This window comes from Melopsittacus undulatus, chromosome 2, assembly GCF_012275295.1.
Source record: "Melopsittacus undulatus isolate bMelUnd1 chromosome 2, bMelUnd1.mat.Z, whole genome shotgun sequence".
NCBI classification, from domain to species: Eukaryota; Metazoa; Chordata; class Aves; order Psittaciformes; family Psittaculidae; genus Melopsittacus; species Melopsittacus undulatus.
This window is the reverse complement of record NC_047528.1, coordinates 15469395-15613573: the sequence shown is the minus strand read 5'-3', so window position 1 is coordinate 15613573 and position 144179 is coordinate 15469395. Positions and strand designations below refer to the sequence as shown.

General features: G+C 41.7%; 3 protein-coding genes across 7 annotated transcripts; 2 read left to right on the top strand and 1 right to left on the bottom strand.

Moving 5' to 3' along the window:
• Window positions 1–11117: 11117 nt before the first annotated feature.
• Window positions 11118–11213, top strand: SLN (sarcolipin). The gene has a single exon (XM_005149735.1). It carries the CDS (start codon window positions 11118–11120, stop codon window positions 11211–11213), a length of 96 nt encoding a protein of 31 aa, XP_005149792.1.
• Window positions 11214–24025: 12812 nt separating this feature from the next.
• Window positions 24026–64669, bottom strand: ELMOD1 (ELMO domain containing 1). Of its 3 annotated transcripts, XM_034060171.1 has the most exons (13): window positions 64541–64669; window positions 60786–60913; window positions 48615–48709; window positions 39698–39843; window positions 39519–39547; window positions 38229–38326; window positions 35985–36114; window positions 33012–33145; window positions 31782–31850; window positions 31390–31413; window positions 29237–29287; window positions 27614–27747; window positions 24026–25904 (listed from the first exon to the last, which is right to left on the bottom strand). In XM_034060171.1, the coding sequence occupies exons 3-13, from the start codon at window positions 48629–48631 to the stop codon at window positions 25732–25734; spliced, it is 1005 nt and encodes a 334-aa protein (XP_033916062.1). In that variant the 5' UTR covers window positions 48632–48709; window positions 60786–60913; window positions 64541–64669; the 3' UTR covers window positions 24026–25731. The 3 variants fall into 3 exon arrangements, with proteins under 3 accessions (XP_033916062.1, XP_033916064.1, XP_033916063.1); XM_034060173.1 differs by lacking the exon at window positions 31390–31413; XM_034060172.1 differs by lacking the exon at window positions 60786–60913 and having other exon boundaries at window positions 64541–64664.
• A 12272-nt stretch (window positions 64670–76941) lies between these two features.
• Window positions 76942–130802, top strand: ALKBH8 (alkB homolog 8, tRNA methyltransferase). Of its 3 annotated transcripts, none has more exons than XM_031049613.2 (12): window positions 76942–76974; window positions 80924–81064; window positions 83917–84157; window positions 85156–85287; window positions 86104–86199; window positions 87592–87696; window positions 93480–93550; window positions 116228–116334; window positions 119814–119968; window positions 120783–121048; window positions 129284–129433; window positions 130110–130802. In XM_031049613.2, the coding sequence occupies exons 1-12, from the start codon at window positions 76957–76959 to the stop codon at window positions 130677–130679; spliced, it is 2052 nt and encodes a 683-aa protein (XP_030905473.2). In that variant the 5' UTR covers window positions 76942–76956; the 3' UTR covers window positions 130680–130802. The 3 variants fall into 3 exon arrangements, with proteins under 3 accessions (XP_030905473.2, XP_030905472.2, XP_005149789.2); XM_031049612.2 differs by lacking the exon at window positions 76942–76974 and adding an exon at window positions 77335–77466; XM_005149732.4 differs by lacking the exon at window positions 76942–76974 and adding an exon at window positions 78400–78439.
• Window positions 130803–144179: the final 13377 nt, after the last annotated feature.

Here is a 144179-nt window from a genome sequence, read left to right as displayed (position 1 = left end):
GAGTATCCCTCGCATCCTGCCCCCCCTTGCATGCACACACTTCTCCATTGCTCCTTGGCTGACATTTCCCCAGCAACACCCCTTCCCTCAGGTTGGTCATACCAGAGACACATGCCTGCAAACCTCAGAAAATAATTGGCTCAGAACCAGTAATTTCTTATTGCAAGGAGGACTGCACACAGAAAACAACACGAGCCCTTATTGCCTAGGTAATCACCAACAACGTCAACCCCTGCCAGTGTACTGGGGTGGAAAGACTGAACTTTAACTCAAGATAATGAATCAACATCCCTCTAATGTTTCCTGGGATAATGAGTTTCTGGTCTGACCTGGCACAGATTGCATTTCTCTCCAAGAGCATAGTGAGACCCACAGGAGCTCTGCAAGGGATCTGAGCATGGATCCCTGGCTGTTTCTGCTTGAATAAGAGATAATTTTGCTAGCCAGGGTTGACACAGGTCAATGTCATGTCATTCAGCCTGAGCAGTCTGTTAGGTGTCAGACAGTTGCTAGGTCCTATGGGCAAAGTACTGATTTTGTTATATTTATCAAGTTAAGCCAACAGTGTACTGACCTGCCCCCCTTACCCTCTCTTGCAGGGAAGAGTTACAATGAGTAGGAATTCACATTTGCAGCTAGTTTAGCCAGACCTCCAGTCTGGAAAGTGTCTCCTGTGTTCCACAAAAGGTCTGGAAGACAGCAGATAACACCTGTTCCAGTAAAGAAGAACTGGAATAGACTTCAGAGGGGCAGAAACCAAATGAGCTTTCAGCCAGTGTTTTCAACACAGCACTTTCAAGTCACCTGTGGCAGCATTTGCACCATGGAAATAGCCTGCAGCAAGCAGCACAGCCAGGGATGGAGGGGAAATGGGGTGCCTGGTTCCAGTTGTCATGAACACTGACTGTGTGCTGGTCAGCTGCTCACTGCTGCAGGATTATGTCCATGGCCTGATCCAAAGTCATGCTGACAGCTGGTTTGGTAGCACCCAGGTTTGATATTAGTGGATGCTTAATCAAGCCCTGGAAGGGCAAAACAAGTAGTTTTCTGCTTCAGAGAAAGGAATGAATGATAATCATAAAATCATAGAATAGTTAGGATTGGAAAGGACCTCAAGATCATCTAGTTCCAGCCCCCCTGCCATGGGCAGGGACACCCCACACTAAACCATATCACCCAAGGCTTCATCCAACCTGCCCTTGAATACTGCCAGGGATGGAGCATTCACTGCCTCCCTGGGCAACCCATTCCAGTACCTCACCACCCTAACAGTAAAGAATTTCTTCCTTATATCCAATCTAAACTTCCCCTGTTTAAGTTTCAAACCTTTACCCCTTGTCCTGTCACTACAGTCCCTAATGAATAGTCCCTCCCCAGCATCCCTGTAGGCCCCCTTCAGATAATGTGTTAGCAAAGGATATGATCCTCCCAAATAAAGGTATGATAGCTGAGCAGGCAGTCAATGTCCTTGTTTTTCCCCTTAGCCATATCACACTGAAGTCTGTAAGCATAAACGTAGGTGTCTGTGTACTGCTCACTTATTGCTATCTGTCTGCAGGTAATGAAGCTTCCATCTGCTCACATCGAGATGTGTTAATTGATTCTGTAGAAAGCAAAACGTGGACTTAACTGTTTGTCAATGACTCACAAATTGTGATTGCAAGAGAGGAAGAGAGCAAGGAATATTCATCACAAACAAAACTGGAAGCTTAACCTTAGTGTTGTAGCTGTCTATTATTAAAAGACTTTGCTCCCAATACATTACCTGCCAGTAGTCCTGTTAAATGTTGTTGTTCACTCTTAACACTTGTCTTGCAAAGAGCCCAGACAAACATGTCTAGCAAGCTTCCAAATGGCTAATCATAATGAGCAGCCAAGCAAAACGAAAGAAACACTGAAGAAACCCAGGCTGAGGATGCTGGTTTGGGCTGTTCCACAATTCGGCTGTTCAGACTTTTTTTTCTGGGTTAGATCCAGACGTCCCTAAAGCTCAGCTGCATTTCATTGCCTGGAGCAAGAACCTGGGGTGTTGAGAGTAGCTGTGTCTGACTTCTCATTTATTCTATAATCATAGAATGGTTTAGGCTGGAAAAGTCTTTAAGATCATCTAGTTCCAACTCCCTGCGATGGACAGGGACACCTCTTCTTCCCCAGAGAAGGAGGAATCACACGCTGCACCTGGGTTAAGTGCACCCACACAGGTGAGCAGCTGCATGGCTTCGTGTTGCCGCAGAGCTGGGCTGTGAGCTTTCAGGAGCAGACTCTTCTGCCCATTAGCCCTGTAAAAGCACACAAACAGTCTGCTGAAAGCACCAGGCTGTGTTGGCACAACAGCTGGTGGCTACCTAGTAACTGAAGGCAAACCTTCCTTTCAGGGCGTATTTACAGGCTGCCTTATAAATGACTCTGGAGATTTAAGAACTCACACAACAGCTGTATGAGATAGAGCTGAAAGGTTCTCACATAGCAGTAGTGCTGATATGGTTGTTCACAGAGATAAAAATTGTATTTCTACATGGTGCCAGGACATAGTTTATTAAAGACTCAGTTCTTTTCATGTAAGAGAACTAAGGCAGGCTGTGAGCACACAGACATCTCACTCTGGGATAGAGTAAGGGGAGAACCTGTCTGGCATCAGTGCCAGCTCTTGGACAAACACCTACTCAGAAATAACTTCACAGTAACTCACCCCTTTATTGCAGAGATGAGAGCCCTGTCTTTGCTTATACAACCAGTTACTAGGCTGCAACCAACAGGCTGTAAGTTCTCGGACACCCTTGTTGCTTTGTGTCCATTCTTGTTCCAGGGTGGCTGGACCCTTTACTGGAGATTTTCAGCATGTTGACGGCTACAAGGGCACCAAATCAGTCTTGATGCAAGAGCACTGAGCATCAAGGCCTGAGTACAGAAAGTGGCATTTCTCTGCCTATGCCACTGACCCTGCTGCACGAAAGTCTTTCTTTCACCACTAGTAGAAATTTCCTCCACCACTCAGAAATGAGTTAAAAGAATACTGATTGTGTTTCCTACTTGAATGTGTTCTACTGCAGTTTGTACCCTCAGTCCCTGTCAGGTATTTCTCTACTAGTTTGCAGATTACTTTGAAAAACTGCTTACTAGATGTTCTTCTCTGTTCCCTTAAGGCTTTGTATCTGTGGGCAGAAGTCTTCTGGCTCAAGCATAAAGCCCAGAAATGGCACTCATCACAATAAGGAACTCTTACTCATGTGGCAAAGGCCATGCCTGCTCTGCCCCTGAAGATGTTGCTGGCAAAGGGGCCCACAGCCACAGGCATTTATCTTGCGCATGCCTGCTCTGTCTGCTCAAACCGCAGCTCTATTCAGCAGCACATTCTAAGCTCTAACAGTGTGGAAGAGTGTGGCCACAGTAATCTGCATCTCTGTGACCTTGATCCTGATTGCTGAAATTAATTAGCTTGACAGTGGGTTAAGCTCAAAAGCCTCTCCATAGTTTCTGCCAATAATGGCTAGACAAGAGAGTGGGGTGAGAGCATATCTCACCACATAGCCATGAATCCCCTACTTTGAGTTATCTTCCAGGAGAAACTCATTAACTGCAAGGTCTGATGTTTAGCAACACTTCAAGAAGATGCCTTTTAATGCTTTTCCTTACAGCCTGGTGAAAGATGAATGCTATGTTCCAGAACTCAGGTCGCTTCAGAACAAGTGAGAGCATGTACTTACTGGCTGAGATGTAAAATACATCAATTTTGACTAAAGCATTTCTGCATGATTTTACCTCTGCTAGTTTATCTCCTAAATACTATTTACCATCTTATTTGTCTGTGGGGATGATTGTGTCACTGCTGTTACAGGTGACTTGATATTTTCTTTACACTTGACCCAGCATTTAAAGTAGTTTGGAACCAGCTATTAAAGACTAAAATTGAGGTGTCTTTTTATTCTTCTCTCATTTGTGGTGCTTTAGAAGTAATTTCAAGTTGTCTTTTTCCCCCACTGTGTCCAGCGTTGCATGTAATTTTTCACTGCTACATGGGTTTGTAGTTTGACTCATATTACTGCAGCTTTTGTCCAGTTGAAACTGTTGTGTAGAAATCAGAGGAGTATCTTCTCACTCTAGGCTTGTTGTGAAAAAAGGGAGTCTAAAATTAATAAAACTAAAAATGAAAACAATAAAATAAGCCTGATAAAAATATGACAAGAACAAGTCTAAAACTAAATGAACTCGGACAGAGAAGAAGGGAGTGTGACCTGTCAGCAATTGTAAATGTTCATGTGACCTGTGGCCCATACTTGGGTTATTATAATCTTCTCTGAAACATTTTTCTGTGTTATCCTGGACTTTTCTGGTCATATTCATCTTGCATGACTGTGGAGGTAAAGAAGATCAATACCTTCCAGAGAGCTGTAAATGTCTATCTTTTGTCAAATAAATTGTCATTTGGAGGACTCTTTCTCCCCATTGACTGTAGTATGATGCTGATTTTGGAAGAGATAATCCCACCAATAAGACACTGAAAAATAGTGATGATTCCTTGCCTGCCACCCATTCCTATTGTATTCCTTTTGAGGGCTGGCCTCACTAACAAGTCAGTGTGAAGCAAAGGTGAACGTGAATGAAAGATTGCAAGAGAGAGTGCTGTAATGATTAAAATTTGGAAGTCTTATTCATCAATGTCCTCAGTGATTTTTAGGATGGAGATTGGTGAGCAGCAAACATTAACTATTGTTACAGGGGCAAGATGTTCTCTTTCTGCTTTCTGCACAGAAAATATAAGTCCTTAAGATCCATACTGTGCTGATGTCTCATCCTGGAGACAGTAGCCATAGGTGCTTACATTTGTTATTACTGAAGCTCCCTAAGACCTGAAAGACCAGCAGCAGTGGCAGTTAGGTCTCTACCTTGTGCCTCCATTGCTGTGCAGTATTTTTCCAGTTTTCCCTGAGGGAGAAAAGATCTGAATCCAAATCTTCACATCCCATGTGTGGGTATCACAGCTGTCCTGCTGCGGAAATGGAGGTATAGTTTGCTGTGGTTTGAAAAAAATGATGCCTGTGGCATCTGAGGATTTGTTCAAAGCATCTAGCTTGCTGTAGATGGTGAGATGCATGCAAATGCAGTTAGTAGCTACTTTTGTGACTGGGTGCTCTGAATATCTAGTTATTTTTCCTTTGCTTCTGCTGATCTGACGTCCCTGCTAATTTTGGGGCCTTCAGTTTTGTTTTATGCTTCAGTAAGCCTCAGAGGATGTGCTGATGCCAATGTAAATAACATATGAACTGTCTGTCAGACTCTCCTGATTTGCTGCATAGCCAGTTTGTACACAGCAATAATGCATGGCATCTCTGGGCAAGGACACCATGCACTGTAGGCTCTGGAAGATGAAAAGCTCTATTCCTTGCTTTGAGGAAGGAGGAACCAACCCATTTAGCTTTCAAAATACAAGGCTAGACATCTTAACTCAAAGAGGAGGCTAAAATCACCAATGTCTAAGTGGACTGTAGTGTCTCTACAGCTGCAGAAAAGGTAGCTGGCTCTCAGGTACCTCCAGGAGGGTTGCGGAGTCTCCTTCTTTGGAGACATTCAAAACCCACCTGGATGTGTTCCTGTGTAACCTGTTGCAGGTGGCCCTCCTTTGGTAGGAGTGTTGGACTAGATGATCTCCAGAGGTTCCTTCCAATGCAAACCATTCTGTGATTCTGTGAAAGGATGACAGCATTTAAAACTTGTTTTGACCTGTCGTATCCTCTATCAGCTAATTCAAGCAACTGCCTACTCACCCTGTGGCTGATGTGAATCCTGTTCATGAGAACTCAGGTAGGTTCATATGCTAAAAATATAGACCTCTGCCATCTGACCAAGTCCAGCCTTCCTAGCCCCCAAAGCTCCCTCTGGGGGAAGTCAGTATGATCTGTGGTGTTTAGGGATGCTGTCCCAACAGCAGACATCTACAATAGATGATTTGCATGGATCAAGTGCCTGCATTTCCCTCACTATCTCTTTTAAGGGAGCCTATGCTGGCTGGTTCTGTGGGAGGTTCTGTGCTGTAGTCATGCAGCCATTGTGCTAAGAGCCATGGGCCTCACACCTCCCTGGCATGTACAATCCTGCTATGGACAATGCGGCAATATTCAGGCTCCTTTGTACATCTTCAGCTTTTTGTTGAGTGATTGTGCCTATTTAGGTGATGGTGTCTTTTCAGAAGTCCTGTAAATCATTACATTTAAGATCTGAGCAGACTTAAGTGATGTCTGTCTTTAGTTCCCACAGGGACACACAGTAGTTATGTGTGAAATACATGTTGTGATTACAAGTACAGTATGTTGCTGCAAATTTGTGTTCATACAGATAAGACATCAGTGCTTCAAGTGGGTCTTCTAAGAAGTCACTTGTGATTACACTAGAGAGCAGGTGCCAACTTAAAAATTAGCTAGTTCTTAGCAAATTTAAAAACTACATGTACTGCACTTGCTTAGTGTGAAAGATAATGATGAGAGCAAAAATGAACATAGGCCGCTCCAATTATGTAAGTATGGCTTTGAAGGATTATGTGCTACTCGATTAGTAGGCTGGGAAGAACTTGAGATAGTCACAGCAACTTTAAATATAGACCAGAGCCTTAGGTTTGAGTATGTGAGGCATGAAGAGGGAGATTTGGCACGGGCCACGTGAAAGCTGAGAACATCCAGATCTATCAGAAAAAGAAGAAAAAATAAAAGTGCAATGAGAAAAATATTCTGTGTGGTATCTGAACCTCTCAGTTAGCATTTCAAGTGGAACCATTAGGTTCATTCTCTTTCTCTTCTTTCTGCTCTTTTTCTTCTTTCTGCTTTCCTAATCAGAACTAAATCACTTGGTTAAATAAACCATCCTTCTAAAGATATGGTCCTTAGTGTGTTTGGGCTCTTTGTTCATAAACAGCAGGAGTATTTTTTTTGGAGCCAGGGAGAAGTTTCAGCTCCTGGCAACTGCATACTCTAATCTATGGTGTCTTGAGTTCAGAAGTTCAGGCACATTCCACAACTCAGGCATGCTTATTGGACCTCTGCTCGGTGCTAAGTCCTTTTTTTCCACACAAGTCTTTGTGTGTCCATGCAGACATATATATATCTGTAAAAATATATAGGAGCGTTCTGTTAGATGACATCAAAAGTAAATGTAACACAATTTGGCTCTTCTAAAGTTGCTAGGAACTAGCTCTGTAAATCCAAAAGTGATTTTTAACTGGTTGGTCTCAGTTCAAGCAAATGAGCTGCCTTCAAATTACTGATACGTTGCGGAAAGTTTCTTTCTATGCTATACGGAATATTTGAATTTGCTATTTCATTTTTGCAGTGCTGAAGGTATGTAGGATGTTGTGTAGAGAAGCTCAGCTATGAGCAGGTTGCTTGGTGTAGAGCTATTCACAGTATGAGCCATCACAGCTGCCGGAGCAGATCCTTGTGTTGAGGGGACACTGACAACGGGAACAAGAAGGAATCATAAACCCAGCCCTGTTTGTAGTCCCAGTCTAGCAACTCCAATAGGCTGAATCCCAGAAGTATGAGGACGTCCAGGCAAAGATCATGCTACATTCACTGTGTTTCTATATGCTTTCCCCAGATTTCCCCACCAGTCACTATGCTGGGTTAGATGAATCTTTGTTCTGGTCCCCTAATGAATTCTTCTGAACCCTATGTGCTCTTCCATGGCCTCCTGTATGATCCTCAGCACAAAATAATGAAGGAGGCATCTGTGCATGTAGAAAAGAGTTAGGGTGTTTGCCATGTGTGCTGGTTAATGTCATGTACAGCACTGTTTTCTAGCTGTCATGGACAAAGTCCAAGAAGGATGTAAGCTGGGACAGAGCAGGAAGGGGCTCCCCATCAGTGTGGAAGTGTAGATACAGGCCTGGGGACCAGAGCTGTGGGGTTTCAGTTAAAGAAAAACATTTATTGGGTGTTCTATTGGCAGAGAGTAAAATAAATGTCAAGATATCCAAGATGCATAGACCCAGGAGAATATTTGGGCACTGATGTGCAACATTTAGTAATTAAGATCAATGGCACTCAGATGTTTCATGTTTTTCCTGGTGTATATTAATGTGATTCAAGGTGAAGTAGATTTGCCATTGCATGAGAAATCCTTAGATTTCTGCTTCAGAATATGCCAGCGAAAGGAATAGCCTAGGGCAGGTTCATGGCAGACGTACACCCGTCTTCCCTCTGGCTGAGGGGGAGAATTTTGAATCTGGATTTCCCAAACCCCCTGTAAGTGTGGGACAGGTTTGCCCAGGTTTTCCTTGGGAGGACAGGCTTTGGTGGCACAGCCAGCAGAGCATGAATTACAGTAAGAGCCTGCAAACGTACTTAGGCATCTGAATGAGGCATGGGTTAAGCCTTTGCTCTTTCATCAGTATATTTTTGCACAGGACTCCCACGCAGAATGTTGGCTTTTGTGAATGTGCTGCGTGGTGCCCAAGAGGGCAGTGGCAAGGCAGACAAGCCAATGAAAGGGAAGATTTCTCTGGTTCTGGTCTCCCTCCTACCTCCAGCAATTGCACAGGGAGACTATTTAGGGAGATCATCCAGGCAGAACATCCCTTCCCTCCACCCCCCTGGTTACCCACAGCTATTTGTTTTGTTGTGTTTTTCATCGGGTTGGTTTCCAGCCCGCCTTCCTCACTGGGGACATCACACTGAGATGTGAGTGCTGGTGCAAAGGGAGAAACGTGGGAGCTGATGGAGGAGCACTGTCACAGCAAGCTAGGATACTTTGAGCTGTGGTACCTCCCAGCATGCCCAAATGTAAATGTACAAAAGGCATCAGAATCAGTAAACAATCTTCACACTATGCATCATGTGGTATTTGGCAGGAGAATAAGGCCAGTGTTGTGGGTAACCTTACACACTTAAACCTGATCAGGATCCTCATGTTAATCTGGCAGCACGGTGTTGCAGGAGTGATCCCTCTGACTTCAGTGGAAATACTTGCATCAGTCACCTGAAGCAAAGGCTCTGAGTTGGGAAAAGCCACAGCAGCACAAGGCTGGCAGAGTCTGCTCCTGGCTCAGTCCAGCCTACCCTGCCAGGACTCTCTTTCAGCTGTAGTGATTAAAAGGAAACAAAAAGCCGTTTCTTTTTGTTCACATACATAGCAAGTTCTAGCAGTGCCTTGGGCTAAGATAAGGTAATGTGGGGATTACAGCTATCTAGGCCACAGAGCAGTGAGCTTTCTGTGAAGAAATGCTGCAGGGTGGCAGAAACACTTCTCTGTATGCTCAGACAGATGGAACATTAACATCAGATTTGAAAACTGATGGGAGAAGAGCATGCAGGCAACTCAGTGGGTCTTTAAAGCAATGGACTGTGCTTTTCAGACCTCCTAGTTCCAAACTTTTCTATCTGGCAAATGATCCTGGATTTCAGTAGTCTATATTCAAATGCCAAGAATATTTTGCTCCTATTCGCTTTAAGTGCATATGAACTCCAGAAGCTGTGGTATACAGGTATGTAGGATCAACAGCTGTGTTGTACTTAATGAAGATAAATATATAGACAGATCTCCATGCCCTGGCAATGATCTTAAGGATCCTGAATTGTGCACACAGACTTCTGCAAGTGGCTCTTCCCTTTTCCTGCACTGGGGAAGACACCATCCAGCAAAAAAATTCTCTGTCAAATCCCATTGACTCCCAAGCACTGCCCACTGCTCTGCTCTAAGCACAGCACCACCTCAGAAGAACTAAGAGAGGTGAATCAGCCCACAGAGCCCCTGCATGAACAGCCCATACCAAATCCCACAGCCCAGCTTAGCCCTTTTAAAATGTTTTGGGGCTGATGTCAGCACCTGGGCTGCCAATGCACTTGTTGGTCTCCTCCCTCAGCCTACTTCAATTCCCACTCAGGGACTGGGCATCCAGACAGAGTGGGAGATAGGCAGAAGCCTGGAGGGGAATAATACCTGCAGTCACCTCAAGTCCAGAGGCAGAACCACTGGACACCATTTACTTCCTCAAGGTAAAGAAAGTTTGACTTATGAGGTCAGATTTTCTCTTGTCCAGGGACATAGGAGGCTGGCAAAACAACTTGGGAATGTAGGAATTTGTTGACTGCATGCACTGAGCTTTTAATGTTTAATCTGCAAACTAAGGCAGTTTGTATTCAAAGTGTCTGTCTTCATGCTGGTACAGTCTCACAGATTCTCTTGTTTGCACTATAGGTGTTGCAGCCTAATCTGGCTTCTCTCCTGAAGTTTTGGTTGTGTGGCTGAAATTCCTTGTCCAGAGTTCATTTTTTGGGGGTTTCTATTATATTTGTATGTCATACAGATGGGCTTAGTGCATGACATTCATGATAAAGTCTTCTCATTTCTCTGCAAGAACTCCAAAACCATACAAAATTCAAAACTTGCTGTGATAAATAAAACCAATAACCACAAGAAAGGTTTTTGGACACAACTTGAATGGGGTTTCTGAAGTAAGAGACATAGCAGCTTGAAAGTGCAGGAAAGTCAGAAGGTTCTTGAGAGAGTTCTGTTTCATTTGTAGGATTAACTTACTTACGAAATTGATGAAGTTCTTCAGAAATGGAAATACCTAACATGAGGTTCTCCTGGTACTTTTAGTGGTAACATAAATAATTCAGATTCATCAGTCTTTCTCTATAATAGTTTGCACCCAGTTGTTTTTCTCAATGTAAACATGCAAAGAAATACAGGACTTTAAAGATCTCTAAACAGTGCTGCAGGTACAACATGGATCTATTGAAAGCAATAAATGGGGCTAGGGCACAATTTATTTGAAAATGCTTGCACAAAGCAGCACTAATTTCCACACCTGTGTGGTGTATTTTGGGGTGACACTGAGAAATGCTGGTAATCAAAGAAGGTGATAAGCTGCCAGACATAGGTTTTACTTTTTACTGTCCCCTGTGCTTACTAACTCCTTGCTGCTGAAACAACATTTATTTACAGCAATATAAATAGCTCTGCTGAACCTGCCACTTTCATGCATCTGTTCTTCACATATTTATCTTTTTCCCTTAAAGGAGCCTGTGACCAGAAGGTTGAGCTCCAGGACACTCCTGGGCAATCCACTGAAGTTTTCCCTTTGCTCTACCTGCTGACCTCTTCTCTCCCCTAATTATTCCCCCAAAATGGAGCGATCCACACAAGAAATTTTCCTCAACTTCATGATTGTCCTGATCACTGTATTGCTCATGTGGCTCCTCGTGAAGTCTTACCAGGACTAAAAGACAATCAGAAACTGTGGGAGGTGATTTCAGTGTGTGTCTGTGGAGATAAGCAGCCCCCACAATGCACCACTGGGATTAGCTTTCAGTCAGTTGAGGATGTTGTGAATCTCTTTTTTACTCTCTTGTATCTGTTGCCTGTGCTAATGTTTGTGATGGGTCTATGATGGTGCAAGTATTTTATTGTGTAGTGATCCACCTGTAACATGTAAAATGCAAGATCCTTAGGAGCTGTTTGGCTTGGCTGTCTCCTCCAGTAGTTACTGTGAATGCTGTAGCCCCCTGCCCACCATGCCAGCTTGTTTGGTGTTGGTTTTAGGTACTCAAGGGCGTAAAACTGCAGTACGAAATGTAACCGTCTGTATTAACCAGTATGAGAGGCACAAAATCACGTAGCAGAAGGGAATGTGAAACTTCTACTTTCACTTGCTCATTTCACTTCAATAAAGAACACGTAAACCCATTTTTTGTAGCATTCCTTATCTTTCTCCCAGCCTGACTGCTGTTTGCTGCAAGACCTGCTGATAAGCATGGTACAGGGTGATGTGTGAGTTTGGTGGTTCGCTTGTTCATCCCACCTGCATTTTTATTTGTACCATTTAAAAAATTGCTGTGGAGCAGAAATCCTGCAGCTGAACACCTGTGTACTCACAAGAATGAGCTGCTCAGGTCACTTTTCTGTCCGGAGTGACTTATGCCGTTGATGCCTGTGGACATGGGCTTCAAATAGAACCTCTATCCCAGCGAGGAATTGTCAACAATTGCATTTTTCTGAAGCCAGATTTCAGGCAGGGATTCCCAGGACCCTATTTTTGGCCAGGCCATGCTTGGAGCAGTGCCTGGAGGGACAAGCCCGGGTCAGCTGGCACCCCAGCCCTGCTCCAAGCCCTACGCAGGGCAGCAGTCCCTCGGGGTCTATTGCAGCATGCCAAGTGCCATGGCACAGCCGCTCTCAGCTTTGGTAGAACAAGGCGTGAGTGTGTTGGGGTTGCTGTGAGGGTGTTGTCGCCTGCTAAAAAATCTTGAGGCAGCCTGAAGAGCCCACAGCCCCTGTGTTTGTGAAACCAGCAGTGTAACTCCTCCCGGGCATTCCCCATCTGTTATTTTAATGGCTTCAGAGAATCAGTATCTTGTGCAAAATGCAGCTTTCTGCAAGAAGGCAGTTAAAGGTGTGCCGTGTTGCTGATACAGGTCTCCTTCACCTCCAGGGACCTGCAAAGAGCAGGCAGCAATGCAGGGCTGTGCCAAGGTACCTGAGTCTAGTCTCGATACGGTTAGGTGGAGAGATGCTGGCTGTGACAGCTGGCACTCATGCCTGAGCTTAGAGGAAAGGCAGCAAACGCTGTGGTAGCACCACTTGCTAAGTGTGTGTGTTGCTTAAAGGTTGCTAGTAAGTGATCCATTGCCCTGTATCATCAGTACTGGGTTTTGCAGTCACCCCTGCTGCAGCATGTGTGGGGCACAAGACATGAATGCAGTACAGTACCTGATCTTGGAGAAGATTGCCAAGGTGACATAGTGCTTACCCTGCTCCTTCTCCCATCCCACATACTTTGCTAAAGACACTCTGTGTAGAGTTCGCAGGAACTGCCAACAACTAAAACAGTAGTTACTCATGACTTTCACCTGACCCCAACAAGGCAATTTTCACTCTAAGTATAGATAGATGAATTAGCCTCACCCAGAACAGAAGTTCAGTGGTATCCTTTCTGTTTGCTTTCCTGGGCCATGGATCAGACTGTAGCCACCTAATTTTAGATGTTCAGATTTCAGAAGATTGGCTCCAGGCCAGGTAATTTGGAATTGCCAAAGCACTTAGCACTTCACTCAACACAAACAGGATGTTCAACACGCTTTTGGAAAAATCAGACCACTAGTTTGTTTGTGTGGATACCAACCTCAAAACCAAATTTTAGGCACCAAGATTTGCAGCTTTGGCTAAACATTAGAAAGTTATTCAGTGGGGGTTATCAAAATGCTTGTATCAAATATCAGTGGTTGCAGTTTTTCCAAGAAAAGTGTTTTTATCAAGGAAAACTAAGATTTATCAAAGACAAACACTATGCTTGAAGACCAACTGTGTCTATTTTGCTTCTGAATGATGCCTGGCTGCTGTAGACTGTATGGCTTGTGCCCCTTTTCTCCTTTCTTGCCCAAGCACCAGGTCTGGCAGGTTCTCTATCCTGCGTGACGTAACCAAGCATTCCTATGATGTGTTACCTCCAAGTCACAAGGTAGGAAACTGCTGTGCAGTGAAAGATGAGAATGGGGAAGTGTGATTGAGACTGAGGAGCTGCCCGTGCTGCATTTCTAAGTGGGTTGATTACAAAGCATTTCCTGCTGACATTTTTCATTTTGCAAAGATTCACTCAAGATTCAGTTTCATGGGGAAAAAATTGCACACTGTGTAAACTCTGTGTGTGTGTGTTGTTTGTGTGCGCTCAGTAGATGACAGAAACAGAAGGAAAAGCAAAAAGTGTGGTTCTCACCCTTATCAAGACAGCATTCCTGTGTTTGCATTGAAGTTTTCCCTGGATCAAACCAAGAAAATGTGCAGCACAAATAATTTCCTCACTACACAGCAAGTCCAGTGTGGTTCTATTTTTACATCTGCACTTGGAAGTGTCCCAAAGGCAATAGATGCCTTTGCAATTCAAGAAGAACTTTTCACAATACTCATCTATCTTTTGCTGGTGCAGTGAGCTAGAAGGAATCAAGAAGAATGACATCCTGCTGATGGGGTTGCCATTGCTGGGGCTCCTAAATCATTCTTCACCTACACAGCTGAGCTGGTTTGACCCCTGTGCGTGGGGTTTACGCACAGATTAGTGTTTCAGATCTGAGCTGGAAAAGCCTCTGGCACATTTCCCAGGGCTGTATACAGCTGGTGTTCAAGCTAATCAACTCTGACCTCTTAGCTTAACAGTTCAGCTGTCAGCTTCTAAAGAGAGATGACAGCATTTTCAAGCAGGCTTCATTATGCTTATCATCTAATACTAATCTCTGCTCACACTGGGCTTATCTGCGAGGAAGTGTAAAGAAGCATAAATTCATGCAAAATGAACAGAGATGGTCAGTTTCTGCTGGTGTATGTGCTGTGCTGCACTTGTACCTGCTAGTTCTTTGCTGCAGTAGGTGGATGATGGAGATGAGTAATAATTTGATTTTGGCAGCAGTTGTTAGCTAAATGTAAGTCTATGCTTCCTTATACTACAGCTTGCATGGCAGGATCCAGAAAGGCATTTATATGGTGCACGGATGTGCCTTTATCCATTGGCTTTGTACATATGCCTCTTTGTGTACCCAGAAGAGCAGCCAGAGCTGTGTCTCTCTTCTGAATGGCTGTTTTCATCTTGCTTCACCTCTCCCCTTTTTGGGAGGCAGGCAGTGGCTTTTCCTCTTGACTACATGGCCAGGGCAGTATGCAGTCTACAGCAACAGAGCTGTGCCCTGTTCATGTCTGCTGTGCACTGCTGTTCCTCCCCATGTATATGAAAGCCCGCTAGCCCTTGGTCATCGTGCTTGTAGTAAGTGTGGTTAAAGCCCTTCCCAAAAGCTTCGCTCACAACACCAAGTCATCAATCATATGAAAGCCTGGAATGACTGTGGCTCAGGTGACCTGAAGATCAAATTGATGGGATCAGGCTATTCACAGTGACTTGGGTATCTAACAGTTTCTTAGGAAGGACTTAATCACTTGTAGAGATACACCTTTCTACATCCACTTGGCATAAATTTGGTCTTGCACATTACTGTGACAGCCTGGCCTAGATGCATCCTCCAAAAGCTCTAGTGTGAGCGACCCAGTTCCTAACCAAAATTATGGAGCACTGAGCAGTAAATAATCCAGAATGGATGTTTCATGTACCTCTTTTCCCTGCAGTATTCAACCATTTTCCTGTTCAGTTTCTTGTCCACAGGCATCTGCTGGCATATCTGAAAGCAGGAACGTGATTTTTTCACAACCAGTTTAGGAAGGACCTGTGAAAGTGGTGAGACCCTCCTGGCAGTGTTCAAGGCCAGATTGGATGGGGCTTTTGATCAACCTGGTCTTCTGGAAGGTGTCCCTGCCCATGGCAGGGAGTTGGAACTAGAAGATCTTTAAGGTCCGTACAACTACTCTGTAATTCTGTGATGTGCTGCTGCATGATGCAAGCCATTTCCCCAGTGGACTCCAGTGGACCTGGGCCTGGTTACATCAGGCAGTAATTGGCCCTTTTGTGTTTCCCTGGTTCTGATCTAATCCCTACAAAAGTCTGTTTCGGCATCACATGGAAAAGATATGCCACAAGTAGCTTTAGATCTTTCACTTAGACCTACGTTTGAACAGAAGAAGTTTACTGTAAGAAATCTTACATCCTGTATTAAGCTCTATTAACTAATAGTTATGAACATATGATTTAGAAACACTCAGTTCTGCACATTAAATCCATAGCTGTGAATATATGTTAAATCCAAATGTTACTGACCACAAACAAATTTGGGTGGACTAGAACATCTGATTGTTAATCAGAACTGGCCTGTAAGAGAGATGGTGGCTGGAAAACAACCAGTAGGACACAGGGATAATGCAAACATCAGAAAGACGAGAAGACGATGTCAATAAGGAAGGTGCAGCACACATTAAAGAAAGCTTTAGTAAAAATAAACTAACAAGTCAATAAAATAATGTAGCACTCCTCTAGTCTGACATTTCAAAACCTGGAGAAGTGAAACTGGGACTAAAGTGTCCACCAGAATATGACATGCTACAGGAGACCAGAGAGGCTGTAAGGCAGAAAGCATAGTGATCATGGAAAGCTTCAGTTGCAGACTGCCTTCACAAAGTGGGCAATGTCAGACCAGGCTCTAATTCATGCTACATTTTTTAACAGCATAAATTACTGGTTTACATGCAGTCAGACATTGCGGAAGGAGAAACCATGCAGCCATTAACAGTACACAGGGTCAGGATCAAATGTCACCTTTAAAATGATGGTGTGATAGTGACCACAATGTGCATGAGCAAAACATTCTTTTGGAAATGGGAATGTCAGAGGAAGAATATGCCAAGCACAGAAAGTAATCATAAATGAAATACTACCATTCAAAACACAGAAAATACATCCAAATTGGAAAAAACAGAATCAACTCAGACAAGTTAAGTAAAAAATCATAAGGATGGCAAGGATAAAAAGTTGAGTAACACCAGACCAGATGCATTAATAATAAACCACCTCAGAAACAGGAAACCTGTCATGAAGACTGCACAGCATGCAGGTGATAATGCAGGAATGCACAGAGAATATAAGCTTGGTATAGTGCTCCCTGTGGGGGATTTCCACACTAGAACTTCTATCTGCAGGTGATGAGTTGGAGAAATGGTCTCAACCAAAGGGCCAGAAGTCAATAGAATGAACAGTGATATATCAGCAGGACCAGACAGTGTTCACATGGTGATTTTAAAGCAGCTCAGATATAAAATTGCCTGAGCAGTTACTGTGGAGTGTAACTTATTGCTCATGTCAGACTGGTACCAGAGGAACAGAGGGTGGCAGATGCAGTACCACTTCTTAAGAGGGCTGCAGAGATCAGCTGGGCAGTTACAGATGTGGAAGTTTCATTTCCACATCAGAAAAAAAAGCCACAAGACAAACAACAAAAAAGCAAACAGAATTCAAAGGCACATAAGTGGTGGAAAAATCAGCAAGGTTTCTGCAAAGGGAAACCCTGCTTTTGGTATCTATTACAACTCTGAAAGAGCCAGTGAACACATCAGGGAAAGTGAGCTGATGGATACATTTAGACAACCCTAAACTGTCATGGAATAGAAAGGGATGTTCTCCCTTTAAGGGCTGAAAGAGAAAGAAGGTGGCATTGAACAGTGAAATTGCATAATAAAAGGAGGTGCAGAAGAGACTGCATAGCTTAACATGCTTTCAGGAAAAGCAGGAGGATTGAAAAATTTTCTGGTGGTACAAATGTCATAGATGAAGAGTTGTAGACTGTCATCTCAATGCCAAATGATAAGTGATAAAATGGTAGATGACATTAAAGGTTGACAACTGTGAAGCAGAAAACACTGGGAGAAAAATCAATCCAACACACAAACGATGAGCACACAGAAAAGATCTAGCAGTAACTGCATAGATTTCTGTGCACACATCAGCAACATGGTCAGTGTTGGAAAAATTGTGGAGAGGAGCAATAAAATGATGAAAACCATTGTGACAACTTCAGCTTGAGAAGAAATTAAGCAGACTAGATCTCTTTGACTTGGAAAAAAAAACCCCACTGACTGAAGAAAGGATACGAGTAGTGACAAATAAGGGCACATGGACTGGCTATTTACACTTTCTCAGTCCATCAAATAAATAGCAAACATAACAGTGACATGTGAAATGAAGAAAGGCATTTCACAGGGAAAAATTGAACTGTAAAACTCAGAAGTACGAGATGTCCTGAAAGAAAACAGGACAGACAGGTTTAAAAATGTTCAGATAAATCTGTGGAAGGAAAAAACCCCAGAAGATTAAGATCTGTTAAATATGAAGATAGCTTCCTGGCTCCATAGGAAGCTTAACCAAGGACTACTAACTCAGAAGATATTCTGAGGAGTTATTACTCTTTGTTTTACCTATCATCAGGCATTGCAGGGGCTGGGGGCTCCCCACAGTGGCAGGCAGGGCCTGTTCCACCACCCCAGGTCAGACCAGGGGTGACCAGTGGCAGCCCCAGCAGCAGACATCAGATACCTCCCTGGGAATGGGCCAAGTAAGAGAAAATATGACTGTCAACAGCCTTCAAATATATACAACATGGCAACAAAGAAGAAAGCAATGAACTATTTTCCTTGCACAAAGTAATAGGCTTGAATGTTAGCAAAGGAGATTTCAGAGCATTTCTCTTAGTCTAATGACTAGCAGGTAGAGTTGAGTACTATGCTACACTTTTGAGAGGTGAGGGGCTACCAATACTGAGAGATGATGTCAGCATTTTTTAAGAATGGGTTCAAACATCCATCAGGAATAGTTTATAACAGCTTGGAGAGGGATACTATCTCCTAGGGAGCTTCCATGAAAGCAAATACCAAAGGCTACCCTTTTTTGAGAGTCCTCATCCTCCCTAGCTTGACTCAATGACGATATTTTAGAATGGAGAAAAATGCAAATAGAAAGTTGCTGCAATTTGCTTACAAGAGCTAACAATGAGTATGTGAACAGGTCAACCTGCACTTTTCTTGAAGGAATTTTGAAAATGTTTAGGTGACTTAAAGTGGTGCTTCCAGTGCAGAAAAGGCCTCAGGGAAGATGTGTGCTACAGGAATTTTATATCCTCCAGACTGCTGCAGCCTCTTTGCAATCTCTCAGACCTGGAGTTCAGGATCCTTGACAGTCTTTCTCCAAGGTAAGGGCATTCACAACCACTGATTCCTATCCCGGCACAGAACATCTCAAGTTGGAAGGGGACCCATAAAGATCATTGAGTCTATCTCCCTGTTCATCGCAAGACTGCCTAAAATTAAAACATATGACTAAGAGCATTGTCCAGATGCTTCCTGAACTCTGACAGGCAAACTGAATTAAAATCTCCCAAATAGAGTTCCAAACCCCTGAAGTGACACAGCATCAAAGTGATTGCCAAGCTCTGAATTCCACCAGAAACTCAAGTATAAGTAACCTAATTTGATTAACAGTTTTCTTGGAGATAGTTGGGAAACATCCCCAGTACTATTGCTCCAGCAGTCAGCTCAGGGGCAGCTGCAGGAGTGAGCAGGAGCTGGCACACAGCGGTGCTTTTCCCGGTGGACCAGGAACAGCGGGCTCCGGGAAGGCCCTGCCCGGCTGGCGCTGTCCAGGGTGCTGCACCGCACCTCCGGCCTGGCTGCGGGGGAAGGCGGTCGTCCAAACGCGCCGGGGTTTGTTTTGCGCAAGATGAGAGAGCTCTTGCTTTTACCCCCAAATGTTCCTTGGTTGTAATTCAGAGCGTCAACCAGAAGGCAGTTAATGTGAGGGTGCTCTTAAAGATATCTGTGCTCACAGCTTTGAAATTGTCTTCTGTGTTTTCCTCCCTTATGACCTCAAATTCATTGCATAGTCAGACATCAATGCTGAAGACTAGATGATGGGTGTCTTGCAAGAAGAAAAGTTTTGAAGATTGACTGAGACTTTGGTTGCAGCAGGTAAGAATGCAGGAGAAAGGATTAGGTAAGGAGACCAAGGGCAATTCTCTCTCTGGGAGGAAGAGAGTCCCATCATTCAGATGTCTAGGAGCTGTCATCACTGTGCCTGAAAAATAATGGAATAGAACTGTGGCATATAAGTTAATTACCATTATGTATGAGATTCATAGGCAGTGATTGTAGGCATCCATAATAAATTCAGGAGGATCACAAAAAATACTGTTGCTAGACAGTGATGTTTAATTTGCACTTACAGGTGCAAAGTAAGAATATAGAATAAAATGTTGAAGTGTCAGCATCTCTCTCTATGACTTGCAGTTCAGACAGCTCCAAAATGACTTGAAGTGCTGCAGGTTCCCAAATGCACTTCACAATCTCTCTATAGCTTTTGGATCTCTGTTGGAATTAGAAATGAATTTAGTGCTCCAAAAGCACTGATATTTCTATGTGATAAGAAAGTCACTGTCTGGCTTTTCAAATAGTCTCCTAGGATATGAATGCTTAGTCTAGCTTTTAATGCAAGGGCACTCATACCATCCATCAGGGAAGACTTTCTGACCCACTCAGTAGATAGCTGATATCCACATCTCTCTCAAACCTGTCTTTTTATCCAGCAAATGAAGGAGAGCAACATGCTGTGGTTATAACTCCTTGCTGGGGCTCAGGGTCCCCTGTTTGCTATTGCTGTATTCACCTTTTCTGGACAGATTTGGAGCCAGTGTACATTTGCACAGCTTCACAGCACACTTAGACTAACTGGGGCCTGTCTCAGGCATGGACGAAAAGTAAAATAAATTCCATTCTGCAAGACAGAAGCAGCTGATTCTCTCTGGAGAAAGCCTGGTAGGAGTTTGAGGGTGCTTTAGGGGCAGAAGAACCTTATGCACTAAATTAGCAGCTGGGAAGGGCTAGAGAAGCTTTTTATTCCCCATGCAGCCTCATGCTCATGTCTCTTTCCACCGCCCTCGTGAAATGTGCAAAGCAGCTGGAGGCGGCAGCCTTGAGACGGTCCAGCTTAGAGCAATCCTCCTAAACCTCGTGCCACCATGGCCCCCTGCAGGCTGGGCCAGGGCAGGATGAGAGGAGAGGGCTCATCACGTCAGCTGGTGCCTGCTCAGATCCCTGCTCCCACCGTTGCTTCTCAGCTGTTTTTTGGACCACAGAGCTACAGAGAGGTGACACCCACATCCTCTGCAAAATGGCTCTGCCAAATATGTGTGACAAAGGGTGAAAAGGAGAGAAGCTGAAGGTGCAGTGAGCACAGAAACATGAGAACGAGGCAGAGCATATGTCTGTTGGCTTAAATTAAAATCAACCAATGTGATTGGAAAACTGGGAGAAAGTGAAGAGGCAGATGGAGGAGTGAGGAGGAGATGATGGCTTAGTCACAACAGCTTAAAGCAACACGTGAGAAGATCCAGAGCCAAGTCTTGCTCCCCTCTCTTGTTGCAGACTGTAAGCTCTTTGGGGAATACACTACCTTCAAATACATGTTTTTACAGTCACAGTACAGTGGAGTCCAGGTCATGGAACACAGCAACACAAGTAACAAACCCTCTTCCCTTCACCATAGTTCATTTTGATCTAAGCTGCTGTACCAAATACTTACTTGGAGGTTTTGGAGAGAAATCTCTTTTTCTAATTATAGTTTTATACAGAGAACAGTTCCCTTTACTAGAATAAGTAATGACCTGATTTTTATGTGTGCTGCTCAGAGGGGAAAGTACAAAGCCAGTTCTGTTATATTCCTATGTGATCTTGTAGGAAGGCTCCTGCCTAATCTTTGGCAAGCCTGACAGAAAAGCTTGCACTGCCACAAACTAAGGAAAACAATGAATAATTCATTTTCTGATCTGTTTCAGGATTGTTTTCTCCAAAATATCTATTTTAATAATTCATGTGATTTTTAGCTGCACCATGCTGCAGATGCAAGGGTACAGAAGAGAGCCATACTGCTTTTCTGAGTGCAGCCTGGAGGATTCAGCAGCACAAAATTCCAGCTCATACTGGACCAATTGAAAGTGAGGAATGAGAGGTAAAGATGGGTGGTTAGCAAGACTCAAAGTAGAACAGTTCTCCAAAAATCAGAGGTTATGAGAGCCATTCACAAAGGAGCCTTCCTATGATGCCAAAATGGTCATGTTGAAAGGTGTCAAGCTTGTCAAGAGCTAATTGGAGACAGAGGAAAGTACATACAGAGTTCCCCTACTTCCCAACAGAACCTGTGGAGTGCCTGAATTTAGCATTTATAGAACTGCCCAGGTTTACTATTTCAGGCTGTAACTGATTCCTACTTCAGTCAGATACATCCATGCGGCATAGCTGTGGATTGAGGTTTCCTCTAGAGCTTGTGCAGGAATGACTCCAATCTGCAAGACTCCACTCGTGGGCAACCCTGCAGTGCTGGCTGCCCCTGTGAAAGGGTCAAAAACCTGACAAAAATGGACAAGTCAGCAAATGAAATGTTGAAAGCTATCCACAGCCTATGAAGGGCAGGATAAAGGAAATGATGATTCCAACTGCAAAAGGAAACCAATATGCACATGATGAAACCAGTGATTCTCTAGGTCAGTAGCAGCAGACCTGGGTACATTAACCTGAGCATCAATGCTCTCTTCACATATATCCTGCTCCAACTAACACCACTTACTTCAACTAGGCACATACTGAAAATCCTCTGCTTGCAGCAAAGTGCTCCAGCCAGCACCGCTGAGCCATTGGCACCCAGCTGTGCCCCACAGGGCACATAGTACAGATGCAGCTACTGTTAAAGATTGGTTTTCCATTAGCAAGGACAATGGATTGATCCTCTTTACCTTCTACATGACAGGAAATTTTCCAGTCCAGCTTAAGTGCTGCTGCAAGAAACAGCAGGAGTTACAGTTCTCCAAGACAAACTGCATAAATAAGATAGACTTTGATTGCTTCTAAAAACAGTACCTAGAAATGCCACCAGCATTTCAAAAGATACCTTCCTAAAGAGCCAGTAAGAACCTCAGAAAAAATAATTCTCCCTTCCCCAAAGAAGAAAAAAGCTACAAGCCAAGAAGTGACACAAAGCTGGAGCAGCACTCATTCTCCTCCCAGCTGTAATCAAAACCCTGAGCACAAATCCTGCCAATGCTCACCACCCCAGCTTCATAGATGCTGGTGCAGCAGTAAGGTTACTGAAGATAAGTCAGTGTCCACCTACGCTGTTGAAGGAGCCCTAGCAACAATTTAAATTCACATTAGCTGGCATAAATAGTCTTGTGCTATGGGAAGTGACACAGAGAATCTGCAATGTAGAGGAATACAGGACACCCTTGTATAATTTTGCATATAGAACTGAAGAACCACAACACTATGCGGTTCTTTTTTCTGTCTTTAAGTAGACAAAGGTAAACATTTCCACAGTTTAAATCACATGCAACCTGCCAATATCATGTTTTTATCAACTGTATTTTTATCTGCCTGCTCAAAGCAAGACATACTCTGTATAGCATCAGTACTCTATCTTGCATTTTATAAACCAAAGAGCATCTTAGACTAACAACTTGGCCGGGCCTTTTAAAAACACCTGGGTTGAATGCCACTGCCAACATAAATTACTTGCTTAAGAAAAATACCTGTTAAAAAAGGAAGGGGCTGAAGAGCTCCACAGGCTGGGCAGGCAGCACTGGCTGCCATGCAGGGCCAGGGATGATGCTTTCCCAGCAGCAGGCACCTGGGTGGCTTCATAGGATCCTCCAGGAGAGGAGATATCAGGAGAAGTGCAGCAACCATCAGGCTGTGGAAAGCTTTTCAGAAGATCCAACCTAAGTCTTCTCTACTCTTAGATAGACCAATACCTGCACCCTGCAGTGAGTATAAATCTTTATTCTACTTCCTTGAAACATATTTTTCACTTTTTTTCTTCTTTCTGTTTCTTTCATTTTCTCCTCCCTAAGGGAACCAGCATCCAGCTCCTCACAGGTCAGCTTGGAGGTTATCTTATTTAATGAAAGTTCAGGTTTACACTGTGCTAAGGGGCCATTCCTGAGGAGGAGGGGAGGCAGTGCCAGGCAGACATTCTCCCTCAGTAGAGCACAGCCAGTTTGGCAGGCACCAGGGACACTCTGCACCAGGTTTGACAGGGGTTTTGAGAGCAAGGATGTCACAGGCCACAGAGCTGAAGCATGAATGGGCAGGAGGATAAGATCTGTAGGCACTGGCATGCAGAGGCTCCACAGAAGTAATTTCACACTTAGCTTCATCAAAACCATCTCCCTGCAAGACAGGAAAAACAATCACCCAAAGCAGCGACACTACAGTGACATGATCTGACACTGAGACAGATGACATGTTCTGATTTTATTTCAAGTTGACACCTTGAGACAAGGTGTAACAACTGAGAGGATCACAGCAGAAGGTAGCAGGGACCTTAATGCCTCCCTTCCTACCAACTCCATGAGCTCCAGTGCAGAGAATTAAAAATAAACCAGCATAGCCTAACAAATTGCAGAAGGTGCTGAAGTCAGAGTGGGGCAGGCTAAGAAAGTGAGAGTCTAAGATTTGAAACAATGAAAAACTGTTGCTAGAAACTGACTTTAGAAGTTTCAAGAGTGATGCAAAGTCATCCTTGATTCTCCTGGTTATCGATAACCAGTTTCCAAAATCAATGACAGTTAAGTTCAACACGCAGTTTTTATTTCTTGTATTTCATGCAAAATATGCAATAGTTAAAACTTCCAGTTCCATATTTCCAAATTAGTCAGAAAACATTAATTATCACAACACCTCGAGAATTTTGCTCATTAACTCCATAACAAGTGCAAGTTTTCAGCCCTACAGAGAAGCCCTAATGCCCATCTTACATTTTAACAAACAAATGAGAGGGCTTGAATGAAAGGAGCTTCCCAAGAACTTTAACTACGCCCCATTGATTTACTTTTCACTTATGAAGTAGTGGCTGAAGCCACAACTAGAAATAGTATAAAGAACCTGATCTGAGGAAGTTCAGATCCCTCTTCGGACCAGGGAAATACCACAAAGCTGTTATAACCCCTTTTACCTCATCCGTTAAAGTAAGCCAGCTTTCACCTGTATTAGTGCATATCTCAAAAACAAAACCCACAATGCTTCAGTTTAGAATGACATATAATTTATTAATATAATCCACAAGTAGTTGGACACTACCCAATCTCCATATGCAAGTGATTTACACAAACATATAATACTAAAATTGATTGCTTAGAAGGTAAAAAATACCATGGGTATGAAATGCCATGGTAGATGCTGTTCAATATACTACACAATCTTCATGTCAGACACTTTTACTCATTTTTTAGAAAAAAAGGCAGTTTGCCATTTTTAATTCTTTTCATAAGTAGTCTGGGAAACTCAAGTGGTTTTGCTCTAAACCTTCTGATCAATTATTTCTCCCAGTTCTTAGGAACTGAATTGACAACCAGTGCAACATTCTCAGTAGTCCAAAAAAAAAAAAACCCAAAAAACCAAACCAAAAAAATCCACACCAAAAAACAAAACAGATTTTTGCTCCTCCGAATTCACCAAGCAAAAGGTGATCAAATCATGTTGCCTTCCAACATGCAACACAAAATACTAACCCCTGTATGTTCAAAGGAATGTGCAGGAATTTAGCCCATGCTTCACCATGGTGGTGTTGGTGACAATTGCCTGATGACAGAATTTTTGGACCCTGCCAGTATCCAGTGGTTGTGAGTGTGTTTGCAGTTCACTGTGGATGCATTAGCATTACCAGACCATTTGGTATTCATGCAGCTGTGGAGTCTGATTGCAATTCTGCATAAACTCGTCTCACTGAAACTTGTGTCTCATAAGCCTCATTAATTCTGCATTAAGCATATAATGGCTGCAAGGAGAAAATTGGACTTTAATGTGTTTGCCTGCATCAATTAAGTTACACACACTATCTTCTAGATGAGGTCCAAACAAATATTTTGCTTGAAATGCCAGTAGTTACCTTAAAACATACCAAGAAGTTAAAAAGCTTTCACAATACAAGATCCAGCTACTTATTCCACATATACAAAAACACAGCTAGAGAAATACAATTCAATTGTCAATGCTGAATTATGAGGAAAGTCTAAAAAAATAGAAAACCTCTGATATCCAGACATCAGTTCAGGATGTAACACTGCATAATGCGGCAATATGAGCACCCATTTAAAATGAGAAATCCCCAATGAGAGAAGCAGAAGGGGATCTAGTACGTGTGACCAAAAAAAAAATAGATGAATATTGCACCAAAAACATGCATACGTTTGCCATGGTCATTCAGTATGCTAGTGATGGTCTAAGCAGTGATCTAACACAAGAGTGAGACACTGTTTCCAAATGAAATTGAATGAGTAACTACATATTGATTAAACTTTCTGATGCAGCAAAGTGAGGGCACAGAGCCATTTCTGGGTTCTGGAGCTGTTTCAAGATTTGCTTGTGAAATTTCTCTCTGACACGATTGAACTCCATTATATCCAGCGGATCCTCTTCAATCCAGAATTTGTGGAATTCATGCATTAAGTAGCCTAAAAAATAATAAAAAAGGAGAGTATGGAAAGATCACAAAATTATGAAGAGCAAATCCTGGTCACTGAGGTCTGACACATCACAACAGTACGCAGGAACAAGACTAAACCCGTTTTGGACAAACCCCAAATGTGATGAGTATCACACATTGGCAGAACTTCTCACAACAAACACAAGAAGTCACTAGCTGTCTTGACATACAGATACATGAACTAAAATATTAAACTAATGAGTATAAAAGCAGGGAAAGATGATGCTGATGATGCTCCTGTAAGTTCTGCCTCAAAGACTTTTCCTCACAGGTACACTGCTTACCCTTCACTAAAATAAAGAACATACTCATAGGTAATATAACTGTTACCATCATGTCTTTCTGTATTAACACTTCCTCCTCATGCATAATTACCCGGTGTGTGCATGATCTTGCTGGAAAAGTTGTTTAACATTTATGCCTATGATCCAGGAAAGATGAGTGATAAGGTGATATACAGAACCACTTTGGTAAGACATTCCTGTCACAAGAAGAAACTTGATTCCATAGCAGGTTTAATATAGAGGCTCCGATTAAGGCCTTTCCCTCTCAGTTCTGTACCATCCTTGGACTCAAAGAGTTTCACTGACAGGAAAAACATTATATTCAGCACTAGGACTTCAGTGAACTGAATCCAATCTCAACCCCAGCTTCCACAGCAGATGAACCACTGGAGATGTATAAACTTAATTCCCAACACAGTGAAATGTGCAAGTAAGTTTTCTGTATTCCAGAAAGTGAGGGCTTTTGTTGTAAAAAAAGGTTTAATTGCTTGTATCCATTTATTTCTATTATGTGACAATTACAACACACATACTTATAACTTCAATTTCAAGGTATATTTGCGTAGTCACATTTTTTGTCCATCATTAATTTGCAAAAGGAATGTTACTTTCAGGAGATGTCACTTTCAAAGAAAAGCTCAGTAAAACTCCTCCAAAAAACTCTACAAACAAACAACTAAATAGCATCCTTGTTCTGAAAAGCCTATACTACTTAATGGAACTCATGCCCAGGACACTAATATTTGCCATTTATCCAGTTAAGCAATAAGAAATTATTATAGCCACAAACCAAAACATTTGTTACCTAAATAGCTGAACTCAAAAAAATCCCAAAATGAATAAAGAGAACTGAACCGTTGCAATTGCTATAAATGTGGCAAACAGTGCATCTTGACTTCTTATCAGATTCTTACCTATACATTCAAAAATATTAGAAGCGTTGCTCCCACTGTGCTGAAGGAGGGATGCTCTAATATGGGAAAAGGCTGGAACAACTTTGCTGAAGGGGGAAGGGTGACACTTGAATGTAGATACAAGTATTTTAAGACAACTGTATTTATGGCAAAGTGAACTCCAGAAGCTCTTTAAAGTACCCTTAGTTTCTTGCTATTTAAAAGCACTCTAAGATTACAGGAAGATCACTCATTCAGGTACTTGGCATGGTATTTTTGAGTTATTTGGTGGGGTTGTTTTGGTTTTCTTTTTTACCCCTTAGTTTGGTAGTGGCATCAATCACAACCCAGGACTTAATTCAGTCATCCTAAAGAGCAGAGAACAAGACCAGCATGACAGTCCCTGTGCTGTGTCAGGAGATTTTGATAGCATGGGTAGTACAAAAGTGTTACCAGAAGTACAGTTTATGTATTTCCCACACCCCTCCCCAGACACTTACAGAACGTCTGCTGAAAGTGCGTTAGTGTTGGTGCTTCTGGAGCAACGTTGTAGAAGTGGGTCTTCAGAGCTCCACTCACAAGCAGGTTGTATGCAAGGTCTGTTATGTTAATGCCCACAATAGCAAAAGAATAGCTGTAAGATAAAGAAGCAGCAACATTTGTTGAACGTTTGTCTTATTTCATTACTCTGTAAGAAACACTGATGACTGAAACTGCAGATTTTGTGTGCTACTGAGGTGTATCAATTTTCTCCTTTGTGAGCTTTCAGTGTGAGGGGGTTGGAAAACACCACATATTTATCCTGTCTGCTTTGTACACTCTAATGGCAGCGTTTCCCTTGTGAAACATATGGTCACAGCAAAAAAACAGGAGTTTCTTCACTGTGCCAGCATTTTCAGTGGAGCAGCACCAATTCATTCCTATGGAATAAGAACAAGCCCAGACATTCCTGTGCTCACCTCTGACACAGGGCAAGCACTCCACACAGTGGCTATGTCTGCAGGGTGACCCATCATTTGCTATTTTAACCCATCTGCCCCACTGGAATTCATGACCCACAGTTAGGAACATCAGGTTTCAACAATCAGTCGTACAAAGACATTCATATGGCTAGAGAGCCTGTAAAAAAGATTCAGCTGAGTCATCTCCAATGTCTTCCTAAGAGAGAACTGGAAACACAGGACAGAAAACAGGCAGAAACCTAAATCAGAGCATGCTGGAAACAGAAATAACAAAATCAGACTCATGAAGCTAACTTCTGTCCTGCTAAAAGATATCACCAAGGAAAGTACTTTTAAACAAAACACAACTCAGAAACTGGAAGTTATTTCTTGATTTGTAAGCCTGTTGCATAAAGAACTTGACGTTCCTGGCAGCGACTATTTCCCAAGAAAACATATGATGTCCCACACCAACATTTAGTGACAAAAGCAAACTTATTTTGTTATTAAATGATTCCTCTCCTCCTCTAAACACAGCTGTCTTCTGCAGACTGCCCTGGGTACCTCTTCAGTTATCTCTGTCAAGCAAACCAAATATGTTCCTTTTCTTTAACCTTTGATACATTTCAGAAGGAAAAAATAATAAAAGTCCAGAAGTTAACTGCAGCATAGGGTCCAATGGCAAGTTTCATAGAGAAATTAAATATGGGCATTAAAATGTTGTATTACAGATTTTCAGATACACTCAGAAGCAACAACCAGTTCCATACTTATGAATAACGCAGCTGTACTAAACCTACTGCTTAAGAAGAAAGAAACCTAACTAATATATCTTCCCTAGTATGCTTTCCTGAAAGCAGATCAGAACCTGGCTCTGACAGTAAGAGATGAGACTTGATCACATTACATGTTAAGAAGAATTAAACAGGTATTCATCACTGCACTATTCATAGCATACAGAGAAAGCTTCTCCTTTTTGGTTATTTTTCCTAATCATTACTTTAAACTGCTTTTCCTGTAATCTTTGATCAAGCTCAATGTGTGGTTAAGACAATACATGTCAGTATGTACACTGAAATTTCCTTTAAAATGTAACCAGGAAACACCTTTTCCCCCTCAAATAGACAGCAGCATTGTTAACTGTCGGCCTTGTGGCAACTTTAAAAGGATTTTTATACTTACCCAATTGCTTTATCAAACTTTTTCTTCTCCCATTCGGCTTTGCTCAGTTGGCTAAGGTGGGGAGGAGAAAAACCATTATAATCCATCAATTGCCACACATCACTAACTGATAAATATTCTTTCGATTTCTTTGTTATCATAACATAGACTGAACATGGTATTCTACCTCCATTTAACTCTGCTTCTGACTGAATGGACTGGTATGAAAAGACTTAAACGGAGTAACTGGCTTTATAGCACTGCTGATAAACTTGTTTAATCTTTACCAAGTATGCATCTATGGCAATGCTCTCAGTCAAGGTCATTTTCTACAGTGGCCACAAAGACAATCCATTTAGATTAAGTCTGAGCTATACAGAAGTTGAAAAAATTACATTTCTTTTAATTCAAAGATTGTTTCAGCCTTTTGTGTTTTCAAAGATACACATGGCACTCATCACTGGAGGCATGATTCACCTGAAACAGCAAACATGAAAAATGCTCCTCTGACAGAAAGTATTTGTGTCCAGCCAAATCAGAAGCCACTCAAGAATCAAAAATAAGGATTAGTATTTCTTATTATTTGACACAATAATGCAGAGCTTTTCAAGGACATAGAAGGTCCCTCCTGTAAAACTGGTTAGAAAACAGACTGATTTTAGACTAAATTTCTCCTGTTCAACAACATTTTCATTTATAGAGCTGTGTGATACAACCAGTCGGCCAATATCCCGCTAACCAGGTTTTAATCTACTCTCATGGAGCAAGTTTAGCAGAAATCATTGCCTGCATTTATCACCAGCTAAAAGCAGGCATGGAACCAACCTTAGACATGCCTGGGGGAGTTTTGCCTTGGTAAAGCAGATCAGATTTTGCAAGCTTTAGAGGTGAAATTACAGACACCGATGTGTTCTTGGACTATACTTGAGCTACAATTAGTATATATTACACTAAAAACAATACCCTGACCTTCATGTAAATACAGTATCTTAGAATTCTTGTTATTAAGTACCTAGGTTCATACCCATTCTGACTTGAGTATTACCAGGCGGCACAAGTGAAAACAAAACTTCACCTCCTAAATGGCTTAGCATACAAGAATACATCTGTCTTCACTCATTTCTCTAAAATCTTAACTGTGTTTGTAGGCTGTGCCATAACATCAGTTAAAAAACCCCAAGCAAGCATTGAATAATAAAGGTGGCACATATAGGATGTGGATGAGCAATACATTTCAACACACACAAAAATTACAAGGATCATGATCTCATTAGAAACTAGCATGGCTGCTAAGCAACCACACCAGGAAGAACACCACAGGCACCACGAGCAGTATCTATCTTCTACTGAATTCCCTTTCAAGGGCTAGAAATTGCACATGCTCACACAGCACTCTAAGACAGTCCTTGGTAATCAAACATGTAAATGAAGAACACTTGTGTGTTCCAAATGCTTTTTGTCACAGAATTAGCATTGAGAACTCAACCACAAAATACTGAGGAGATTAAAAGCTTCACAGGATTCAGATGTGGGCCTTCTATAGGGAAATCTAATATTACTAGCAGAAGAAAAATGTCTTTTAAGGCAAATGATTGCTATGCAACTGGCTAAGAGGCATCTCCACCCCCATTAATTAGGGAATAAATCTCCTATTCCCAATTATTCTCAACACAAAATGCACTTGAAGGTACCCGATTTCTCAACAGTCAGGAGAACAAGCTGGTCAGATTAGGCCCACCGTTTGTCAGGGTAGACAGCGTATGTGACTATAAACAAAGGAGCTCTTCAGTTGTCCTAACAAATCCTTGACCTAGACTACTTTTGATTACCAAGTCAGTCACAGCTGTTGTGACACCACAGGGGCACTGCTTAGACTTTTTTTCCTACATGCAAAAGTCTTCACATTTGTTCCTTAAGCCTGGTACTAAATAAGTCTAAACCACAATGCTTTAGCTACATCAAGCAAGGTCAATTTCATTCTTTATATACAAGTATTTTCTATATATAAGCTCAGATGTTGCACCATCAGCTATGTTTGAGTTAACTTTAGAGAAAGGAATATGGAACTCTCCATGTTGCAACAAAGACTTTCAGTTTATAACACGCCAAACTTGCTGTACGGTTTGATCTTTATTTGCACGTAGGGTCTCATAAAAAGAAAAGAAAAAAAATACCTTAGTTCCTTCTTAGTGACTTCCCTTCATTATGAAAAGATAAAAGAATTAAAAGAAAGGTAAATAAAAATACAAAATCACTTGAAATTAGAAATATAAATGAAAACATTTAACACTAAGTTTAACTATTTCTAAAGATTCAGTATACAAGTTTGCCTCTTGGACTTGATCAGTTATCATGGATGGATCATGATCATGAACTAGATGATCTTAAGGTCCTTTCCAACCCTAACTATTCTATGATTCTATGATCAATCCAGTACTTGAAAACAGACAGCATGTGGCAAGACCCAAGCATATGCCCAACAAGAACCACCTCCCCCTTCCTGCCCCAAACTCCAGCCAGGAAAGTGCTCTTTCAAGTTATTTTTTTTACTGGCTTCAGACATTACCTGTATTTAGGATGAAGAGAATCAGAGAGAACTTGCTGAGCTATCTCAGTGTCCCATTCAGCAAAGTACCTGCAGATATATATGTTTAGGGTGAATTGTTAAAGAAATGCAATGAAAAAAGCATCTTAACTTACATTGAGCTGTCCATGGTAGGACACTGCATGTGTTGTGCAGTGTGAGTAGCATTTAATGTGTTAAATACATTAAGCTACTACTTAGACCCCAAAATGAAAGTGCAACCCCATGAGCGCCTAGTGAATGTGCATTACCAGAGTCCCCTTTCTATCCATTCTACAAAAAAAGAAAATCAGTTGCTTATTACTAGAGCATGCTGGCTGTTGAGCTCAAGAGAAAGCAGTTCAAGCTTCTGGATGTGGCAGATTCATTAGGCAAGATAAGAGTCATCACAGGAGACTAAGAACTGAAATACATGGCACTGATTCATCTCAGCTGGAAGTTCAAAGCCAGAGTCAAGAGTCCAGCTCCTCCACTGAGCTTTGCTAAACAATGATGTACAGACAGTGGATGATTTATGTCCTTCAATCTGTAAAAGCAGAAAATATTTCTTTTTCCCCTCATAGGGGGAGGTTATTTTCCTAAATGTTTCAAAGTTATGTAACAACCTGTAGTAGATAAAAGGGCTGGAGGAAATAACAGTCATTGATTGATCCCCAAATTACCAGCCACACATGGTACCAACACCTGGTGTGCATGAGGCAGAAGGGAAAAGTGATGTAAACTCACTGCTGAATTTTGAGTATTGACAGAAACAGAAGCAGCACTCTAACTACAGAAGTCTGCCATCAAGATCACATTTCAAGTGTTTTGGCCAAGAATTCAGCATGAAATTCCCAAACAAGAAACCTGAGCAGTAACATAACCCTCCCACCTATTCACTTGCAGGGCATTTTGTTTAATGAGATCTAGATATTGGTGAAAATATACTTTACAGTTTCTTTCTTGTGGGAATAGAATGATAAATTACTGTGTCACAGAGAAACTAAGATTAAAAAAAGTGATGTTACTGAGTTGAATTAGGAATACCAAAATAAATGAGACCCCTTCAAGAAGAGAAACCCTCCAAAAACTGGGCTAGCAAATAAATTCTTTCAGTTTTTCATACCAAGTCCCCAACACTTTCATATGGTATTCCCCCAGACTTACTAAAAACCTGCAAATAATGCTGCATTTCATGACTTCAGACACACATTGACAGAGGAACATACTTACGCCAAGTTATATAAGCCCAGGAGACCCATCCCTCTAAAGTCTGTTTTAGGATCATCACCTTGGAAACCAATTTCACACCACTGCTTCGAAATCCGAGCTTTCAATGGTGAATTGGGCTTCAAGCATTTCCACAACTAGGAAAATTACAGGTAAAATGTAATGAAACTTCCACACATTTGTAAGGCTTCATTTTAAACCAAGCTATGTTCTGATGTAACATTACTATCCCAGCAATCCAGGCATCAACTCAAATTAAATTCCTGGAGGCAAGGAAAGTGGGGAGAAATCCCAAACCACTATTAAACACTGCAGACATTTCAGCCCTACAGGGCCCTTCTGACCTTGGCAGCTGTTGTAATGTCTCTCAGAAGAGCTTGTTTTGTTCACACCTTATGCATCAAACTAGTGTCTGCCTCCATAAGCACAAAGACAGGAATGGGCTGCAACTTGGTTGTAAATCACTGTCAGAGCCGTAGGCAATCAGCCCTCAGGTCCCTGAGGCCCTGTGGTAATCTTTTCTCCAGCATCTTTTGCAAGTCTCTGGAAGGGTTATAAATCAAGAGTGCTGACTTGGCTACCACAGTGCTGAAACGCAAATCAGAGAACATAAAATAAAAATCCATACAAGAATATCATGTGCCACCTCCATACTTAACTAAGGGGTGAATCATTCATTGATCTTGCATAAAAAGGAAAAAAACAGAGTGATTTAATAAGCCAGATCCTCATCTGGAATAAATCCACTTAGCTGCACTGGTCCAACAACTTTAGTGCCTAAATATTATGCTGCTAGGGACCTACAAGCAGCCTAAATTGACACATCTGATAAATACGTAACTTTCTGCACATCTCATGTGCCATATCACAAACTCTCCCTTTCCAAAATGCATTAAGAAATCAGGTGTTCTCCATAAACTATGAGTAGGTAACAACGGCCTCAAGACCTACAGGACTGCATAAAGCATCATTGTTTAAACCATATTTGCTATCTTTCTCGCTCATCCATTGACAATAAATACAGTATTATTCATTAGTTCAATCACATTAACTAAATCTTTCTCTCATTCAAGTGCACTCCTGGTAACATGAATAAGCGATAGACATTAGGAACTTGAATTACCCATTGCAGAGATCACTTAGCAGAACACCTAGAAGGAATGAAAAGCAACTGGCCTATTCTTCCCCAGCATGGGTTGGAAACAGAATTAAACCCTTGGATATATTTCCATTTGACATGAGAATTTGCAAAAGCAAAACTCCTGCTGTAAAAAAGCACTCACACGCAGGTTACACTGAAGGCAGAGAGCAAAACTGATACTTTCTTCAAAATTATGAATATTACAGCATAAACTGCACTACTTAATCTCCCCTCAGATGAATACTCAGTTTCCATTCTGCTTTCATTCTCATGCCGTTATGCTGTTAAAGCACCTCTGTAACTACACATCACCACTGACATGAATCTCAGGAACATCCAAGAACCAGGACCTTGCCCTCACAGGACAAGGGTGGCTTGTTCCCTTGTGCTTCTCACCTGTGATCCTGCCCTCAGACCCAAATTCTTGCTCTCTGGGCAGTGTAGATGATCAGTTTATTTGGGGATGCTTTCCTGGAGTCAACAGCCCTCGTTAAACCTGCAGACAGGTACCTGGTATTTTCAGGTATCAACACTACAGGCTGGCGCCCGGATCTCTCACCCTCAGGACACAGGCTTCCTCACTAAGTAAATCTGTGTGTCCTTTTAGTTAAAAGCCCACTCTACCCTCAGAATTTTGTATGTTTGGCTGTACAAGGGCAGGACTTGAACAGGAAGATTCCATCTGACCCATCCTACCTGGTAGCTACAGCACTCCTTCAGGGGCAGCTCTGGATTTTCACTCTTAGTCGGTGAGACTCCCACCTCCCAGCAAGGAGCCAACTTTAAAGACAGCTTTCCAGAGACCTACAGGAACTCTCTGACAATTTGATAGAAATAGTTACTTACATCTGTAAGTGTTTATATACAAGATGCCTACTGGGATTTCTGGAAGTGACTGGAAGCTCAAGTAATAAGGTAACATCTCTAGAAGCTCCCACTGTAATTTGTGTGAAGCACTATGCTGCAAACCAGAGTGTGGGCAACAGCTTCATCATAATGCCACCAAATAGGTGATATGTTTTACAAGCCCTCTGAAAATTCTGTAAAAAGGCATTTTCCTGCAGGTCACTGTTTTATGTTTCTTGCCATTTCTCTTGAACTAGCTATGATGAGAAACAGGATCAGAAGAAATAATGGGACTTGCTACTAGACCTCTACCCTCTTTATTCCTTCCTCAATTCTTTTCTAATACAAGAGCTCTCTAACTCTCCCTCTGCTTATGGCTTCAAGACTGTCTTCCTGAAAAAATACTTTTATCATCTGTTCCAGTGCAAGGCTTTCCTGAAGCCATGAAGTAAAACCCAACTGGCATGGTTGTCATCACTCTGCATGCATTATCTGAAGAATGGTTTCATTTTGTTTTCATTTGAAAATAGACTTGATTAATATAAGTGGGTAAGTCATCATCTCTCGCCCTTCTACCCTACACAATGAAAGCTAGAGGGTTGCCATTGTGATACACAATATCTTCAAAAATGCAAGAAATTGAAGAAAAAAATATTGCAGTTAAAAGAGAAAAACACCCTTCTCACATTGAAGAGTACTGAAGTAGGACAGCAGCCTACTTTTACAGGGTTCATAGTGCAGAGGTGTTATCTGCAGTAAGAGCTGGATATCCAGTGCCTAGATATAGTCCAGCCAAAGAACAGGCATTCATCAAGCTGCTTGCTTGGCAGGGGTTACACTTACACCCAGAGCAGATTAATATGCTATATAACCTTAAAACAGGTACAAGATGGAGAAGGCAACAATGCCTCTTGATGTTTCACAGAGAGGCTGTTTGGAGCTGACACACATAAAAAGGGATGCCCTTTAAGTAACTCTCAAGCACCTACCTTCAGAAGCATTTCCTCATGTTGCGGATTCTCTGAGTCATATGGCTCTCTGCGAAGCTTTTCAACCTCTGCAATCAGATTTCTGTACCCCACAATCTGCAGCAGGCATGCTTGAAGAGATACTCCCAACCTCAGCAGAGGGGGAAAGAAGTAACATAATTCAGCTCAATCATATGAGCAGCACTACTAGGTACTTACTTGTTTAATTCATTAATGTACATGAGTAATATTACATCTATTAATTGATAGCTCGAGACTTTAATTATAATGGGAGAATTTCAGAGATCAATATTATATTAAACAAGGTTGTGAAATGCTTAGTGCCTTCCTTAGATGATAAAATTGGGTTTTTTTTCTCAACATGCTTCACTTTTTACACCCTACAGTTGTACAGAAAGGCTGCGTTTTAAAGAAAGCTGAAAAGCCTGACAAGACTGCATGTGAAATGTTTTAGTGCATCACTAAACCACAGCTGCAATGTTTTTAACTACTCTATAAACTTGGAGTAGTTTAGAACAGAATGTGACAGGTGGTGGCAGAGCAATTTTATCTTAAAAGAAAAAAAAATTGTATTTTTTAAGTTCCAGGTTGCACAACATATAGAAAGTAAGCCACATTTGTAGTTCATCTAAAGCCAGTCAAATGCTCTATGCAATGTTATTCATGGCAGGGGGAAGTGGGTGGAATTAGTTTCCCCACTCTCCTTTTCATTAATGAATGCTTTCCTCCTTGCCAAACAGAGGAGGCAGGTGAGCTGCTGATGCCCCACACCTCCTCCCTACCATCCCTGTGCTGGCAGTGGCAGCTCTCAGAGCACAGGAGCAGCCTGCCTGGGCTTGCGCTCAGCTCCAGGTGCTCCACCAGATAGAGTCCAAAAACTGGGAGTATTTCAAGGACTGCCTCCACAGTTAGTGTAGACTGTATATGTCACTTGGTTATTCAACCTACTTCATTCCACCACTAAATATACACACTTATCTGCAAGATATTGATAAAGGGAAATTACTGTGGGTCTCCTCTCCAGGTCACAGCAGCCCACAGCCTTCAAGAACAGCTCAGTGCAAACACCCCTAGAATGCTAGTTCAGTTCTGCAAATATGCTACATTAACAAAAAAAAAACCCAACACTGCATGTAGATTTGCAGAAACACATACAGTATGACACATGTCCCTGTCTTTACCACAGGAGATTTCAAGTCACTGCTATGCAAGAGAAGGCCAGAGCTTCTGAACAAGACAGTTTGGATGCAGGTTTTCGTCTGTTCAAGAGTGGGCAAGTCGATGAATTTTCCTTAATCCTGACTGAAGAAATACTGACCTGCTTTTGCTGAAATTTCTCCAGAGAACTTTTGTGTAAAACAAATGGCTCACAAGCAAAACTGCAGTGCAGATGCTTAAAGTTTAGCAGAACTACGATTAATTTAATATAAAGAACAATTTAGTGGCAAGGTGTGTTCCTGTGTATGTGGCACCACCTTGCACACCCCAGGCCCCCATTCCCCACTGCAGATGCTGCTGACCACTTAAAGAAAAGCAGCAGCCAGTTCATGGGTACTCATTTTGGATTATGTATATCAATTTCAAGTTTAGAAAGAAGAGCGAACCTCAGACTTATCACCTGAATAATGTAATACTCTACCATGAATTCCTGGCCTGCACCATCTTGTGCCATATGCTAAGGCCTGAGAAATAATGCATCACAAAAGTGGTTACTCTTGCAATATACACTTGTAATTTTAATGGTTTGTAGTCAATCTCTTCAATTTCATATCAGCTATGTTGTATCGTTAAAACTGCAGCTTGGATAATTAAAGGAAGTTTTAAAATTTAAAAGAGTATACTATTTATATCAGTTACAACAGAATGACTTCTTCCCTTCTCAAAAGGCCACATACAGCCTTGCCAAGAAGCATCACTGGCACTCCCAGGACTACCTGCCTTGGTGGTATTTTATCCCTGTGGAAGTGGTCCCCATAAATCAATGCATCAACAATATACTAAGACAGCATGATTCAGGAAGCAGATAGAGACTCAGGACTTGCCTGTTACAGTCACCATAAAATATCATTCATTTTTTCCATCAGCTTTTTGGCAACAAAGCTTAAGATGGAGTTTCATGCTGAGAGATGAAATTCATCTTCAAATTGTGTGCCACAACAGCTACAGAGAACTAGTTCTCCATGGACCTAGACACTGAAGAAATCAGTAATTCCCATTTGTTTTGTAAGGAAACCAGAAACTTACTGTGGATTTATATCTGGATTAATCCTTTTCAGCTCCATGATGTCATCTATTGTTTTTTCAATAGCATCAGGGTGAACACTTACTGAAGTTTGCAGCCTCTAAAAAGGTTTTAAACACATGTTAATTCTTATGGAAGCTATTAACCAATAGAAGTTAACAATGGTAAACTTGATACCCAAAAGCTTCTAGATTAAAAGCCCAGAAGACTCAACATAAATACACACACCTTTCCACTCTATTCAACCTTACTAACTAGTTTCAGGCATTAGCCCTATAAGAACTCAAGTTACTTCCCATGCCCTTGTAGTCAATTGCATTTCTGTGGTGGCTGCTAGTGAAGGTTATTTGCACTGAGGCCTTTGATCAAGAAGCAAAGATCATCTCCCTGACTGCACTGGAACTGCTAGCCTTCCTTTGACAGCTCTCCCAACACACTGCAGTAGGACAGCAAAACATTCTTCCTTTTTCTTGCATGTCACTGCACTTTGTAGAGATGTCCCTGGAAGTTCAGTATTCAAAAACCAACATTAAAAAAATAAAAGGTTGAACCTTCTGGTGCTTTGTCTCAAAACTACACAATTGCCTAGATGGAAGCTTTTAAATAATATTCTGCCTTTCTGTCTGTGCTACAAGTATATTTGGAAGCATTATGCTGAACTATGAGCTATGCAACACTGGTTTTGCTAATGCTGAGGTAAGCTTTTCAGCATCACTGCTTCTCATGCCAATGAGAAATGAGCAGCTGAATGATGCTATTTAACATATACACAAATGCTTTGTGAGAATTTAGGATAGCATACCCAGTGCTACACTGAAAGGATGAAGCAAAAGAGGCTCTTCTCCATTAACATATTTAAAATGAAAGCAAAGACAGTTGTCTCAGTTATCTAGGAGCTCCTACCCTCAGCCTCTTTTATCCCTGCTTTTGACACCAAAAACCCTGAGGTGTAAAGTGTGAAAGTGTCTGACTGCAGTTTACAAAAAATCTAAGACAGGATGAGGAATCAAGCTAAGAAACCTCAAAATACATCACATCATCTCCACCACAGCTTGCTGCCCCCTTGATTTATCAGTGCCATGGTGTGCCTGTCCCTGGAGTACAGGACACTCTCCTTGAGTTTGCAAGATCACCTGCTGTTGTGGACACAAGACCCTCTTCAGTAGAAGATGGTTTTAATGAAAATCATATCAAGCCTTAAAGTGTTTTTTGGGGTGAGCAAACAGCAGACTGAACAAACCAAATGCACAGGACACAACAGAGAAAGGTCAATGACGAGATCTTTCACTCACCTTACTCTTTGAACCTTTCAGTGATGCCTCTGTAGGAGAACAATATTTGAAAGCATCATGTCAGACAAGCTAAGTTTATATTTGATTCATTGAACAATTATTTATTTATAAGAACAAGTCATACTATTTTTAGCAGAGGCAGAAAGGTACAAAGGCATGCAGAAGTATTTTGCAGTTACCTATTTTCATAGTTCTGGCAGCTCCAGGTTTGGTATTGTAGCAAATCCTTTGCAATTCACATTGACCAGTTAGTTTCCTGACCACAAATTTCAGGCAGCGCCACAAGCACTTGCAGTAGAAGTACAGACATACCTGGACAAACATCCTGGCAAAAGAAGAAGCCTTGATAAGAGTTTTGAGCAGAGTTTGCTTCAACAAGGTCACCACTCAAGCAGAAGGTACTTTCTCAGCCCAAATTCCCATTGCCTAAGAACATTTTTAAAGCACAAGCAGCATTCACACTGCAAACAGTTATCCTGATAAGTGTTAAAAATGGTTTTTACCCTTGGCATGCACAAAATGCCAGAACTGGAAGCACAGAATAAGTCAGCACCAGAGTGCTCAAAAATGTATTTCTGGAAACTCTCTGTCCCCTTAAAATAAAAGGCCAGTTCCTATTAGTTCCTGGTTCCTACTAATGCTTTGAAGAAACAGGACTACATGAGAAAGAAGCACAGCTCACCCTGTTATGGCTGCTGAGGATCCAAGCAGCCACTGCATCCTGGCTTAGCTTTGGCTCTGCATGCAGCTGCTTCAAGCTGAGTGGTTATCCTGATGAACAGGAATCAACACTCAGGTGCACAAGAGTGATGATTAAGGAAACCAAAGCTCCCCCCACCTCCAGGAGAGGTGTTTAAGAGCCTGTCCTGAGGACTGCCAGCTCTCCCCAAGATCGGCTGTTATACAGTACTGATGCTGCACAATTTCTCGAAGTGCAGAACTGACAGTAAGCCAAGAAAGCCCTTATTTAGATACTGCATCCAGTTTTGAGCCTCAGCAATACAAGACAGGCTTTGACAAACCGGATAGATTTCAGTAGAAGCTCCTGAGGTGGTAGGATTGGAGCACAGACCCTGGGAGGAGAGGCTGGGAGAGCTGAGCTTGTTCAGCCTGCAGCAGAGATAACTTTAGGCAGACCTATCAGCAGCCCCTAGTGCCTGTGGGAAGATCATGGAGGAGAGAAACCAAGGCTCTTCACAGTGGTGCAGGGCAGCAAGATAAGGAACCACAGTCATAAACTGAAACATAAGAGGCTCAGCCTAAATATAAGGAGAAGCTTTTTCCACATAAGGACAGTCAGGCTGTGGCACAGCTGTGCAGAGAGGCTGGGCAGTCTCCTTCCTCAGAGTTTAACCCCCGACTGAAAGAAGTTTTGGAAGGCAGAGGCAGGGACTGTGAGAATGAAGACCTCAGGCACACTGTAGGAGATGATCTGGTTTGAGACCATCTTAAGAACCTGAACGTCCACAAGTCCATGGGAACTGATGAAATCCATCTGCGGGTCCTGAAGGAGCTGGCGAATGAAGTTGCTAAGCCACTGGCCATCATATTTGAAAAATCATGGCAGTCAGGTGAAGTTCCTGATGACTGGAAAAAGGGAAATATAACCCCCATTTTCAAGAAGACGAAAATGGATCACCCGGGGAATTACAGACCAGTCAGTCTCACCTCTGTGCCTGGCAAAATCTGGGAGCAGATTCTCCTGGAAGGCATGCTAAGGCACATGAAAAAGAGCAAGGTGCTGGGTGACAGCCAGCATGGCTTCTCTAGGGGAAAATCCTGCCTGACCAATTTGGTGGCCTTCTATGATGGGGCTACAAAAGTGATGGACAGGGGTGGAGCAGTTGACGTCATCTACCTGGACTTGTGCAAAGTGTTAGACACTGTCCTACATGACATCCTTGTCTCTAAATTGGAGTGTCATCTATTTGATAGGTGTCCACTCGGTGGATAAAGAACTGGCTGGATGACTGCACACAAGGAGTTGTGATCAACGGTTCAATGTCCAGCTGGAGACCAGTAATGAGTGGTGCCCCTCAGGGATCGGTGTTCGGACAGGTCTTGTGCAACATCTTTGTCGCTGACATGGACAGTGGGATTGAGTGTGCCCTCAGCAAGTTTGCCGATGACACCAAGCTGTGTGGTTCAGTTGATACACTGGATGGAAGGAATGCCATCCAGAGGGACATTGACATACTTGTGAGGTGGGCTGATGCCAACCTTACGAGGTTTGACCATGATGAGTACAAGGTCCAACACCTGGTTTGGGCCACAGCTATAGGTTGGGCAGAGAAGAGATTCAGAGCAGCCCTGTGGAGGACTTGGGAGTGTTGATTGATGAGAAACCAAACATGACCTGGCTTCAGTGCGCACTTGCACCCAGAAAGCCAACCGTATTCTGGGCTGCATCAAAAGGAGTGTGACCAGCAGGGTGAAGAAGGTGATCCTGCCTCTCTACTCTGCTCCTGTGAGACCTCACTTGGAGTATTGTGTGCAGTTCTGGTGTTCTCAACATAAAAAGGACATGGAACTGTTGCAACAAGTCCAGAGGAGGGCCCCGAGGATGATCAGGGGACTGGAGCACCTCCCGTATGAAGACAGGCTGAGAAAGTTGGGGCTGTTCAGCCTGGAGAAGAGAAGGCTGCGTGGAGACCTCATAGCAGCCTTCCAGTATCTTAAGGGGGCCTATAGGGATGCTGGGGAGGGACTCTTCATTAGGAACTGTAGTGATAGGACAAGGGGTAACGGGTTGAAACTTAAACAGCAGAGGTTTAGACTGGATATAAGGAAGAAATTCTTCACTCCTAGGGTGGTGAGGCACTGGAATGGGTTGTCCAGGGAAGGTGTGAATGCTCCATCCCTGGCAGTGTTCAAGGGCAGGTTGGACAGAACCTTGGGTGACATGGTTTAGTGTGAGGTGTTCCTCCCCATGGTAGGGGGATTGGAACTAGATAATCTTAAGGTCCTTTTCAACCCTAACTGTTCTGTTTCTATGATTATAAGTTCCAAGCATCCCAGTCTGACCTCAGAACTGACCCGCTGTGAGCAGAAGGTTGGACCACAGACCTGCTGATGTCCCTCCTAGACTGAACTGTCGTGTGATCCTACAAAAGCCTCAAAGAGGCTGTGTACATGAGAAATGCTCTATTTTAAAGTTTGTTAGCATTGCAGCTGCTACCAAAGCCCACATACTGCTACCACAATTACATAACACACCCCAAAAGCAGATTTCATGGGCTATAACTTATTTAGACACAGTTTTGCTTCCTCATTTCAACAGCTATGAAGGCCCACATCGTGCTATGTTATCTAACATGTCAACCCCTATGGGGTGTACTAGGACTTGGGGTGTGTGTGTGGGATCTATCCAGGGTCATTGGATTCAGAAGAACATTTCAGGAAGGCAAGCTGTAAAGACCTGACAACTGGAACATCACCATCTGGACAACTAGGCAACTAGCTCTAGGTGGCTCTGCCATAGCAGGGGGAGTGGAATAGACGGCCCCCAGAGCTCCTTTCCAACATCAAACTCTCTGTGATTATCATTTATGATTATATTATGGGAAAACATCAATACAGCTTTGATATGCTAGCTTGCCATTAAATGGTCAAAAATAATTGGGTCTCTAAGCCTGTGTATATGCATATTCATCATCAGCCCATTATTTTTTCCACATGCTGTTGATGTTTTCAAAGGACAGTTATTTGTTAGGAGACTCTGTATTATTCTTTTCAGTGGAGTGCAGTGGTTATTCTGAAACACTGAATTCCAGATGGCTTTAATAAAGACTCCATCACTTCCTAAAAACATCTTGAAGGGCATGGTGTAGAAGCACATTCAGGGAAGGGAAGTTAACTCTTGTTTATGTCCACATAGGAGTTTAATCTGCTTTATGTTCACTTTAGCTTAATTGCCTTTGAAGGGGGATTAAGCTAAGAGACCTAAAGCCATTTTGTGTTTAAATAGAGCACCCACACAACTATTCAACATACTTTAAAAGCATCCACTTTATCTTCACACTTTAAGTTACCTCACTTAACACTCCCAAATGCCTGCATGAAGGGAACCCCCTTGTCTTTATGTATCAGAAACCCTCTATTTTAGATACAAAGTGAAACATAAAGAATGAAGGATCACTCCTACACTGGAATCAAGTTTTAGACAAGCAAAAAAGTTTCAGCTCCTGACACCGAAATATTTGGTCTGTCCCTGTCCCTGCAAGATGTGCCAGAACACACTCCTAAGAGGAGTTTGCATGTGCTTCACAGCAGGTTATGACCTTCAGTATTAAGAACAAGACCAGTTATCAGGAGGCAAGTCTGTCATACGCCAAGCAGCCATTCTTAGTTAGGTTTCCAACAGTCAAAAGGGTAAGTCAGTCTCATATAAGGTCAACTAATGCCTTCAAACTGAAACCTTTAACAGTGGCTTGAAAAAAAACCCACAGGCTAACATTTGGCATTTTGGTTTTCCAACAGACATTTGCTATCGACCTTCACAGATTTGACCATCCCTGAATAATCCAAACACAACCTACAGCCATTCCCCAGCCTCCTCAGATAGCCCAGTTCTGTAGTCAGGCTGAAGGTCCAGAGAAATGAATACAAGAGATTAATGCCAAACTCCCCCAAAAGGTAGAGTGTGGCAAAACAAAGTTCTGGGTTTTCACCATAGATCTGTAATAGAAATAAGAGTTGCTTCCTTTTGGCCTGCTTTGTTTTCAAAGGTTAGGCTTCTATTAGTGCAACTGTCTAGGTAGAGAGCTCTTTTAGACAAAAGAAGGGAGGAAAGACTCATGTCATGTTAGCAGCCCATATAAGAAGATTTCCTTTTAATGAGGAAGCACACAAAGTTCATGACTACAGGGCTAAAACATCACAACCCATTTGATTACTCAGAGCTTTGTTTCTTACTGTATTATGTAATGTGTATAAGTTTTAGAGTGTGTGGGGACGCATTAGGTGCATTTAAATTATATGTTGCTGCCTTCAGGCTCAATGACAGATTCTCAGATCAAAGGAAAAAAAACTCTAAATGGGACAGAGCTGTAACCACATGGTTGCAATCACCTTCCCACTAAAGTTTTGATTCAGCTGTGGTTTACACAAAGATTAACTAATAAAAATGCATCTACTAAAAGCATGTCACTAAAGCACTCAAACACTACATCTGTGATTCACTAAAATATGCTAATAAAGCAACAAACACTAGTTTTCTACTAGGTAGCTTATAGAAGAAAGTTAGCCTTTGTTGATACCTCAATTTTCTACTACTCATCCATCTCAAGCTTACAACAGTGGAAATCTTCAATTTGTAACATGAACAGCAGGAAAAATAACACAAGCTGGTTTTCAAAGAGTTGTTCTTTATAAAGTGGAATTCTTGCTTGCAGAAGTCCTGTAATAAAAGCACACTAGTGATTATAAAACTTGGCTTACATGCTAGGAGCTATGCACTTCAGTTCATGTAAGCAAAGTGGAGACACTAGCAGCTATAAAACAAAACACAGTGTACCACAAACATGAACCCACGTGGAAGTGAATCATGAGCCACATGTCTGACTACTGTACAGTGGCAGTAACTTCTGGTTTGTTTTAGACTCTAATTCCAAGCCTCCTCTCCACTTAATCTCTTCTATGTCTTTATTTGTTCTGCTTGACTTTGCTGTTTTTCTTAGGATAGGAGAGTGTGCTTCATCAGCAGTTTGCATGGTCATATACAGCAATACTTCAGATCCTGAGGTGAGCTTTAAGAACAGTATTATAGAAACTGAAGTGTTCCCGAAACTTGCACTCTGTTCTTCCCCATCCCAATATGAGCTCTTCCTCCTCTATTTCTTGCAGAGCTGCACAGCCCTACAGATTTGTATTTATACATGCAAAGTGCATTAAACGAGTTCATACAAACATTTATTCAGGTACAACAAAGTTTTGAAAAAACTGCATAATAAGATGCTGATGTGCACATCACTGTTTGCCAATCAACAGGCAGTTCCCTTGCCAAGGATGCTAGATGAGTGGACACACCTGCAGTCATCCTCCCACAAGAAGTCAGGATTACTCATTCCCAGTTGTTGATGTCAAACACTTGGGCATCAGTGCTACCCATTCGCTCCTGAGCAATATCAATACAACTCAGTGTACTTCTCCCAATTTGGCCCACAGAAAGGGTCACTGTGCTCCAAGATCAGAACTACAGAAAACTGTACTTCTTACTTGGGTTCCAAGAAAAAAAAATTAATATCATACCGACATAGATGTTCTGAAAGGAGTAAGTATGGACTTGTGGAACACTACCCAGTGCTTAGAGCTACCACCACAGCTACAGAAATGTGAAGTTCTCTTCTGTGTAACTAGCAAACATCAGTTAGGGGCTGGTATATGCATTTATTTCACCTCTCCTTCCATGATCCTCTATGTTTAAGCCTTTTATATCTTCTCTGCTGTATGTCACTATTTCTGAGCTCTGATTTTCTACTAAGAATGGCTTTAACAGGAAAAAAATAGAAACAACAATATTAGGCAGTCAGTACCTCGCAAGGTCTATCAGGAATGCTGCAAAACCAAACAAGCAACCTATCTCTATCAACAATAATGGGGCTCAGCAGAGGTTCTGAAGAGCTTTCTTCCACAAGGGAGGGGGTCAACTACTGTGCAACATTTTGAAACTAATAAATTAGAAGGTGCTTAATCCCTTCCCCAGTAATTTCAGAACCATAGTATTTTCAGAGCTAGCAACAAAAGTAACAAGTATTTTGGGGAAAATGAAAACTAGATACCCAATGCTAGTGACTGCATTTAAAACTGAGGGGAAGAGAATAAGCAAGTAAAACAAAAAAAACAACTGTAAACCCTCCAAAATCACTAGTTTAAAAATTAAATGAAAGTCACTGAGTCTCCTTATACATCATTTACTTTCCTGTGTGTGTCCTGTTTTAGGTCCTATGGATAGGAAAGATTCTTACACAACTATTTTTCCTGAAGGACATACTGAGCTCAGAGAAGAAAGCATTACACATCAGTATTTCCTTCCTGAAAATTCTAATTATGGCTTAAGAAGTCAAGGACACAGAAGATATGGATGACAAGCTGTCCAAATAGGTGAATAAGCAAGTGACACTACTGTGTTAAGGGCTAATTAGACTACCTCTGTTTATTTGTGCAACTTAGGGCATGAATAGAAGGTCAATCAAGAAGTAACGTACTGATGAGTTTTTCTGCTAGACAAACCTGTTACCAGCTCCTTTAAAACACAAGAGATTCTTTTTCATTCTGTGCCTTTGCAAGCTTGACAACTGAAATCCACCTTATTTCTCCATTTAGACATGAAAGCAAGTCACTGTGGCAACTAAGGAAGACATAAGAGTAGTTTTTAACAGCATCTTTCCACACTTCTCCACTTTTGGTTTTTTGCTAAATGATCTTCATTTTATCTGACGATTTTATCTGACTTCAGTAAGGCAGAAATTACACTTCAAATATCATAGTGCTCATGCACTGATTTGCAGTAGATTAAGAGAAGGTGTCAAGTTTTTAGGATTTATTGAAAAAAACCCCAAAGTATCTGCTACAGTTGGTTCTCCAAGTTGTTCTTATTTCAGATGTTTCAGATAAGTTACAGTAAAAGTGGAAGTATCACTGACAGAGTGTTTTGATTGTCTATGGCTTAATGATGGTAACGATAGGGTTTGGCATTTATGGGTAAGTCAGGAGGAAGGCCAATAAGGCAGAAATGGTGGGAGTCTGTTACAGATAAAGAGACGGATGAAATACTTCATAAGCATGTGGGAGAAGTCTCCCAGTCACTAGTCCTTGTTCTTATGAGCAGTCTATAGAGAGAAAGAAAGGTAAAAGTTATAGAGGCAGGGCTGCCAAGATGGAAATTGTTAGTAGGCTCTAAGAAGGAAGACTCCAACATGGAATGTTATAAAACTGTAAAGGGGAAAAGCACCACAGTGATGTTAGCCAGGCTAGTGGTGAACCATTCAGTCACTGGACCAGTACTAGTGGAGTTTATGGAAGATTTATGACTATCCAGTCCCAAGATCTGAGCCTCAGAGCTGCAGGTGTCAATCCTTTCCCTCCTGACTGGGGCCTATCAGGGTGGTGAGCACACTAACACTTACCCTAGTGGCTCATTAAATCTTAGCTGTCTTTTGTGGGTGTGGGCAAATAAATATTTGTTGTATGCTTTTAACCTGTGTATAACCTATTTACAGAGTCTTTTTGCAGCTTGCTCAAGATACCTGAGAAAAGTGACCCAAACACCCCACAGAAATGCTTAAGCCACAGCTGGCTTGGCAGTAAGGTCGAGATGATCAAACTAGAGGTGATAATGCTGATTTACTATAAACAGCCTAAAAAGAGAGGATAATATAGTGATAGATGCTTTATACAGAAGCCTATGTTTCAGCTCTCTTGAAAAACTTTTTCCCATCCAGACAGAAAATTATTTCTTTGGTTTATACACAAATATGTTCATTATCTCTGTTAGTTTCTAGGAGTGCTCAACTCTCTCTGCTGACTGCACAACAAAGAAACAATGCGCTTTCTGCACCTACAGCTGGTGCCTGCAAGTCTCCCACAGTACCTTGGTTTATAGAGAAAAAACTGCAAGTCATCTAGGAGTAAGCAATGGATGTCCCCCTCCAAATTGAGTATGATTTGCTTCAAAAACATTTGCACATTTTTGCCAGCCATCTCGCCTTCTCTGCTTTCACAAATAACACTCCGAAAATACAGACAGTAGACTGCATTTTTGAATGGGGAGAACTGGAAAGAAAACCCAACCTTTTTCAAGAACTGTTGCAGGTTACGGTTTCTCCTATTTTCCCCTGACATATCAGGCACTACTGATTTGATACATCACTGCTTCAGTCCCACAAGGCAGCTCCCACATTATTTGCTTCTATAAAAACTGGAAATTTTTAATTAAAATAGCTTTAATTAAATAGTGAAATCTAGGTCAACAGAAAGCAATCTAGTATAAACTAGTTTACACCTTCTGTGTTACTGGTAACAGCTAAAACTGTTAACTCACTGCAGCATAGGAGTAATTAGAATAATTTAACACTTGAAAAAATGCAGAACAGTTACCTCAGGAAGTGTTTCATGGTGACGGTTTGGGTTGTGCTGTTGGAGCCGTAACCTATTGATCGCTGATGAACTCTGCTTTGCAGGCGATATCAATGCTGTAAAAATAGGATTGAGATGTATTCACTAAGAGAAAAACAAAGTGATGTGTTAGTTTGCTAAACTGCTCTTGAAACAAACATCTATACATGGGACGGATGTTAAGAAATCTCATGTCAATAAGAACAGAGTGTTCACACTGTTCATCCTGAGCACATACTTCAACCAGACTATACTACCCATGTCTTTTTTTTCAGACAAGCAAAAAGTTTGAGTAGGAGTACAGAAATAAGTGAGAATGCTTGAAGAAAAATCTACAGTTTCAAACACTTCTTGTGTTCTTCAAAAACCTGCCTGGTTCCCAGCACCCTCCAAGTGGCAGTTTCAAGAGATGTTCATTTCACTCTGCTGCTAAAAGCCCTCTGTTATCAGAATTTACAACACCATTTGGTCTAAAAGTAGCATGTAAGCAAAGAGCTACTGAGTCCTGATTTAACTCACTATAGGAGATGTCAGGTAATCAATTTTTCTGATAACCTACTTTATTAAGTGAGGTCTTACAACAGACACTGTTAATCAGGTTGTCCATCTGTTCTGAGATCTGGGATCCTACAGTCAATTTTCATTGTGATTAACATTTAGTTCCAGTAGAGGAGGAGGAACAGGAATAATTCAGGAAAAAACATCATAAATATAGCCCTGCTCATGTACTACAGACACCAGTCACCACCTCTTTACTTCAGATTTCTAAAAGGGGGCATTCACATCCAAGTGGCATTTGAATAAGAGATGCAGACTTCTCAGATTGCTGTACTTCATATCCTGTAAAAGGCAATAAAACATCTTTATTTGCTGCCATAAAACAGGCTACTGCTACACATCTTCTACCGGGACAGCTTAATCCAAGACTTGAAGAGAACAAGACCACGCTTTCAAAGTGAACAAAAGGCCTGAAAGCTTTTCAGCTGTGCAGCCTGAAAGCTACATAGTTAAGAAATAATGTAAGAGACCAGTTTTTACTAGCACTACATGCAGCACACTCAACAGTACCTAAGGGCCTTAAAAAAAAAAAATCTGGCCTCTTTTGTCACAAGTTTATAAAAAACTCAAATCTATTTTCCTTTTGTGGGACTTACCAGCACTGATGGGATAAAAACCATTTTACCCTACCTTCTTCTTAAAGTCTTTCCCTTTTGTAACTTGCGAGTTTTATGTTATGCTGTTGCCTGCTGTCAGGAACAGAACAAGCATTTAAGTTCAGAAAAATGCAGCTATCTTGTTGGATTACATCACATATAGCTTGCTAAAAATACATAATCCCTGAACTGTGAAAGCTTCATTCATTTATATTGTTTTTGACTGGCTGAATCATGTTGCTGTCTCCTGCATACAGCTGTAATTGCTGCTGGCTGCAGTGACACCTGCTTGCAAGGGCATAGAGATGCTAACATCAAACCCTGGTTCATTAATAAACACAGTAGGCAGGCTCCTAGCACTTCCTGCTACAGCTTTTGATAGGTCTTTGACGACAGCAAGCACAGGAAGCACAGGAGATAGGCAAAAACTGGAGGGGATGTAACCCGCTCCCCTTCTCCAGTCTAATAATTTGCTGTTTAAAAGATACAGTTTGTGAAAGATTCTTACAGCTGAGTCTCAGCTTTTTAGCATCAATTTGAACAAAGCTTCACCACAGTATTTGACCCGCAAGGGCAGTGGTGTAAGGAACACACCAGAAGTGCCATGAGCTGTCAAATCAACCCCTCTAAAAATGTGTGCTGGCCTCAGCCTCTGAGGTCAGCTCCTTCTCAGTTCTGATCAAGGCCCTTTCTGAAAGTGATACTGCTTCTTTACTACTGCTTTAAAGGGAAGAGAAGTTCCACTTGCCTGAACTCCAGAATTGGCTCATTCAAGTGTGGCATGGTAAGTGCTTTGAAATACTCCCCCTTCAAGAACAGGTACCGGCTAGAGCCAATTATAAATATGTTTTGAATGCTCATTAAAAATTAGGCTGTTTCAAAAAACTATTTTTAAGATGTCAACATTGCTGTTCATAAAACTCCTGCTTTCTTTCCAGAAAGCTAAACTCAAAGGTAGGTTGCTGGCTTTGGTTGCAAAGAAAAAGCATAACTGACATAAAAAGCATGACAAATGATTAAAAGTGCCAATTTTGGATCTCTTTAAAACCCACCCTTGAAATTACAGGAATAATTCTCCTTGCTCTCCTTATTTTAATTAAAAGAGGGCAGGAGTGGAAGTCACTATAAAAACTTTAGCAGCAGAAGTCCTGAAGAGGCAGAAGTCAACATCAAAGCCACCCAGCTTAGAGAATAGCTCAATCTGCAGGCTTCAACAGCTCATGCCCTACAGCACAGGTACAGCCAATAACGAGGTCCATAGAAAGACTGAGGTCTCAAAAGCAGTTTCCTCCACTCAAGCACAAAGCAATCAAATTCCACCTGACTCTACCAAGAAGGTTTCAAGACCCAGAGGCAAGACTTCCAGCACGAACGAAAGCACAGACTACACTGCTGTCTTGGTTCATAAAGTAAAGAAACTTTGCTTTAATGTCTGACAGGCTTTGTAAATGCTGTCCTCTGCTATGTACAGGGATAGAAATGAAGGCCATGCTCTGCAATTCTTGCAACAATTCACTTCTGTGGATTCACAGACACGTGGCAGTAAGATATTGACATCCAAGTTAGGCTAGGAGGCCAAATCAGAAGGTGAGAATCTACAGTCATCTTCAAGCAAATAGGACTGGAGGTCAGCATTCCCCATTTCCACACATCTCCATAAGTGATCCTCTGGGGGAGCTTGGTAAAGATTCTCTGTGATGAAAAGTGTTTAAGGTCTTTAAAAAGATTGTTACCACAATTCACAGCTAAGTTCAACTATTCATAAACCTGTAGAGCCATGAGACCTGATTTCTGCTAACCTTTTTTCCTCTCAGAAAGTAAGAGATTTCTTGTAAGTGAGGAGAGAAAAAACAAAAAAGAACAAAAAAAAGAAAAAAAAGAAAAAAAGAGAAGGGAAAATTCCATACAAAATAAAGTACTACTCTATCTTACTCTTAGAAAAGCTGTTACAGCATCTCAGTGAACAAGAGCAGCTGTAGCTTTGGACAACACTTCAGTTTGCCAAAAGCTTTCAGTCAGCTGTCATTAAGTGTGCTCAGAAAAACCCAAACTAACAAATAAACCCCAGAACCAAACCAGCAAACAAAAACCAACCAAACCAACCAAAAAAACCCACAACAAAAGCCCCCCAAGCTTTGTGGCCAGAGAGAGGGACTTGGTTTCCAGACTCCTGTTTTCTTAAGGAAAGAGTTCCCTCATTAAGTTGGATGTCTGCAGATCAGGAAGGCCTCCAAAGTCCACTCATAGGAAAGGAAGACACATATGAGAAAATGGTTCCTGCAAGTGACAGATAATAAGGGTACTGCATGTTTGTGGGCTTGCTGACAGAAAGAGTACAACAGTTATACAATCTAGCTGAGAAACTGGCAGCAGTTAGGGATTTGGAGAGACTCAAATACAAGTTTCTGAAGACTCCCTGCACTCAGAAGTGTGTCAGAAAGTGCTGGACTTGCAGCAGGACAGGCAGAGGCAGCGGGTACCTGGTGGGGAGCAGCCCACCTGCCACAGCACGCACCCATCACTCTGAGGGCCTGAGTCTGCACCCCTACATGCTTTCATTCATGTGAACTTGCAGTTGTTTTCCTGCAGCCTAAAAAGAGTGTTCTAGCTTTAAGCTATACACACATTTTCTCACTGAGGAACCTGCAAGGTACTCTCCTTGTTCTCCTTTTGTAGGCAACTTTTCATCCTTTTTTGATTAAGCCATGAAGCTGGGATAAGCCTAAAGACAAAGAGGTTTGATTTTGTTCACTAGCTGTCATTAATCCCCTAGAACACAGATCCACCACTGAAAACCTCTTTGCCCAATGTTTAAGGTTAGCTCTTTGGCATGAAAACACTCTTATTTTAAGGATTCACATTGAGGATGACTGAGCAAGAATGCAGTTTGGATCTCCCATACACTCAAGTTTCTCAGCTTGCAGGATTTTATCCTATATCACACCACTTCGACAAGTCAACCTCCTGCTCTCTCCAACAACTCACCCATGCACCCATTCACTGCCAACTGTTTCATCCAGTTTATCTTAAACCAGACAGGAACTTCCCCTCCTAAAACTAGCTGCAGCTTTTCTTGAAATAGAAGCTGTAGTACTACAATCACGTAGAACAGCAAAACCATTTCAAGATCTGTCTCAAAATACAAATTAAGCTTTCCTTAAATAAACATTAACTATTTTAATCCTTGTGACTATGCTCTTTTAAGTTGTATAGCAAAACATGCATCAATCTGAAAGGTTAACAGTTGCTGAAGACTGAAAGAAGTCAAGAGTAAGCCTTAAAAGTCAACTCTATCTGAAGCAGAGGGTTTGCTTTGTTGTCGTCAAGAAAGCTGCAGATACAGCTGAGCGAAAAAATTGTGTTATTTAATATAAATCACCATATTTGCAGACTAAAATATAAACCCAAGGTATTTCCCCACACACACACAACATTTGTCTTGCAAACTAATGACTCACCTGGCATACTGCAAACATTTTTAGAAGGTTTATATTCTAATTATGATGAAAGAATAGCTCTGCTGAAGAGACGAACCATCAACCATTAAGATGAGCAGGCAGAATATAAGACTTTGTTTATGTGGATCATTAGATTACAGTTCATCCAAAGTTTCCTCCTCGCAAAAAAAGGACATATGTTTGAAATATAAAGCAGTAATTACATCTATCATCTTGAGTGCAGAGGAGGGAAAAAATCATTTATTTTTAGGTTTAGTTGTTAAGAGTTCCAAAGTAGGCTCTTCTAAACTACCCTGATGCTGACTTCAGGTTGTAACCTTTCTTAGCAGCATCCTGGCTTGTAATCTATCCCTCATTCACCTCAAAAGTCTATGTGTATGTATTTGTGAGGGGTAACAATCTTTGGCCTGACTTCACCAAAAGTGTTTTGCTACTACATATTATTTTTTTGTTGTTGATGGGGCTGTTAATGCTTCTCTAGCCTAAATACCAGCCTGCAATAACTAGAATTAGAAAGGGGAAGAATAGCTATACACATTGTGAAATGCCCCCTGAGGTCCTGGTGGATAGCATGCTGGCCACAGGCCAGCAGTATGCACAGACAACAGCAGCCTGCTAGGCTGCATAAATACAAGCAAAGCCAGTAAGCAGATTGAAGGAAGGGATTATCTTCCTCTGCTCAGCACTTTGGACCACATATAGACACTGTCTAGTTTTGGTCCAGGAATACCCAAAGGATACCAATAAACTGGACAGTGGTAAACAGAGGCTACAGAGATGGTGGGGGAGAGGCTGGGGGAGATGAGCTTGTTCAGCCCAGGGCAGAGACAGCTTTGGGGGACCTAACAGCACCTCCAGTGCCTTTGGGGAGGTCATCAAGAAGTCTTAGATGGACTCTTCACAGCAGTGCAGGGTATGAAGGTGAAAACCAGCAGACATAAATATGAAAGGTTCAGCCTGGATACAAGGTGAAAATGTTTCCCCAAGAGGCCAGCCAGGCAGTGGCACAGGCTGCCCAGACAGACTGTGCAGTCTCTATGCTTTGAGATTTCAGGGCCCAGCTAACTAAAGTTCCAAGAATCCTGAACTCAGAGCTGATGCTGCTGGGAGCAGGAGGTTGAGCTTGAGACCCTCTGAGGTCTCTTCCCACCTTTGATTCCCTGCTTGCCCCCAGTCACTCTTACGAGGTCTCAGATACCTTGACTTATACCCAAGTACTCTGTAACACACAGGGTGCTCAAATCCTTGCTATTTTACTAGTTTAAGAGCTACCAACATCTCACTAAAATCCCATATAATTTGCAGTGTTTGCCATGAAAAAAAGCTTAGCTTGAAGATGGAATAAGATTACTCTCTTAATCTCACCTCTTCCCACCTCTCCCGCCTGAAAACCTCCTCAATTTTTTCCATACAATTTTAGAACAGGAGTTTATATGGGTACTGCCAGTATCAGTGTAACACACAAAACCCCCAAATACAAATAACTCCCAAACAACCCCAGGACCCCAGTTTGGTCAGGCATATTCTCAGCAAGTACTGTTTATCATAGAATCATAGAATAATTAGGGTTGGAAAGGACCTTAAGATCATCTAGTTCCAACCCCCCTGCCATGGGTAGCAACACCTCACACTAAACCATATCACCCAAGGCTCTGTCCAACCTGGTCTTGAACACTGCCAGGGATGGAACATTTACAATTTTCTTGGGCTACCCATTCCAGTGCCTCACCACCCACACAGTAAAGAACTTCTTCCTTATATCTAAACTTCCCCTGTTTAAGTTTGAACCTGTTACCCCTTGTCCTACAATGATTACAGCCCTAAGCAGGCTGTCCCATGGAACAGACACATACCTACTTGCATATTCCAACTTTTATTCATGTCATAAGGTGGCATAAAATCACTTAAAGATATATTTAGAACCCAGGAGCATAGTAATTTAAAGGTCTTCAAATCTTATAGCAAGAACAGTACTTAGACTTCTCCAACTCAGAAAACACTGTGGGAGATACCTTGCTCTACTGACAGAAGACTATCAGGAACAGGTTGCCTCAGAAGTGGTTTGTGTGTGCTTAGAAGTGGCTTCCCCAACAACAAAAGCTGCAGCCACTGCCAGGACCTACTTCAAAGAAAGATCAGCAGATGCCTGTTTTGTGTGAGCTCAGTTCCTCATCTCACTACAGAAGGGTAATTTCATTCCCATGTGCTTAAGACGAAGCTATACTCAACTTCAGGCATTCTATAGAAGAAAGTCTTGGAACAAAATGTCATACTTGATTGATGCAGCTAATAAGCAAGATTTGACTTCAGTTATGCTGTCACAGGTAATAAGATTTTTTCCTTTCCTAATCTCCATCACACATTGACATTTTACCTTTCTGTATTTCACTAGGAGAGTGATGGAAAGACTAGGCATGAAGCAAATTCTCTGAATTTTAGTTCTGTGTAAAAGAGCCTGTGACATGAGCATACACAGCACAATTAAGTAACACAAAGACAGAGCTCTGAATAAAAGCTTAAAATCATAGCAGAGTTGGAGGGTGAGAAAGCACAAATCCCCACACTTCTCCCAAGCCACACAACAGTGTTCTAGGAGCCCCTAATTCTACAGTCCTAACGTAGCACTTCAGTCCGTTACTGCCTCTTTAAAGTGGCGAATACTTCACAGATACAAGACGAACACAGAAGCATCAAGAGGGTCATAGACACAGTCACATGGGACTGCATGTGGGTTCAAGAAAACTTACTTGTCAAACCTCACATGGCAGGTTACTTCTAACACCATCCAGTTCAACCTTTGCACTGCAGCTTCTCAGTAGATTTGTTCAGTGACAACCCAAAGGCTAATGAAGATAAATTCAGCCCAAAACTCAGCATTTGTAGAAGCATATCCACAGCTCCTTGTTGATCTCTCCCCTTTGAAGGAAAATGGCTATGGTTCTGCACCTGACTGTTTAAAGCAAACTAACTTCTACATACGCAACAAAGGAGATGTACATGCATACAGATATATTTTGACTTCAGAACTGGGCAATAATTTACTTTTACCAATTTCTGTTAGCTCTGCTCTATTATAATGTTGAAAGATATTGAGGACAAAATTACATGAAGTCATTTCAGGTCACCAGTGAAGACTTCACTGGGTAGATTCTAATTCTAATACTAAATATGAAATGAAAAAGCAGAAGAAGCTTTCCACACCCAAAGTACTCTAAACCTCAAATGCTTAACTTCAAAAGGAATTAAAGCATTCTAGTGTTGTCTCGGTCTATAACGTTTCCATCCTTAACAAGTTTACTCTCCTTATTGAGGAAAGTGTATTTTATCCAGAAGAGGCCGGAATAGATGACATATCAGCTAAAACCTAACACTCGTGCTTGAAAAGAGCCTTCAACCCATAGCAACTTCCCCCCCACCCCTGCATGCATTATAAATAAGCATAACTTTTAGCCACCCTTCATGAGCCACTTCTCACTTGACCACTGACTAGTTCACCCAGGAGAAGAGCAGAATCATCTGGGTGGTTCATGTGTACCTACATAGTTTTCAGTGCAATGTTTCTGGCCTACTTGCTCTGTTTCCAGACACATCATACAACAGCTTGCACTGCAAGAAAATCCGTTCTAAATAAAACATCACACTTTGTAGCAACATTCTTTCAAGTTTAGAATAAATCCCACAAGACTGGATGCGTAAAATCCAAAGAGGCTGCCTGGTTAGCTCCCAGAATAATTACTGCAGAAGATTCCTGGAAAAAAAACAAAGTGACTGTTTCTAAAAGTGAGTGACTCATGCTCTTTTTTCTTCTCAGTTTCCACCTCATTGCCTAGGTGAGATGAATGTAGAAGGTAAAAGGCAAAGATGAAGTAGTCACCACCAAAATTCACTGAAGTCTAGATTTGCTTTACAGCCCTACCAGTTCCTAACACATAGCAGTTTGTGGGGAAGACATATTATCCTATCAATGGGTCACAGGCAGATCTGCAGTGTCAATAAAATGACACCAGAGATGCTTGCTCTATCCTTTGCTCTTTCTAACAGCCGTTATGTTTGCTTGGACCATGCAGTTAATTCAGCCATCAGACCAAAACAATCATACACCAGGCATCAGCCAGAAAGTATGTAGAAATAACAACTTTCATATTTATTTTGTTAACTGTCAAACAAAAAGACAAGGACAGTAGACATGTCAGGAGAAAGGACAGACAAAGCTTGCAGGCTAGAGAAGCATAAAGCAATTTATTTACCCAGAAACTTGGTGAAGATCAGACACAATTCATACTCATCTAACAGAAAACTACTGTGGTACCCAGTTTCCCCATCAATGCATCCAGATTACTTTGGCATGCAAGAAACAACTTTATCTCCGAGACAGACATACAAGAGTAGGATACGTGAGAGTTTCTTCATGTCGTACTGTAATTTTACAGACACGCTATTCCTAAGCCAGGAGTCAAGAATAATGATCTCTGATGATGCTGGATGATGTTAAATGAGGCATCACATCTGTGAAACTGTGAGCATCCTATAACAAGTGTTATGCACCAGCTCTCTGCTGCCTGCAGTCCTGCAACCTACAGAGGGACCACAATAAATGAACAACTTCTTATTTAATCTGCAGATAAGAGGACAAAAATCCCATGGCAAGTTTTTTGCAAACTTTGTGGCCTAGTATTTAATCTTCAATTTGCTGCTCAGTGAGATGTGCTGCAACCTAAGAGGCAGCAAATTAGGACAGCTCCAAGTAGATGACGTTGCTGGAAGTTCTGGTTATGCACTTGCTGCCCAGAACAACATGCTCAGAGTAGGTTGCTCAAATTTTACCAATGTCTGGGGTGAGGAGCAGTGGAAGAAATAGTCTTATTTTCCTATGGAAACCAGAAAGTTTTCCTAAGTTTCTGCAGTAAATATTGAAAACTCCATGCTTTGGTTAAAAGTTTTATGACCTTCTTCAGTGTAAAGTTTTGAATGGTAACACAGTCAAAAATAAAAATCACTTTAGGGGCATCTTCCCAAATCTGTTGCTCAGACAGCCCTATGTACCAGCAGCTATCAGTCTTCAACTTGGAAGAGTCACAAGTATCTCACCAAATTTTAGTTTCCATTAATGTGGGTTGTGAACAACTGTAAAACTGTATTAAGACTCACTTCACCCTTCTTAAATTAGCTTAAACTAACTACAGGCAGCACTGTGTATGGAGCACTGCTCCATAAATAGTAGAGAAAGCAAGCTAGCATGGAGTTTGAGAGAGAGACATTCATAGCAAGGAGCAACACAAACACCCTCTAACCTGACAAAGCAAAAGGAAAACATGCAGAAAAGCTGCAAAACAAAGATTAAAAGAATGGTTTGAAGGTCAATAAAGTTACACCAGCTGGCAAGCAAGACTTATGAAACACACTATCAGACATTGCCCAGGAACCATCCTTATGTGGTTATTGCACAAACCGCTTTTTTTTTGACTAAATAGGAGAAAAGCCAGTGGCAAGGGAAATGTGCAGTGCCATGGTGCTCTGCCCCCCTCTGCCACTTCTTGCTCAATCCTACTGAGCATTTGCTTCCTTTTTGGTACCTGGTCTCAGACAGAAAAGGATGCTGGCAAAGATTTGATAGCAGAAAAGTGCAGAGAGAGGAGAAGACAATGTGGGAAGAGAAGAGAAAGAGACATGAAGACCATTGGAAACTGTTCCTGTAACACCATTTCCAAGAGGGAAGAAGAGCAAAATGGAACAAGAAGAATACAAACTAGGACAAAATGATTGACAGTATTGCCGTAACACACTTATTCTTAACACAAAGCAACAGTGAAAGTCTCCTGCCTTCAGCATCTCTTTCTACTTAGAATAGTGGGGCATTCATTTTTTAATGAGATAAAGGGTAGGACTGTAAGTGTAAGAGTTAGAAAAACTTTTAAAAGAAACTAAATAAAACAAGTTGCCAGAACACTTGCAGCAGATACAACCATAATTCATTAGCATGACCTGATCTCATCCTTGAGATAGTGCCATATCATACAGGTTCCCATGTGCACACTGAGATTTTCCCCATGTTCAGTGGATTTGTTGTTTTCAAACCCCAGTGGGGTTTTTCTATTGTTGTTTGTGGTTGGTTTTTATACTGAATGGTGACCACAATCATATCTTTCAAGCTTTAGATCTAGTCCTGAATTGTTTGGTTTGCTTATGATGTTAACTAGATGTTCAAGATGCACAGGAGCAAGAGCGCTCCCTTGCTCATGCTGCATCACTCAAATTCCCCTCTGCAAAAATATGCCCCCAGATTTCAAATAATCCCTATGACATGATAAATAAGGATGATGTGAGGGTAGCAAGAAAAGCCACTCTAGCTAAAACAGCCTATGGTATAGAAAAACCCCACCAAAACATTTTTCCTTTTTACAGTGAAACCTCAGTCTTGTTTGGATACAGGTGCCTAAAGACAGAAAAGATGCTGTATAAAAACAAGCCCCGACCCAAAACATTTGTACTATGGGTGGTCAGGACAAACAATGTTCAAAGAACATGATTATCTTAGATTCTTGGAGATGTTGTTGTCCCTGACCAAATAACTGGAGCAGACTGCATGGCCTTTTCCTAATCTGTGCCCAGGGTATGCCCCTTTTTCAGTATCTTCTTCTGGGAGCATCATCACTCCTCTCCCATCATCACTCCTCTCCCTTCCTCAAATGGTTCAGCAAGAATTCTTTTCCTCCTTCAATCCATCTGTTCTCCACAGGCTGCCTTAACACTGACAGTGTGAAGGCCTAGCAAGCCCAAATTTAACAAACCCCACACTGATCTTAGCGTTTCAGAGGCACAACCTGTTTGATGGCACGCATCCAAGCCAATGTTGATATGGATATGGCTTTGTGAAAGCAGAGTGGGAGAGAGAATAAGAGATTTGCTCTTATAACTGCCTACCAGAGCTATGGAAGAGGACTACAGTTTCCATGACCACAGGACTGCTTTGTACTAAGGTGCCCAATTCTTACCATCTGCATGCCCACTGATTGTGCAAGTATTATCACTGGAGTAACAAATGGTTGCCACACCATGGGAAAAGTCTCAATACCCAAAGCATGCTGGAGGACAATGAAAGGTAGTGATTTTTTGTTTTAAATATATAAGGGAGGTGGGGGGGTGGAGGGGAATACCACATAGATGGTGGAAAAGAAAGTCTGTTTGTTTTTAAACAAAACACCCAATACAGGTCCTGCAGTAACTGCAGCATTAGCAATACAGGTTGCAGTTAATGTGCCCGCAGAACAGCTCCTCCCATTTATTCTCAGGTGCTCCATGACAAACTGAGGTGAACAACAAAAAGGCAGGGACAACTGTGACATTTGCTTCAAAAACACAGTCTGTCTCAGCTAAAACTTAGTGTAGAAATCTGTAATAAGACTAAAAATGCTGTGAAGTAATTCTAGGTACAGTAGCACCAGAGAGGGGACCTCACAAGTACACAGTTCGCTATAGAGACAGTCATGAAGACTACAGTATCCTGTAGCTCCTAAATCTGCTCTAACAAGTTGTAATTTCACCTGCTCAGTCTGCTGATTGTTTTCAAATCCAGTCTTTGCACCTCCTGTATTTCTCTTATTCTCCAGGCTCCCTTGTCCATCTGTGACTGTAGCTGGCTGAACCAAAATGGAGTGCTCAGCCTGAGGATCTGCAAACAGATTAGGACATGTTAAAAACACTATGCCCAACCACTTGGTTCCACTCAGGTACTAATCCTCCTATAAGTGCTAGAAAATATATTCTTGAAGGGTGTCTCCGCTGTAACAGACAGGCTGAGAAAGTTGGGGCTGTTCAGCCTGGAGAAGAGAAGGCTGCATGGAGACCTCGTAGCAGCCTTACAGTATCTGAAGGGGCCCTACGAGAATTCTGGGGAGGGACTCTTCATTAGGGACTGTAGTGATAGTACAAGGGGTAATGGGATAAAACTTACACAGGGGAAGTTTAGGTTGGATATAAGGAAGAAATTCTTTACTGTAAGGGTGGTGAGGAAGGGGTTGCTCAAGGAAGTTGTAAATGCCTCATTGCTGGCAGTGCTCAAGACCAGGTAGGACAGTCTTGGGTGACATGGTTTAGTGAGAGGTGTTCCTCCCCATGGCAGGGGGTTGGAACTAGATGATCTTAAGGTCCTTTCCAACCCTAACTATTCTATAATTCTATAATTTTTCAGGGGAGTGGGATGTAGCACTCCAGAATGAAAGGCCAAAAGTGTTTGAAGATAACAAACTTGATGTGGGACTCTTCAATTGGTTTCATGCTTAAGTGGATGAGAACTGCTCACTCGATTACAGCTGAGAGGTACTTTTAAGAAATCAATCTCTTTCATGCAAGACTCAGTAATTGACTGTGAGAGCTCCCACAGCAGGACTCCTGGTTTAGTTTCATTGGCAGAGTTCAGGTGTCTTGCAGCGATGCTGCTCTGAGACCTGAACCAGCACAAGGCACTGGAGAAGGTCTCCAGAACACGTGCCTGATACTCAGACTGGACACGAGCCAAATCACAAGTGTAAACATACCCATAATTTGTTTCAAGGCAGCCAGACAGGTCAGCTCACCACTAAAATGCTTGCTCTGCCCTGAAAAGGAGTGCTCAGCAGTGCCACGTACCACTGAGAAGCAACTCCACAGCCTCTGCTGTCAGATTACTCTCTCCACCACCTGGTATGAACAAACACAAGCAGTGTTGCCACCCCAGAGTCAGGCTTGGCAAGTCCTGTGGTGTAGCACGGCTCAGCAGGCGAGCTCAGTTATTGGCTGAGCTTAGATCATGTTATGTTGATGCTGAGGATGCTAAGCCTGAACCTCTGCCAGGCACTATCACCAATCATTCTCCATGTCCCTCTATATCAGTCTCATTTTTTCATTTTATTTTGTCTTACTTTACCCTTGCTTCCTGACTGGAATCTCACCACTTGGCTTCCTTCCTAATATTCCAGCAAACCCTACCCTGGGGTTTACTCTTTTTGCTTCCTTCCCAAAGCTTTCATTCAAGGAGGTTAACATTTGGACTACATCACCAAGCAAGAGTTCAGAAGAATGTCAAGTAAAACAAGCTTTTCAAACAAGAAGGCTGAGCAGATGTTCATAAAAAAATAAATTAAAAATTAGGGTCTCATGAGCCAGAGGGCATTTAATCCAACAAGATTTGATCTCCAGGCAGCCCAGGCTTGTTCTTATCGCAATTTTCTGCTAACACTTCAAATGACCCCTTGGGAAAAAGAAAGCTTGCCTGGCTCTGAATAGCACTTGTGCCCTGTCTGTATAGCTAACCAGAATTTTTGTTAACACTGGTTACAGCTGATCACAGCTTAGCTGTAAGTACAAGCTCTCCAGACAGCTTTAAAATACAAGAACTCTTAAATATTAGCAGCAGTCTTGACAAACTAGCATTTATACAACAGTGTTTTCTCTGGTTCCATCACTGCAAGCAGCAGCAAGACTCTGTTGGTGCAGGGGAGATGACAGATGACAAAATAACCCCCTAATACAACATAGCCCTGAAGTTTCCCCGCTTAAGTATAGCTTAGCTCAAGGGGCTGTAATTTCCCAGCAAGAATGACAGATCTGTTTGATCAGAGGAAATTCTTGGATCCAAGCTAATGTGATGCTGTCCCATGGCTAATAAAACCCTGTCTCAAGAGCTGAACAGGCAAAAGATCTGTAGACACCTTGTTTACATGCTTATCCCCAGTAGGTTTTTACACTAACAGAACATGTTCTGCTGTAGATCAGTGAAGCAGCAGGAATGGTGAAGAGACACATTCTGTTAGATAATTTTCTATTGTTTAGTCCTTTCCTGGAAGTATTTTCTGCCGAGTTTCTGTGATTGATACATTTAGTATCTGATGCTGTCACATGATTTCACTCCTGAAAATCATAGGCTTCCTGCCTCTGAGCATCTATTCAGCTTGGTGATAAGTCAATTGCTACAGCATTGTGGCTTTGCTTTGTTTCAGTGGAAATACTGCTTAAAGTGATATGCAAATTATGAGAATTAAACACGTCAAAAAATATTTCTAGATGTAACTCCACCTGTTTGGTTTGGAAATGCAGCAGTCCACATCTTCTAAGATAGAGAAAAGCAGGCTCTCCTATTAGCAAGTCTGCTCTGACTTGCACTTTGCTAAATAAACATCAGTATGCAACACCTACCAAATTACTGCACATGACAGGTCTATTGTTATTCTCATCTTAGGGAGATGAGATGTTCTTTCTTATCACAAGCACATTCAACTGCTTCAACTCTTCACAGATCTACCAGTGCAAATTAATGTTCTTTTAAAATGCACAATTAAATGTTTGAAACAGAAAGCAACCAATATGCTTGCTGTAGTGCATGGGAATGATGCAGGATTTAAGAGATGCCATTTCTTCTATTTACTTCATTTTAGGATTGATTAGGATGGGGGGAGTGGAGGGTGCCGACACGCACAACAGAGAAGAGTGAAAACCTGAATTTACTAAAGCATGCAAGCTACAAAATAATATTTTCAGTTTCTAAAATGGCTCCTTTGTTTCGAACGCCTTTGTCACAAAAACCCCCAGCTTGTTGTAATTTGACTGTTGACTGAATTGGGACAAAGGTGTTGTCATCCCCATCGCCATCCGTCCTATCTCCTCCCCTCCCCTCTCACCCCCGCCTCCAGCAATTTAGCTACTCTCTTTTTAGCCATTTTCATAGAAATGATAAGCAGAAACGGTGAGGACAAAGAGAAACATAAAGACCACAGTCATCAATCCCAGAGTTAACTCAGGAGCAAGTGCAACTTCAATACACAATGACCGTGCGGGAGGATGAAGGGGAGGCAGAGAAGAGACTGCCATGGAAAAAAACCCCAAACTCAAAACATCGCTATCGTGCCCACATGTCGGTGTAACCGAGGTCTTCAGCCCTCAGGACAGCTTCCAGAGGCGGCGGGGCGAGCCTAGCCGAGCCGGCGGCCCCTGGAGAAGAGCGGGCTGCCGGCGCAGAGCGCAGAGCCCGCTGCGGAGCCGCAGCGCCCGCCCGCCGGCCCTGCCCGGTTACCGAGGATGGGGCGTTAAGCCCACAGACCAACGAATTCCCCAGCAGCACAAACCACCCAGCGCCCCCAGTCTCCTCACGGCACAGGGTTGTCCCAGGCACAGCCCCGCGTTCAAAGGGGCAAAACTTCGCTCCCACCGCCGGGAGGAGGGGCGGGGGGGGGGTGCTGCGCCGCGGTGCCCGCAGCCGCCTCCCGTCGCTCGGCGACCCGCGGGGCCGCGGGCAGGGCCCAACGCTGCGCCGCCGCGCACTCACCGCTCCGCGCCGTTACATCCTCGTGGTACGGCACAGCGCAGCCCCGCCGCCGTCCCGGGTCACCCCTTCTCGCCGGGCGGGTGCGGCGCCGCCGCCGCCGCGATGTGGGTCACCCAGCGCCCGGCGAAGGTGAGGAGGAGGAAGAGAGAAGGAGGAGGAAGGCGGCGGCGGTGCCGCCTACTGGCGAGCGCGGGGGGAGGTTGCGGCGGGGCCCAAACCCGCCCCGCGGAGAGGGGAGGGGAAGGGGACGCAGCGGCTCCCGCGGGAGCGTTGGCCCCTTGTCTCCGGGAGGGTCCTCTGCGCAGGCTGCACGTTTCTGACCTTCCCCTGCCCAAAATTAAGCCGGACTTCCGAGGCGTTTCCTCCGGTCCTCCCTACGCCTGCCGGGGAAAGGCGATACCTGTCCGTGCTGGAGGGCAGTCCAGCCACAGTTCAGGTCCTATGGGAGAGCAGGGAACGTCTCTGAGGGGTTAGGGTCCCCGTTAGCTAGGGTGATGTCCAGGCAGGGAGTCAGCATCCTGCCTTCTTATCCCATCCCACCCTCCTGTCAAGGAGATCTGCATCCTTTCTTTCCCAGCAGTATACACTCAAGGCTTTTGATCTTCAAAGTTTAAAATCTGCTAGTCAGGATCACAGGCAATGCCAGTTTATCTATATGGTGCTGCACTCCAAGAGAATAACCAACATTGTCTGAAGCATCCACAGAATAATTTAAAGCTGGCCAGTGCTGTAACTTCCAGCAGTAGGCAAACAGTCTGTGTTGCCGTTCATCTGTACCATCTGTCCAGAGGTGCCTTTGAAGCTGTAAGCAGGCTGTCAGGCCACACTGGCAGCCCCACATTGTCCAATAATCTTGGGTTTTCAGATGTCCTTTGAAAATGCTAATTAACCTCGATTTCAAAGTGTTTTCTCTGCCTAACCTGAAAATAGCTTTCTGCATGCTTGTTAAAGGGACATGATTTCATTTCTTCTAAATCTCCTTTTTCAGTTATTCTGATCCTATAATCAGCTGTCACATTCAAGAAGTACAATGAAAACACCAGGGTCAAAAAGTTAAACATTTAATGACCAGACTGTTCATGTCTTACTCAAGGGAAAGCAGACTGGTACTTAATCCTCCTCCTAGCTAGGGCTATGTAGTCCTTCTTCCACTACCTGACAGCAGCATACCTGATGAACCTAGCTGGCAGATGCTGTCATCTGCAGAGCTGGTTGAATGGCAGGGATTGGTGGACAGGTCTCAGCAGCCTCCAGCATGGCCACACCATCCATCAGCAAACAAGGTCCAATGCTCAAAGAAACCCACCAAATGATGGGTATCAGACCACAGCTTTGCTGACCCATCTCTTATTTGTGTCACGCTTTGCACATTGAAGTAAGCTTTCAAGCTTAATTCCATGTACCAATGCAACTAGAAAAGCAGCTCTTTCTCCTGTCTCCAGCATTACAGCAGTGTTTCCTATTACTATATTCTAATGATATCTATTCCCAAGACACAGATTTTTGCTTTCAGTTCCTGAGCCTGTCAGGAACTGCTTTAGCACAAGGAGCAGTCAACACAGGTCACTACATCTCTGAACAGCCTAAATCCAGCATTTGGGAACTTCTCAGGTGTTTCAGGAGCAGAATTCAGTTATGCTTCCCAAAATAAGTTTGGGAGCAGAGTTTTGCAAGACAATGCATTCTTAATTATGTAAGGTGCAACCTCAGCATGAAAAGCTAGATCGATGTCATAGAATCATAGAATAGTTAGGGTTGGAAAGGACTTTAAGATCATCCAGTTCCAGCCCCCCTGACATGGGCAGGGACACCTCACCCTAAAGCATGCTTCGTCCAACCTGACCTTGAACACCGCCAGTGATGGAGCATTCACAACCTCCCTGGGCACCCCATTTCAGTGCCTCACCACCCTAACAGTAAAGAATTTCTTACTTATATCAAATCTAAACCTCCCCTGTTAAAGTTTTAACCTGTTACCCCTTGTCCTGTTACTACAGTTCCTAAAGGTAGCCTTACCTTCCCAGATGTCATGCTCCTCATAGAATCATGGAATGGTTTGAGTTGGGACTTTAAAGTTCATCTAGTTCCAACCTCCCTGCCATGGGCAGGAACACCTCTTACTATATACCAGGTTGTTCAAACCTCCCTCCAACCTGGCCTTGAACACTTACAGGAATGAGGCCATCCACAGCTTCTCTGGGAAACCTGTTCCAGAGCCTCACCACCCTCACAGTAGATTTTTTTCCTAATAAATAATTTCTTGCTCACAGACATGGAGGAATTTAAACTCTAAACTAGAAAGGCTCATTAACTCTAGTCCCTCACAGGTATGGCAAATTTAGGGGGTCAGATTAACAAGTCTGGAGTTTCCAAATGACCTCCTGCCCATTCTCCAGAATCATGCAGTTGTACATAGCTATCCTGGAGTCATGCAGTGCCATTTCAGACTTGACTTTTACAAGATCCTTGTTATCAAATTGCAGTTTGATGTACCCATTCACTCAGTGTCTGTGATGAAGTTACCCAGATTACTATGCCTCTTATGCTCAGCATCATAGTTCTCATGGAAAGTTGAGGCAAACCAGCATTTGAAAGCTAACAGAGGCATGGATTAAAAAGCCCCCAGGTCTTTTGCTTATAAGCAGTTACAGAACACTTTACTTGCTGTACTTCCCTTCTAATAGCATAATTATTTTTAATTTATGGTCAGCAGAAGAAACTGTGCATGACAGCAGAAATATAGCCTGTACTTAGAAGTGCCAGTAAAAAACGCATTAGAAGAAATGGATACAAGACCCCACTAGTTGAGCAATGTCACACTTTTCTGGCAATAGCTCATACAGCCTGCTATGCGTAATAAAAACCAGCAAGGTCACCTGTATGATTAATCTAGCACTGCACAGAAGGTGACAGAAGCAGCAAAAAATCCCAGATAGCAACATGCCTAGCTCAGATATTGGTTAAAACCCAACAGTTCAAGTCCCTGGTTATTTTGGATAGAAGCTCTTGTTGCACAATTTACTGATAAAGGCAAGACTAATAAAAAGTACATGTGCATTCTTTCCCTTGGGAAGAACCTAATGTGTTTTGACACCATACAGCACATCTCTGAGAAGACATGCCACCCAAGCATTATTAAATACACCATAAGGACTTACACTTTAGTTAAAGCTTTTATAGTATTTTATTTGTTTGTTTTAATAAATAGCATTTTTCTTGTGACAATACAGATGGTGGCAGAAGCACTTCAGATATACTTGCATTTTTTTACTTAGACAAAAGAAAGAATATATTTCACTTAGCAATCCTAGTACTGCCAAAATAGTCTTAAAATTTGCAATAAGCATAAAGAACTTCCTTATCTTAGTTCTGCAAAATCTGTTGTACATACAGATTACCAATCTGTTTAGGTTTTGCTCAAGATGAGATCAACTACGCTCAACACGGAAGAAAACCTTCTATTTTCAACTTTCCTCACCCTCCTTGGGCATCAGGGCACCCTTTTGTCACCTGGACATTATCAGGGTGTGATAAACCACTCCCTTGCTTTTAGTCTGCTAGCAATTTTCCTGATACCTATGGATCAGCTAAAAATTTGTATGTTTTATTTCCTAATGTTTGATCTTCTGGCTCTATTATCCCAAAGTGTGATTTAAGAGACCATAATACATTAGGCAACTGGTGACAGTGCTGTGCATTTTAAAGAAAATTGCTGTAATGGAAGCCTACTGCTAAGTATAACGATACTTGTGATATCAAAGGAACAATAGTGGATTAGTACTGCTAGACCAGCTGCTGTGTTTCTTTATTACTTTGATTGAGCTGATCAAATGTTTTTGCTTGTGGGGAAAAGCTTTGCACTAAAAAGGCTATACCCTTCTCTTAGTTCTCTCATCTATTGGAACACATGAAGTCTGATTTCAGTTTAAATAGCTATTCGCCCCAACTCCATAGGAAAAGGCATCTCACCTCTTGTCATTTGGAAACCCATATGTTTATATGAAACTATACAGGATCTTGGTGTTAGACCTTTGTAAGAAATGACCAAACACTGGTATGTGGTGAAATGGAGCCTTTCCAAAGCCAGTAGCAAGCAGATGACAAAAAAGAAAAATGCTGCAATTAGTGAGTGTGATGGTAACTAAGCTTTTGTTCACAGAAGGATAAAACTCAGATTACCTTAGGTGTAGAATGGCATCAAGCAAACCTCCAGCTATGTCTTCTGGGACCTGTTATATCATCCAGGTGAATGGGATGCTCACATAAAGTTGCAGATGGGAAGACAACATTTATCTGAGCACTGCAGCACAGTCACTGTTCTGCATGTATGAAGTACCTTCTATATGAGAACAAGCTGAGAGAGTTGGCACCCTGGAGAAGGCTCAGGTGAGATCTTATAATAGTCTTCCAATACCTAAAGATGGTCTACAATAAATCAGGAGACGGATGTTTTACAAGGGCACGTCGTGACAGGACAAGAGTCACTTTCAGTCTTTAAACTGAAAGAAGGGAGATTTAGATGAGATATAAGGAAGAAGTTCTGTGAGGGTGCTGAGGCCCTGGCACAGGTGCCCAGAGGAACTATGGCTGCCCTATACCTGGCAGTGTTCCAGGCCAGGCTGCATTCAGCTTTGAGCAACCTGGTCTAATGGAAGGTGTCCCTGTCCATGGCAGGGGGTTTGAAACTACATGATTTTAAGGTCACTTCCAACCCAAACCATTCTATTATTCTATGCATTTGTGGTGTAAGTTAGTTGCTGGAAAAAAAACTCAGCCCTTCATTGCCAGGGGAGGAATCTGTAGTCTTGGAGGCTGCCAGTGGGAGCAGGAATCATGAGAGGTATACTAACTATAGCAAGCTCTCTAGTGAAAGGTGTCTAAAGCAAATAAATTTCCAGCTGCTGGACTTGTCCAGCAGGTCCAGAAGAACCCAATACAGTTCTTACTCCTACAGCAGCATGGCCAGAAACTTACATACATCTGTCTGGAGCTTTATAATTTACTTCTAATAAATAATTGAAAGATTTAGAAGATATGGAAACAGGCTGTCTGGAGGATTCACCAGAATCTAGACACAGAGTACTAAATATCTGATTTTCTTATATATAAGAACTATCACACTTTTGGAGCCTTTAATCTGGGGATACTCATGTGCTAGCATGAGTTAGCATTTCTGTTTGATATAGCACAACATATGTACGAGCCATATGTTTTTATTCTATATAATCATATCTATCCATGCTTGGAGTTACTGAGTAGGACCTGGGGTTTGTAGTTCGTTCCTCCCATTCCAAGCAGTGCTCAGATAGTGAGCATGATCCTGAATGATGTGATTCAGTCATGGATTCCTCTCTTTGGTCTCCACACACTTTCAAGTAGGTGCTGGTTGCATTCCTAAGAGTGTCCTGTGCAACTGAGAGATGGATGGGGACTTCCTTGCAGATATACCCCCATAAACCACATTTCTACAACTGAGCTTCAGAATTCTATAGAAGTCTGTCATAAAGAAGCATCTTGCTGTGATAAAGAGAAGGATAGGATGGCAAAACATATTTCCAATCTCTAAGTCTGTAATTTTGTTTGCTTAAGAAAACTTGTCCCCCAGATTCAATCCTATTTTCCTGCTGTGTCTGAGTATCTATTTGAAGTACCACAATGATTTTGCAATCATTGTGTTATTTGAAATGGTTTCATAATCATTGTGATGCTTCAAATCTGTGTCAACACTCTACTTCAAAATATCAAACCACTGGAAATTCTTTGTTCCTAGATCAGGACAAGTATTAAATACAGAATTGTCCTAAGATAGCGTATTACATGCTCTCCTGTACTGATATTATAGCAATGAAAGCAGTCTACACACAAGCTTTATGATAATTATTTTTAAATCTTTGTCCTAGTTATTTTTTTAATTTACAGTGCCACACTTTGTTCCACTTATATTCCTCTGACCAAAGATGCTGTAAAGTTTTGCATGGGAGACAATAACAAAAGTATTTAGATTATGAGAACATGAAAGATGAAGTGTGTCAGGCTTACTCATACAGCCTTTAGAGAGTTGACAGCTAAGTGAAGCAGCCAGTATGCTCATTTAGCTTACCCATCTCTTGGAGCAAATAATTTTGCCAGAAAGGACTTTGTCTATGTATGAATTAAGAGTATTTAATGTAATAATGGTTTTCTTTAAATCCTTCTGTTTGATATTTCTATATAGAAAGAGTAAAAGTGATGTAAACATGAATTTCAAGTACTATATCCTAACACCACCTGCTTTTTAATCTTAATAAAAGCGAAGAATATGAATATGCTGATTAACATCAGGCTGTGTCATGATCTTCTTCACTAAGATGTGTACCAACCATATTATGCCCATGTGAAAAAGGAAGATTTGCATTTGTAATAGAGTTTTGGGTTTTTTTTCCAAAACAATTTTGAACGGGGTTGAGGTGAGTGAAGCAATGTTGTAAGTTTTTAATCCATTTTTATTTTCATCTATCCTCTGCCATTAATCAGATCCATACTCTGAATGCATACACTAAGTTTCATTGAAAGATTACAGACTGTTACACAAGCAATGATGCATAAAGATTCACAACCCTTGTGAGATGGGTAAATATGTAAATGTCATACAGATTGGCAAACTGAGTCACAGAGAAGTGCTTGTAAAAAAAATCCGCTAAGTTTTGATGCTTTACATTTTTTGCCTATTCAGTTGAAAAATATGCAACTTCAATTTCTCAGATGTGTTGAGTGTGCATGCAGAGCAAGGGAGCTCAATGAAAACTCAGCCTCAAGAGAGTAAGTGGGGTGACCAGGTAAATGATGGTGGTTTTGTGTAGAAAGTTTTAATTTATGGTTCCACAGATCTTCTCACAAAGAAGGTGAATCTATTGCATGGGCAACAGGTAATGAGGCCTCCTGAGATAATACCTGAAAGGGAGGGAAAGGGTAAGGTCCCAGTCTAAGGAGTACTTTGTAATATTCTTTTCAGTCTTACTGGAGGAATTGAGGATCTCCTGATGGAAATGTAACATTTAGTTCTCTGTAAACAATATCATGCTCTTAAAAATTAACTTTGCAGATTGTGTCTGAACTGCAAGCACTTTATCCTTAAAAATGTAGAGCAGACAAATTCACTGCCTGATATTCCATGATTGTCCTTATGACACACTTATACCCTGAAGTTATAACTGAGAAATTATGGTTTCCAAGGATATGTAGGAAAGCAGACTGCCTGCCTAGTGTTGAGACCAGCAAGGATCCCTGTGTAGGGTTGCATTGCTTTTTGAATGCCTACCAAATCCTAATTATCTGTGACAGAACTACAGTTTTGCCAGGTTAGTAGAAGATTTTGACTGTAAGGCCAGCAAAGAATAATATAATTCAATCAGTATCTAAAAGAAAAAAAAATTCCTATCTTGGTATGGAAAACAGGCATAAAGAGCAAAAAGAGAATGTAAAGTATGTGAAGGCTTTGAAGAGGATATGATAATTTTCAGCCTTTGTGCAGGGAAAACAGAAATATTTTCTTTGAATCTTTCTAATAAGATTGCCTTCAAGGCTAAACTAAACCATGTGTTGATGGATTCACTCTTTGGGAGGGAAATCAATATTTTGTACGGTTCTTTCAGTACTTGGTATTACTTTTCTGACATCCTGAGAAGTGAATTTGACTGGCACAGGAAGATCTTCCCTAGACTTTGCCTGAATTGCAGAGAAAGAGTCACCTGGGTAGTGAAAGCAGCAGTTCCTGTTCTGGAGAGAATTACCATCTGTTCTTCAAAGCCTGTATGGCTTTGGAGAGATTTAAAGGTCCAAGTCTTCAACATTGCTTATGGCCAGAGAAAATTTATAAAATTAAAACTGAGGGCAAAATAATTGTCTGCAATATATGATTTGCTTAGTATTGGTGCCTGTGGGACTTTGAAGGCTGGGGACCATTCACTGAGATACATGTGAGCAGAAAAAGCTGACAACAGCTGCTTGGGGAGCTTTTAGTTGATCTTCATGGATATTACACTTTCTAGTAATTGTGCCTAGGGAATTTACACCTCTTAGACTCTTCCTTAATCAAATGAGAAAATTCTCTGTTGACATCTATGTGCATGTGTTGGAGGAACCTCACAAGAGCTGGCAGTACTAAAAGGTCTAAGTAATGAAAGGTCTTCAGATTTGCAGCTTGCATATCATAATTACAGTAATTTCTGTCTTGTACCTGAGAGTTTACAAGAATATTCTGAGTACTCTCCAGGCAGGGATCAAAGATATTGTGTTTACTGAAGCCTACAGAATCGTGCTTCTAGTTCTAGGCCAATATGGTGATCCAGCAGTGTGCACCCCTGCAGCATGTCTGACAACAGACTTTAAAGCTGTTCCTTCCTGCCTCTGATAACACAGGTTTGTGTTTCGTTAATAAAATCTCATGGCATAGAAGGAGTGCCCAATTTAAGTAAGCTCTGCCTGATACTAAACATTCACTGACTGGTTTTGGTTCCCTGGATAACAAGATCTGTAGCTGTTCCAAATACAGAACTGAAATCTCCCCTTTTTCTTTTCACAAAGTAGTGTCATCATGCTAAAGAAACTTGCTTCATGAAAGGGTCTTACCTTGTAATGATTGACAGGAACCTGCCAATAATTGTGCATCTGTGCCACAGAAACAGTGTTGCCAGATCTTAGAATTTTATCCTGAAATCTACGCTATTTCATGTATTCCTTAAAGTTCCAGTACCCTGAGTCTAGAGATTTCAGGAAAACTTCTGCTTTTATTAAAGAAAAGAGGGGGGAGGAGCGGGGGTGGAGGGTTGGGGAATGTATTCCAAAGTCTTATGTTCGTGCAAAAAAAGCAGCATGGCAGTATGAACAGAGCTTAAAGGTTAGAAATAAGAAAGCATACTGATACTACTTGGTGTTTTAAGTCTCTTGAGAATAAGATTTTTGTTTGCTGGTATTTGAAAATCGCACTGATTTTACCATTGCCTAGATTTCTCACATCTTTTTTTCCTCTTAAGCAATTGTTAAAAAATATTAAAGTTGTTTTTTGGCTGTTTTTCTTTTTCAGAAAGAAATATGAAATCTAGCATTGAACAGCACAAATGCAGAATCAAAATGACATGTAGCACAGAGCTAGTTCTACTATCTTTTTGAAGAATATAAGCCTTTGGCATTGCAGAGGTTTGTTAGGGAGAATTTTATTATCACAAGCAGCAGCAGCACATTTTGAGTTTAGATCAATGTATTTGTCAAGGTCCTTCACTATTACATGAATGCTATCCTAAAGCAGTCCATCTTGTGTCTCATCAGCTAAGAGTTTTCTTCTTATTTCTGTAACAAACTGCTATCCTGAAACATATCCTATTTGTCGTGATTCTTAAACTGTAGTTTCTTAAATCAAGAGATTTGATACAGAAAATCCTACTATCTTCCTGTGATTTTCTTTTAATTGAGTTTGAAAGTGATGGAAATCCAGTGTGATTACATTAGGCTAAAGCATGGCTAGGCTTGCTTTGGTATAAATGGGAGTAAGATTGTTTTTTCATGTATGGACCAGTAACCTCTAGTTTGTTGAATAGAACAGAAGTGTTTACTTACTATCATATGAAGTTCATTCCCACGAACTGACAAATACCTTGACTCTCCCTGAAAATAAAATAGCTATCAGGATAGTGAGTACTGTAATTTGCTCCTGGGAAAAGTCAGCAATCAGCAACATTTTATTTCTCACCCTTGAGTAAATGGGAGCATGAGACTCTCCTTTAGATGACATTTCCTGGCTATCCATTTGAAAAAACTCACAAAACAATAGAAACAGAGCCAAAATTTTCTGTTATAAACTTTTTTTTTTTTTTCCTGGAGAAAACTATGAAACCTTAATTTCAAACTAGAATATTTGCTGAGTTTTAAAAACAAAATATTATCATTATAAAAATTGCATTTTTTTTCAGAAATATTGAGATTTCTGCCAAAGCACATTTAAGAAGAGATTATATTAGTATCAAATGTATATGAATCTTCACTTCTGTGAACTATGTAGTGCGTTAGTCAGTGACAACTTTCTTAACCATATGGCGATGAATTTTTACTTGTGGTCAATAAGCACTGTGGTATCTCTGGAAGGAGTCTGTACCCATGCTCTCTAGTATGAGAAAGGACTGCACAGTGCTTCAGGGCTTAAATTATAAAGAGTGTAACAGTTCTGGTCTGACCAAAATAAGCTTGTGTTTAAACCCCATAACCAGCCTTTATCTGTTTTCCTTTTAATTGGTGGAATTTTCCTATATGAGAATGTTGTTTATAGAACTAAAATCTTGATGCATTTACAGAGGAAATATTATTGCAATATTCATCACACATTCTTGACCATTGCTAATCATACAGAGATATTTCAAGAAAAAAAATCCACATCTGTTCTCCCCCAGAAAGCGGTTTTCAAAACAAAACACAGAATAAACCCAAAAGTTGACTGGTAAGCACAGGGTCAGGCAGCTGCCAAAATGTAATGGCTTGGGCTCTGAGATATAATGTTCCACTAAGCCTATGTTCTGCTTCTCACCTACCAACAATGCATCCCAGTGGAATAAACCATACATGGACAGCCAAGAAAAAGAAGAATGGAGAGCCCACACAATCAGGGCTTTGAACTGGAATATGAGCGCTTAACAGGAACAACCTTTGGGCAGGTATTCTCCCCTTGTCAGAACAAACTGGTAATGAATCACAAACTTATTCATTAGGATCATCCTTTCAGTAGCTTTCAAGTTTGCTGGTTTCCAAGACTGAGGGCCTCAGAGAATCTTTCAATAAAGAGAGCAACTGTGTACATTGCTTGGTTATTCCTTACCCCCATTCATTCTAGGTTACAAAAAGATCATGCTTAGTGTTTGCAAGGTTAACAAGATCCATGCTATACTCTGACTAGTTAGGCAGCTAACAGTCACACTTTACATATGAAAAAACTTAAGCAAAAGATCTGTGCTATCACAATACCTTGCTACCCCCCGCATGGGTTAAAGATGGAGAATGATATAATGCCACAGGCTGTGGTAGAAGGACAGAAGCATGACCACCTTTCTGACCAAATACTATCTTCACAGACTGGTGGATGTGCCCCATCAGCCTCATATCCTTAGTGTGCTTGTACCTCCCACGCATGGGATAGCTATAACCCTGGCATAGGACATAGTATGTGCCCTTTCTAAGGGAAAGGGGGAGATACTTTTTCTTCTTGGTAAGCACAGCCTTATCTAACAGCATAGATAGACTTCTCCAGAACATGGTTCTGGGACAAATTTGAGGAGCTAGCTTCTGATTACAGGTTTAAAAGCTCATCAATCACCTCACATACCACCCACCTGAGAATCTCACATCTAACTGATCTGTAGGAAAGTTAAACACCCCCAGGATGTTGGGGGGTGGGAAAGCAAAAATTAAGCTACAGTGAGAAATAGCATACTTGTCAGGTAAAGACAGAAGAAGTAGGTAAACCTGAACTTCAGTATTTTGGATAAAGGAGAAAAGGGGCATCATATAAAGCTCAATTAGTCTATGATGGTAGAGAAAAATGAAAAAAAGACTTTTGTGCTCTATCTCTGATTTCTCATGCAGGAGCCAGTGGGCTATGGAAATGCTGCCTTTCAGTGAGGGAGGTTGCTCAATACCATGGGTTTACTAAGCAGAATTAGCAGGGTTGCTAGCAAGTTGAAGAGTAGCATGGGGAAATATGTATGGGCAACCAGAGACGTGGCCTTAGTGCGGTCTTGGCTGAGTTGACATTGTTTTGTTTTCCTCTGTCCCTAGTGTGGGGCATACCAAAGCTTATATACGGTCAGTGCTGGCTGTGAAGGTGGCATGTCTCAGTGATGGTCTCTCGGGGTTAGCACCCCAGCCTGAAGCTGTTTTTAATCCACTGCATGGATGTGGCTTCCACAGACTGTGTTTGGATCCGCTGTGCTGGAGGAGGCTCTGCCCAAATTGCTCTCAGTGAACAAGCAGAGCCTGTCGTGTGGTCAAGGGAAGGTGCCCCACTGCTGGTGGGGTTGAAACATCGCTTTTCTTCTGTTGCAGACTCAGAGGAAGGCTTCATTGGTGATAACGAAGATGACAGGAGCTGGCTCTGCCTGGAGAGAAAAGGTGGCCGCAGAGGGCAGAGCAGCTGGGCAGCACAGAGCGAGCAGAGGTAAGGAGCTGGAGCACTTGCACTAAGTGTATCCGAGGCAGAAGAAGCCGCTTTCACGCCTGGTCACCAGGAAACCGTGGCGCCGAACACTGATAGATATCGGAAGCGTTTATCTTTCTCCACCGTGAACAAGGGGGAGACGCTTTGTCTCATCCATACAGACTAACCGGACTCGCTGCTCGCCGGGGGCGGGGCGCCGCCATGACGGAGCGGCGGAGGCGGGCGGTGTCCCCGCCCCAATATGGCTGCCGCCAGTCAGGTAACGTGCGACGTTGGCCGGGACTGGGGCTGCAGCGCCCGCCCCGACCGGCGCCCGGCTGGGGAGGGAGCACAGGAGCAGGCGAGGACGGAGGGAGCGAGTCTTCCTTCCTCCCTGCCGCGCCGCCTCTGCTGGGAAGCTGAGTCCGCTGCGGCCTGGCCCCGGCCTTGTGTCTTGTCCTGTCGGGGCGACGTGGTGTGAAGCGGGACTGGGCCAAGTCAGCCCCTGCGTCTTCCTCGCAGCTTTTGCAGCCTTCCCCCTCTCCTCCCCCCCCCCCTCCCAATTTACTCAGGGCACAGCGTCACGCGCACATTCCTGTTGTTATTCCTATTACCGTGCGAACGCCCAGAGCCCGTGAGTTTGAGGGGTGTCGGTGGGAGGTTTGGGTGCTGGCAGAGCTGGGGTAGGGATGGCCGCAGGGGTGTGCTGGAGCTTTGACCAATCCTGGAACTCCTACATCTCCATCAGCGCTCCTGGATTTCGTTTGCTCCCGTGAGTTTTGATGTCCATGTGTGTGCAGCGTCTGTGTACACGCATCTATGGCACAAAACCAAGCCCAAATTGAGTAATAAGCTGCCAAGCTTCATAGCTGAGTGCGGCGCTCCCTCTGCTGACAGCTACCGGTTAGCTCCGATGTACTTTCGTTTTCGTAAGTGGCTTTTGCTGCAAATAAGGTTCTTAGTGCATTAAAACTTTACATTGACAGTAGTTGTTTCAGGCCAGTTGTGTGACCTGCTGTACCCTGAGCTGCCATGGCAAGGAGAGATTTTTTCAGTGTGTTTTCAGGAGCTGTTTTGCTTGTAATACTTGTGAAAGGGGATGATGGCAGTAGTGACTAATCTGCTGCTGAGTGCTCTTTCTTCTATAGTTGTATTGGCCTTTGTAATGGGGATGTGAGATTCCACCACCAGTTTTGCACTTCTCTGCAGCTGACTGTGATACCTTAACTTGGAAATCAAGGCTGTTGGTTTCTGTGCCTGCAGAATTGAGCCTCAGGTAGTGGTGCAGCAAACAAGGCAGAGAGTTTAGGCCTTGTTCAGATGGAGACCAAGGGAAGGTTCTAATGTCTCAACAATGCAAATAATGCTGTTTGAGATCCATTCAAGGGCTGGAGGCATCCGAGTGATGCTGGAAAGCATGACACAGCATGTAGGGAAGAACTTGAGCTTCTTGAGCAGCAAGTGAAAAGCTAGGCACTGTGAGGTAGGGCATCCCTGCCAGGTTTAAAGGCTGTTGTTTAGGCAGCTGAGTGACACCTCATCTGTTGCTTGTTCTGTCTAGTTCAGAGGTTATGAAAATATGGAAAGAAGTATTTTCAGCTTCAGTTTCTGTGCTAATTTGCCAAATATTGGGACATGACTTGCTGTTTTTTTGTTGCTGGGTTTTTTTTTTTGGCTGCTGAATGTGAGATTTTGCAAGGATATGACTGAATGCCTGACTAAACTCAGAGCTCCTTTCCCCTGAGGTAAGATGTTATGGAAGTGGTCTCAGACTCAGTTCAGTACCCTTTTTTCTGGCTGTGTCTGTTCTGTGGAGGCTGCCTGACAGTGGTCTGACCAGTATGGGTGATGTACATATACATAGCCTTCATGCTTTTCCGTATGAACCAGATTTGTATGAGTCGTCTTTGGCAACATTTATTCTGCTTCTTTTGGGAGAATTAGAATCTGTTATTTCCACAGGTGCTTTTCACATTCTGATTCCCTTTAAAGATCTTTCTCTTTCGGTGCAATTAATAGTTGTGCATGTTGGTGATGGTAATGCTGCAGCAGTCACAGGGAATATGTACTTACAGCTCCTGTGCAACGCTTTAATATTTTAATAACAGTTTTATTAGCTTAATTACATTTGGCTAAAAGGAAACATTTGCTAAGTTGTTCAGTACAAAGTTGCATCAAATAGTAACATGATTTTTTTTTTGTACCTTTGCAATTTTCCTGTGAGACATTGTTATATTATTATGATGGTGTCTATAGGGTGGGTATTGGGAAGCAGCTACGTAGTCTTGCAAGCCAGAAGGTATGCAAGTGGACAGTTGGAGCAGATGACACCTTTAAATGAGTGCACACAGTGGTGACTGGTGTAGGGTTTGTGTTTTTTTTTTTTCTTTGAAAAAAAAACAAACAAAAATATTTATTGGAGAGAAGAGAAGATGAGGTGGAAGGATTGTTGTCAGATCAATGATAATAAAAGAATGGAAAAGGACAGACAATCACAGTTGGATTGTCTAGCTGTATTATTAGGAGGTTTTTGGGGAAGACAAGAAGAAACCCCTAAAATATGGGTAAGGGATTATGTTTGTCATGGTTTAAACCCAACCACAGAGCTCGTTTACTCACTCCCCCCCTTCCTCCCCCAACTCCCAGAGAGCTGGGGAGGAGAATCAAAAGAATGTAGCTCCCACGGGTTGAGATAAGAACAGTTTAATAACTAAGGTATAACACAAATCACTACTGCTACTACCACCAACAACAATAATAATAATAATAATAATAATAATAATAATAATAATAATAATAATGATAAAGCAAATAACAAGTGAAGAGAATACAACACCTCACCAGCCACTGACCCATAACTCACCCCACCCTGCCCGACTGAGCTCCGACCGATACCTCCTCCAACCTCTCAGAGCTCCAGCCCTTCTGGGTCTCTCCCGGTTACATCCTGGGTATGATGTGCTATGGTATGGAATATCTCTTTGGCTAGCCTGGGTCAGGTGTCCTGCCTCTCCTTCCACCCAGCCTCCCCTCCTCCCTGGCACAGCATGAGCTCAGAAAGTCCGTGGACAAACCAAACATTTGAGCAGTAACTAAAAACATACTTGCTGTCAGCAACCGTTCTCAGCCTGAAAGTCAAAACACAGCACTGCACCAGCTACCAAGAAGGAGAAAAATGACTGCTACTGCTGAACCCAGGACAATGTTCTAGTGAGACAAAAAGGGAAAGTCAGAGCTTAATCACATCAGTGTCTGGGAGCTCTGTCAGTGTTATGTGAGGTCTGGACTCTTCCCTTGCATCTGAAGGAAATGGGAAGGGAGGAAGGAAAAGAAATGCTGAAAGGGATATAGGAAGGTGTTATATGATCTCAGTATAGTGGTAGACCAGAAGTGACAAAAGACACACCAAAACCTGGAGAAGGCCAGTGACTTTTGAGTAACTCACTGGCAGGTAAATGCTGCGTTGCTACTAAATTTAGTAGTTAATATATGTACGAAGTTTTCTGTTCCTCCTAATGACAGGAATGTGATTTGCATTTGGCCTTTGGAGGTATGCTAGATGAGGTGGGGAGCATTCCTGGCTGCTAGTTCTTGAGCATCTAATTATTGAACACATTTTTCTACTAGCAAAAAAAGCAGTTTTTGCCAAATGTCATATTCACTTGAAAGTGGCTATTAGGAAAAAGGAGCCAAATGAGAACAATTAATTTTCAATTCAAGCATTTGGTGAGGCATGAATAACTTGGAAGATAAGATGGTACAAAGCTCATGGCAGTTCCATGTGTATTTTTTTTCTCTCATTCTCCTCTGGAGAGACTGTAGAAAGAAGGAAATGAACTGCAACTACAATGTGAAAACAGGAGGGGCAGACAGGTTAAAAATTGCAAATGGATATAGTGATATTGTGAAGAAGAGAAAAACCGGAAAATGAAATCTAGCGGCCTGCCAGTCTTTATAAAGTTTTATTTTTGGGAGGGATACTCTTAATAAGACAGTTTAATGATGCAGCCTCAGAGATCGGAAAACTGTGCTGTTGACTGAGGAAGAATGTATTTTGCGGACTTGGTTTTGTCAGCCCCAAGTGATTAATAAAATCTGTAATTTATCCAAAGTTCTGTTACTATTCTAGAGGTGACATACAAGATGGGAAAACTTTTTCTAGAGCAGACTGAAATACTTGATTTTTCAATCAGGACACTTAACTATGTGTTGTTACTTCTGCTTCTCAGATCACCAGCATGGAGCTTATAACAATCAAAGAGCATTTGAAAGTCCAGAAGATGAAGAAGAAGGTACTGAGAAAGCAAGTCAGAGCTCAGCACACATTGATGAGACATGAGGGCATTGAGTGCTCCTCCCATGCCACACAGGTGACTGGTACTTCTGATTTTGATGGTAGTATGAAAATACTGCTGATGTGTGTTCTGTTCTCATGTATGCTTTGTCTAAAATACAGTTCCCATCTAAAATGTGTTTCCTGATATTGAGGTTTTTCTGGGCCTCTGATTTCAAACCAGAACTGTACTTCAGCAGTTTAACATCTGTGCAGTCTTTGTCACATTTCCTCCTACTCCCCAACTCAAGGAATTACTGGTTCAAATCAAAAAACTTATCCAAAACTTCAACAAATATTATCTTGTTGATGTAGATAAACTTTTATTCTCTTTCCCTGATTTCTTTGGCTTTTAGCTTTTGTATTTTTCTTTCCCCTGTATTCTCTATCAAGTGTAATTTGCCTCATCTAAACTCCCTGTTAAAAACATGTCTATCTTAGAAATCTTCTTTCCACATCGTTTTCTTCACCTAAATTGATTTAGGCTGTGGTTCTGTGGGAGTTGAACTGATTGACTGACTTGCACAAAAAGGGACAAGATGCAAAGAATTCTGCTTTCTTATGATGCTCAGTAAACTTTGCCATAAGCCACTTTATGCGTTAACCTAACAGAAAACTACTCAGCTTTTTGATTTGTCATATTTTGCTACAGTAAAGAGTTGCAGCAGATCAGAGGGTGACCTTGCGGATACTGCTGTAGCAAAAAATGACAGAAACTTGCAGGCAGGAAGGGAAGAAGTCAGAGTATCATTTCCCTCCATCACCTGTGGGGAGATGTTTATAGCTTGAAACGCTGTAGAGCAATATCACTTCCTCTAGCCTTGTTCACCTTCATCCTGTGAATTACCCTGCAAATTCTTCCCATTCAGATACAGAAACATCCATTAGATCTTTATACTTTATTTGTAACAGAATTAGGCATAGTGTTCACTCAGATTTAACATCACATGGACATATGCTAAAATAACACAGTAGTCTTGCTCCTCTTTGCAGCAGGGACCATAATCCAGGGCTTGTTCCCCTTGACAATGCCATAGATACCAAATTATCCATTTAATCTATTCAAAGAGCAATTTTGAGGTCCAGCAAGTTCCTAATCAATGATGGAACATTTGAATAAGTGATAAATGAAACAAAAATCATAGTTCTAGTGATAAGCATGTGTCAAGAATACAGAAAATGCTTTCAGGCTTTGTACAAGAGTCTGATTATGTAGAAATTGCTCAGCTGGGAGAAGACAATCAGTTGCTGTACATGCTGCTGCTGTGTAGTTACAGGCTTTGTAGGTGAAGTACCTACAGCCAGTGAAAGCACTGGTTTGACCCTGCATTTCCTCTGCACACATGGGCCTCTCCCTTAATAAGAGTTCAGAAAATAACAGTAATTAATAACGTGGTCAACTTTGAAAAATGTGATCAGTAACAGCCAGCCTGATGCAGTGCTAAGAGCAAGTGTTAAAGGAGCCATTGCAATAGGTGTAGTCATAGCAGTACCGTGTTTTTTAAATAATCCTTATCTTCAGTTTTAAAGCTAATTTGCTGTATTTTAGAGAAGTGAAATTGTGTTATTTGAGACAATTGAACACTTTCCTAGCTGCCTTCAGAAAAGGTCATAGAACATTTTGAGGCTCTAAGGAAAAGACTGCCTGAAAGCTTTCTGGAAAGGTGTTGTATGGGATCAGAGTAAATTGTTGCTGGTTGTTTGCAGTCCCTGGAGCTCATTCAAAGCTTTGACTGCATCCTCATTTGGCCTTAAACAGGGACTTAAACTTTTTTCAACCACCATGAATACATTGAACAGCCAATATAGCTTCAATAGCCAATATTGAACAGCTAATAGCATATAGCTATTTATATGTCAAAAGAACTCTCACATTTATTTTGAAAAGGTCTATGTATTAATCTAATGGTATTTCTTGAATAATAGCCCTTAGAAGAAACAATAAAACAGAACTTTTCAAACATGTGACAAAACAGGTTGCCCAGGGAGGTTATGGAGTCTCCTACATTGGAGATATTCAAGGCCTGCCTGGACAAGTTCCTGTGTGATGTACTCTAGGTTACCCTGCTCTTGCAGGGGGGTTGGACTGGATGATCTTTCGAGGTCCCTTCCAACCCTTGGGATTCTGTGAAACCAGCAACAGTCCTCACAAACTGCATACTCCTTCATAATTTTGGACATAAATCACTATGATAGCATAGAGTTAAGCAGTTGGGCCTTGTTCATGAAGTAATCTCTGTTAACCAAGGATGGGACAGAAATCCATTTTGTTTCTAAAAACTAGGAAGCATTTTTGGTTGAGAGTCCTGGAGCAGAACTAGGTGCACTTTTTCTAGAGGCTTCTGCTTTTTTTATTTTTTTTTTTTTGAGCCTGATGTGTGGGGGACATGAGGTGGAGCTGGGAATGTCAATCTCTGTGCTTGAAAAAGGGCAGAAAGTCTTTCTTAAAAAAAAAATAATCACAGTCTGCAAAGGTTTTTTGTTTGTTTTTGTTAGTGGTAACAGGTCTCCAGAAAAAAATCTATCATAGAAACCTCAAAAATTGTATGTGCCAGTGTCAGTGTTTGCATGCAGTACACTTGAAGCACGTGTTCTGGTTCAAAGCGGAAGTGCTCTTGTAGTAATAACCACATGCGTTAATTAAGGCGGTATCTCTAATAGAGGTTGCAAGTCTATCTGCTAGAGTATGTGCTGGGTTAACAAAGGTTGTCTTAGCCTCATGTAACAAGCTCATGGAACTGTAAGTACGTTGTGTGGAATAAAAGAGTACTCATCAGCTTAAATTTTCTTTATAATGCAGCTCTCTTGATGTAAAGTGTTAATTTTAAATGAACTGATATTTATCACTAATTCTCCATGTATTTTCTTTTTAAATTCCTCTTCAATTAGAGCCTGGTTATTGCCAATGCTGGTCTTGGTAATGGGATGAATAGACACCAACTGCTTAGGATAGTAGAAGAGTATGGATTGGTGGAAACAGTCTTAATGCCACCAAGTAAGCCATATTCATTTGTGAAATATGGGACAATAGAAGAAGCAAAGAAAGCTTTTGATGCTCTTAATGGGAAAGAAGTAACACTGGAAGACTGCGGCCAAAATATTGTTCTATATATTAATTTTGTGGAAAAAGGTATCCTTTTTTTGCTCTTCTGTATAACCAACTTCCTATGTACTGTTTCCCTTTGATTTTATTTCCTAGGCTAGTAAATGTAGCTAAAAACACACTTTGTAAGTAAGCACAGAATGAAAAACAGAGTTTAAGATTCAGGACAGAAAATAATCTTTGTTCTTTGTATTTCATGAAAGGATATTCTAATTTGAATTCCTTTACTTGGAGGCAAAAGGAAAAAGGATTTAGATAGTTTCCAGATCATTTGAAACTGCACATGAGGGTTTTATGGTTAAGGAGCTAAAATGGGGCCTGGGAGATGTCTGGGCAGTTCATTGGATTTCTTGTGTGATCTTAGTTTTGCAATCTCGTGTCTTGGATCCAAGAAGGAAAGTAGTTACAATAAGATTTCTTTCTTGGTTTATTTAGGCTTTCTTTAAGGCTGACTATAAGCAATGTAGTACAAGAATCTTTGCCCTTTCTATGAGCTCTTATGTCTACTGAAAAGGGTTTCTGATGTTTGTCTGTACATTCTGCCAGTGAATAGTTTTTCTTAAGCTATTATGATAGTAAATTGTCCCTAAATCACCAGCATTCTGTGTTCACCTAGGCACTGCAATATACTTCTCTGTGTATGATTACAGATTACACTTTCAGAGAAACAATCTGGTGATTTGGTAAATCAGTAAAGTTATAGAAAACTAAAATACAGGTAGAATCCTGAAGTGACTGGGAGATTCTTATTACTGTTATTTTGACAGAAGTATCACTAGTGGTTTTGTGTTTGAATGGCATGGACTCTTACTGGTTTCATGCAGTAAAATTTTGAAGTGGTTTGCATGATGCAAAACTTGAGCCTTGTACTGTTTTGTCATGCCAAAAAGGATCATTCATTTACCAAATAAGACCCCCATGAGTGTCCCTTTGCATCATTAAATACTTTTACAGCTATACTACAGGGAGCACATGGTTTTACTTTCTCAAATAGTAATAATATCCTATTTTTCCATACATCCTAGTTTTCTGGAAGAATGCTGTTCCTACAAGCTTGCCTCCAGGCCTAATGGTCATTGAAAAGATTATTTCTCCAGAGGAAGAAAGGAGAATATTGGAAAGTATTGACTGGATAGGAGGTGAAGATACTCAAAATGGTGGGCAAAACCATAGGAATCCAGGATTTCCATACTTTCATGCTGTTTTTTCTTACAGTTCAACTTACAAGAAGTCAATGTATTGCTTCAAATCATTGTGTACTTGTTCTTAGTATTTTAGAAATTAGGTCTTTATAGTGATTAAACTCCTGGGGGCAAGTGGTCCAAACTGATATTCTGGTGTGGATTCATTTGAATAATATTCCTGCATCTAGACTCAACTAAAATATTGTTTTGGCGTCTTATGCCAAGCACGGTGCTGTTCTGTGAAGGTTACCCGTGTAATTTATGTCCAACTGAGCAGCTGTGTCTTCTCTTAAATCAAAAAATGTCAGGCACACACACATTCTGGATGCTTCTGTCCTTTCACTTGAGCTCTGTGGAGTTAAATCTCTCAAGTAATTTAAAAGAACAATTAATCTATGAAAAGTGTCTGTGTACGAAAAGTTTTGTTCCTTGGAACAGCATAAAGAGTTATATCGGCCTTAGCTGCCACGTAACTTGGTGATTGGTGAAAGTGAAGGATCCTGCTGTATCCATAGTGTGATAATCAAGTTCAAGTTCAGAGATCAGGGCAAGAATAAAGATGCATTAAGCATGGCTCAAGAAAATTTATTCCCTCTACTTCTTACATATAGAAAAACACCATCAGTTTGAATTCAGACAGCCGTGAATGTGATGCCTGAGGAAATATAAAAGGTAATAAGGCTTAAAAAGCGTGTGCTGTGAAGAACAGTGGTCAGATAGAATAGGGAAGCATAGCAAATTGCCCATACTGTTTTATGTAGTTTAAATTAAACTTGTGTGTTTTTACAGCCCAGAAGACTTTAAAACATAGAAGAGTAAAACATTTTGGCTATGAGTTTCACTATGATAACAACAATGTCGATAAAGACAAACCTTTACCTGGAGGTGAGAATTTTCCTATTAAACTCATTTCGCACTGATGTTTGAACCATTATATAAAGCCTTTAACCCTTGCTGAGATGTGGTTGTCAGATTCTCATTAAAGAAGAGGTGACATTCCAATAAAAGGAGATCCTTCACTGTATCTTAAGCACACACTGAACAGTGCTTTTGAATGAGACCCATTCCAAATTACCTGAAGTGCTTGAAGCTTGTTTTCCAGTCAGTTGCAGCCAGGGGTTGCTGACCTTTGTTGACATCCTATGACTCTAATGCTTTTAGGATTGTAATTGTCATTAATTTTTAGCTTTTGTTCTATAAAATAATAGTGTTACAAATTACATACTCATTTGTGTGGGTGTTACCATGTATATTGCTCTGTATATTTATCTTACTAACTCGAAGCTTGCTGGATGCACACCAAAAAAAAATTTCCTTTTGATCTAAAAGCAATTTGAAGAAGTTTGAATAGCTCTTGTTTGGAGTTGAGAGCTGTGAGTCAGAGCAAAGCAACTGAGTCATCTTGTATTCTTAGATTTAAAAATAGTGAGATAGGGGAGTTAAATGCCTATAAAACTTGAAGGTGGTTAAGGTGTTGCATGTCTAATGGGATAGATGTAGCTTCTGAGAGGAGGATTCTGGTTACATTGTGGTTTTAACAGTGAAGCTATATAATCGTAGAACACTGATACTTGAGCTCTTTTCTAGTCTTACAGCTGGACTATTTTATATGTGAGAAGTATAAACACTTCCTTGGGGACAACAACTGAAAATCAATAGATTAATTGAAGGGCTATGACTAACATGTTTGTGGGTGTTATCTCCAACAGAATTTTACAATGAAGTCCTCGGGTAAAATAGCGAACCAAAGATTCAGTGAAGGACTGCAGCTTTTATTACTGTTTCAAGACCAGTTTAACCTCAGCAGATTTTCTTTTGTTGTGATATATGATCTAATTCAGTAACAGATTTTTAGGTTTTTTTTTTAAGTTTTTAGAGCTCTCTGCACAGCTTCTTATTTTCTGCATAATAATTTTGCTTCTTGCCTGCAACTTTTTAACTGTAGTTTATGGAAACTGTCTCTGATTTGATATGGTTTTATTTGCATAGGGATAGTGCAGTTTTCGTTTGTAAAGAGTTATCTGCATCTGAATGTAGAGGCCTTGGGGGGATGGCCTTTCTAATTGTGAGGTGTTACTAATATATGGGACTTGCAGATCAGGCCCCCAGTTCTGATGTGTGTGCATTACAGCAAATGCAAAGTGATCATTATCAAAGATGGATTTATGTACCTACAGAGATGTTTGTATGTATCTTGTCCAGTTATTATATTTATTGTAAAAAGAAAGGATAAATGTAAAAAGCTATCCTGTCTTATAGTTTTGTTTCTGTAATTAGGTCTTCCTGAAATTTGTGACCCATTCTTGGAGAAATGCTTGAAGCAGGGGTATATCAAACATAAACCTGATCAACTAACTGTAAATCAGTATGAACCTGGACAAGGTAAGTTAATTTGCCCTTTCAAAATTTTGAGCTCTTGATGTTACATTGTAATTTAACCCTGGGAGGCTGCTAAGCACCACACAGCCACTTGCTTGCTCCCCCTCATTGAGACAGGAGAGAAAATCGGAATGATAAAAGTGAGAAAACTCATGAATTTTGATAACCCCCTGTTTTATTGCTGAGTATGTCATTACATGGTATAGAATACCCCTTTGGTCAGGTATTCAACCTGTGTCACCTCCTAACTTGTACACTCCAGCTGACTGCTGGCAAGGATGCATGAGAACCAGAAAGGACCTTGCTGGTCTGTAAGCACTGCTCAGCAACAACTAAAATATATCTGTATTATCAACACTGATTTCATAATAAATCCAAAACATAGCCCATACTAGCTACTGTGAAGAAAATGAACTATCCCAGCCAAACCAGTACAACTTAGGTGAAGATGAGAAGAGAGTTACTAAATGTGACATGGCACAGGGACAGGATTTAAGCACCTGGTTAGTGTATTTCCTCTGTTACCAGAAATGCATTGAATCAAAACTGAGGTCTTCATAGTGGTTTCTGAACCTGGGAACTTGTTTAGAAGTTTTTGATACCACTGTTATAGAAATTGATGGTGTTTCAGACTCCAAGGCCATCATATGGAAATTAACTGTAAAAAGATATGGGAAAAAATAGTCATATTTGTTTTTTTATTCAAGTGCATTTTTTCACTCTGAACTGTTCTTGTTCCTTGTATTGTGCATACAATCATAGAATCATAGTATAGTTAGGGCTGGAAAGGACCTTAAGATCATCTAGTACCAACACATCTGCCATGGCCAGGGACACCTCACTTAAACCATGCTACCCAAGGCTTCATCCAACCTGACCTTGAACACTGCCAGGGATGGGGCATTCACAACTTCCCTGGGCAACCCATTCCCAGTGCCTCACCACCCTAGGAGTGAAGAATTTCTTCCTTATGTCCAATCTAAATTTCCCCTGTTTAAGTTATAACCCATTACCCTTGTCTTATCACTACAGTCCCTAATGAGTAGTCCATCCCCAGCATCCCTGTAGCCCCCCTTCAGATACTGGAAGGCTGCTATGAGGTCTCCACGCAGCCTTCTCTTCTCCAGGCTGAACAGCCCCAACTTTCTCAGCCTGTCTTCATATGGGAGGTGCTCCAGTCCCCTGATCATCCTCGTGGCCCTCCTCTGGACTTGTTCCAACAGTTCCATGTCCTTTTTGTGTTGAGGACACTAGAACTGCACACAATACTCCAAGTGAGGTTTCACGAGAGCAGAGTAGAGGGGCAGGATCACCTCCTTTGACCTGCTGGTCACGCTTCTTTTGATGCAGCCCAGGATATGATTGGCTTTCTGGGCTACAAGTACACACTGAAGCCAGCTCATGTTTGGTTACTCATCGACCAACACCCCCAAGTCCTTCTCCCCAAGGCTGCTCTGAATCTCTTCTCTGCCCAACCTGTAGCTGTGCCTGGGATTTCTCTGACCCAGGTGTAGGACCTTGCACTTGGCATGGTTAAACTTCAGGTTGTCATCAGCCCACCTCACAAGCGTGTCAGGGTCCCTCTGGATGGCATTCCTTCCCTCCAGTGTATCAACCACACTACACAGTTTGGTGTCATCAGCAGACTTGCTGAGGGTGCACTCAATCCCACTGTCCATGTCACGACCAAAGATGTTAAACAAGACCGCTCCCAACACTGATCCCTGAGCGGGAACACTGCTCGTTACTGATCTCCAGCTGGACATTGAGCCATTGAGCACAACTCTGCGTGTGGCCATCCAGTCTCTTCTTTATCCACAGAGTGGTCCACCTATCGTGGTCTCTCCAATTTAGAGACAAGGATGTCATGTGGGACAGTGTCGAGCGCTTTGCACAAGTCCAGGTAGATGACGTCAACTGCTCTACCCCTTCCATCATTTTTGTAGCCCCGTCATAGAAGGCCACCAAATTGGTCAGCAGGATTTCCCCTTAGTGAAGCCATGCTGGCTGTCGCCAAGCACCTTGTGTTGTTTTTCATGTGCCTTAGCATGCCTTCCAGGAGAATCTGCTCCCAGATTTTGCCAGGCACAGAGGTGAGACTGACTGGTCTGTAATTCCCTGGGTGATCCATTTTCGTCTTCTTGAAAATGGGGGTTATATTTCCCTTTTTCCAGTCATCAGGAACTTCACCTGTCTGCCATGATTTTTCAAATATGATGGCCAGTGGCTTTGCAGCTTCATTCGCCAGCTCCTTCAGGACCCGCAGATGGATTTCATCAGGTCCCATGAACTTGTGTACATTCAGGTTTTTAAGATGGTCTTGAATCAGATTCTCTCCTACAGTGGGCCTGAGATCTACAGTTCCTGCATCTGCCTTCCAGGACTTGGGTGGTGCGGTCAGAGCCTTTGCCAGTGAAGACCGAGGCAAAGAAGTCGTTCAGAACCTCAGCCTTCTCCAAATCCAGGGTAGCCAGTTCTCCTGATAGCTTTGGGAGGTGGCCTTCATTGTCCCTAGTCTGTCTTTTATTTGAAATGTACCTATAGAATCCCTTCCTGTTATGCTTAACATCCCTCGCCAAGTTTAATTCTAACTGGGCCTTAGCTTTCCTAACCCAGTCCCTAACTTCCCGGACAACGTCCCTTTATTCATCCCAGGCCACCTGTCCTTGCTTCCACCTTTTATAAGCCTCTTTTTTCCTGTGGATTTTTCTCAGCAGCTCCTTATCCATTCAAGGAGGTCTCCTGTCCCTCCTGCTTTACTTCCTTCTAATTGGGATGCAACACTCCTGAGCTTGTAGCAGGTGATCCTTGGATATCAACCAGCAGACTTGAACCCCCCTGCCCTCTAGGGCTGTATCCCATGGAACCTTACTAAGCAGGTTCCTGAAGAGGCCAAAGTCTGCTATCCTGAAGTCCAGGGCAGTGAGCTTGCTGCACGGTCTTCTCACTGTCCTGAGGATCTCGAACTCGACCACCTCATGATCACTGCATCCAAGGCTGCCCTGAAGCATCACATTTCCAATGAGCTCTTCCCTGTTGATGAGCACAAGGGCAAGCAGGGCACCTCTCCTTGTCGGCTTCTCTATTACTTGCAGAAGGAAGCTGTCTTCCACACAATTGAGGAAGCTCCTGCATTGCTGGTGCCAGGCCGTACCATCCCTCCAACAGATACCAGGGTGGCTGAAGTCCCCCGTGAGAACAAGGGCCTGTGAGCATGGGGCTTTTCCTATCTCCAGAAAGCATCTCTTGCTGTTAGTATATGTGATGTAATGTTAGTATATATGATATATGGGCTCTTAAAGCATGATGCAAGCAGTGTTCCATATCTGAGGAATAAGGAATTAAGTCTATTTCTGTAGGCATCTAAAGAGAAACGCACTGCTAATCGCATGTCTGAGAAATGAATGATGTGCTGTTCTTTTTGTTTAGGTCAGTTATCAAGGGTATCTGGCTGGCTTTTTAGAGTGGCTATCTCATTTGTCCTTAGGAAGAAGAGACAAGCGCTTTTCTCTCATATTTAATGCCTGACAACTAATACAGTATCTGCCAAAGAAGGGTCTGAAAAGCTGATCTTGTTTGTTTACCTATGACAATCTCTTAAGTTGATACAGTCATGTACTTCTGGCTGGGATGCTAGAGATTTGTTAGAATTGTAGATTTTCGTCAAGAATAGAAGCAGGGTTGGTTTTTTTGTTTTTTTAGAACAAAAGCCCTGTAAAACCAAAGCAAAATGTTCTTAAGTGCAAATTGTTAGGATGTGAACGAGCACAAAGTGTGGTCAGATTAATTCCTTTAGTATCGGTGTTCTGAGCCACATTGTCATTGGAAACTATATTTGAGATTTTAAAGATATGACTGGGTATTTAAGCTGTAAGGGCCACACTTAAGACATTTTAAATTAATTCCTATTTGAGGGCACTTGTTTTCGTTCAGGGTCAGCAATGTTTAAAGTTGTAGATTATACTTGAAAGTTACCTTCTGAATGCATAGGTGGTGTGGCTGTCTGCTTCATATATGGAATATAAACAGCAGATAGGTCGGTCAGTGGGATCTTGATTGAATTCTCTTGGTAATGCTGAAGAGTGCGATTGGTTGCACAGTGAATTGCACTGACATGGGTGTGCATCTGAAGGCAGAGTTTGAGTGCTTTATTCAGAGGCAGAGTTATGAGCAAACACAAACAGATATGGCTTTGGTTTTCAAGTCTCACTGATTTTCTGTCAGATTAAATATTGACCTCATAAAATGCTTGTGTTGCTTTCACTGAGACTAATGGAATTGTGAATACTTATATATGGAGGTAAAATCTGGTGTATAATTAAGATGCTTTATAGGGCTGATACTGTTCAGCTCAAAAATTCGATAGTGTCCAAAATGAATGTGGCTACGAATTTAATAAGCAAGTATGACTATTCTGGTTTGGATCACAGAGAAGTTACTCCATCTGTCTGGGCCTGCACTGGTGTCGAAGGTATAGTTGCAGTTTTCCCAAGGCTCACGGCTGACTCCAGTTCTCCACCATGCGGTGAGATCTTGATGCAGCATGCTCCCTCTTCAGTACCTAAGTGTTAAGATGTGTGGCACAAGCTGCAGGGAATGGCATTTTTTTCCAATGAGCAGATCCGAAAGAAAAATGAAAATAAAAAATTGCTGTCGTTCTGGGTCAGCTATGTGTTTGCTCACACACACACAAACTGATGGGCTACCCAGGGGTTGGCTGAGAAGTGGGGTGTGGAATTCTGGGAGCTGCAAAGCAGAGGCAGGGTTTGACCCTGGCAGTACCTGTCTTTGCGATGGTGGTCCTAATTTGAAGTCGAGAGCCTTACCTCACTTATTTGCTTAGTAATAGAGGGAGTATTTAGAATGACTTCTGTGTGGAGGGAATGAGAAGAAATAAATGATCATGAATAAACAAGGGCTCAAAATTACCTAACATAGCATAGAATCATAGAATAGTTAGGGTTGGAAAGGACCTGAAGATCGTCTGGTTCCAACACCCCTGCCATGGCCAGGGACACCTCACACTAAACCATATCACCCAAGGCTTCATCCAACCTGACCTTGAACACTGCCAGGGATGGGGCATTCACAACTTCCCTGGGCAACCCATTCCCAGTGCCTCACCACCCTAGGAGTGAAGAATTTCTTCCTTATATCCAATCAAAACCCCTGCTGTTTAAGTTTCAACTTGTTACCCCTTGCCCTGTCACTACAGTCCCTAATGAATAGTCCCTCCCCAGCATCCCTATAGGCCCCCTTCAGATACTGGGAGGCTGCTATGAGGTCTCCCCGCAGCCTTCTCTTCTCCAGGCTGAACAGCCCCAACTTTCTCAGCCTGTCTTCATATGGGAGGTGCTCCAGTCCCCTGATCATCCTCGTGGCCCTCCTCTGGACTTGTTCTAACAGTTCCATGTCCTTTTTATGTATAGTACTAAGTGCTGTATTGCTTGAGAGGAGAGCATCATGATTTTTAGCTGCTCTCTGCAGCAAGGAGAGGATTTTGAGTCTTTAGAGGGTGAGGCAGGCCTTTGGGTGCCCCAAACTATCTTCTAGATATTTCCACTGATGATACAGGGCACTTACGTTAACTGTGTACATCTGATCTGTAGCATGTACTTCAGTTAGTTGGCCTGATTTCTTTTGGAAGGCAACTCCCTTGTTCATGATAGTTTTGTTTGTTCAGTCATTTGTTCATCCTAGTCTCCTGTATGGACATCCATGAAAGCTGAGCTTGCAGAGATTGCATTCCATTTCTGTTATATTGACTTTTTTTTTTCCTTATGCAGGAATTCCTCCTCATATTGATACACATTCTGCTTTTGAGGATGAAATAATCTCTCTCAGTTTAGGAGCTGAGGTAAACTTAATGTCTGTATGTGTTTTGATGATGCTTTGCTGAGAATTTTGATTTTTGCATTGTTTAATTGTTGTGGTTTAAGCCCAGCTGCCATGCAGCTTCTCGTTCACTCCCCCCCTTCCTCCCCTCCTGCTCCCAGAGGGATGGGGAGGAGAATTGAAAGAATGTAACTCCCATGGGTTGAGATAAGAACAGTCCAGTAACTAAGGTACAACACAAACCACTGTTGCTACCACCAGTAATAATAATGATAAGGGAAATAACAAGGGAAGAGAATACAATTGCTCACCACCTGCTGACTGATACCCAGCCTGACCAAGCAGTATTGAAGCCCTTCCGGGTAACTGCCTCCAGTTTTACATCCTGGGCATGATGTGATGTGGCATGAAATACCCCTTTGGCTAGTTTGGGTCAGGTGTCCTGTCTCTGCTTCCTCCTGGCTTCCCTTCCTCTCTGGCAGAGCATGAGACTCAGAAAGTCCTTGGTCAAACTAAACATGACATAGCAACAACTAAAAACATGGGTGTTATCAGTGCTGTTCCCAGGCTGAAAGTCAAAAGCACAGCACTGCATCAGCTACTAAGAAGAAGAAAAATAACTGCGACTGCAGAACCCAGGACATTAATACAAGTCAGTTTAATTTTCCATGGTGTCTGTTCACACTCATCCAAATTTAATATAAAGCATGTATGGTAATGTGATATGCTGATTAAATAAGTAACTGCAATGAGATGTTGTCACTGGAAAATTTGCCAGTGGTATCAGTGATACCCTCTTTTTAACCAGTTCTCCTTTAATTAACCTTCTTTAATTTTGTATTTCTCTTGAAGTGCATCACTCCTGTTTATGTTTCTACTTATATTTTACCTTGTGTCATCACTTGTTTCCTCTGGTCTGCATAAGCCTCCTATTATGTATTCAATATACATATTAGCTGTAGAAAGGCCAGTCAAAGTCAGCCTGCTGAGCTAGCTGTGGTGCAGGCAGAGGTAGACTCCTGTCTCATGAGCTTCTAACATGCACAGATGATGTAGACAAAGTGTGAGAAGGGAAATGGAAGAACAGTGGACTAGCACAAAGTTTTGCACATACCAACAGCAGGGCTGAGAACAGTCTATATAGTGAGTCTTAGTGTGCTAAATAGTGTCTAATAAGGTGCTACCCATGGTGAGGCACACTGTGCCCCTGAAGCACGTGGAGGTCCATGGTGGAACAAATATCCACCTGCAGGCAGGGGGATGCCTGAAGGAGTCTGTGACCATGTGGGAAGCCTGTGCTGAAGCAGGCTTCTGGCAGGACCTGTGTTCCTGTGACCCTGTGGGGGACCCACGCTGGGGCAGTCTGTTCCTGAAGGACTGCACCTCATGGGAGGGACCCACAGTGGCACAGTTTGTGAAGAACAAACTGGGAAGGGAAGGTTTCATGTTGGAGAAACTCATGGAGAACTGTCTCCTGTGGAAGGGGCCGCATGCTGAAGCTGGGGAACAGTGTGAGGAGTCCTCGCCTGAGAAAGGAGTGTCAGAAACAGTGTGTGATGAACTGGCCACAGCTCTCATTCCATATCCTCTGTGTTGCTAGTGGGGAGGAGGTGGAGAATTTGGGAGTGAAGTTGAGCCCAAGAAGAAGGGAGGGGTGGGGGAAGGTGTTTCAGGATTTGGTTTTATTTCTCATTATGCTGCTCAGATTTGATTGGCAATAAATCAAACTAATTTCTCCAAGTTAAATCTGGTTTGCCTGTGATGGTAACTGCTGAGTGATCTCTCCTTGTCCTTATTTCAACCCACAAGCCTTTGGTTGTGTTTTCTCTCCTTTGTTCAGTTGAGGAGGGCAGTGACAGAGCAGCACTGTCACTGGCACCTGTTGTCCAGCCAGTGTCAACCAACCACAGCTGCCTATCTTCCTGTCCATTTCTTGACAAGGTTATGTACACATCTGCAGGGCCTGTTTTCATTGCTGTCTTGGGATTTTGTGACGGGGGTTACAGATATTGCTGTGTATTCCCATGGAACTGAGTAGCTAGAAGGTTAACAAGGCTGAGAACAAGTTGCTGCAGTGGGCAATAAAGGTTTGACTTCTGAATCTTTCAGTAAAAAGCTATGAATTCTGTAAGAGAATGATCTAATCTGCTACTTGTTTTTTTCTGGCAGTGGTGTGTAGATGACAGATATATGTGCTCATGGAGTTGTACCTGTATTACCGATAGCATTCTTCTGCTACAAAACAACAGTTTGATTATTCTCTTGGTTTGTTTCACTCTTCAGGCAGAGAGAAGAACATGGCTGGATATTCTGAGCATTGACAATTTTTGAATCTTTAGTCTGGGCTTTGGCATCAGCTTCCTCTTTTTTGCAAGCTGTGTGGTGCATGTGGAGCTCCTGGGATTAGGGGTGAGTCTAAGAAAGAATAGCCTTTTCATTAACATGTGGCAGTGGCACGTCTGTGTCAGACATCTGGCACAGACTAGGTGGTCACTTGCAAATCAGGTGTCAGTGTTGCCAGTCTTTCAGCCTGACCATGGGCAAAAGCATATACTCTAGAGCAGGAACATCTGGAATTAATTGTGGTGTACTCAGTGGCAGTAGAGTTCTTGCTACTTTTGTTTTGCAGTCTCCTAGCCTAGGGGCTACGTCCTTATGTGGCTTCTGCACTTAAGCTTGTCTCAGAGATAGTGTATTGTCTTCTGTTCAATTGCAGTGTTGTCTTTTAACAGTGCCACTACCTCCATGCTAGGGAGTAATTTCTCTATGAGAAGAGCTCTAATTGATCTGTGCAACTTGCCCATCTTAACTTTAATTTTTCTAATGCATGCTGAGCATTCAGAGCAGCACAGCAACAGTAGATGACCCCAACTTACAACTCTTCTATGTTGATCTTGTAAATAGTAAAAAAAGCTGCTTTAGTTTGTAGAAACTGTGTTGGTGCTTTGATTTCACATACTCTGCCTCAGTCCGCAGCCCAAAGCTTTCTCAGCCTTTCCATTTCAATTAAAGGGCTGAGTCTGGCCCAGGAGCTCTATTACCTCATTGATAAGGCACCACAGGCAGTGTGTTTCTGGATGATTATATTACAGCACACCTTTGTGATAGTCTCAGAGATGGCCAAAAGCCAAGTGATTTTAATCACTTGAGAAATACAAACCTTTCTCGGAAGTGGACTGCCTGGTGCATTATGAAGCTGTTAAAAATTGGAATGTGTACATTTCAATCAGGAAAACAGCTAGAGTTGGGCAATTTCTAAATACTTTGGGCATAGGCATTGGGCACAGTCTAATAGATAGCTCCCAAGTTTCAGTGCCTTTTTCTAGTGGGCCATTAATACACTTTTCAGGTGCACAGAATTAATTCACAGATGTAGTAAAACAAGCCAGTGGCCCATGAAATGCTGTATTACTTAATAGATTTTATTTCTGGTACGTTTACAACTCTTTGATTTCTTTTAATATGTTTTGTGCACTTAGCTCTTCATCTGATTTTAGAATGTGAAAACCATTTGCAGTAATATGCAAGTTAGCTGTTTTAGGAATGAAGCCCCCATTAAAGCTTACTATGTGCAAAATTTACACACTGGTAATAAATAATTTGAGATGCATATACATCAACAGACTCATATCTGTTTCTTCTCTCTGTACTGTGCCTTTTTTATTTACCTGAATAAATTAGGCTGCAGTGTAGTGGAAAACACAGATAAACAGAGTTATCCTGTCTTTATTATCCTCAACAGAAAATGCATGCACTGAAATAAGAAGTGCCATAAAGAAATAACCTTGCAACCCAACTGGTTCTGCACCTTATTTGGAAGTTGGAGAATTAGACACTTCAGAGAATGGAAAGAAATCACAATGCCTCATATAGTTTACTCTTACACTAAGTCATAAAAAGAGCTTTTCTTTCAACTATTTGTATACTTGTATGTCCTGGTTTGAGCAGTAGCAGTCATTTTTCTCCTTCTTGGTAGCTGGTGCAGTGCTGTGTTTTGACTTTCAGGCTGGGAACGGTTGCTGATAGCACCTATGTTTTGAGTTACTGCTCAAATGTTTGGTTTGTCCAAGGCTTTTTCTGAGCTCATGCTCTGCCAGGGAAGAGGGGAGGCCGGGAGGAAGGAGAGACAGGACACCTGACCCAGGCTTGCCAAAGAGGTATTCCATACCATAACACGTCATACCTGGGATGTAACCGGGAGAGACCCGGAAGGGCTGGGGCTCTGGGGGAATGGAGAAGGTATCAGTTGGTGCTCGGTCGGGCAGGGTGGGGTGAGTTATGGGTCGGTGGCTGGTGAGGTGTTGTATTCTCTTCACTTGTTATTTGCTTTATCATCATTATTTGTAGTAGTAGCAGCAGTAGTGATTTGTGTTATACCTTAGCTATTAAACTGTGCTTATCTCAACCCGTGGGGGCTACATTCTTTGGATTCTCCTTCCTAACTTTCTGGGAGTAGGGGGGGCAAAGGGGGGAGTGAGTGAATGAGCTGTGCGGACTTGGTTTAAACCACAACATTGTACTACCAGAATCTACAGATTCTACTAACTAAAATGGTGCCTATCGTTTCTTGTCCTGTTGGTGGGCACTACTAGCAAGAGTCTGGCTCCCTGTTCTCTCCCATTAGATATTTATATACATTGATAAGAGCCATCATATTTGATGGCTTTTATATATTTTTTTTTTCCTGCATTAGTACTTTGGTGGCTCATGTATATCTTGTTGTTCACCAGGACACCCAAGGTCCTGGTAGGCAAAGCTGCTTTCTAGCTGATCAGTCCTCAGCGTGCACTGATGCCTGGGGCTTTTCACATCCATCTGTTGATCTTCATGAGGCTCCTGTCCCATTTCTGTGTTGTTGAGGGTGTGCGCTGCCCATCATACAGGTCATTTAATGAAGACATTAAAAAGCATTAGCCCCTGTATCAACTCCTATGATACTCCACTGGTGGCATGTCTCCAACTGCAGTTTGTGCCACTGCCATCTTCAGTGATACCTTGCAACCTAAATAACATTATTGAGAATCAATCTTTTCCTCAGTAGTGAGTTTATCCAGTAACAAAGCACTTTGTACTACTTTGCCAGAGGAATAAGTCTAATTTGTTTCTGCAAATTTAAGTTGAAAAGGAATAGTTATTGTTATGTGGCATATGTGTTCATTTTGAATATGAACAAACAAGCTTGAGAAGAAAATAAGTGCATGATTCTTCACAACACTGCATTTATCTTGCCATCAGAAAACCTACAGCAATCCAAATTCTTACACTTGTATAAAATGAGGTGGAAATGTAGGTGTGAGATTCTGAGATTCTCCTTATTTCAGACACATGGAACAGCTTTGTCAAGAGGCACAGGGAATCCAAGTGTCTCAATTTTGTCCTAGTTGATGCAGTGCGTTGTGTTTTGAGGTGCTTACAAGACAGATTAAACTTGATTTGAAGGAGAAAAATCTCATTATTACTCTGTACTTCTTCCTAGCTTATAAAACCCACTAAATGGTTAGAGGGCAAAGCAGTGAGACATCTCACTAAGTGATGTCTTATCCCATAATACTCCAGGAAAAGTGAGGGTCTTGGGCTAATCAGTTCTTTGGTTTTTGACCCATTTCTTTGGCATCTTCTGGGAAACTGCAAAATAAAGTGAGACTTCCAGAGTGTCCTCTGGGCTTGTAATGGCATTTTATAAATTTCCACATTTGTCCTTTCTTTATAGGAGCTGATACACTGAAAATATTAAGGAATATCAGTTTCAGGGTTGTGCTATTGAATATGACTTTTTCTTTAATTCAGAAGTTGTCATAATAGAAGAAAGACAAATGGATAAATTTAGCTCAGTGATTTTTATTAAGCTTAATGATAAACCCTATGTCCTCCATGAATTTGAATAAAGTACTGCAAAACAGTGAACAGTTTGTTCTGCTGAGAGCTTTCTCTGTTTTAGTTAGGTGTTATTTTCAGTGCCTCCATTTGGTGTCTCTAAAGATATATAGTTTCACAGAATTTCATTTTAGGAGCCTGGCCAAGCTTGCAGTTGTCTCCAAAAACCTTAGTTAAAGCCTGTGTCAGATTTTCTTTTACAGCTTTGCAGCAGGAGCTTGATCAATATTGAGATTTCTGCTTTTCACTTTTCCTAATTTGCCATTTTACATGCTGTCATGTAAGCCTTGATTCATTAGGGTTTTAGGAATACAGAGGCAGCATTTCTCTAATGAGCTGAGTAGTGCTATGAGTGTATCCAACCCATAAAACAATTTTCCCTTCCTGGCTGTAGATTTTACCCCCACTAAACAGCTAGTGACACACTGCAGTCTCTCCTTATCAGCTCTGCCCAGTTCCAAGACTGCTGTGGGTCACCCACAGCCCCATGCTAGTGGGTGAAGTTCAGTCACATTTTTCTTGAAGAGTGTGTTGTGTTGGCACCATAGTACGATTTATGTTGTTCTGTCCCATTTTCTTAGTATCTAGCTCTCATCTGGAAGCCCCAGGCTTGTCATTCTCTTCTCTATAGCTTCTGCTTCTCCTCTTTGAGTGCCTTACTCTGGTTCCTGCCCCTATGCCTTGGCCTGGCAGAAGGCAGGTGTGAACACTGAGAACTGCTGTGGTGCTCAGACAAGGCCCCTGACCGAATGTCTGTGAAAGGGAAGCTGCAGGGTTTTGAGTCAGGTCTGTGGCTCAGGGTTAAACAGTGGGGCCATGTGTGGATTATCTTTGACTTCTGCCTAACTTCTGTTCATCTGAACACATATTCATCATCTCTTAGCCTGAAGATATCAAGTGCCTTTATCTATAAAGGAAAGCTGTGACCCTCAAGCCTTGAAAGCAGATGAGTGTTTAAATAAAAATCCACCAGACCTTTTGAAATGTGTCTGGCTGGTGGTTGTCCTAAAACTGATAGAATGAAGTACGCTGCTATTACGTGTTCCTCAGGCTGATAATTGACCATTTTTTTCTGCCACTTCTGCTTCTTATCTATTTTCAGTCTCTCTTGGTTAGCAAACAAAAACCTGTAGCTGCTATAGCAGCAGCTGCTTCTGCAGTAGCTGCTTGAGAGATGTTTAAAACCTTTAGAAAGTCTAGATTGTACTCAGCCTTTTACATTAGCACTTCTTTCATGTCTTGTGTTAGCTCTAACAGGGTAGGCAGGCACCGGATATAGTTTTGTTAACTTTGTTGTCACACTCTTATTTTGCTTACCTTAGTTGCTGATTCAGTTTAATTTACTCTTTACATTTACGGTGCTTTATAATTCTTTCAAGAGAGGGCAGAAAGCATCTTATCTGTTTAAGTAATTACTCTGGCAGTGGCTATACAAAACTTTTTCTGTGTCCATGCTAGAAGCATGATTGTAGTAGATGAAAAAGTAGTCGCAACAATCAGTACTTAAAAAGAGATTGGGTTGGAAGAACCAGTAGAGCCCAAATAGAAGACATTATCTTTAATGACTACAGCCTAATGCTGAACTCAGAACTTTGTTCAGGTGAGTCTAGTAGGATTCTTGTAGCTCAATAGTGTTCTTTTCAGATCTGTAAGACACATTTCCTGAGCTGTACCCTTCTTAAAGTCATGGATTTTCAGTTCTTGAAGAACAGTGATTGGCATGGTTTCTGTATCATTTAGCTGAAAACCCAAAGGAACTGTAGTTATACATGTATGCTGAATTCGTGCCATTAAAAGTGGTATTTGTTTTTTGAGAATTACTGAAGAGCTTTTCTATGTGAAAGGTATCCTGAGTACCAAAATTTAAATGCATTAGGCTTCATAAATATGTCCCTCCTGTTTGCATTTACTCTGTATAAATGTCCTGTGTATTTCTTTCTGTCTGTGTTATATCTGTCATTGAGCTTGGATCGATACAAGACCCATGAAAATCAAGGGAGAACTTTCTGTTGATGTGATTGAGTATTGAATTGTGCCCTCTGAGATAAGCAGCAAAGCCCACAGGTCTGCATGGGGATATTTATAATAGTCTGTTTTTTTTTGGGAAAGGTTAATATACTGGTTTGGGTTTTTATTTCTGTGCTGGATGTTTCTTCCCTGTTTGTGTGTAGGATTCTGTTCACATATGAATGTGTCATGCTGATATTTCCATCTGATCAGTTATTTTAACCTTTGTAAGGATCTTGAGAGCTGGGCTGTCATGTAAATGTTCAGAGGGAACCTGTCCTGCAGTACCTATTCACCCCCTTCCACAGTCTTGGTTGCTTATAGGGTAATTATTATTTTAGCTGAAGATAACAGCAAAGCACCCACTGGGTGCAACTAATGCAGTTAACCATGTGTTTCTCAAGTGCTGTAGGAATCTGCTAAATAATCTTGATTTGCATTGAAATGCTACGAGAGCGTTTGGACAGAACTGCCCAGAAGAATGATACATTATCTCTCTATGAGATGTGTAGCAGTAATTTATTGAGAAACAAGACAGCAACAAGGAGATCCTACCTTTTCCACTACCTTCTCAGATATTTGGAGGAACAAAATCAAAGCTAAGCTGTGACAGAGCCTTTATCTTATTTTTTTATGTAAAAAATATTTTCTTCTCACTTTTCATATTGGCAAGACGTTACATTTTCCAGGTGCCTCTTTTGTGTGATTTGTACCTGTTGTGGGTCTCTGAAGCCTGGCATTTACTAAAGCTGGGTCAATACTGGGCAAATAGCTCTGCAAAGCTTTGTCTGCTGCCCCCATTTTGTTGGATTCATACCAGCCTTTCTTCTTCACAGAAGAAACTTGGCATCTCTCATACCTTTCCATAAGGCTATTACCCACTATGCAAGGCCTAATAAGTCCTAAATAGGCTGGAATCCTACTTCAGTGCTGAGGAAAGAAGATCAGCCTGTAGTGTGAGTGCTGGGGATCTCTGATTTGCAGAATATGCAGTGACTCCCTGAGGTATTTCTCCTGGGACTGCTAGAGTGGGAAGTTGCCTCACTCCTTTCTGTGTAGCGGTTCTATGTTTCTTGCATGTGGTCCATTATTTTGGCTGCTGAGGTGGAAGGCGGAGCTGCAGCTCCTCCTGCTCTGTACCAGTCTTCCCAGTCAGTTGGTTGCCCTTTAGCATTCTGTTTTCTTTGAGTTGTTGCTATTGAGAAAAGGGTGTGGGAAGAACGTTCTCATTGTCTTCTCAACCTTCCTGGGCAGTTGTACCAGCAGCACATCTGAGGTGAATATGGAAAGAGAGGCAAAAGAAATTTCAATTAAGAGTAATTTGAAAATGAAGTCTACTCATTATCACATGGAAAAATACATAGGGATGTTACAAAAAATGTCCTATAGCTCCAGTTAGTTTTCTCACGATCACACAGAAGTCCTACTGTGAGCAAAACATTCTAAAGCATTTGAAGTCTGCAGTAGGGCTTACAGTTTTCTGGCTGTGGTCATAGCTGCTAAATAATGAAGGAAAACTGCATAATTCCTTTACCAACTTGATCCTCTTTTAACAGAACCTGTTGTCTCCAGGCTATGAGCTGTTTCTGTAGTGTGCTTACCTTGCATGCTGAAGCAGGGTCATTTCATTTCCAATTCTCAGGCATCTGGCTGTTACGGCTTTACTGTGACACACAAATACAGATACTGAATTTTTCAGTGGAAGCAAATGTACTCTCTGAAATGGATCTTGCTATTGCTGGAGATTTCTAATTAGTTTTCATGTGGTAGGAAATAGGTGTATAAATAAAAATCTTAGAAGACATTAGACCATGATGTACAGTATTGATGTTTTTAACTGAAAACCTTTTTCTTTTCTCTTGTTCCATCTCACTTGCCCCATGTACCCTCTCACTATGGTATATGAACTACTTTTCAGTGGTGATGAGGTGAATTAACAGTTTAAAGATGAAGTTGCTAGTTATTTCTGTGTAAAACGTAATCATTGTAATAATAGAAAACTATCAGCATTTAAATTTTCATCTCAATTAATACTTTTGCAGCTGAAACTATTTTTGAGTCAGGTTTTGGACTGTTGCTCCTGAAATAGAGTTAATTTTCTTCTTTTTTTTTTTCAATAGAAACCTCTGCATTGTTGAGTAGTTACTAATTTTCTTTACTAATTTTTAAAAGAATGTTTACTTTCCACAACAGGTTTATCAGTGGAAGTTATTTCTTTTCCCCGTGTTATTTTTAGAAGATCAGTATTTGATGCATGAAATGGAATCCTGGCATTAAATTAACAGAAGCAGGCTGAACTCTGGGGCATTAAAAACTTGTTATCTTTAGCTGCTGCATTTCAGCTGAACTTCAGTTCTGGAATTCAATAAAGAAATCTGTTCTCATTAGCTGGTGATGTCATCTCTATTGTCTTAGGAGCCTATTTTAAGACTGTGGAAAATTTCATGTAGAAATGACAAGTCGTCATTCAATAATAATAATTATAATCACAATCTGTAAGCAAAGAAACAAGCTTAACTTGTTAAGCTCCTGCTGTTGTGTATTTTCTCTTAGCTTTGATCTGGAATTTTATAATACCAGTAAGTGTAGCAAATGGGGTTTGAAATTTGTCTGCATTTGTATTATCTTTACGAATCTGAACATTTTGCATACTGCTGTGTTCTGTTTTTGTTTCCAGTTGTGTTGAGTTTTTCAGGAGGGGTTTCTCCACAGAGCACTTGTTTCAGAAGAGTTGACTCTGGAAATTTTTATTGGGGAACTGGCAATTTAGAGCAGCTAAAAGCATGCTGGAGCCAGAGCTGTCAAATCTGCGATGCTGATGCACTTGACAGAAAGATTCTGATTGAAAGCAGGGGAAGAGGTGTGTTCTCAGTGGAGAAGAAAGTAGGCAAGCAGCCTTTTGGTGCACTGCAGGGGCAATGCAGGTGAAGCTCCAGTCTGCTGGGGCAACAGAAGAATGGCTGGAAGGAACCAAGGGTAATGGTGCAGCTGAAAGCAGTGGAAAGTAGACACTTCAGAGTTCCTTGTGAGTTCCTCCTCTGTTGCTGTGTACATCTCTCTGCAGTTCATGCAAGCCATTGTAAATTTAGGGCCACGTGCCAAGGCCCTGGTGGGGCCTTTTTGTATAACTTTTGGCTGCCTTATGTGAAGACAGTCATTGTGCTAATGAAGCAGATGGAGCAAATGAGGGAATAAAGAGATGGCATTGCCTGTGATGAAAATCAGCAGTGTTGGAATACTACCTAGCCAAACTTCAAAATGTGGTTTTCCTTTTTTGATTTTTTTTTCTTTACCTGCATTAAAATAATACCTATATGTCAGATATGTGGTACTTATGTGGAGTGAAACATGGCAGTTGTGGGAATTGGTAAAAGTTTTCTTCAAATGATTTTAAAGAAGTCTTTCTGCATCATGCTCTTTTGAGTTGTACTTTATGGCCCTAGAAGACATCATTAACCAAGAAGATGACTTTAGTTCATTCTTTGGTTTTTGATTGTGGTTTCTTTTTTTCCCTTCATTTTTAATTTTTGAGAGTTATATGCTTTTGTCTGCTAAGGAATGATTTTTCTTTATGTATTTATGCTACTTCTGCAAACTTGTGCCCAGATCTTTGTTCCTCAGCAGATTTCCTTTTTACAATGAAAATGTAGAGGATTAAGAAACAGGCCATATGGTAGTTTCTATAGCAATAGATTAAAACCTGTGTCTTGTCAGCCCTTGGGAGTTATGATGCAGGAATTAGTTTGGGAAGGCACAGTTTGCATGTCTTGTATTCTGGCAGTTCACTGTCATAGCAATGGTTTCTGAGACAGTTGTTAGATGGAGGTGTGAGAAGGGCTTGTTGACCTTTGTTTCAAATTCAGGCTGAGTATACATGTTTCATTCTTTTGAATTACAGATATTTAGCACTGGATTGTTTGCATACTACTTTCTCAGTATGGTTAGGGCAAGATTATAGTGAAAATAGTGCAGGAAGAAGTTTTAATTAAGGCAGGACTGTTTCAAACAGAGTTGAAGCATCTGCTGCATCCATACTAGGGTGCCTTATTTCATAAGTTACTGTCAGTGGTATTCTTCCAGGATTAAGACACTGAAATTTTAGTGTTTACAAGTAGCTGTCTACATATGCACTGCATGCCTAAGTCCCTCTGTAATCAATGGGGATTGAGTCAGTCCAGCCAGAGGGGTGTTTCAGGTAGTGCTAAATCACACTCTAGTGTCTGGTTTCACAGGTTCTAGTTCTCTAACAGGATTTAAAAAAATATATGCCCAAATGTAGATGTCTTAATCTTGAACTAAATTGACTCTTCCCACCCTGTGACTTATAGTTGGCTTGGATTCCTGTACTACAGCATTACGAGTAGAAAGCTGAGACCTCCAGAGGAGAGTAAAGTTTGATGAACAACCCTAATGCTCGTAAAGAGGGAGGGAAGACTGTTTTTCACTATACAGGATAATGAACATGCAGCATGTTTTACCCTTGCCTTGAAATACCCTCAACCTGTAAGGACCAGGGCTGTCATGCAACAGCTGCTGGGTCTGTGCCACCCAGAATCTTAAGTGTTTCAGGTCCTTTTGTAAGTGTTTCTTGTCTTCCTTTAAATGCCTGTCTCATTACCATAGGTGTTTTATTCTATGTTTTCCAATATTACTCAGCCAAGGCCTGGTTTGTCTTGTATCAGTTATTGTTTATGTTATGGAGGCCCTATTTAGTCCCTTACACTGTTTCTGTTATAGAAAAGTTGTAATTAAAGGTTATAACGGTTGATGACAGGATAAATAATGTTGAGGTAGGGTGTCATGGAAATATAATTATGGCTGAAGAGAGTCCTGCTACATGTACTTGCAACCTTGGTAACATGAAAATGACTGATAATAGTATGTGTTTCCACAGATATTTGTAAATGATCAGTGATTTAAAAAGGTGATATGCTCTTTTTGAACCCCAAAGTATTTATTGACAATCTCTTGAGAACCTGCAAGTTTTTAATGTGTGAAAGAATTGCAGGTATACCACAGCACTAGACACCCAGATGTGCATACCATAATCCTGCAAATATCATGCTTGCATAGAAAGTTGCACAACAGCTGTGTTGCTGTCGTAAGGGCTTGTTCAGTGGTGTCTTTGTAGACATTTGACACAGCATTAATTGCGTAAATAAGGATTATTTGCTTTCAAGACATAGAGTAATACAGTAAGTGCAAGTCTTAGGAGATGTGTTTGAGGATGCAGAACTCCTTTCCTGTGACATCTGGGCATTATATGTTGAACAGATTAAGCCTTCTGGAGGCCACTAATATCAGGGTGTCTGAGTCCTCTTATGCTCTTCCATTGAACTGTACTCCATTAGACAGCAAGTGATACAAAATTTTGGCAATTTCCTTTCCTTTAGAGAGGAGAATGAGGGCTTTTGTACATTTGAGGTGTGTTGTGCCCTGGTGTAGGTGGATGCAATTGCCTTTATGTCAGTGTGGTAGCACCCATGGCTGTAAGGGAAGACATGACTTGAAGAATGGAAAGTATTGCAGAGGAGGCTAAGTTAATAAAATAAATGAAATAAAGACTAACAGCATTAGCCTTTCATTTTCTGTGTCCTAGAGGAGTTTGAGGTAAGAGCTAAGGAGGTAGTTTATTAAAGGATGAAAGTGGAATGTTAGCGAAATTGAATAAACTGGATGTTGTTGAGAACTACATTGAGTCTTTGGATTCACAAAAGGAGCTCAAGGTCATATGCTGGGATTGGATAGCATTTTCTGGAAAGGAGAAATTTGTACCTGTTTTTTCAGAGAGAGGGAAGCAGTGATACTGTAACTGTTGCCTTTCACTGTAGGGATTGGAAGTCATCTGTATAGGAATCTAATATTCAACATTGAGTTTTAACACAGATAATGATCTGGGAAGGTGGAAAAGCCTCAGATAATGGCCTGACATGCAAAAGAAATTCAGTACTTTTAGAGTTAGTAAGAACTGTCATATTTGATGGGTAGTCTTTAATGAATTGGGTTTGTTGTGTACTTTTAGTCTGCTGTTCAATCAGCAAGATTAAACAGTAACCTTGGATTTACAAAGAGGCTTTTAAATCAAAGAAGAGTCAGCTTGAGAAGATGTATGAGTGAAGCATAAAAATTTGTAGCAGCATGGAGAGACCTTGGAATAGAAACAGCAGCAGTCAGAAGTTGGTGTCATGCTGCCAAAGGTACCACCAGCATCCCAACCTCTGCCAAGGCTGGGCAGAGCATCCACCCCATTGGACACCATAAGAAGCCAGCATCCAAGGAGTGAGGTAACTAATAACTTCTAATACCTTGGTGAGCCTCAAGAGTTGCACTCCAGGGTACAGAAGAGTAGTGTATATTCCATCTAGTTGGTGTGCAGAGGACTGGAAGCTCCTGCATCCAATAGGAGTTAGCTTGGAAACTGCAGTAGTTTTCCTCTTTTTGTGTAGTACCTGAATCTTGTAAGCAGCATGCAGACAAGAGAATTTGTATCATGAAGTCAGTGGCATATATAATAGTTAGGAGAGATACTGGTATGCTGTTCAATGGATACACTCTCCTCCTTGGGGTTATCAAGAAAATCTAACAAGGTGAGGCTTCAGAAAGAAAAGTGAAATGCTGTCTGTATGTTGGAATGTTTTTTACACATTCCTATGCTAGACTTCAGTTAAAAGGAAGAAGTATAGATACTTCAAATGACAGAGAAAATTTAGGAAGATAGTAATGCATTGCATGGGTGGAAAATTTAGTATAATTTTTGAAGAAAGAAAACCTAGGAGTATATTAAACATCTGACAAGCATCACCATAGTGCCTAAGTAGATAAGCAGGCTTAGTAGGGCATGGTAGGCTTCTGATTCTGATATGGGGGAGGCTTGTGCATGCATTGAGAGATTTTTGAGGTAGGCAGCCCTGAAATATTTCATCATCAAGATTGTCAACTTTGCACTCATTTTCTGAAGTATGGCTAGGGACAATGATATAGGATGTAAATATCAGCATAAGTTACATAAGATAAATTTCCTTATTACATGTGTTATTCAGAAAAGACATTCCCATTCTCCTTTCCTGTAAAATTTGGCATTTTCTGAATTCTAAATTTTGGGGTTTAGCATGGGTTTTTGCAGTGTCCTGTGTAAGCCAGCAGGCTCCTGTCTCCATGTAGAGCCCCGCTGTGCTGTTCAAGCTCCCTGTGTGGGCTGTAAACTTCTCAACTATCTTTGAAGTAGACATTCTTTTTCATGTGTTTTACATGTGGGAAACTGCTGTGTAGGATGATGATGTCTTTGCTCTCTGAAAATACAGTAAATAATGTCAGGAATATTTAAGCATTCCACGTTGTTCTTTTTCTTTTTTTCTTAGCTTTAAAGTATGTTTCGTCTAAGTTGGTCTATTAACAACAAGTGCAAATTACATCAGAGACAAAGTTTGATGAAACAGTGCTGTCATTGCACGCTGTGGCAGCGAATTCCCTATTGACACTGTCCTGCCAGCCTGGCTGCATTACTGCCATTTTGCCTTTGGATCATTGCTTATTTGATAGACCATTTCTTCACCTCCATCCTCCTGCTTTTTCGTGAAGGGGTAGTGCTATTGCACTGAAAGGTGATGCAGACTTCTCATTCCCTGAGGGAAAACATTCTTTCTTTCCTTTTCCTTTTATACTGGATTCTTCTCTAACTTTTGAGCTTTGCTTTATTTTATGGCACAGGAACAGTGTTCGGGATGTGGGTGTCCCTTTGCTTTGATGTTTAGCCCTCCTTGAAAGCTGTTTACTGCTTCATGTGCTCCCTTGTCATGAACACTCCCTCTTAAATAACCTGGCATCATGACAAGTAATTTTAAACCACAAGTGGGCATTATTAGCTGTTTGTTTCTTTCATGGGTTTTTTTTGGTACGTTTAGAAACACTTTTTCCACAGTACTGCGAAAGAAGGTAAAAGTTGTATAAAAAAAATCATCCTCTATTTTTGTTTTTTGAATGCAATCCCTGGTGATGCACCATGGGCTAGCTGGAAGTTTCATCTGTACTGACTCTGCCATCTGAGAGGAAAAAGAAAATGGGTAAAACTGAAAATAGTAATTGGAAATATCTCCTATGGAGAAAAACTGTCATGAAGAGATTGATTCAGCAGTGACAGAGTTGCTTTATTGATTGTGAGTCCTTAGTAAATTAAAAAGAGGACCAGATACGTTAATCTTTTGTGTGCATGTGTGTGACAGTGAAAGCTTAGAATGTTCTGCCTCAAGCTGTGCCAGGGGAGGTTTAGATTGGATATTAGGAAAAATTTCTTCACAGAGGGTGCTCGGGAGTTGGAACAGGCTGCCCAGGCCAGCGGTGGAATCACCGTCTGTGGAAGTGTTCACAAACTGTGTAGACAAGGCCTTCAGTGACATTGTTTAGTGATGGACTTGGCAGTCCTGGAATAATGGTTGGACTTGATGATCTTAAAAAGGTCTTTTCCAGCCTGGTCAATTCTATGATTCTCTGATAAAGACACATGTAGTAGTGTGGGAACATTATCTGCTTCAGTCAGTAATAGGCTTGTCAGAGATAAGAACAGAGTTCTTCCAAACCCTGTCCGAGTTAAATGTGCTTTACTGTACTGTAAGCAAAGCATAGAAGTACTCTTGCTTCGTTTTTTAAAGCATTCAGATGCAGTTCTAGAAAAAGGAGCAAAGCACAGGAATTGCACTAATTGTCTTCAGATGTTCACAGTGGGTTTCTAAAATTTGATTCTCTGTCTGAATTGCAGTATCAGATTTATTGCTAATACAAAACCTGTGAAACTTAGAATCATAGAATAGATAGGGTTGGAAAGGACCTTAAGATCATGTAGTTCCAACCCCCCTGCCATGGGCAGGGACACCTCACACTAAACCACCTCATCCAAGGCTCTGCCCAATCTGGCCTTGAACTCCACCAGGGATGGAGCATTCACAACTTCCTTGGGCAACCCATTCCAGTGCCTCAGCACACTAACAGTAAAGAATTTCTTCCTTATATCCAATCTAAACCTCCCCTGCTTAAATTTTAACCTGTTACTCCTTGTCCTGTCACTACAATCCCTAATGAATTATGCCTCACCAGCATCCCTATAGGCCCCGCTTTGAATGGATAGGCATTTCCAGAGGGCATAGTGAGTCTCCGTTTAGAGAAGAGGATGTCATGTGGGACAGTGTTGAACACATTCGATTTTTGACTGGTCTAATAACTGTTCATTACTTAATGTCATTGCCCATCTGCAAGTACATGAATCCTTTATTTATATTCTCCACCCCAAAACATTGGTATTTGTCATAATGATGAAGTTCATTTTGAGGGGGAGCAGCCACAGTGTGAGATAATAGTGCAGAAGCTTTACCTCCACAGAAAAGAAGGGAGGAGGGGCAGGACTGGGATCCTGTGCTGATGTGGGTGAGACTTGCCAGATGTTACTTAGATAAAATTTCTGATGGTGCAGAATTTGAGCTTGAAAACCAGGAGACTATTTAATGTATTTCCTGTTGGCTTAGTGCAGGTGAAATTCAGCCAGGAGGACAGGCTTTCATAGAATCATAGACTAGTTAGGATTGGAAAGGACCTCAAGATCATCTAGTTCCAACCCCCTTGCCATGGGCAGGGACACCTCACACTAAACCATATCACCCAAGGCTTCATCCAGCCTGGTCTTGAACACTGCCAGGGATGGAGCATTCACAACCTCCCTGGGCAACCCATTCCAGTACCTCACCACCCTCACAGTAAAGAATTTCTTCCTTATATCCAGTCTAAACCTCTGCTGTTTAAGTTTCAACCCATTACCCCTTGTCTTATCACTACAGTTCCTAATGAAGAGTCCCTCCCCAGCATCCCTGTAGCCCCCCTTCAGATACTGGAAGGCTGCTATGAGGTCTCCACGCAGCCTTCTCTTCTCCAGGCTGAACAGCCCCAACTTTCTCAGCCTGTCTTCATCTGGGAGGTGCTCCAGTCCCCTGATCATCCTCATGGCCCTCCTCTGGACTTGTTCCAACAGTTCCATGTCCTTTTTATGTTGAGGACACCAGAACTGCACACAATACTCCAAGTGAGGTCTCACAAGAGCAGAGTAGAGGGACAGGATCACCTCCTTCGACCTGCTGGTCACACTCCTTTTGATGCGGCCCAGGATACGGTTGGCTTTCTGGGCTGTGAGTGCACACTGCTGGCTCATGTTCGTTTTCTCATTGACCAACACCCCCAAGTCCTTCTCCGCAGGACTACCATGAATTTCCTTTTTGCCCAACCTGTAGCTGTGCCTGGGATTGCTCTGACCCAGGTGTAGGACCTTGCACTTGGCATAGTTAAACTTCATGAGGTTGGCATCAGCCCACCTCACAAGTGTGTCAAGGTCCCTCTGGATGGCATTCCTTCCCTCCAGTGTATCAACCACACTACACAGCTTGGTGTCATTGGCAAACTTGCCGAGGGAACACTCAATTCCATTGTCCATGTCAGTGACAAAGATATTAAACAAGTCCCGTCCCAACACTGATCCCTGAGGGACACCACTCGTTACTGATCTCCAGCCAGACATTGAACCGTTGACCACAACTCTTTGAGTGCAACCATCCAGCCAGTTCTTTATCCACCGAGTGGTCCACCTATCAAATTGATGACACTCCAATTTAGAGACAAGGATGACATGTGGGACAGTGTCGACCGCTTTGCACAAGTCCAGGTAGATGACGTCAACTGCTCCACCCCTGTCCATCACTTTTGTAGCCCTGTTATAGAAGGCCACCAAATTGGTCAGGCAGGATTTTCCCCTAGTGAAGCCATGCTGGCTGTCACCAAGCACCTTGTTGTTTTTCATGTGCCCTAGCATGCCTTCCAGGAGAATCTGCTCCCAGATTTTGCCAGGCACAGAGGTGAGACTGACTGGTCTGTAATTCCCTGGGTCATCCATTTTCCCCTTCTTGAAAATGGGGGTTATATTTCCCTTTTTCCAGTCATCAGGAACTTCACCTGACTGCCATGATTTTTCAAATATGATGGCCAGTGGCTTTGCAACTTCATTCGCCAGCTCCTTCAGGACACATGGATGGATTTCATCAGGTCCCATGGACTTGTGTACATTCAGGTTCTTAAGATGGTCTCGAACCAGATCCTCTCGTACAGTGGGCCCAAGGTTTAGGTTTTCACAGTCCCTGCATCTGCCTTCCAAGACTTGGGTGGTGCGGTGAGAGCCTTTGCCAGTGAAGACCGAGGCAAAGAAGCCATTCAGAACCTCAGCCTTCTCCAAGTCCTGTGTAGCCAGTTCTCCCGAAAGCTTTCGGAGGGGGCCTACATTGTCCTTAGTCTGTTTTTTAGTCGCTACATACCTATAAAATCCCTTCCTATTACCTTTAACATCCCTTGCCAAGTTCAGCTCCAATTGGGCCTTAGCTTTCCTAACTTGGTCCCTAACTACCCGGACAACATCCCTGTATTCATCCCAGGCCACCTGTCCTTGCTTCCACCTTTTATAAGCCTCTTTTTTTCCTGTGAATTTTTCTCAGCAGCTCCTTTTCCATCCAAGGAGGTCTCCTGGCCCTCCTGCTGCACTTCCTTCTAGTTGGGATGCAACACTCCTGAGCTTGTAGCAGGTGATCCTTGAATGTTAACCAAGAGTCTTGGGCCCCCCTGCCCTCTAGGGCTATATCCCATGGAACCTTGCTAAGCAGGTTCCAGAAGAGGCCAAAGTCTGCTCTCTTGAAGTCCAGGGCAGTGAGCTTGCTGCACGCTCTTCTCACTGTCCTGAGGACCTCGAATTCGACCATCTCGTGATCACTGCATCCAAGACTTCCCTGGAGAGTCACATTTCCAACGAGCTCTTCCCTGTTGGTGAGCACGAGGTCAAGCAGGGCACCTCTCCTCATCGGCTCCTCTATTGCTTGCAGAAGGAAGTTGTCTTCCACACAATCGAGAAACCTCCTGGATTGTTTGTGCCGGGCCATACCGTCGCCCCAGCAGATGTCAGGGTGGTTGAAGTCCCCCATGAGAACAAGGGCCTGCGAGTGTGAGGCTTTTTCTATTTGTCTGTAGAGTTCTTCATCCACAGGTTCCTCTTGATCAGGCAGTCTGTAACATATCCCCACAGTAATGTGTCCCGTCACCGATTTCCCCTTAACCCTGACCCACAAACTTTCTGTTAACTGATCACCTGTCCCCAGACAGAGTTCCATACTCTCCAGCCTATCCCTAACATAAAGGGCAACTCCCCCTCCCCTCCTACTGGGTCTTTTCTAAAAAGCCTACCTTCCATTCCAACACTCCAGTCAAAGGAGCCATCCCACCATGTTTCTGTGATGCCTATTATATCATAGCCCCGTAGATGTGCCCACTGCCACTTTTGCCTGAAAATCCAGCTACCAAGGATAGTTTTGTGGCCTCTCATTCCCAACATGCTGCTTGTTATAGTGCAGTCTGTACTTCTGCTGGTTTGGATACATGGTGTTAACAGGACAGGATTTGAGGAGCATCTTCTGTGAAGAGACTCTGAGGCCGTAGAGTTGATGAGGGAAGAGGAATTGGGGATGTGTGAGGTAAAGCTGCAGAGAAGGCAGGGGAGCTGGAGGAACTGTTTCCCACTGCTTCATGTAGTGTCACCAGCCTGGTGTGCAGAAATGAAAGGGAGTGAGGCCCTCATGTGGTCACTGTGGGAAGATGGGGACTGGAAGTGTAGGGGACCTCACAGAAGTCTCCTCATTGACTCTTTGAGAAAGTGTGGTTCCTGAACAACATCCGCAAGAGTCGAGCTTTGTAGCTACTACTGACCCAGAAAGAGGGGCAGTGGGGTGACTGAGCTTCCAGGAAGGAATTGTTCAGTCTCATGTTCAGTTTATTCTGAAGAACCCAGTCTCTATATTGTCCCCTCACACTTGTCCCCCAGTGACAGTGAGCCAGAGAGGCAAAAGACAGGCTGAGATGTCATCTCACCCATTTCATCCAGCCACTTCCCTCCCTGCTTCTTTTCATGTATTTTCTTTCCTTATGTGCTGGTGTTGATTAGTTACCTTCTGGTTTCTTTGCCTTGCCAGATAGCTACATCTTTTTACAGAGGCTTGCACTTAGTTGTGCCTTGTGGCACAGCCTCCTCATCAGATCTGTGGAGCCACTGTGTTTTCTCCTCCTTCACTCCATGCTTCTTGGAGGATACCTAGAAGAAATTGTGAAGTGCAAGGGGAAGAGTATATTAGCAAGTGGCTGCTATTCATCTATTTATGTAGCTATTGAAGTGTTTCATAATCATTAATCAGAGCTTATAGGTAGGCTTTATTCCTGTTTTGCCATCTCTCTTCCCCTTTCAGCCCCACTGTTTGTCACCCTCGTCATTTCTTGCCTTAAATTTAGATAGCTCAACAGGAGAAGCTGTGTCACTCTGTGTGGGTGGTATTACAGCGTAAATAGGGTTGGGTTTTTTTTTCCTAAAAATGTAAATGCCATTGTAGTTTGCTTCAGTGTGTACAGCATTAAATAGTGAATGTTCGAAGTGGTAATTTTTAGTGTTTAAAAGTCGTGCTTATTCAGTCTCTGTCTTGCTGTTTTTTTGTGCTGAATCATTACACCAATGTTTTGTCTTTGTTAAAAGCATCTGTATGCAGGAGCAGAACTGCTTAATTCATTTCAGTCTGGCATAGTGTAGTAAGCCCATTTTTAAGTTGTAAACTTAGTAGGTTACAAGTCAGGTGGCAGCACTTTCATGGTGTTGATTCTCCAGTGTAGCAGGAACTGCTGACTTGAATAGGTTTTGACTAGTTTTCTTTTATGATAAATCTTCTGTAACTCACTTGGTGTGTTTATTATTTTCCACAGCGAGAGTTTCTCTCATTTGGGAAATGTGAAAGGATAACATTCCTAGCCCAAGCAGAAGCAAAATGTAGCACTGCCATCTGGGCTGTGAAATTGGAATAAAGCTGAAAGTGCTACCTTGGTATATTGCCATCGCTAGAAGCTGGGTGACAAATAATAAAAGGATGGTCTGGTAGTTGGCATCTTAGTCAGGATCTTGGGAGACTGCATGTGCTTGCTGTGCTGTAAACCTCCAAAAATGTAGGCAGGTTGGAAATTACTTCTCTCACCCATTCCTGGTAATCTGAATGTTATGCATCTAAGCTATGTTAGTTGTCTGAGCTCAATCTGCTGTGAATGGATAGGCATTTCCAGAGGGCATAAGGGTCATTCCACTTCACTTAGCTCTAGGATAGGATGAGTCACTCTGGGGAGATGTTTGTCTCCCTGCATAGACTTAACAAAAAGACAGCAGCTGACTGCTTTAGCCCAGGTACCTGCCTTTCAGGTGTCTGAGTTACAGCAAATGAGCCCTTTTTTCCTTTGATGCAATTGCCTTTAGCTGAGGGGTAGTAATCCTTTCCTCCCTCACAGGTATATGGTACACACAGAGGTTAAATCATAGAATCATAGAATAGTTAGGTTTGGAAGGGACCTTAAGATCATCTAGTTCCAACCCCCCTGCCATGGGCAGGGACACCTCACTAAACCATGTCACCCAAGGCTACTGTGTACTCACAAGGAAAGTTGTTACTGTTAAAAAGAAAAAAAATAGTATTTTAATTATTTATACACATGTATAGATAATTAACATGTCTCAGATTTTCTAACACAGTGCTAAAAAGGAGAGATCTTATGGACAGAAACCTAGAGATTTTTGCATCCTTAGGAAATATATATCTGTTTCACGGCAATATTCTGATGGACATGTTAAAGAGACAAAGAAAGCTAGGATTTGTGAATGCCTGGCATGTATATGAAGCTCTGTAGGTCATGCTTGTTCATGGTGGCTGATGTTGTTTCTTTTTAGATTGTGATGGATTTCAAACACCCTGATGGCCGTACAGTGGCAATTATGCTGCCCCGATGCAGTTTATTGGTGATGGCTGGAGAATCCAGATACTTGTGGACACATGGGTATGTGTAAGAGTCCTTGCACTGCTGATAGGAGAATAGTGTATGTTGTTTGCTTTGTTAATGACACTGTTTTTTAAATTGCTCTGAAAGAAATCAAGTAAAATTTTATAATAAATATACAAATTCATTCCTTTGCTCAGGTTAAACTGAGAAAATTGAGGATTTTAGGAAGTTAATTGCCAGTCCCTAAGCTCGTTTCCTGCTGCTGTCACAAGTGAAGTTTTGCTCAGAAATTGCTGTCACATCTGCACTGTGAAAGTACTCAATGAGTCTGAGCTGGCAAAGAATTGATTGTAGTGCAATTAGTTTTGCCATTTCCTTTCTTTTCAGCCCACAGCTTTTCCTGTTGGATCAGGTACGCCAAAGGCTTTAGAGAAGAGCTGCTTTAGGGACACTTTTAATTACTGATAAGGCTGTATTGTACTGAGTGTGTTTGGGTTTTTTAAAATATGTCTTGAGGCTTTGCTTATTGTAGAGTTTAAATACATGCTTTTTAAATCATGTAGCACTGGGAGCTACCTACAATAGGAGTGCTGACATTGGCAAAAAAGCTAAAACCTTGGCAAGCTCTGTGAGTGACAGCAGTCACTCTCCTGTACTTCAGGAGAGTATAGAAACCTTCATGTTTGACAGAAATGCCCATGGTAAATGTTTCTTCCTTTGTTTGACCCAAGCTGTCACTGGATGCAGCAGTCAATTGGAGACACTAATTACATTCTGTGTAAATTAAACATCAAATCCTTTTATTGGCAGAAGATTTTCTGCCTTTTAATTTTGTGGATAATTTGTATTGTGAAGAAGGGTGAATTTGAACTCCCCAATGACTTTTACGTTGTTAATTTTTACAGAGGGGTTATACCACCTGTATATTCCCTCATTAGATGAAATACCTGTACAAAGCAAGTGGTCCTTGTGATGTGCATCATTATAGAGGCACAAGGCAGTGAAGTCCTTTGTTTTCTGGTATACAAGACTGAACACTGATATCAGTGTTATAAGCTACTTATTTTATCCTGTCAAATACTGCCTTTTGGAAAGGTCATTTGCAACTTAGTGCAGTTTCCACCTCATTGTTGTTGCCAGGGGAGCTGGAGGCCAGTCCCCAGCCCTGGGCATCAGGCAGCTTTATGGGGCCTGGCTGGGATGTCAGCCTGGGGGGCAGTGGGGCAGTGGCTGTGCACAGACAGAGCTGTGGTTGGGGCTGGCCCAGAAAGACAGCCTCTGTTTAAAAGCAGCTCAAGTGAAAGAAGGGGTGGCCCTTGCTTGAGGCCCCTGCTGTCTTTATAACAGCTTTCTCCAAGATCACCAGCTCTGCTATTCCTAAGCTGGCCCTGGGCGGACAAACTTCCAAGAGGAGAGATTCATGCAGAACACTTGCAGTACTTGCCAGCAGGTGTTCAAGTTGGGGCAGTATAACCTGCCTTCTAACAACTGGAATGAGATCATTACTTGTACCTTCAAGTGGTAGTTGTCTTTTGAGAACCAGTGACATAAACTAGATTTGAAATGATGATCCTAGATCTTTCTACTCATGTGTAAGTTCCTGTCCCAGTGCTAATCCACCTTTCCTACAAATAGCTTTTCTGTATATTTTTAAAAGCAATAGTGTGTCAGTATACTCAGCTGAAGTAAGCTTTCCATCATGCCGTGAGGCATCCTATTGTAATCCACAAGATTAATCATCCAGTGGGTACAATTAATTCACTTACACACATAATGTCAGGATGCATTTAAGATCACTTGTGATGTCTTTTATCTGCTCCTCAGAAGTCCAAATAGAGAACAAAAGATTCAGTTTTGGAATTATTCTGGAGAATAGAGAACCTGCAAACTCAGTATTTGAAGTTCTGTAGAGGGACTTTTGGGCATCCTCAGCTGATTAATTCATCATAGCTTCATTATCTGCCATGAACGAGGCAATTCTTTATTAGATCTCATTCTTTCCATGGCTGACTTCGGGAGATTTCCTTTCTCGGGGCTGCTCCATGTCTCCCTTTTGCAACATTTAGATAGAGCATCGATATGCTACTTCCTGATTTCCAGACAGAAAGGACCTGCACACTTTCTCCCTGTGGCTGGGTTAGAGATCAGTTTCCCTGCAGTAGGAAAGATGGCTTACAGATAAGTACAGTAATGCTGATCAGGCTGCAAGCTGCCTCTCAGCATTTGGATCATTCTTCTTGGTTAAGTACAGCCACTGGTCAGCAGTTTCATGTGACCTGCAGAAAGATTCCAGGAGAAATCTGAGATAAGTGCTCTGCTTTATTAAAAGATATAAAAGACACTTCCCCCGTGCCCCAACTTCCCTTTTAGCTCATCCTATAAGGGTTAAACTCGGCTAACCAATGGGGAAGTCAGTTTTATAGTGAGAGCTTGTCCTGTTGAGGGTCAGGTACTTTGTGCCTGACTCCCAGAGTCAGCAGTTCTGAAGGGGCTTCACTGAGAGGCCAGTTCCTTTGAGATGTTTTTTCTTGAGGAATCTTCAGCATTAGTCTCCTTGATGACATAAGTTCAAGAAGTGCTTCAGTGCGACAGTAACAGCTTTGAAGTGCTAAGCTGTTTCCCTGATGAGTTTTCATTTTGTCCCAACAGTATTTACTTTTTCCCATGTGCAAGTGATGAGAAGCTACATGTGGGTGCAGCTGTTTCTCTTCTCTCGTGTTTCACACTGTACTTTGTCTTTTTCCTTTTCTCAGTTTTGAGAGAGATTCATTTGTCGAGCTATTAAAAATTCCTGGGTTTGGTACTTCTATGTAAAACTTTTAATAAAATTATTTGAAACTTTTGTCACCCAGGAAAGTTCCAAATCACTTTTGTCTTGTGAATTTTGTCCTGCAAACTGCTTTTCTGTTCCATTAAGATCTGTGCCACATCCCAAAGTAGCTTAAGCACCTCTGTTCCCAATTTGCTTGATTGATTTTGGTCAAGAAAGCTCTACAGCAAAGTTTGTCCCTTTAGGCATTTCAGCAAATCTCCTGGAGTGCTGCATTCTTCGCATCTTCTGTTGTCAGTAAATGGAAAAGGCATTCTGTTGCAAAGCAGAATTCACTGGAGAGGCCTATTTGAAACAAGAAACTTCAGTCTGCTAATGTAGAGCTCAGTCAGTTCTATGCTTCTATACCCACAGCCACCATTTCTAGTAGTGTATCTTTAGCAAATATATGTTTTTGTAGAAAACAAATATTAAAAAAGTCCTAGGAAAATAAACAGTCAAACTTTTATGGAAGGAAAGGAAGGGAGGGAAATGTAATTACTTGCAATCAAATAACACTTTAATTAACATCATTAGTTTCTGCCAGCTCTTTTTTTTTTCATCTGAAATGGAATTAAGTTGAAAACTGAAAAGCAGCCGTATATTAAATAGTGTTATAATCACATATGTCACAGTGTGTAAGAATTGCTGCCTTATAATGATGGATTGGATTCTTTTTTCTGATGCAAATTGAATTATTCTTTTATTTCGTGTTACTTTGTTTTAGGATTACACCTCGAAAATATGATGTCATTCAAGCATCTGAGCTTGGGCAGAAAGTTGGAACAATCACTGCTAATGCTGGAGATTTAACACTGAATCGAAGAGAAACAAGGACATCATTTACATTCAGGAAAGTGAGGAGAAGCCCTTGCAATTGCAGTAAGTGTCTTGAGGAGATCTTCAAGTCAAAATTATTATTTATTGCCAATATGTAAGCATTTTATTAGCCAACCAGTTTACCCCTGTGGGTGTTTTTGGCAGTCATGATAGCCATTCCTGAACAGCTCGAGGTTAGGCATATTATATCATTGGAGTTGATTGCATCTGTATGATTGCTCTATACAGAAAGGCATTTGGCTTGCTCCAGAGCTGGGCAAGTAATTTGGTATCTTGCATTTCTGCGGGGACCTCAAGTTCTGCAGTCATGCAACAGAATAGAAATAGCTACTATTCTTCATGTTCCAGTCAGTTTTAGTTGTTTTTATGCGAAGAAGACTTCAATTTTGTGAAATTAAGTACATTAGAGAAGGAGAAGCAATCAGATCTGCAGTGATAGAGCCATGTAAATGCCTTAGGGCAGGACAGAATGTAGGAGATAGGTGGCTCAATGATTACATGGAATTGAGGTCCATTTGTGCCTTCAGAAGAGAATTTCAGAGGCTGAACTGCAGCAATGTCATGATCTTTGTTATTATAGGCACCATCTGAGTTTTGAAAACATAAACCTTGTTAACTTAGCAGGATGATTGATCACTGCAAGTAGCCTGTGGTACATATGGGCAGGCTGCTTGTTCTAAAGAAACCAAACACTTTTGCAGTTCATCCTGCATTTAAGTTTTTAAAAGGTAAAGGAGGAATGAAGCATTTTTTTCATTTTAATGTTTCACTTTTAATTTTATTTTGCTAAATAAGTTTAATCAACAAGGAATCACTTTAACAAAGTATTTTTTTGTGCATCTGTTGCTATATCTAGTTTACCCATCTGTTTGTGACAGCCAGAAAGGACCACAAAGCCGGGTACAACCTTCATTTCCTCACAATGAGATGCAGGCCTCTAAGCTGGAGCAAGAATATGTACACAAGGTGTATGAAGAGATAGCCACACACTTCAGCAGTACTAGGCATAGCCCATGGCCCCGAATTGTGGAGTTTCTCAGGTCCCTACCAAAAGGCTCAATAGTGGCTGATGTTGGTTGTGGCAATGGGAAGTATCTAGGCATCAATGAGGACTTATACATGGTAAGTAGTAGCTACTGTCCTTTGTTTGCATTGGTACTAGTGTTTATTCCATGCTGGAGCTTCACTTGTGGGAAGAGTGCCAGGAACAGAAAGCTGTTTCCTAACCCAAGATCAGTTACCAGTTGTGTTAGGTTTTCACATCCATTCACTATGTGCAATTACCCTTCTTTTTTCAAAGCCACTTTTGCTTTGCAGATGAAAGTATGTTAATTGAAAAAAAAAAAGTAATGGGTGTTCTGGATTGAAAATTTGTAATGGATGCTTTAGCCTTTTATGTTGAACTTATTACAAGGGAAAATGGATGAACAGTTTGAATGCTTCCCACTAGTTTTTCACTTGACTGGTGGGTGAGAAATGCAATGTACATGCCCCTGAAATCTCCAGCAGCACTACTTTTCATGTATCCTCTCCAATTCCCTTCTGTCTGGTGGTGAGGCTCATCTGTGAATGATGTGTTTGGCTGTCCCACCTCTGACTCTGTGCATAGGCCCAGTAAATATGACAACATAAAATTCATGGGGGACTCTCAACTTCAGCACAGATTTGTGGCCTTTCTCTCTCTCTCTTCACTTTTAGACAGTTCTGATGTCATTCTTGCTGATGTTGCTGTCACATTCACTGCCTCAGTCTGTACTTACAGCAGTTTTACTTCTTTCCTATCAGAGAGGTAGGAAGCACATGCAAATATGAACCAAGAGATAGTTTTTATTGCAAATATTTCAAAGAATTTTTTGCAAGGACCAAACTTCACAATTTTTTTTTTTTACCCAAAATATATCTGAGAGGTTTGTGTTATGATATCAGCTCTCCCCTGTTCTAGGATTGTCTCAATCTTTCATGTTCTTGTCCTGTTCTTGTACTGTGAAACACTTTGAAATCCACCAGGCTTGAAAACTTCTGTGTAAGGCAAAACATTCATTATTAATAATAAAAGTCAGACTTGTTTGTCTGTCTCAGGAATTTCTGTCCTGCTGTTTATATTCCACTATAAACCATAAGTTTTATATGGCTAATACAGCCTTGTCTGTATTAGTAATGGATTTATTTCCATTACTGTTCTTATAAGCTAGAACAAAATCAACTGATTTATAAAGTAGGCATGCCGATGCCTGGCTGCTGTAGCCTGAGTATAATTATTAATGTTCAGTACATTCTTTCACTCATTTCTTCTGTGAGAAAAATCAGCAAACCTAACTAGAGAGGAGAAATGTTTATCAGGGAACCATGAAGGTTACTGGGTCCTAGAATGAATTTAGTAAAGTGCTGTTGTGTAGGTTTGTGGTAGGCTTCGAAGGTGAAATCTCTAAGATGTTGTGTTCAGCAGTTACCAGCACCAGCCTGTTTTGGGAGCCCACTATTAACCAACTAAAGGAAAGAAAGATCTACTGGGAGTCGGAGGAAAAGCAGCCCCTCTCCTCTGTTACTTTAGGAGTTACCTTATTTCATAGGTACCTGCAGGAGAAGTCCAAAATGTGAAAAGCAACAGTGAAAGGGAGTAAACTTAGAGAAGCAGTTGAGGCAGTTTTATAAACAGGATCTGGGAATAGCTTCATTCAGTTGGCCTTCCTTGATGTTTTATTTCCTGCTGGTGACAGTGAGCTGTTCTTGGTTGGAACTAGAGTCTAGACATTGCATTTGCTTATTTTCACCTGCAAGCCAGAACTGAGTCTCAGGAGGATGGATGTGACTCCTTCTTTGTACTATAATTATTTTTATGTGTCAGCCAAAGCGTGGTTAAAAAGAGTGCATCTGTGTCGTCATTACAAATATTTCAAGCTTTTGACAAGGTATCTCAAGAAGGGAACTGTGTTATTTCCATTTACTGTGAGCCGTGCATAGAGCTGAGGGTGAGGGGTTACAGAACATGCTTTGTATATCAAGTAAACTGATAAGAGTAGTGCTCCCTAGAAGCAGGGCATTGGTTTCCTCCCTCATTTACTCTTCTTGACTTGGGGACATAAAATCAGGGAGAAACTTAACTACTGCAGCCTTTCCCTCACAGCAGTTGCTGTGGTTCTTGGTAAGTTTTTATGCACAGTGCACTGGAGCTCTTAGCCTGGGCCCCGCTGGGAAAGAAGCAATAAAGCAGTGCTGTGAAATTAGGAGTTATTTAGGGGTGGAAGAGCACTGTTAGTATAGATATGTAGCTCGGAGTGTTTTGACTCAGAAATACTGAAAACTTGAGGCAAGTACTTCCTGGAGGCAAGCAATGTGCTCTAAAGGCTACTATACTTTTTTAGATAGGATACTTTAAGTAGCAGCACTAATGATAGTAGATCAAAGCTAAGGTAGCTCGTTTGATGGTTTTCATCTTCAGGCACTGTCTGAAAATGTCTCCACTGTGGCCTATACTATTGTATTTGCTTCAGTTTCTTTGGATGATTATACATAGCCTGATCTACTTGAGTGCTGTTGTGTGACAATGAAATGCATGTTAAGTCCATCTACACTCAATGAAAATGACAGCACTGTAATGGCTGCATTTATCTGACACAGTGAAAGAGCAGCAATTTCATGACAAATTCAGATTGAGTGCGGATGGAATCAAAGTCTGATGTAATTAGGACAAAGACTGGAGAAAGATTGAATTTAATAAAGTTTCAGATTACTTTTTCTTTTTTCTGTCACATCCAGCTTTTTTATTGAGTGAATGCAAAAGAGAAAATGGTTTTGTGGCTGCTTTTATACAGTCCCTTTCCCACCCAACCACATTTGGGAAATTGTTTTAACACTTTATTTAAATTATTTTATACTTAAGTGAATTTAAGTGATTAATATTCATATCTATAAGCAGGACTTTTACAGAATGCTAAGGTTCAGCCTTACCCATCCCCCCATCACCACAAGGGTTTTATTCCAGAGGCAGTTGACATCATTGCAATATATCTCATCAATTTTTATGAGCTTTAGCTCTGTCTCCCAGTTTCCAGCCTTCAGTAGGTGTGGTGGTGTGTAAATCCCCACAGGAACATTCAGCATCCTTACAGTGCCAGGGTGTGAGTGAAGGACATTGAAGCCTTCCAGTTTTATGGTTTACATTTTTAATTGAACTGGTAAACTGATGGGAAATCCAGTTACAACTTAAAATGCCATTGGGTAGGTATTTTTTTCTTTATCTATGTAAAGAAATTACTCTTTGTTGTCAGAGTACTGATGCTAGGAATAAAAGGGATGGCATGGCAGGAACCAAAATGGTTTGCTTTAATATAGACATTTCTCTCTGTAATATGTCCCATTCGATGGTAATCAGTAATGTAGCTTGTATTTCACATGACCTTGTAAGACACCCTTTTGCTGTGAGATACGCATCTTCATTTTCTTCATTGTACTAAACTGGGATCCACTGCAACTGCATGCAGGTTTGATTTTGTCAGGATGTGGGGAAGAGGGAAGGTGAATATTTGCTGCAGTATGGTTGCACAGTGGTGGGGGTTTTAGTGTCACTGGGTCCCTGTTGACTGAGAACAGATTCCTATCCAGAGGACTTACTAGTAGTGAGTAAAAAGCAGGAAGGACAAAACTAATTGGTAAAGGTACACCTGGAGCAAGTTCACTTGCTTTTAGGAATCAGAGGGCAAAGCAGAAGAACCATTCCTGCCCTTTTCTCTCAATAAATTGGAGCTGTTGAAATAATGGAAGATGTGGAAAAAGAGCTTAGAAGGAACTGGGCAACAGCAGCACAAAACCAGAATGAACACTGACTTGCTCAGCTTTGTTCTGATGCTTTATTATTGAGAAATGAACTTCAGGTTTTAGCCATAGCAGTTCCACAGACGCCCTGACTGTATGCAATTGCAAAGCAAAACACTACGTGAAAGGAATGCTAAAGGCCTGACTCAGACCAACTGGAGCAAGGAGATTCGTTTGTCTTGCTGTGGCTGTGCTGGTGTCTCTTTTTCTACATATGTCTGTGTTTGCTGGAATGTAATTTGATTCCTTGAGGCTCTTATGCTATTAGTTATAGCTGAGGTGTTTCTCTAGGGAGCCACAGAATTCTATTTGGCGGCTGGATTTCAGAATTAGATGTCGTTTTCTTCATCAGTTTTTAATGTGCTGAATCAATCAAGTTTCCAGATACTTAAATGAACTAATTCTACAAGGTAGAGTTAGTTATAATGAGATAATGTAGGAAAAAAAATATATCATGGTGGGCAGCACTGACCTTTTTAAGGTCTTTTATTTAAGCCTGCAAAAGGATTTATCTCTTGCAGATCTTCAGCACCATTACAAAGCAAACTATTTGGGGCCTTTTGCCCCTAATGATCTATTCCAAAACACTGCATGAGAGAGATTGTATGAAACTTAGTTTAGTTACTCCTGACTGAAACAGTGGAGGTGAAAGTGCCTGGAAATGCAAAGGAGCAGGATGGGGTATCTGCTTGTGTTATCCCATTCTCAGGAAGCCAGCACAGAGCTGCTGCAAACTCAGACAAACCACAGGTGTTATGTTTGTTTCTCCCTTCCCTTATCCTCCTTGTATCTTGGTCTTTTTTGATACTTGTTAATCTAAAGATTTGTGTTACCCAGCACGCTAAGGAGGGAGTGCTGTATGCCAGGATGATGACATGCTTTTGCCTTTTCTGTAAGTTTTGTGTTTGCTGGGGTTATAGATGCAGAGTGACAGGCCTCCATACTAATACAGATCTCCTGACTTAAAAGTTGATACAAGAGTCAGGTGTAGTAAATGTTTATCCAGGTACATTTTTAACAGGGCTTTCAGGCACTGACTTTCATTGTAAGTGGATTTTGAGCCCCAGTACATTCACCAGTGGCCACTCTGGAGCTCCTGTGAGCCATTATCCACATCACAGAAAAGCAGTGAAGAGAGGGATGGAGGTACTCCCCAAAAAGGCAGGGATGTGGGAATGGCTGCCTGGAGTAAATTACAAGAAATGTGGGAAGCTACCCTCCTTTGGGGAAATACTAAAAGGTGTAGAGCAAGTTACGGGGAGGTGGACCCGCTAAAAAGTAGATTCAGCTGAATAGTAAACAGTGCTATTTGAGATACACATAAGAAATTAGGGGGGTTGAACAAGGAATTTGATTTGGAAAACTGGGATAAGGAGAACAGGTATAATTACATATAATTTGGAAAACAGGCATAAGGAATGATTGAGAGGACTTACAGATAATAAGAAACAGGGAACCTTAAAATGTATGGCTGACCAGGAGGTGGTACTTGATTCTCTTGGTTTTGGACAATGAACTAACAAAAATTGCCTACCTTCCTCCACTCTTCGCCACTATGCTGTGCTGAGCATCAACATCAGAGTTACAAACTGGCAAAAATTAAAAGCATTTCAGTTGTATTTTGAGATTTAAAAATAAAGTTTTGATTACATGTTTAATTAGATAAAAATAATTCTGCTCTAAATTAAAAAAGTCCCTTGAACCATTTTCTGTAAATGAAGCTTCATCACATCAAAGCTTCTGTGAGCTTCAGAATGCAGAAATCAGTAGCAGTTGTGAAAAGCCGAGTTTAGGGTCTCTGCCCCAATTTGGTGTACTTGTAAGAATGGCAGGCTCATTTTCCAGCTGTAAGCTGGCACTGCGCCACCAAAGTTAGCTGCTTCCTGCTAGTTTGTTTTCTAAGTGACTGAAACCAATGTATTTTGTTTTTTAATGAATCCATGTTTCTTGTAAACTAGAAAATACAGGAATGTGGTGATAATTCCTTTAAAATATTCAGAGATAATTCTAGTGAGGACGGTACATTTACTTAGCTTCAGCACCAGGCAGATCTGCAGTGACTCCTTGTGTTCAGCACTTATGCATACATGCATAGCACCTATTTTGATGTTTACATTGAAACTATGTTAAGTTTTAGCTTAATACGCCTATTTTAGAGCAGCTGAATGTTCAAAGTGATCCATTTTAAGATCATCATTTCCACCATAAAACCGAATCTTTTTGCTTTGGATGCAGCATCACTTTAATAAGTCTGACAATACAAGTAAGCCTGACTTCGTAATTATTTCATATAATTTAGATGCAAATGAGGAGCTCACATTCTGGCAGCCATGCCTTTGTTCTCATTCTCAGTTCATTGGATTTCATCAACATGCAGTGTAGTCCTCTTCAAGGTCATTTTGGGAGGGGGTGATTGAGTTCCTTTATCCAGCCTGTTTTTACTATAGATGCACAGGGCCAAAGCAGTTCTCTGTGGGAAAGCTTGTTGTCACTGGAAGTTGCAAATATTCCTCTCCATTGTGCCAGCAGTGAATTCAGTCCTCTGAGTTTTACTAAATACTGAATGCTAATGTCTTAATTGCTGAAGTAGTTGAAGGCACTGGTAATGAGGTGTGGAATCTCTAACATACAAGTTGTCACCTAAATCCCATTCCATCATGCGAATAATTAAAAGATGCCTCAGTTGGCTTCCGGTGTGAAATGACACGGATATATGTTTTCTTCCAAATAAACAAGAGTATCCTTTTTTTAATTAATAAATAACACTACTTGCTCAGTGCTTCAGTAAACACAGAGAAGCCAAGGAATAAATGGGAAGAAGGCAGTGCTAGGATTAATCTTACCAGGTGTGTTTAATGCTAATTGGCGGGACAATATTTGCATATTCATAGTACTGCTTTTCTGAAGGATTATCTTGGGTTGTCAGATTGGCATTTTCACAACTGTTTCATTTTCTTTGGACCAGAAGTCAGGGACTTGACTAGAAAGCAGCTAACCTGGAAGCTTTCAGGACATATGACTAGAACAGAATCCGGGTTTTCTGCAAAGCTGTGATGGAAGACTAAAAGCTAAAATTATTTGGACTGGTAACATGAAAAGTTATAATGGAAAATAAACATATTTTCATTAATCATTGCAAACCAGAATTTTTATTTTAGCAGTACTGTTTGTCTCTGCTGGGTTGATTTACCAGAGCAAGTTGGAATCATAGAATCATAGAATAGTTAGGGTTGGAAAGGACCTTAAGATCATCTAGTTCCAACCCCCCTGCCATGGGCAGGGACACCTTGCACTAAACCATGCCACCCAAGGCTCTGTCCAACCTGGTCTTGAACACTGCTGGGGATGGAGCATTCACAACTTCCTTGGGCAACCCATTCCAGTGCTTCACCACCCTTACAATAAGGAACTTTTCCCTTATATCCAATCTAACTTCCCCTGTTTAAGTTTTAACCCATTACCCCTTGTCCTGTCTCTGCAGTCCCTAATGAAGAGTCCCTCCTCACCACCCTTATAGGCCCCTTCAGATACTGGAAGGATGTTATGAAGTTGTTTGCTGTTCATCTTGCATCAAGTATTCTTTCTGTGTCAAATGCAGTAAACATTGTCATCAGTAAATATTTAGGATTCTGAATCTGTTTTCTGCTGTCTGCCTATTGCTGATCATATATCAAATAAATTCAGTATTGTCATGCAAGCTGAGTTCTGTATATATCTTGTTAGCAGGGCTTTGGTTTGAGTATTCATTGTGTGTGATGGAAATGAAAATGAGGGTGGTACATACCCCACTCTTTGTTCAGTTTGGATTTAGTGGGTTTATGCAAGCATGTAAAACAACCTTCTCACCATCTTTGGCCTGGACACTGGCAAGGTTCAAAGGGGAAAAAAAAGAAATGTCTTATGAGGTGTTCTGGAGTGGTTTCTAGGGGTCATTTGATTGCCGCTATACAGGACCTCAGAAAATAATACTGTGCTTACATCCTTGTGGGTTGTGATACTGAGGCAAACAGGGGCACTTCTTTACTTATACTGCAGTGGTGAAACTGTGCCATATACTGCAGTGATGCCACCAAAGTCACCAGATTGTCCTTTGAAGTTGCACATGCAGCTTTTGTGAGTTCAGTATTTGGCTGTTTCAAATGTTGTCAGGTTACAAAGGGCAACTGGAAGGAAAAGAAAATGCTGAGTTTAGGTCACCTCTTGTTTTTCTGGTTTCAGGATACCTTAAGAGACAGCTTTGAGAGGCTGGGTTGAAACCTGTTCTGTCTTAAGCTGGTTCAAAATCAGGGTGCTCCAATGAGCTGTCTAATACCCAGTCTGCCACCTTTGTTTTAAAGCATCAGGGTTTTTACTTTTTGTTCACACCTGGGAACCATATATGACTCTTAAAGCCATTTTCTCACACTTGCTCTTGTTTTTATTTTAAACTGTGTTACCTCAGTAGGAGACTGTGATGACTCTATTACTGTAAGCATCAAGTGAAAATCATTTTCCAGTCTTGTAATTATCCTCTTACGAAAAACCTAATGAAACACTTTGTTATAGGTTGGCTGTGACCGCAGCAAAAACCTGGTGGATATTTGTGGAGAGAAAAATCTGGAGGCTTTTGTCTGCGATGCGCTGTCAGTGCCAATGCGCAGTGGTTCTTGTGATGCCTGCATCTCGATTGCTGTAATCCACCATTTCTCAACAGTGGTAAGTCACCCCTCTCTGTGCTCCACTATACTGTTTTATGGCTGTGCACAGCTACTAATTCTACTAAAAACTGCTGGTTTGGGCTCATGAAAGCAAAAGGGAAGAAAAAAATGAGGAAAAATCAAAGGTTTGCTTTTGGTATAAACAGTTGTCAGAGCAGAGTTACGCTGCTGTGCTGCTGCTTCTTAAGACTTCACATTCTTTTCTTGCTTGGTAGATGCCCTTTGATCTAGGTGCTTGTGTTTTATTTTTATCTGCTCACAATTAATGTCACTAGAGAAGGGGGCTCTGCTTTGACAATCAGAGGTATGTTCATCACAGCTCAGATTTTAAGCAGATCTCGTATGTGTTTTGTTTTTTTTCTCTCTGCCTTTGTTGTCCATCTTCAAATGGACAGTACTCACTAGTCTACTTTATCTCTGGGCTGTGTAAGCTTCTCTTGGCAGGAACTGTTCTGTTGTAACAAGCTTCTAGACTATGGAGTTCTGGACTTGTGCTTAGGAAAATGGCCTGGCTTGCTCCTCTTGATGGATTATGCTATGAATTAAAATGAACAGTGGAAAAAAGTTCCTCTAATTTTTATTGTATCTTGGGGAGGACAGTAAGGCAGAGTTGCTACCATTCTGTTCTCCTGTCTTTTACATACTAGCTTCATATTTCCACTTTGCCTTTGTAGGAGAGGAGACTGGCTACTATCCGTGAACTAGCCCGGCTTCTGAGACCTGGTGGAACAGCACTCATTTATGTCTGGGCAATGGAACAAGAATACAAAAACCAGAAGTCTAAATACCTTAAGGAAAAGAATGGTAGTAAAGACAAAGAGGAGGAAATTAACACTGGCACGGCCCAGAGACCACTCAGTGATCAGCTCTCTGACAGCAGCAGTCAAGACTCAGTGTGTTCTGACCGACTCCTTAGTGATCCAAAGGACAAAGGCTGGGATGCAAAGCCCATAGCAGACTCCACACTGCCCATTCACACTAATCGAACCTCCTTTCACTCTCAGGATTTGCTGGTTCCCTGGCACCTGAAAGGTGGCTCAAAAAAGAAAGGGGAAAGCATGGATACAGGGTTGTTTCCAGTTGGCTGCAAGGAATCACAAGAACTCAGCCCTGTTTTCCACCGCTATTACCATGTGTTCTGTGAAGGGGAACTGGAAGCAGTGTGCAGATCCCTGGATTGTGTGAGGGTTCAAAGGAGTTACTATGATCAGGGAAACTGGTGTGTGGTTCTAGAAAAGTTGTAGCTTGTGGTGTTTCTTCCACTCTATGTGGTGTTTTGTTCGGTTTTTACCATGCGAAGGGTATTTTTAATGCAGGCTGCCTCTTTTAAAATAGCAGAATAAAGATTGTTTATTGACTTAATAACAGTAACTGGTACTGTGTGCATGTTAAATAATGGCCAAACTCAGGTACTTCCTCTGCAGAGTATTTATTTTACTTATGTGAATTACAATGAAGAGGATTAAGTGGGAAAATATTGGCTGTGGAAATCAGTAAGGCCAGGGTTGAGCTTCTGAAAGAAGGCCTGCCTCTCCCTTCTTTTGCTCCAGTTGAATGAACGAATGGCATGTGAAGCAGTTTAACTGAAGAGTCATAATGCTGCCTAAAGTTATATCCTGCCTGTTTTGGTGGGGGTCACAGCTCTCCCTCAGTTCAGAATTTACTGTTTCAGTTGTGGTAGTAGTGATTTCCACAAGGGGAACAGGAAAGCTGCTGAGGACACCAGATCCCTTTTTCTCTTCCTTGACCCTGAAGCACCCACAGCTCATGCTGTCACTCCCCAGATTTCTCTAGCTCTTCACTGTAGTGTTGACAGCTCCTTTGAAGTGTGAGGTTGCCCAGCTGGAATACCCTGACCAGCTCTGCTGAATGCCTGCTCTCCTGTGAGCACAGGGCTCTGTGCCTGTAGCACCAGAGCTCATGGGATGCCAGGGGTGTCAGCACAGATGCCCCTGGAGAAAAACAGTGAAAAGATTAAACTGAAGGCAATCTTGATGCAAATTTTCTGCAGGGTAGTTTCAGCCCTGAAATGTCGGCAGTGGAACAAGTTATATTTATTGTACTTCAGAAGAACAAAGGGCTGGAGTAGAGGGGAAATGATGCTGGGCTGGCTGGCTGACTCACAGTGGCCATTTTTGCCATTGCCTGCAATGACCAGCACAATTTAACACAGCTTCTGTGCTATCAAAGGAGCCTGCCCCCTGCAACGGATTTCCAGAATCGAAGTATAATGAACTGGCTTTTGCAGGGTGAGCAGCTACTGGTGCCTCTGGAACCCAGCACTGCTGGGCTATGCCCTCATTGCCCTTTTCATTGATAATTGCCCATAGTTACAGCAATATCTATGGTATAGGCAGGTCACTGCTGCTGTAACTTATGGCATCTAAACAAGTCCCCATCCTGAATCATGTGGGGACTTGGAGGACAGCTGAATGCACTTGGCCTTCTCCTGCCTGCCTCAGACTTGCAGATTGGAGGAACCTGTGCTGGCACATGTCTCCCAGTCACCATTCCTATTTCATCCTGTCCCAGCCAGCCCAGATGGATTTCAGTAGGTCCTGGTTCTGGAAGGAGGTTCTGGTATGGAGAACACTGGCTTTGGGCAATGTTGATGTGTGGGTTGAATTTGCAGTATGTAACTGAATCAACAGGGGTTTTCCTTCCATTCCTAAGAGCTGTGAGCAAGAGTCTGGTCCAGGAGTGTGTCAGCTCTTCAGAGACATTAGGAGAGTTTGAAAGAACTCTTGACATTCCCCAAGGCCTGGAAATATTATGAAGTATTTATGATTGAAGTCAAAGGAGGCTCAGAGAGGAATCAAGTGGTGAAGGACAAACTTACAAGAGAGGACAGAATGTAGATGTTAACAGAATCTATTGCAGAGGTTTATCAAGGACCTCATTACAACACAGAATTTCCTGCCAGCTGCCCTCTGCAGTACTCATTCCCTTTTACCTCCTGGAAGTGTAATGATCTGAAACTCTTTAAGGTCAACAATTGAATTTAAATGTTACAGGTTTCACAGTGTGGTGGTTTTCGTAATAATTATGTTCCTTTTTGGCCTTATTTAAATAACAAATGTGCTTAAATGGTTATTCACTTGCAATCTAGAAGATAAAGAGAAAGCAGAGCTCTGTATGCCATTTCCTGTGCTATGAATGCCAGTGCCTTTCCTGTGCCAGTTTTCCCTGTGTCCCCATCATCCCTAGTGTGCCTTAGTGCACCCGGGATGGGGAGGTGGGAATTTTTGCTCTGACACAAATATGACCTGTGGTTTAGCACTGGACACATGCAGGCAAACATCTGATGGTGTGCTGGAGGTGGCTCTTTGGGAGTCACTGCCCCTATTCCAGGGACCACCAGGCCACCCCACTTGACCCTCCGTCAGACAGAGGCACTGCACTGTCCTGCCCTGACAAAACAAATATTTCAGAGCATTTGTGGGCTTAAAGCCAGGTATAAACCAATGCAATTTGTTGTCCTGGGGGCAAGCAAAAAAATAAACCTGCAAAGCACTGAGGGCTTCTCTTCATAGATATTCTTCAGGCTGACACTCTGATGCAGTGTTGCCAGTGACAAAACTCCCGAGACCTCAGAGGGGCTGGATTTCTCTGAAAGTGCTCAAGTTCAGCTTATCAGGGAGAGGCTTAGCACAACAGATGGTGAGGGACAAAACAATGTGTTGCTTTGCTGAGTGAGAGCCTCTAAAAGCTGCGTGGAGACCACAGGCTCTCTTCAGAAAGCTTGGAGGACTGGCTTTGGAAGAGTGAGCAAAGATGAACTCTTGTACTGCTCTTCAAGGCTGTATGAAGTCACCAGAGAGGAGAATGCAGTAGGAAAGGCAATCTTCCCTGTTCTGGAAAGTCTCTAACAGTTGTAATATGATGGAAGAATTCTTGATAGATTTATATGTCAGTCCTTGATCAAAACATCAGAATCTACTTAACCTGTTCCTGGTGAAGTTTCCAAATGATCATTCCAAGTCTTTACCAAGCAACAGAAGTCTCAAGTTTGATCCTTGCCTGGTTGTTTTGTTGGGTTTTTTTTCTTCTATTTAGTGTTTGTTTGTTTCTTTTGGGTTTTTTCTTGGTTGTTTTTTTTTTTCCAGAAATATTTCTCTATTTTTAGTGGTTTTTTGAGATCTTTATGTGCACAACAACATCTGTGATGAAACATTTGTGCGTGTTTTTAGTGAAGTTCTGCATATGGAAAAAAGAAGTAATATCCATGTGCAAGAAACAATACAAAAAGCTTTAAACTTTCATTTTAAGTAAATTTTTTGTTTCATAGAATAGTTAGGGTTGGAAAGGACCTCAAGATCATTTGGTTCCAACCCCCCTGCCATGGGCAGGGACACCTCACACTAAACCATATCACCCAAGACTCCATCTAGCCTGGTCTTGAACACTGCTGGGGATGGAGCATTCACAACTTCCTTGGGCAACCCATTCCAGTGCCTCACCACCCTCACAGTAAAGAACTTCTTCCTTGTATCCAACCTGAATTTCCCCTGTTTAAGTTTGAACCTGCTACCCCTTGTCCTATCTCTGCAGGTTATCAAACATGAAAATAAAACACCAATACAGAAAGATCCCATCCCAAGTACTGTCCCTCAAGGCAAGCCAAACTTCATCCTCTGGACTGGCTGGTTAGTCTGGCTTTTCCCATTTTATGTGAATCTGGGAGGGGTCTCAATGTACAGCCTACAATTTTCCTGTGTTACTGGGGTCCATATTTCTGCAAATTCCAAAATTGATTGGGTTAACTCTCCTGCTTTGTCTTCTGTATGCTTTAATAGTACATACCGTCTTGTCCCCTTACTTCTGCCCTTTGTAGTGATGCAGTGAGTAGCTACTGCCTGTCCCACAGCCAGCAAACTCCTTGCTCCCCTCGTTGTATCCGTGTTTCCTTCTGCCTTATTTTGTACACTGTCCGTGGCATGGGCTCTTCATGTTTGTGTAGTGTGAGTGCAGCTGGCTGCTCCTCTCTGCTTGCATTTCACACATGGTTTGGTTCCTCAGGTGTGTTCCTCACTGGAGAAGGCAGACTAAGATGTGTCTTAAGCCACAGATCTATCACTCAGCTATGCTGAAAACTCCATTTGAGATGTCTGCATGGGGAAAAATTCCATGAGATAGGTAGTTTGTAGGAGGAAAGAGGCCTGAGACAGATGAGACTGCCCAAGCCCAAGGTTCTTCTATGGATCCATAGAGATATGTACTGAGGGTCCAGATAGCAGGAGATGGTATTTGACCCCCTCCCAAGCTTTGCTTTGCCTAATCTCTCCATATTTCCTACAAGTATATTGGCATGTTTATAATAAGATTTTTAAGAAGTGACAGCTGAATTACAAACCATCAAGATAGGGAATTCACACATTGCTGCATTAGCAAACAGCATTCCAGTTTCTTCTGGAAAAGCTATTGCATGGTAGGATGCAGGATGGTATGTATAGCGGGAAGAAGACATAGGAAGATGTGCAGTTCAGAAGAATCTGCCAGGTATTCAGCCTTTAACTCTGCAGAGCATCAGCCTGCTTTTAGCAGACAAAGCAATTAATCTGTAAAGGAGAAACAGAATTTAGGTCAAGGTCTTTTATCCCAATTTATGTACTCAGTGGTTTGAGAAGTACAGGAACAAACTGTCTAGAGCTGAGCATAATTCATCCTGATCTCAGAGACATTGCAGATCTATTTAGAGGGGCAGTATTTTAGTGAGGGTTTGACAAACAGATTGGTAGACCAATACCAATGCACAGAGAAACCAGTGGTACTTCATTTTGAAAGTAACGGATCTCTTGGGAAGAGTGATATTATTTATACTGCACCTGAATGATGGGTCCAAATTGGGCCTGGCTACTGATACAAGGTGATCATCTCTGGCCTGAACAGAGCAAGGTATCTCACATCTGTTCATGCTATGACTGGTTCATGATTTGATCAAGGTATCTCTGAGGCTCCAGGAGCTGAAAAAGCAGAGAGATTGTAAGAACATGTTATACAGAAGAACTTGGTGAATAGAAACTATGGCATGCTATCAGGAGAGCATGATGGCAGAGGGTGGAGACTAACAGTAATTGGTTAAATGTCATGATCCCAGTGGTGGCAATTAAAGTAAATGTCTGTCAGAGGTACTGAATATAGGTAAGAAAACTAAGAGTGATAGGAAGCTGCTGGTGTGCGTACAGGATGAAGAGAACCTCTGAAGGTCAGCTGTATAGGTAAATCTTATACGCTATATAAAGTAAATGGCAATAAGGATGTTTGGGGAGCTGTGTGCCGGAAATTAATGTCATGCAGCTGTCACTGCATACGACAAATGTTCTGATTTGTACAAAGTGTTCCCCTGATGGACGTGGAGCTGTTGGAGCAAGTCCAGAGGAAGCCACAAAGATGATCAGAGATTGAAGCACCTCTGCTGTGAAGACAGGCTGAGAGAGATGGGCTTGTTTGGCCTGGAGAAGAGGTGGCTTCTGTACCTAAAGGGGTAGACAAGATCTGGAGAGGGACTTTTTACAAAGGCATGTGGCGACAGGACAAGGGGAATGGATTTAAACTGACAGAGGGAAAATTTAGATTTGATATTAGGAAGAAATTCTTCCCTGTGAGGGTGGTGAGGCACTGGCACAAGATGCCTGGAGAAGTTGTGGCTGCCCCATCCCTGGTAGTGTTCAAGGCCAGGTTGGAAGGGGCTTGGAGCAACCTGGTCTAGTGAAAGGTGTCCATGCCCATGGCAGGGTGTTAGAACTAGATGAGTCCCTTCCAACCCAGACCATCTCTGATGGTAATCCATCCCAAGCATTATAAGAGATTTAAAGTAATATTTCCATACATTACAAGAGTTTCAGATTTAACAGAATCTGGATGAGTTTCAGTCTCAGAATTCCAGTTCAGGTATGTTATGCCTGTAAGTATCACAGAAACAATTTCCATTTGCAAAGAGAAAAGAGTAAAGATTTGTCTAGAAATACTATAGAAGATTAATAGTTACTGTCTCCAGTGTGCTTTGTTTTGTGTATGCTTTTTGCTGCTGCAGTTGAGGATTTCTTGTCATTATCACTTTCTGTGTGTACCTATAGTTTTCTATAATTTATTGGGGAGAAAAGAGGGAAAGACATTTCATTCATCATTGCAAATCTCTTTCATGTGTGCTAATGTGCTTTATATGAAGTGATTACACTGACGACAGCACCATTTGTACCCTAATGTATTATGCAGATAACTTGCCCTGCATTAACTGATGTGTGTCCTCCTGGGGCAGAATTGGAATTGCATGGCTTTGTCCAAACTGCTCTGACCATGGCCATGAATCATGTTCCTTCTCTGGCTTGCCTCCTCACCAGATACTTGCTGCAAAGATGCCTGTTGAATGCAGACAGCTTCTTCCAGTGCCTGATGGTGCTCTCATTCACAAACTAGATACAGAATTCTAGACTAAGACATATCATCTAACTTGAAAAGATACTGATGTTGAAGCCCACCTCTCAGGTCAGCAGCAAAATATTCAGTACATTTGTCAGACAGTTGCAAAATTAAGACTTATTCTTAGCCAAGGTTTTGAAGCCTTGTCTCCACTGACTTTCATTTTACCTTTGAGAACGTAATCTGTTCTTGTTTTTCAATCTTGTCCTCCCCTTGCTCCTGTGATGCTTTTCCTTCCTGAGCTTCCTGCACTTCTAATCACTTTGTGTATGTCCTTGAGTGAGCCTGCCTTTTTTCTTGGCCTGCTCCACTCCTTTTCCCTCCCCTTCCCCACCTTTTTTTCCCTCTTTCCCCTTTTGTCTCATTTTCCCCTTCCCTTCTCCCAATATAATCCATAAGGTCTGGCATTGTTTCTCTCTTCTTAACTTGACGTAGTCCCATCCACAAACACAAAACTAATTATCATTGGTATGTAGACAAGCTGAAATCTTCTAACATAACAATCAATGATATCAATGTATTTATTCTTAGTTATGTCTTTGTCTGACATTCCTACTGAAATCTCAATTGAAAGGGGAACTGCTGAACCAAAGCGTAAAACAGTAGAATAAATTAGTGTGAAATATATATTTTTGTAAATGATTTTGTGCTCTTTATGTGATGTCTTGTTCAGAATTTAGAACAAAATTGACGTTGTGATTCTGAAGCCTAGACAGAGTTTAGAAATTATTAACATTAAAAATAGCTCTTAGTCTGTTGCTGAGCCATCCTATCTTCTCAGCTTGTTCATCTTTGATGCCTTATGCACAGCAGAAGATGAAGAGGTACGTTTCTGACCACATTGAACTGCTTGCACATCAGACCTTAATGTCAGACTTCTCATACCCTTAGACGCATTCAAAGTATAAACTTTCAGACAAGGAACTGCTAAAGCATTCATCTCAGGGAGATGGAGTCCTTTACAGCATGCTGCAGTTCTTGTCAGCGATCATTCAAGTTGCAATCTGACAACAACTAAAGCTCTGTTAGAAGAATTACAGTGAATCCTGCACTCCTGCTATTGGAAGGCAAATCTTGCCTTCAATTTTCCATTTTCAAAGCTCCTCAGCTTTTCACACTGCCTTATTCTTCTAGTTAAAGATGGCAATTATGAGAAATAGAGGTTGTTCATTCTATTTTTTTTTCCTCCTTGTCTCTTGCTTGGTTTCCAAAAGTGATTCGCACAGTGCATAGTCTTGGTGTGTTCTTGGGGTCTCTCTAAACCTAGCAACACAGAACTTCTATTTTCCTTTCTCTTTTTTTTTTCCCCCAAATCAATCTTCTGTGCGCAACATCCTTTTCTGAGGCCTTGTTTGTGTGTGCTGTCCATCTTTGCATCTTCATGAATGCTTCCTCTCTCTGGCCTCATGGCTTCTAAACTCTCACCCGCATCGTATTTCCTTACATACCAACACTGAAATAATCACTTGATTCACAAGTAATGCCATGCCTAAGTTCCTTGAAAATCCTAGTACTTTGTATTTCCCATTCAAATAGCCTCTTCAGATTATTTGCTCCTCCCTGCAGGACATTATATATTATGCAGTCTTTTGCATACCTGCATCTTTTTACTTCTAACTATCTCCTTTTATAGAACTTTTTAAATCAAGCACTGGCTTTTAAAAGGATATTGGCTATCCTGGGAAGGGCTCTGTGTGAAGCAATTATGTGAGATGTGAACCCTGGAGCCTCGAAGAACAGGCCGTCTCATCACCAGGTATGCACTCCTCTTGGGGGTGAATTATTCACAAGCCTCAATACTGTCCAAATACTGCTTACTTTTTGGATGAGCCTTTGAACCCTCTCTCTGGCTTAAGTTCCACAGAGGAGCAAGCATGACCAAAGACCTGACTTCCATAGAATGTAAAGGAATTACTCTATGAATTTAGCAATTGAGCTATAAGTTACACAGATTTTCTGAATTCAGTTCTTGGTTCCTGAAAAATAAGTTCTTTTTACGTATCTCAGGCTGGGAAATATTGACATAAAGCCCTTTAGTAAATAGTCTGACTGGTAACTAACCTCATGCTGGGTTTAATTTACCAGAAAAGCTTGTTTCTAGCATGACCCTTTTCTTGAAGGGGTCTTGCCCTTCAAGAAAGTATAATTTATTTGAGGAATGCTCCCTATCTCATCCTTTTATTGCTACTTTAATGATTTTTGCTCAGGAAATTCACTTCACATCTCTCGTTCCCTATTCTGCATCCCACATTCTCAAGAAGAATCAGAGGATATTTTATTTGCAGTTCGTCTCACCAGGCCACCAGAATGAGAGGATATATGTCCCCTGACCCAAATGTCTGGCTCCCTGTCTTCCTTCATATTGCTGCCTCTCATACTGACTTGAAGTTAAACTACTGCAAAGACACTGGAAACTAGTATCCATATTCAGAACACAGGAAGTATTTTTGAGTCCTCCAACCAGTCTGGTATTTTTTTTAATTAACAAGATATGAACTAGACTCTCCTCCAGTATCAGCATTCTCTGCTCTGGCCTTTGTGAACTGGGATTTGCAAAGAGAGCTGCACACAGAGCATTAAAAGGCATCTGGTTCTGGTAGGTGGTTTGGTTTAAGACCTCTGGCACTAGCAAGAATCCTGCCCCTGGGCTGGACTTGGTGTCACAGTTACATGGACCAGAGGAAAACTGTTATAGTACTCCATGTTCTGCTTACTCAGAAAATAACATGATCTCCTTCTGGTTTAGATTAATTTAAGCCTCAGACAAAGAAACAATGTTGCTAAGGGAGTCAGAGCATCACATTGTCTGTATTTAATTAAAATTAAATGGAAAGAGACTGAAATGCATACTAAGATATTCCTAGCCCATATCACCTTATTCTGCATTGCAAACATGTTCAGTGAAAACAGTGATTTAGCACACCATTCATTAAAAGCAAACCTGGCCTCGCATGAATGGTTCTTGTGTCAGTGAATAGGAGGCGTATATTTTGAACATGGGCTTGAGTTTTGTTTCTTGGTCTTACAGAAAATATCTCTAACTCTTCTTTCTGAGGCAGTGTTGTTAACAATGCAATAAAAAAAGCACGTTTGTTTATTGTGCACATTTCTTGGGTCTCAGGCTGTATGTGGCAAGGATGTAAATTAGAAGGTGTTCTGCAATGAAACACATTTGCACCAATCCCTTTTAATGAATCAGTGTTGATTATGAAGATTTATCTTATTTGTTTGTTTTGAGTTAGAGGAATTACTGTGATTAGTCTCTTTCTGTTGATATCTTGCAGGTTAAATAAACGTAATTCTGCAGTCTATGGCACTGTTCCTGTTCTCTTGCATTTGTACTGCAAAACCTCAAAGATATGGAGTCAGCTTGCAGGCCACAGCTACGCTTATCACACCAGGATCCCTCATAGGAGCGTTGTTAGGATGGCAAGAGCTCTTCCTGCATCTCTTCCCAAATAATCCTCCCAGATGAGTCAATATGTATGGCCAGGCTGATAAGCAAGGCAGTCTCCTGGAGGAACAGGTAGGAGGAAATACAGGGCGGAAGTCACTTCTCACCCATCAACCCTGTCTAATACGTGCTTGGCTTTATAAGGCATAAAGGCCATATTAATAAGGCATTATTCCTGTGTGACAGGGTCATTTATATATATGTATAAATATGCATATATATTTATATGCATAATTATTCACATATATATCTATCTTAGTCTGCATGCATGTGTTGGTTTAGGTATTTGATTGCAAGTGCACGTACATTATCTTTAATAATCAAGTGTTGCTAGAAATCTTGTGATTCATCTTAAAACTGCAAATTGCTGCTAAATGATACTTGTAACCCTTTAGATCAATACCACTGACCAGGTATGAGATTAAGTCTAGGTCCAGCTAAACTTAGACTCCTCTCTAAGGAAGAGTTTAGAAAGAAAGAGGATCTAATCTGAACTCATGACTCAACAAAAGGACTTCCTTATTCCTACATTTGTTCTATTAGACATAAATCATTGACCAAGTCTGAGACCAAGACTGGATTCATCTGCACCTAGGTGGCTTGGGATGTCAGCCACATTACTCAGTATTTATAGCTATTTCTGGGCCAAGGACTGGATACGAAATTACCCTTCCCTTTTAACACAGTAGTATTAAAAAAACCCAGGAGAAAAATGAAAGGTAATTTGAGGAATTGTTGGGTGAAAATTGGAGAGAATTGCTCACGTTGCTGCCCAAAGAAATAATTATGGACACTCTCTGTGGCAGTTAAATTCTCTTTACAATTATCATTACAGTGCTGGAGTGCCTTGGAGCCCTTTCCATGCAGCAAGACCTCACTGGTCCAAATAATTTTTTTTTATGAGTGTTCACAAATTCATTAGAGAACGACATGCTCCCATCCCCATGTTGGTTTAGATTCATTATTGAAATTAAAGGAGAAGATTCCCCTAGTGTACTTCACCTGTGGAGTCCAACTGGGACTGTTGCAGCAGCTTCCTTTAGTTTGCTGGGTGCAGCCTATGTGAGTGCGCATTGGACCGAGAAACATCAAGAGAAAAGGGCAAAGACAGCCCCAAGGTCTCTGGAGCAACCAAAGGCTGTGGTTTCTCTGTACAGAGTGTCTGTAATTTCAGCTTAAGGTATTGCTGCTCTTGTAGACTTTATGGACTAAATGGACTGATACAACTGCCTGTGGGACTAGGCTACAATGTGGCTTCTGGAAGTGACCTACCTTTAAGAAGCAAAACTATGCTTTAATCTCACTTTAAAACCAAAAGCAACCCATTGCACTGCACTGAAACTCTGCCCAAGACTGTTTCAGTTATTACTGCATTCATCTGATGCATAAGGACTGACAAACTAAAGCCCCAGAGTTTTAATTTCTGTCCCAGTCATGTGATCTGAGTATTTATATCTCATTTTGAAAGCAGCTGATTTGAAACTCCCTGACACGTGCACCTCTGGACCTCCCAGGTTGAGCAGGCACCCGTTTCCCTCAAATAAATGATTTCTAAAATGGTGTGTTACCAGAATGATAGAACAATTAGGGTTGGAAAGGACTTTAAGATCATCAAGTTCCAATTCCCCTGCCATAGACCGGGACACCTCACACTAGACCATATCACCCAAGACTCCATCTAGCCAGGCCTTGAACACTGCCAGGGATGGAGCATTCACTACCTCCCTCGGCAACCCATTCCAGTGCCTTACCACTCTCACAGTAAAGAACTTCTTCCTTATATCTATCTAGCAAATCAAGGATAGGATGGGTGTTATCCTTGCTGTGAGCTTCCTATCTGATGAAAGTCTTTGGTTTTGACTTTTCAAAGGAAACACAGAGCGTGTAAAAGTGCCACAAGAAATGAACTGAATGAGTTGTCATTTCACATGTGGAACAGCCTCCTCACAAAACATTTAGTAGTAGTATTTGTCACTGAAGAATTTCCCAGATGAAAGAGTCTCTTTAGTAAGTTGTGAAGCTGAGGTGTGGAGAAGGAAAATGGATGTTTCTAACACCCATACCCCTGGTCTGCTGAACTAGAGCTGAAGAGAGGACTCACTTTTAGAGCAGCTGAGCAAGTTAACAAAATAACCCTCTCTTAGGGGCAGAAAACACATGACTTACTATTGAAGATGGAATAACAGGTGAATCATTCTTCGATCCAGCACTCTCATAATTTGTTTTCATTGCAAGCATTCTCTCTCCCAAGGCAGGCAGTCAGGATCCTCAATGTCATGGGGGCTTTTTATTGCTGCCAGGGCACTCTTTATGATGGGCAGCAGAAAGCTGTCTGGTTTTTCAGCTCAGGTATTCACTGCACAATTCAGGCATGACCAACTAATAACCCAGATATTGTCATTGCATTGATTTTTGAGTAAGGTGTTCTACCATTTTATGGCACTAACTTCAGACACAATGTTTTTTACTAAGGCTGCTGCAAATGGGGTCCCTGATGATCAATACTGAGCCCCACGCTGCTCAACATCTTCAAAAGTGATCTGGATGATGGGACTGAAAGCAGTCTCACCAAGTCTGCTGATGACACCAAACTGGATGGTAAGGTGGATATGTCAGAAGGGTGAGACATCTTATAAAGACATTGATAGAGGTTGGTCAAATGTATTTAGTTACAGAGTGCTGAAGGCAAGCAGTGAAGGTTAGCAGCAGGTTTAAAGCACAGGTCAGTTGAAGAGTCACCAGCTTCTTTCAGAGGAAGTGTAAAATATGCCATTAAATAGGAAACCATAACTGACTCTGCAAGGTCAGTGTCTCCCTACTGGAGTTCAGCAAAGATCAGCATCTCTGAAGCATGACTGTTTTATTAGTGTGTTTAATGTTGGCACTGACAATGAGACAACTGAACAGAGATGCCCAGCTGACCATTAAAAGTGGTATACCAAGGGCTTGTTCTCTAGGCTCACTGGAGATTTCTGAGCATGTGAGGAACTTTCATACATAGTAAGATCTTGAAAAGAATAAGACAAAACTTTCAGATCTGCCTGCTTCATCTGAGAAAACCCTCCTCTTGCAGGAGGAGAGAAAATAGTATTAAATTCTGTCACCCTTTCCCTTCTTGCTGACTTCAAAATTAAAGTCAGCTCTCAAAACCCCCACCAGCAGATGATCATGTTTATAAAATAGCATTCTGGGTTTTATTGTTCTTCAGTTTTTGAGATTCTACAGTGTACCTGCATTATGGTTTATCTCTTAAAACCAGGAGTACTGGAAATGTGTTTTTAAATGAAAATTTACAGTACTGCCTTATTAAGATGTGGAAGGTTACAGATATTAAGAATAACACCAAATGCTGCATATATCTAAGGACTGAGCATAGCATTAGTCAGTCCTACTGGAATGTCTTTTATATCCATCTGTTTGCTTTGTAAATGGCTCCCCAAAGGGGGTTCACGTGCTGCTTCTCCAAATGGTGCTTACAAAGCTCCATCAGTTATCATGCTCTACCTAGTGGTGATCTACAGCAGGCTTTTTTTGAGATGATATTAACTGTCATAGCATAAATTGATCAAAAATGCAAATGCAATTTACATATTTAATACCACCGTGGAGATGATGATCAAATTACCATTATCCCTTTGCAAACACACTGTCTTTGTTTGTATACTGTCCATGCAAACAGCTAACAAATTACCCAAGCACTTGCTAGACCTTTACCTGAATAATTTCTTACCAACTGTGAACACATTTGGTGTCAGACATATTAGTAATGCTCTGAGCTCATCCCAAAGAAACCATGTCTCAAATAAACATTTGCTTCACCCAAGATACAGCAGCTCTGTCAAAAACACTGTTGGCCAACTGCAACTTACAA

Bases quoted from the DNA above. Each gene is read 5' to 3' on its own strand.
- ALKBH8 (XM_031049613.2), top strand. The intron at 121,049-129,283 runs GTAAGTAGTAGC...ACTTTGTTATAG, and splicing joins TCAATGAGGACTTATACATG to GTTGGCTGTGACCGCAGCAA. The intron at 129,434-130,109 runs GTAAGTCACCCC...TTGCCTTTGTAG, and splicing joins TCCACCATTTCTCAACAGTG to GAGAGGAGACTGGCTACTAT.
- SLN (XM_005149735.1), top strand. From the start codon at position 11,118: ATGGAGCGATCCACACAAGAAATTTTCCTCAACTTCATGATTGTCCTG.
- ELMOD1 (XM_034060171.1), bottom strand. The intron at 39,548-39,697 runs GTAACTGCAAAA...GTTCTCCTACAG, and splicing joins TGCCAGAACTATGAAAATAG to AGGCATCACTGAAAGGTTCA. The intron at 25,905-27,613 runs GTAAGTGTCTGG...ATTATTTTTTAG, and splicing joins GCACTTTCAGCAGACGTTCT to GCTACTTAATGCATGAATTC.